We start from the raw sequence: 112,252 nt of genomic DNA, 5'->3' as shown, positions 1-112,252 counted from the left end.
CAGTTCAGCCCCTTGTTTAAAATCAGTGTAGATTTTGAGTAGTATTCAGAGACTAAAGCCTGCATATACTGAAGAAGGAGAAGAAGAAGAAGAAACTTTATTTTATAGAGCACCTTTAAAAGCAGTTTTTTAAAGTGCTGTACACAAAATATACGGTATAGAGAAATGTTTTTTATGATAATAGATAAATAATAATAATAATAATAATAATAATAATAAAAGTAGACATCAGCAAGAAAATGCTGGTTTAATAAAGAATGTCTTGAGTTGAGCTTTAAATATGTCAGAGGTCTGAGCTTCCCTAAGTTCGAGAGGAAGAGCGTTCCAAAGGGTAGGAGCATAGACAAAAAAAGCCCCGTCACCCATAGATCTTAAGCAGGTTTGTGAAACACTTAAGAAATTTGGGGTGTAATGGATTAACAAAGCAGATAAGTACTGAGGAGTCAAGCCATGTAATGCTTTGTATGTCAACATCATAAATTTAACACGGAATCTGACCGGGAGCCAGTGCAAGGACTCCAAAACAGGAGTAATATGATTGCATGTCCCAGTCAGGATCCTGGTGGCAGAGTTTTGTACATATTGGAGCTTATTGAGTGTGGATTTAGAAACTCCGGCTAAAATGGTATTACAGTAATCTATTTGAGTGACAACGAATTTATCAGCTTTTCAGCTACAGAGAAATTTAGCACAGTGTGCAGTCTTGCTATATTTCTGAGGTGAAAAAAAGGATGCTTTAACAGTGCTCTGTACAAAAGAATCAAATGTAAGACTGATATCAAAAATTACTCCAAGGTTCCTCATTTTACTTTGAGTCTCTAGAACAGAGCCATCAACCAACAAAGACAGTGGACCAGCTTTGAGAATTTGATGACGGAAACCTATAAGCATAACTTCAGTTTTACCGTTATTCAGGCACATAAAATTATTATTCATACATGTTTTTATCTCAGAAATACAGTCAGAAAGAAAACAAACATCAAGGTTTTCACCAGATTTTGAGGAATAGATTTGGGTATCGTCAGAATAAAAGCGATAACGAAGGCCGAGCGATCGCAGCAGATCCCAAGTGGAGATAAATAAATATTGAAAAGTAAAGCGCCTAAAACTGAGCCCTGAGGAACACTAGTGAGCACAGAGCTAGTGTCAGATCTGTACCCACCCAAGGAAATAAACTGGGAACAGTCAGAAAATAGGATTTAAATCAGTTTAAAACTGTCCCCGACACAGCAAAAACACTTTCAAGACAGGTAAGTAAAAGACCATGATCAACAGTATCGAAGGCGGCTCTAAGATCAAGAAGGATGAATCAGAAGCCATCAACAAGTCAGTGGTAACTTTGACCAAAGCCGTTTTAGTACTGTGAAATTTACGCAAAACCTCTAACAAAAATTGTTAAAATCATCCAGGGTAGCATTTTCTTTTAAAGGGGAGGGAAATCCCAGAATATTTACTTTCATATGAGTCAATAATCACTACTGTGGAGTGTGACAAATAAATTCAATACTGAACACAGGCACCTCCAAACCAGGCCTCTGGTAAAAAGAGTTAGTCTCGCATCATAAAAGCATAAAAAACATATACACTTAGCCACTCTGTAATTACCAACTTTTGGTCCATAAGTTACAATTTTCCTCTTTTAGTTACATGTGCATAATGCTGAGTCGCTAATGTGGAGGAGCAGTTTTCTTCTCATAATGCCACACTCATATCTCCAAAGTTGCCAAGTGATGACTACTTGCACTATACACGCTGGAGTTGGTACCTCTGTTAACCCAGTAGCTATGCTAAAGGTGTGTCTCAGCAACCCTTTGTACACAATACCAAGTAACAAGTCATTCATGTCTCTTGTAGTTTGTCTATAGTGAGCATGTAGTGAGCACAACTGTTGTTGTTTGGGACATGCACTGTCCTAGGTAGTAACCAACCACAGCACACAATTTAGTGAAGTATACAATTTTCTTTGCCTGGCTTCATGTTAGCTATTAGCAGATTAGCAGTGCAAACTAACTACGATTTTTAATTTGATTTTAATTTTAGTTTGCTACTGCAAACTGCTAAATGGTGCTATAATCATAGAATTTCTATAGGCGTGAGCTGAACACATCTGTAATGGCAGGCTTGCAGCCCACATGCACCAGGACCAACATGCTCCTCACACAACTGCTGCCTGTTTGTTGTGGACAGCATGAGACCACATGGCTGCAGGGCGAGGCGATAGAAGAACACACGGCTGGCAGCCAATGAGTGGAGCTGCTGCTCTTCACCCTCCTGCGGGAGCCAGGAGAGTATAAAAGGGCGCAACCAACCCAGATAGGTGAGCAACTTCTCCTGCCTAGGTCCCGCTTATGCGTATTTCTTTGTTTCCCACAGATGCTGACAGCGAAGATGACAAAGCTCCCTGGCCACACTGCGCCCTCAGCCGGCACCTACGACCAGCTCCATGCTCCCTGGGTCCCACATCGATGCTGCTCCAACCCAACAAAATGGACCTCCACAGGGAGAGGAGACGTCACGACAGCCGGCCCGCCTATGGAAGTCCCCGGGACGAGCCCATGCCTATTGAGCTGGATCTGTCAACCCCACAGTGAGCCGACACCCTGGTTGGAAGGTCGTGCCCTCCATGTCTCGAGTCCTCCCGATGCCCCCACCATCTCCATCAAAGTGAACGGCAAGCCGGTCTCTGCCCTCCTGGACTCCGGGAGCAACGTGACCCTAAAGGTATGCCCTTTATGTCTAAGGTAATGGTTGATCTGTGTCGGCTGTTGCAAGTAAAACATCTGAGCACATCCGTCCACCACCCCTAGACAGACGGCCTCGTGGAGAGCTTCAAACAGACGCTCAAGCAAATGCCGCAAAGGGCAGTTGACGAAGAGGGTAAGAATTGGGACCGTCTCCTTCTCTAAGTGCTCTTCGCTGTCCGAGAGGCACCGCAAGCATCCACAGGATTAACTCCCTTTGAGCTCCTCTTCCGACGGCGACTTCGAGGACTTCTGGACGTGGCCCGGGAAACCTGGGAAGAACAGCCCTCACTGTTCCACTCCCTAGTGGAGTACAGGACATGCAGGAATGGATTGACCATGTAACACCGCTCATCCAGGAGCACATGGAGGCGGCACAATGAGACCAACAAAAGGCCTACAACCGGCCAGCCCAATCCAGGGAAGTCCAGCCAGGCAACCAGGTGCTGCTCTTACTCCCGAACACCTCCTGCAAATTCTTGGCTTGCTGGCAGGGCCCGTACAAAGTCCTTGAGAGGGTGGGCTCAGTAAACTACCACCTGCAACATCCCGGTAAGTGTGCAGACACCCAGCTGTACCACATAAATCTGTTGGTGTCTGCCTGTGCCACTGTCCTCACAGATCTCAAGGAGCATACCTTGGTCCACTGGGGTGAGGAGCTCACCCCCATGCAATGCAAAGAGCTGATGGAGCTGATGGACCAGTTTGTCGACGTCTTTGCATCCACCCCAGGCTTGACTCATCTGGTCCACAATGATATCAAATCCCCGCCAGGAGTAGTGGTAAGACAGCAGCCCTACTGTGTCCCGGAGGCTCAAGTTTAGGCTATTGAGGAGGTCAGCTGGATGCTCCAAGATAGAATTATTGAGGAGTCCACCAGCCCCTGGTCCAGCCCCATCAAATGATACTGTTGTGATGGGAGTCATTTCACAGAATAACGAGTCAGCTTACAGATTAGGAGTGGAACAAATGATGGCCTGGTGCAGGGACAACAATGCATCAATGTGAAAAAAACGAAGGAAGTGATTGTGGACTTCAGAAGGGCCACCAGGAACCAACCCCCTCCCCTTTGCATCGGGGGAGCTGAGGTGGAAGTTGTCTCCAAATACCTGGGGGTACATATCAATGACAACCTCAATTGGAAAACAAACTGCAGCAGCCTGGTAAAAATGGCTCACCAATGGCTGTACTTTCTGAGGAGGCTTAAGAGCGCTGGATTGGGAACTACACCGCTTACATCTTTTTAGAAGGGTGTGGTGGAGAGCATCCTCCCCTCTTTTGTTACAGTATGGTATGGGAACTGCTCTGTTGCAGATAGGAACGCCCTACAGTGTGTGGTTAAGTCAGCAGAGAAGATTATTGGATGCACTCTCCCAGTAATCAGTGACACATACATCAGCAGATGCAGGAGTAGGGCCTCCAGAATTATGAAGGACTCCTCCCACCCTGCCAGCAGACTATTTGTCCTTCTCCCCTCAGGCAGGAGGCTGCGCAGCAGGTTAGACGGCCAGGTTAAAAAGCAGCTTCTTTCCAGAAGCTGTTAGACTATTAAACTTTGCCACATGCCAGCACTGTTAAACTGAAAGTGTTTTTTTCGTGTCTTTTGCTATGCTACTAATTTATCAGGTTTTAGTGCATATATACGTGTGTATAATAGGGTATTTGTGTTTATTTATCTATGAGTGAGTTATTTACTTGTTACTGTTATTTACTTGTGAGTGACATGTGGCCCTGGATCCGGATGCAAACCTCAAGACAGCCTTCAGTACCGCCAAACTGTGCTCCTAACTTTTCGTAATTAATTTTTGTCTTTCTGTGTGCGTGTGTATGTTAAAATTCAATTGTTTTATGGACCATTACCATGACAACACATTTACACGACCCTGTCATGTGAATTTTTTTAGGGAAACCTTAAAGTATAGTTTAAATAAATATTGCCAATTGCCCTTTCACATATTATTTCACACTGCACACTTTTCACACTTTTGACCCCAGTGTGAGATTGGCAGTATTTAAGTTCAGGACCTAAGGCTTTTTGAAAAATAATTTCTTCCGTTTAAGTATGTTTGAAAAGCACTGAAATATAAATTTCTTGTTTTAGGAATTCATTCTTTTTTGCCATAGAAGCAGAGTGTGAAGCAAGCATTTTGCTAATTATTAACAGTTATTGAGCAATATTGTAATAAATTTGCAATCATTTTGCAATGCAGTGAATTTAAATTAATAGATAGAAAATGGGGAAAAATATTTTATATAAAAGTTTTATGTAAGTACAATAATAAATAAAGTGAACCTGTAGCTGGCGCTCAGACTCTGCAGATGGATAAATATAAGCCTTATTCTGTCATGTATTGTGATGGAGAGGATTCTGCCAAAGGAAATGTTCAACCTGTAGAGGGAGCACAAACCATGATTTGACTGTTAAAATATGTTTAATATCATAATCCATTTTTGCTAAAATAATTCATTAGATTAACAGAATATAGCAATAATTAGTATAAATGTGTTTTCAGTTTTTGAGTTGCCATACCCTTTAAATTACAATGACACTTCTATGTAGTGGTCATGATGGCTTTTTTGCCGTGTAATTTTGTTTTACTCCTGCATTCTCTCCATGTAATTTGGCATTTTTGATTCTGGGAGGTCTTGCACTATATTATTTACCCACTGTACATAACCTAGGCAATGAAACACATTTTCAGTGTTTAGATGTTGGTGGATTGATGATGTTAATTATTTCACCCAGTTATCTTCATTGCCTAAACATCTTTCAGCACATTGATTTTTGTTAACACAGAATTTTTTCCAATAATAAAATAATAATACTAAAACTCAGTTTCAATGTCAAGAAAAAATTTGTTCCAAAAGCAGATATCTTTTAATTGTCCAACTTTGATTTCATAGTGGTGGTTATTGTCAGGTGTCCACATACTTTTGGCCATATAGTTTACTTCTGTCTTGTTGGAATTAAGTAGGATGAGGAAGTACAACTTGATGTGACTTAAAAATGCACTTGCATTGCATGTGAAATTGTTATGTATAATTGTGTAAACTAACCAAAAACCATCAAAGCTTGGGACCAAAGAAGAAACAAAGTAACAAAGATAATGAGTTAATTAAAGAGTTATTATGAAATAGAGAACCTCATGTCATAACAAGAGTGAGGCAGGTAGACTGTAGTGCAAAACATCAATGGCAGTAAACATGTACTGTATAGTTAAAGAGACATTGGGCACGGGATTGTATAAATATAGTGCAATTATAGACCTTATGTGCAAAGGTCACAAAAGGCAGTTGCCAAACAGTGACATAAAAGACAAAAACAAAAAAAAGTTCAAATGTGTATCGTGGTTACAAAGTGGTAGCAGCAGTGTGGGTTTGTTTGTGTGTGTGTGTGTGTGTGTGTGTGTGTGTGTGTGTGTGTGTGTGTGTGTGTGTGTGCACACGTGTGCGGGTGTGTTCTCAATGGTACCCCTACAGACATTGCTAAGAATTTTGGCTTTATTCTTTAGTCTTCCTCATTAATGTCTTTTGTTGTGAGACCAGGTGAGATCTTCACTGATGTGAGCACCGAGGAAATTGTAGATGCCACCCAAATCTCTCACTTAGTCCCCTTCAAAATTATTGGAACGGCAAGGCCAATTCTTTTTTTAATTTCTTTTTTTTTTTTGCCTATATCCTGAAGACATTTGGGTTTTAAATTAAAAGATGAATGTAAAACAATATATAAGAATTTAATTTAATTTCCTGTTACATGTACAACCCGTGTTCCGAAAAAGTTGTGATAGTATGGAAAATGCAAAAAAACTAACAAAAAGAGTCATTTGAAAATTTTATTCACCCTGTATTATATTGAAAACACACTATTAACACATTATTTGATGTTGTGTGCTGGGTAACATCACCTTTTCTTTTAATAACACTTATGAAGTGTTTGGGCATTGAAGACACCAGTTGGTTAAGTTTAGTAAGCGGAATTTTCCCCCATTCATCCATTATGCATTTCTTCAGCTGTACAACTGTACAGGGCCTTCGTTGCCTTATTTTGGCTCTAGGACTGCAGGCAGGCCCTGCTAGCACCCACACTCTCTGCTTATGCAACCATGCGCTTGTAATCCGGGCAGAATGTGGTTTGGCATTGTCCTGCTCTGGATGTCAGCATATGTTGTTACAAAATGTGTACATATCTTTCTGCATTAATGGTACCCTCACAGATGTGCAAATTACCCATGCCATGGGCACTGACACACCCCCATACCATGACAGACAGCTTTTGGACCGGACAGTGATAACAGCTTGGATGGTCCTTTTCCTCTCTGGCCCGGAGAACACGATGCCTGTTTTGTACAAAAACAATTTGAAATGTTGACTCGTCGGACCACAAAACATGAATCCACTGTGCTGCTGTCCATCTCAGATGAGACTTAGCCCAAAGAAGTCAGCAGAATAATTATACTGTGCACTGTAGAAGGTGAAATTCTAAATCCTACTGATTTGTCTTTGTGGAATGTTGTTCTCAAAGTGTTGGATTATTCGCCGACGAATCTGTTGGCAGACTGGCGAGCTTCGACCCATCCTTGCTCTTGAAGGACTAGGCCTTTTTTGGAGGCTCCTTATATACATTATGATTAGATGATTGCCTCCCCTGTTTCACATCAACTTCTTATTTCAACTTGTCACATCGCTATTAGTCCTAAACTGACCGTATCCCAACTTTTTTGGAAAATGCATCAATTTCAAAATAAACATTTACCTTCAGAAAACTATGCAGTTGATTAAATAAAACATTGAATACCTTTCTACGTATTTTGTTTAAATACAAGTCAAACTACATTTACAAATCACTCCTCTTTGTTTTTATTAGCATTTTCCATACTTTTTCGGAATTGGGGTTGTAGAACATGGCACTTTGGTGGCAGACCCCAAAATGTTTTGGTGAGCAAATGTATAGGAACAGATAGTCTTAAAGTATGTAACTCTTACATGGTTCTATATGCCTTGCTTGCAAAAACAGCATCAAACTGCTGACCCACTCATATCACCAAACTGTTGCGTTCTTCTTTTGTGTTGCCTTTCCAGGCTTGTACTGCAGCTTGTATTGTTTGTTCTTTGTTTTAAGTGGTTTCTCCCTTCAGTCTCTTCTTCAGGAGGTGAATTGAATGTTCAGTTGGGTTAAGGGCTGGTGATTGACTTGTCCAGTTTAAAACCTTCCACTTTTTCCATGCAGATGAAGTCCTTTGTTGTGTTGGCAGTGCGTTTTGGGTCATTGTCTGGCTGCATGATGAAGTTCCTCCCAATTATATTGGATGAATTTATCTGTAAATTGGCAGACATATTTTTTCTGTCTTCTGAATTCTATTCAGACTTCTGAATTCATTATGCTGCTACCATCATGAGTTACATGATTCATAAAGATTAGTGAGTCCATTTCAGAAGCACCCATGCAAGCCATGACACTACCTCCACTGTTCATGACCAATGAGCTCATATAATTTGGATCATGAGCAGATTCTTTTTCGCCACACTTTGTCCTTTCCATCACTTTGGACAACCTTTTCCATGTCTGGTTATTAGTATGCCTATGGTTTCTTTCTTTTTCAGAACACTTCAAACTGTTGTAATGGCTATGCCCAGTGCTTGTCCAAATGCTCTGACTGATTTCCCTCTTTTCCAAGCTTCAAAATGGTTTGTTTTTCTCCCATAGACAGCTCTCTGGTCTTTATGTTGGTTGATCCTTTTTAACAACAAATGCAATCTTCACAGGTGAAACCCAGAACTTAAAACAAGATATGTATGTTCTCACTGACATCTTCATCTCTTACTGAGCAGCAGCATCATTCCAATGTGCTTCAAGGTCACCACCATTGTCCCCTTGACAAAAAAAAAGCCTTCAGAGTCCTGCCTAAACTTCTACAGTCCTGTCACACTCAAACCCAACATCAAGTGCTTCAAAAGGCTTATCACATCAAGACCCTGCTGCTCCCCCTCACTGGACCCCTGCAATTCGTGTATCGTCCCAACTGCTTAGCCCCATGAAGTTTCAGTAAAATTAGCCTAAAACGCCTATCCAAGCCATACCCAAATTAAAATTATAGCTGTTCTTGAATCATTTGGAGCACATGCATGGTTTTGGTCACTTTTGAAAGGGGATAGAATCACTGTAAGTGCTTTGAACACACTGAAACGGAAGTTTCTTTTCCGCCTTATTATTTTTTTTGCTATACAGAGGCCTGCAGATGCCCACAGCTGCGAGCCATTAGCTGGAAAACACAATTGGACCACAGCATGATGCTGTCCAAGTTCAAATTTGATGACAATACCAAATAAAAATAAATGTAACATGTTTTTATAAGGGTATGTCCATGTGTTTTTCTACCAAAACCTTTTGGAGACTCCAAAGGGCCCTTGATAACCATGTACACATAACTAGGATAAAAAGGCTGTTACTCTTGATTTTTCTTATAATTATCATATCACATATTCAGCAATCTACAAAATGTATATTTATATATAATTTCATATGTATATTCATACTTGAAACCTTTGTGCACATTTACATGCTCCTATGCCTTTGGTTACAGAGCGTTATGCAGGGACTTTTGAGTTGAAGTGTTGAAACACACCCGTGAAGCAAGGTATAATTTTTTTCAGCAGTTCATTGGCTATCTATGATCTGCAAGTCCTCTGCACAGATGCCATTACACAGCTTGCGGTTTTTACATAGGAAAGGGGGAAGGAGCTTGCTGCAGCACAGACTTTCATTGGCTTTTGAAGCCTAGAGACAGGACATGGAAGCTCCTATTGGTTCATATGAGGTGTCATTCGATAGATCTTAGCCCGGGGGCCATTGTGAGCTCTAGCATTTAGGTGTGTTCACTCGTGCACTGCGTAGATAAGGAGAACAATGAAGTCTTCTAAGATGATTTGGAACGACGTGGCTGCAGTTCTTGTGGATTTATTGATGCAAAATGTTTTTTGGACTAAATATTTTTATATAATTGGATTGTTTCGACATTTGGTAGTGTAAAAAGACTGGTTTTGTTGGGATGTTATTCTTCATTGAACTGCTATGAGGCTTTAAAGGAGAGTTGGCTCCATGTGGTGTTCCTTTGTTGTTATGTTGGTAGTCTGACATAGACGCTGATTGTAGCTGCTGTTGTGATTGTATCTTTAAACAGTTTATATCAGTCAAATCACAAGATTCTTAGCTTTCCAACAGCATATTGCATGAGTATATACATACTACGTACAGCTGTGTAAATGGCAAAGTTCTCCTAATTACACTGATAAAAAAAACCCATTAAAGTTCCTATGTTAAAGGGCCACTGGAACGCCAAGAGGCAAACGATGCCATCGCCACCCCCCTATATCTGTCCCCCACCTACCTGGACAAAAAGGACACCTGTGAATGAATGCTGTTCATAGACTTCAGTTCAACATTCAACACAGTCATTCCTCAGCACCTGATTGGAAATCTGAACCTGCTGGGCTTGAACTCTTCCCTCTCCAACTGGATCCTGGACTTCCTGACTGGGAGACCTCAGTCAGTTCAGCATGGGGGCCCCCAGGTCTGTGTGCTCAGTCCACTGCTGTTCACTCTGCTGACTCACGACTCTGTAGCACTGCACAGCTCCAATCACATCATCAAGTTTGCCGATGACACAACTGTGGTGGGTCTCATCAGCAAGAACGAGTCAGCATACAGAGATGGAGGTGCAGCAGCTAGGTGCAGTGGCTAATGGACTGGGGTGGAGCCAACAACCTGTCTCTGAATGTGGACAAAACAAAAGAGATGGTTGTTAACTGAACATTGACAGCTCCTCCATGGAGATCAAATTCCTTGGTGGTCACCTGGCAGAGAACCTCACCTGGTCCCCCAACATCAGCTCCATAACTAAGAAATCCCAGCAGCATCTCCCACCCCTCATCCTCACAACATTCTATAGCGGAACTATTGAGAGCATCCTGACAAGCTGCATCATTGCTTGGTTTGGAAATTGCACCGTATCAGATTGCAATACCCTGCAGAGGGTATTGAGGGCAGCTGAGAATATCATCGGGGTCTCTCCACCATCCATCATAGACATTTACACCACATGTTGCATCCACAAAGCCACCAGCATTGTGGATGACCCCACACACCCCTCACAATAACTCCTCACCCTCCTGCCGTATGGAACAAAGTACTGAAGTTTTTGGGCCTTCACAGCCAGACTGTGTAACAGCTTCTTCCCCCCCGAGTCATAAGACTCCTCAGTACTCAGAGACTCGACTGACACACACACACCAGATTGCCAGATCTGTGTAACAAAAGAATCTCAACATGACATGCAGTATTAAAACGTGCAGTTTCCCCAAATAGACCTTTCACCAAATGGTCTCTAAAATGGTCTAATATATATATATATATATATATATATATATATATATATATATATATATATATATATATATATATATAAAATAATGCTTTTAACAATAGGCATTGTCACAAAGCAGCTTCACAGAAATGCTGGTGTAGATTTATATTCATATATATTCATATTTATCAACTATATTTCCTCCTCCAGAATCTAAACCCAAGCAGTGTTATGTTATTAGACCTCTGTGCTTGCTAAAGGTAGAAGGTACCACCTCATACACCTCCTCAACTTTCTCTAAGAAGGCTGAATACTCTGAAATGCAACAGCTTTTTGTCATGTTGGAAATTAAAGAAATACTTGGAGCATGATTAGGAGGAACAGCCTCCAGGATCTGAACCCAAGCAGTGAAATGTTATTAGACCTTTGCAAAGAAGACTCTGTGAAAAAAATTAATATTTTATGGGAAACAAAATGAAAAATGTACAATAACCTGGTTGCACAAGTGTGTACACCCCTAAACAAATACTTTATGGAAGCAACTTCTGATTTTATTACAGCACTTAGTCTTTTTGAGTAAAAGTCAACTTGGCACATCTTGACTTTGGAATATTTTCCCACTCCTCCTTGTAAAAATGTTCTAGATCTATCATATTGCATATGCATAGGGCATCTTCTGTGCACAGCCCTATTTAGGTCACTCCACAGATTTTTTTTTTTTTTGCACCAAACACTGTATGTTTTGAAATTATGGCCAAAGGTTCAACGGCCAAGTTATGGCCAAAAAGTTCAACCTTGGTCTCATCAGACCATAAAACATTTTGCCACATGGTTTAGTTGATGCAAAATAGAATTCAAAATATGTATGTTTTGGCTTCCATCTAGCCATCCTACTCTTATAGCCCAGATTTGTGAAGAACACAGGAAATTGTTGTCACATGTAGGGAGCACCCAGTACTTCCGAGAAATTTGTACATTTCAAAATTTTTTTACAGTTTGTGATTTCACATGGTAGAAAAAGTTCTGACATTATTAATCTTGGATTCATTTTTTTTAATCACAAAAACCTGCTATTTCTTCTCTTCTTAGGTGTGTGTAGACTTTTTATATCCACCATATGTTTGTGATACTTGGGTAAACAGAGGAGCACCTTGGGTAAAGAGTTGGAGTCACCACACAGGGTGCCTGCCACATTTACCTAATAAACTCAGGAGAGTTGCTTAGGATAAGATAAGCTGTACCTTTATTGATCCCCCATAGGGGACACAGCAGCACAAGCAGGAGGAGTAACATCAAAGCTGTCTCAGCTGGCTGGTTGTGATCGTGATGACAGTGGTGGTTGGGGATATGGTTGGGGTGTGGATATGGGGAGGTGGTGTTGGTGGTGATGCTGTTTTCCTGGGTGTGGGAGGTGTTATGATGTCATTCTCTGTCGTTGTGTTGTCTGCTGGTGAGAAGAGGTGGGCTATGACTGCCATGCCCCAATCTTTTCATGCCACAGGGAGGCCTGTGGAGGAAGGGGCCGTTGAGGTGTGAACGGGGACAGCCATCTTGGAGGTGTGAATGGGGACATTTGAGGAGGTGAACGGTGGTTTGGCCTGCGTTGGTGAGTCAAACATGTTGAAAAACATTTGTTAGGTTACAGGGTGCAAAAAAAAAAATCTTAAATAAAGAATACACTAATCCAATAACAAAAAGAGATTAGATAATACAGTAGCTAAGTGTTACTGAGATTATTTTAGTACGCCCATACATATGGAGGAAATAATCCTAGATATATTTGAGAAGCACACAATTTTTTTTTAAATATCTGAAAATAGCATTCAATGCAGTGTTTTTACCATATGACAGGCTTTTATCTTCTTGACCAGCCTGTGTACTTTCTTTGCCATTGCTGTTGCCTCTTCAGTACATAAATGTGCTATTTCTAATTTATCTCATTTCCTTTGAAAAAGCTATCAATAACATTAAAAAATTGTCCACACCAATAATCATCAGCATAGTTTTTTGCAAAACATAATATGCTCACTGATGTCATACTGTTCTTTGTAAATCACAAACATAATCAGCTGTGTCTCTCCTAATATAAGTTGATTTGTTTAATGAACTGATTGTTTTAATTTATTCACCACCTGGTCAACAATATTAATAGACATATTGATCTGATGGCAGACTGTGTTGTTCAATAATGGAATTATTTTGGATGGTCATAGTCTCTGCTAATAAAGCCTTCAGCAGGAGAATGAGCTTCTTTGTCATAACCACAAGTTAAACAGCTTATAGAGCTTCTAGTGCTTTAGCTCAGTGGTTCTCAACCAGGGGGGCGCTGAGAGATCGGAAGGGGGACGCAAAACACAGACCGGGCATCATTGGGTACTCAGTGTATTTTATTGCTTTTCAAATAGAATGTGCATAAATGAAAACCCCCACGTTCTGTCTATATTATAGATTAGGTTATATATAGATAGATTTTATATAGAATCATTATACCTGGTCTCCTCCGATCCGGGGGGGTTGGGGGGATAGCCACATGATAGCGGAGGCTTGGGGGGCTTTAGTTACATAAGGTTGAGAACCTCTGCTTTAGCTGACATGCTTGTGGAGTTCTGAAGTTCTGACTTGCTCTGAATCCAGATAACTTTCATTGGGAAAATGCATCAGACATGGAATGGTGTTTCAAGCTCAGCCAGCTGTATGTAGCCTGGCATTTTAGATCTATTGGTCATGTTGCATGTTGCCTTACAGGCTTTAAACAACTTTCTCAACATTGAATTTAAATTAACATAAGCATTTTGAGCATGAGCATTTTGGCTGTGACATAACTCTCCTCATACAGTCCAGAATGTCTGTTTCTCATTTGTAAGTCTTCACTGTTTTTTTTTCTCTTTAAGATTGTTTCCTTCTCTTTCGCTCTGAAGAAAGTGGGAGGTACAGAAGAATTCTATGGCGATTTTCCAAGTTTTATGTGAATGTGTCCTGTCCCAGGGTTGGAGTCTGTGCCACTTCTCTTTTGGAGAACAGAACTGGATGTCCTGATGAGTAACTCTGTGTCATGCACTGGTGTCTCTCAGTAACTCCTTAGGACCCATTCATTTATCACTGCCTTGGATTTAATAATCCATCAAGCTCACTGATGGGACATAGCAGGAAGATAATATATTAGAGTGCCTTGCAGATCTTGAAAATCCTCTGCAGAATACACCATTTATCACCCAGGGTAAGTAAAAAATGACTGCATTTGGTGAATAAAGCATGGTTCACTGGAGCAAGTAAATCAAACTGAAGATATATAGGTACTTAAATGAGTGTTTGGTAAATTGTACACATACAGTATGTGTGTAAGTTAATTTTTCCAAACTTTTTTTAACATTGTAAGTTCATTTGTATTCATAAAGACAATACTTGGTCACACTTCGTGTTAGTGTCTATATATGAAACTTTTGTTGTGCTTCGTTGAAATAAATGGACATTGTTCACAGCAAATCTTAACCTTACTGGGGGAAAAAAAAAACAGAGCATGTAAAAGAAAGTCTATTTCTGTGTGCAGCAAGAAGCAGTACAGAGTAGGGTGAGATCAATGCTGAAGAGTAAAAGCACACTATGCACTTATTGTCCAAGGGTGAGGCGATTTTCTTGCAACACTTGCAACATATTTGTACTTGAATTATTATTATTATTATTATTATTATTATTATTACTATTATTATTATTATTACTATTATTATTATTATTATTATTATTTGCAAGACCAAGCTGAGTGTTAAATAAAACATCTACATCTGGTGTGAATTAGATGCTAGAAGGTAGAGATAATCTTTGGCTTTATGATGCCTAGCGCTATGTATGCTGGTTCTCTGGGCAGTAAAGAGAGTGCCATGAGATACTTTTTTCCATATCCTCAGCCAGATGCAAGGAAACCTGGGAAAGTTAAGAGGGAAGCAAAAAGCCAAGGTAAACAGAAACAGATGTTCATGTATCTCTCCTCCACTAGTCTATGCACATTTTTTTTTTGAAGAAGAAGTATTGGATCATAATCACATTTTACTCACACAAGACAACTTCTTTACTAGTTGCTTTCTTTACTACTGCTAATTGTTTACCTGTTTCAGATACATGAATATCATTCATTTTTTGATTATGGATCTGTATGTTCATGCCAGCCTGCCTGCTTTCATTTATTTATTCATCGTGGTGGGAATTTTCTTACCAACAGTTGTTCTATAACCGTGTACAGAAACAGAAGTAACAGAAATTACTACAAAACAGCACGTATAACAATGTGTGACAATGTCAATAGTTAGGTTCCAAGTTGACAATATGGTGACAATGTTAACAATTAATTGCCAGAGTTATGCAGATAGTGCTCTGTGAATAATAACTAAGTTACAGTTTACTGGGTTACAAGTGTACCTGTTATAAGCTACAGTTTTCTATAACTATGGTGATTTGTGCAGGACAATGCAAAAGAGCCTGTAGTGCAGCAGAACCCTTGCCTAACCTCATTACTCCAGCTCACTGTGACAGAAGGGGGAGGTGTTGTTTAGTTTGATAGCAACTGGGAAGCTTGAAGTTTACTGTTGAATATTTTTCCTGCATTAAACAGACTATATTGAAATTAATAGCAAATAATAATTTTAGAACCCAGAAAATTATTAACTTATGAATTAGACTATTATAAATCTTTAAAAAAAAAAGAAAAAAAAGCCTCCTCACTGACAAATAAATAAATAAATAAATAAATAAATCAAATACTTTTATAGTCTTATACTCTTAGTCACCGACCGACTGAGTTATTCCAGAAACAGGTATTTTTATTGGGATCACATGATGCGCGCGCGCACACACACTGTTTCTGGTTGTATTAGTGTCAAATTGAACCCAAATTTGTAAAATTAGAAAATTATGCAAATACTTATACATTAATCATTTATATAGATTTTGTTTCCTACAACTTGGTAACTCCCAAAAGTTCTGGTCTCAAAACAAATTTCCATACCATTTGGGGGTGCTACAAGTTCCATTACTGGTATGCCTAATACATTTTAATTATTGTTGTTTTAAGGCAGTGGTTCTCAAACAGGGGGTCGAGGAGAATTCGGAAGGGGGCGCAAATTGTAAAACAAAAAAACAAACAAAAAAAACACTACAGACAGGGCATCATTTGGGTACTATGTGTATTTTATTGCTCTTCAAATAGAATGTGCATAAATTGAACCATTCCATAACCATTCCCTCTTCCTTTGTACTTTTTGCTGGGGAGAGGCGGAGTTCAGCCTGCCCTTTATCTAGCTGTCAGTGCAGACGTGTTGCCAACTTAGCGACTTTTCAGATTCCTTTAGCAACAACAAAAAAAGCGCCTAGCGACAAATCTTGCGATTTTTTGGACAAACCTTAACAACTTTCCAAATGTCGGCAGTACTGTCCTGCAAGCGCGAGGTCTTTCTTTCCCGCTGCACTCACACCTCTCTCTGCATCTGCTGTGTTCAGTGAGGGGCTGAGAGCCAGAGTTTAACAATGTCCTGGATAACGAGACGCGCCCTTCATCATTAAGTCATAAAAGTTATTTGTAGATCTGTTTATATATATATATATATATATATATATATATATATATATATATATATATATATATATATATATATATATATATATATATATATATATATATATAAAATAGCTAATCATCATACCTGGTCTCCTCCAATAGGGGGGGGGCTTTAGTTACAAAAGGTTGAGAACCTCTGTTTTTAAGGGATTTAAAAAAACTAATATTGACACAATTTTACATCAAAAAAGCTTTAGCCACAATGAAAAACATGATTTATTGATTCAATAAATATGACTAAAATAAATTTATGATTTTTACTAGAGATACACCGATACTAAATTTCTCAGCCGATTCAGAGTGATATCGGCCGATACAGATAGTTCTGCCTTTTAAGCCTTCTTTTAAATTAATAATATTAATTCCGCAATTCTGAAAGAAATGCAATTAAAAACTTTATTCTGTCTATTTCAACAAGTTGTTTCACAGTAACTGGTCTCATAAACAGAAAACACATTACTCTAATTAACATTAACACATTAACTAAATTCTGAAGGTTAAAGTAAGATTTATTAATTTATTGAATGTTATTAATTCATATTAACATTGACTGAATTCTAAAAAACCTCCTGTTAGTCTCACACTCACCACAAACAAAAGCATTTCTACTTTATCAAACTGGTAATATATAATAAGCTTATATATATATATATATATATATATATATATATATATATATATATATATATATATATTTACTGGATATGAAATATACTACTCAACAAATAATTTTTCTGTGCAATATATTCTTTGTCAACTCATCTTCATTTACTGCCATGTTAATTAAATACTTAAAATATACTTAGTTTAAATTTACAAAGATTTTAAGTGTGAAAACTTACCTTTTTTTGAGAAAATTTCATTGCAATATTTTTTCATTATATGTGTATAAATGTGGTTCTGGGAACACTGGATATAACCCCCAGTTGAGATAGATGACCTTAGAAAGCAGTGCTTCACAAACATTTTGCGGAGAGTAATTCCTTTATATTATATATATATATATATATATATATATATATATATATATATATATATATATATATATATATATTCATATATTCCACAAACCACCTCAATACAGTTTTATTGACATATTCTAATTATGATTCAAATATTATTTAAATGTGTAAAATAATTTGTAGCCATAGAACATTTTAGGTTTGAACTTTCCACATATAGAACTGTAACAACACGGGACTGGAGGTAGAAGCAGTCGCAGATCAGCATCTTTATTTGAAACTTAAATCAATAAACAAGGAAACGCGGTCTAGACAGGAACAGATGATCAAGCTTTAAACATGAAAACTGGATACGAGGCATGGAACAGAAACCAGACATGATTACAAGGCCGCTTAGCACACGTAACGCATTCACCAATCAAACACTCAGTTAATGTAAATACTGCGCGAAGTGCACAGCAACATGAGGGGTTTAAATAACTAACAATCAATACTAAATCACAGACACCTGGAGTAAATCAAGACACACCGTCGAACATCAACCAATGCTTAAACAAGGGAAAAACCAAAACAAACAAAGTCGCGTGTCCATATACAAAAGTCTCGTGTACGTGCGCTCTCTAAAGCCACGCGTGCATGTCGACGTCGCAGTGCCATCTGCCGGCCGGAGCGTAACAGAACCCCCCTCCAAAGGTGGTCCGGGGCCCTTGTGTGATCTGTCTCTCGCTGTATCGGAAAACAGGGCGGCCTCCGCCGGGCAGCAGACAGGCGGAGCACCACGCCCAGCGGGACTGAAGCTCGGAGCGCCATCCCCAGCGGGACTGGAACGCTGGACGACGTCTCCAGCGGGGCTGGAATGCTGGACGATGCCCTCAGCGGTTCAGGAATGCTGGACGACGCCCTCAGCAGGGCAGGAATGCTGGACGATGCCCTCAGCGGGGCTGGAAAACAGGACAGTTTCCTCGGCTGGGCTGGACAGTGGGACAGCTTCCTCAGCAGGACAGGGCAGCGGGATAGTTTCCTCAACAGGACAGGGCAGCGGGACAGCTTCCTCAGCAGGACAGGGCAGTGGAACAGCTTCTTCAGCAGCTGAGACCTCCCCGCGGGTCTCGGGTTGGAGCTCTGAGGCCGCCAATCTGACCTCAGGCGGGGGCCCAAAGGTCGCCATGTTAGCCTCGGGCTGGGACTCTGGGGCTGTGACCTCCTGCTGCCTGCATTGTGCAGTGTAGTCCCCCGACAGCGGGAAGCCCCAGTAGTTCGGGTAGCTCTGCTGCCTGTCTAGCGTGGTGTAGTTCCCTGCAGTGGGAAGCCCCAGGAGTTCGGGTAGCTCTGCTGCCTGCGTAGCGCAGCGTTGTTCCCTGGCGGCGGGAAGCCCCAGGAATCCGTGTAGCTTGGCTGTCCGCGTAGCACGGCATAGCTCTCTGGCAGCGGGGGCGGGGGAACTTGGCACGTGGCCCGGCTTGCTACAGCGGCTTCAGAAGGCGGTGGAGCTGAGCAAGTTCTTCGTTTATTTGGCGACTCTGTTCCCAGAACGAGCGACACCACGCCTCAAACTCGGCAGCTTCGGCGGTGCTCATGTTGACCTGCTGCTTCCGCATGGTAGGCGCAGTATTCTGTAACGACACGGGACTGGAGGCAGAAGCAATCGCAGATCAGCGTCTTTATTTGAAACTTAAATCAATAAACAAGGAAACACGGTCTAGACAGGAACAGATGATCAAGCTTTAAACATGAAAACTGGATACGAGGCATGGAACAGAAACCGGACACGAAAACAAGACCGCTTAGCACACGTAACGCATTCACCATTCAAACACTCAGTCAAATACTGCACGAAGTGCACAGCAACCCGAGGGGTTTAAATAACTAACACAATCAATACTAAATCACAGACACCTGGAGTAAATCAAGACACACCCTTGAACATCAACCAATGCTTAAACAAGGGAAAAACCAAAACAAACAAAGTCGCGTGTCCATATACAAAAGTCTCGTGCATGCGCGCTCTTTAAAGCCGCGCGTGCATGTCGACACCTCAGTGCCATCTGCCGGCGGGAGCGTAACAAGAACACATTAGGTCCAAGTGACATTATTTATAGGTCTCTATGCTTTTGAATTATTGAGATTTTTATCAAAGGTGCAATTGTCAATATAGCAAGCCAGTAAATGCCATCAAGAATAAGATAGTAAATGTAAAATAAAGAATACAAATAAAAATGTGTAACAATGCAGGTAAACATAGAAACAACTTGGCTCTTGTTTATCCAAGAGCTAGATTTCTGAAAACACAGTCACCCTGATATAAACCTAGCTATTCACTCTTTTAAAAAGTTGTGAAATTAATATGATATGGGACAGTTATGAGAAAATGGAGGGTAACCCACTCTGGCCTGTAAATGCAAACACTATAAGACCAGAAATTTATGGAACCTGGCCATCATGCTCATATGTACATTTTGAATATCCCATTCCAGTTGTAGTTCCCACTTTTCTGTTATAATAACATCCTGCCATCTGGGAAGGCTTTCTATTAGATTTTGTAACATGGCTGTGCTGATGTGCCTATTTAGCTGGAAGAGCATTAGTTAGGTCAGACAGTGATATTTACTGAGGAGGCTTGGCATGCAGTCAGCATTCCAGTTCATCCCAAAGGTTTACTGGGGTTGAGGCTCTGTGCAGGACACTCGAGTTCTTCCACTCCAACTTTGGCAAACCATGTCTTCAGGGACCTCGCTCTGGTCACAGGCGCATTGTCGTGCTCAGACAGATTTGGGCCCCTTATTCCGGGTGAAGGGAAATTCTACAGCATACAAAGACATTCTATACAACTGTGTACTCCCAACTTTGTGACACCAGTTTGGGGAAGGCCTTCATATAGTAGTGATGGGTATGTGTCCACAAACTTTTGGCCATATAGTGTATTAATACTGACTCCTTTCCTGAAGACACCCACTCTAAATATACTAGACATCAAAACCTACAAACTAACCACCACCTTTACTCTATGTGTTTGTCGCTTATTTTGAATTGTTAATGGCATAAAGGGATAAATGTTCACATCCCCATGAATACACCTTCAACTCCCAGTGTGTATCCAGTGCTGTGCATTGAATCGGGCATTGGTGTCCTATGGTTTGGGAAAACCCGAGTCCACCAATGACTGATGTATACCCCCTTTGATACTAACCAGTACACAGTATTTTGACTCCTTATCAGGGGTAAGTGGGGCAACAGAGATCCTGAGATCCTGGATCAGATCCTGATCCACCTCCATCTGGGGTCACCCCCCCTTCCCGCTAAAAATGCCCTAGCTCTCTGCAACTCCAGGAGACCTGCCTCAGGCCCTACTCCGGTTCTTGGGGGACAAGTGGTGATCCCCTGGGGAACAGAGCGAGAAGAAGAAAATACACACAAGTTAGGGAGAGAAATAACAGGCTTAGGTTAAATGTTTTCAAACACTCGCACTGGACTTGCACTCACTTGATAGCTGACTAGTGGCTGGCAAATTGTGGGCTGCTAGCTGTGCTTTGCCTCTAAGCAGGCTTGGATGCACAGCCCCCACTCGCTCTTGGGCCAGCCGCACATGGACGGCATCTTTTTAAACACTTCCAGAAACTATTCTGTGTCATCAGCTGGGGTTATGTGTGTTAGGGTATGGAATGCTGGCTGGAATGCCCTGGTTCAATCCACAGCCTGGTTGGACACCACCTGAAAATGGAGTGTCTGCTTGTTTTTCTGCAGGTTGAAGCGAGTATGATGTTGCTGCTGCTGCAAGGTAGCAGTGTTTCTTCATTACCCAAGCTTCTGGGTTTTGGCACAAGTTTGGCAGCTCGTGAGGGTGCAAGGAAAACACAGGGGACCGAGGCATGCTTTAAGCCTTTCAGCCTTTTATTTTCATAACAACCAAATTGAAAACAAAAAAATTCTGCAAGGTAAACTTTTCCGTTTCAGCTTTCGTGGATACTCTCAATTCACTTAAATTCAATTTTAGCCCTTTTAACAATGGACATTGTCACAAACCAGCTTTACGGAAATAAACCTGACCATGCACGTACACACATGCAGGGAAGAAAGGGCATGAGCTATATAAAACAGGAATGATTATGCACAGGTGAAACCCCTCACTAATTCCCCTCACCTTTGCACCTCAAATTCCATCCCTCGTTACACCCTCTGCTAAAACCACATCTTGCAACAGTATTTCTCTATGTTAATCACTAATCCTCTCATTGGTTTCAACTCAAAAACTGAGCTGCCCAAGCAGATCATTTGCTACTACTCTGTATGAAACGCCAAGGAATTGTTCAGTAGTAGTGGTCAGAGAAAATATAGCTAAGCAAATGTTTTAGGATTTGCTCCAACAGCTCTTTCTATTGTTGGGACCTTCACCCTTAAAAAAACTCATGAGTATAATGTTGCAAACGTGTTACAAGCACTTCTGTACTCTAAATACAAAAGGGCGGTCATGATGACATGATAATGCCTTATAGAGGCAAACAGCAGGATGAAATACCCCACTGCCCTTTATGATCCATTTTATGAAAGACAAACATGAATTTGTGCTCATTGACATTTTCAAAATGTAAAAGTTGGAGCTGGAGTTTCTCTCTTTATGATAATGCAAACTTTCTAAGGACACTTGGAATACAGCCTAGGTGGTACAATAATAATGTTAATTCTGAAGGTAATGAGATTCTTTTTCTACTAAATGTTTTAATTGTTGAGAGGAACCTACTGCTCACTCATACTGAATGGAAAATCTGCAGCACTGTTCAGTGAAACAATATATGTCAGTGTGCACTGTTATTTTTGTAGTAACTGTTGCTTGTTACATGCATTGTAAAGTTAGTGTTTGAATAATTTACTAAAATTGTTGGTACAAAAATGTATGAGCGTTTCCCAGCAATCCTTGTTAATTAACCCTTTATTTATTTGATAGTAATTTGATTGTAATGTTGACATTAAATCTAAATAACAGTCTTCCCTATTTCAGGTGTGCTTTTGGTGTTTGTGTGGAGAATGGGGACAAATTGGTTGTTGCTGTGCACCCTTATGGGAGTCCTGTTTTTGGGCATCCTCCCAAACCTTAATGCTCAAGATGGTAAGTCTACCCACATATTGCAGATCAGGGTTTTGAGGAAGATTGATTGATGGGCTTGAAATGTGATGGTGCAGTTGTTTGAAACTGAAGGACAGTGGTGATGACTTACTAATAATCAAATAAATATAATAGAGATGCAAATGAAAGAAAAAGGATACGTTTTCTGCTATATTTTAACAGTGTTATGTTCTTTGACAGTGAAGTTATTAATAACTCAGGAAGTTATTAATACTGACTTTTGAAAAAACATGCAAGTAGCCTTTCCCCTGCACTGTTAGCCTCATTTTTTTCACTCAAGATGTAAATCACACATTTTTTGCATGATAATAATAAATTTTTAATAGTTTAGATTTCCTGTTTATTTAAATTTTACATTAATGGTATTTTATCTGTATTTTGATTGCAGTACCGTTTTATGGCCATGCGTTCTTTGGCTTTTTGGTGTTTTGGTCTAATAAAAAAGCTAGGATTAGGGTCTCAACTATCTTCCTATTTTTTATTTGTTAACTGTCTTGTCTCTTTCTTTTCTAATGTTTCTCAGTCCATCTAACTATTCACTTTCTACCACAGGAAAAAAATCCTTATAGGACATATACAAGTCCATATTCAAATCAATACAATAAAACCTTACAAAATCAATATACTGGTAATGGCTACCCACCACAGCTTTTGTCTTCTGAGCTCAATGTCTTATTCTGTATGTGTGTATGGTAAAAGCATATTGTGTTGTAACTGTGGAAATGGTCTTCTACAGCTGAATACAGTGATGAACCTTCTTTCATCTTTCCAAAGGTATCAGTTAAATGATCAAAAATTAAAAATTAAGATTTTATTGAACAGTTTAAAGAAATTACCAGGTTATGTGCTGATCCGTTATGATATAGCCCTTAAACAATGGATATTTAACTTGCAGCTGCAGTTGCAATTAAAGGAATCCTGATAGTCAGGGGTGCTGCGGTGTACCATTGAGAGTGAATGTCAAGATATACAATGCCTTTCTGTCATCAAATTGGCACATAAATTGTGTCTTGCTGGCTAGTGCATTGCTCATGCTGCTGCTTGACATATAGATCAGTTTTTTTCCACCATCTGAATAACAATTTAAAAAAGTTTCTGAGCTTTTTGATTATGGTAGGGTACACTACAATTAATTAGAAGTTTTTAATTTAGAAACCCAAAAACTGGCAGGTGTGAAAAAGTGTGAATCATAATGTTTTATTGCTGACAGGAGAAACTGTAACTGACACAGAAAGCACAAAGATATTATCACTGTGTTAAGGGAATAAAGCCTGATACTATTACACGTGATGTTTGACACAAGTTCAAACAAGATAAACTCAAGTATACAGGCAGGGTTATTAAGAGGATTAAAGTGTGATCGGTGCATCCTTAGAAACTGAATTAATTTGCCTTGGTATCACTGGGTTTGTAAAGATGAAAGAAAGCATCATGACTGGTAATGTTATGACTGAATTCTGTAACATGAGTCTGCATGGTGTGACTGAATACAGAATGAAGATGATCAAATTTAAAAAATGTATTCATTACTCTTACTTAATTGAAGAAATTTTTAACACACAATTTAACTTAGTTCATTCAAAATAAATCAATTTAGTTGGGTCAACACAATTTAGTTGGTTTAGGTCAAATTAATTTACTCTAGTATGTTTAATTAACTTTATTACATTTGTCAACCAAAATTTTCTTATATTGGTCCAACTTAATTTTTTGCATTAATTTACTGAGGTTAAATTAATTTGCTTATGTTTAAACAAGCAGTTTCATTTATCATTATACACAATGTATATAATGAACAAATAAGAAAAGACTGTTGTCAGTACTGACATTAGTGTAGATCACTGAGTACCCACAGCCTAAGCATAAGCACCACTGTTCAGCACAATGGTAACCACAAAATTCAAACACATTACAGAAACTCCTTCATATGTCCAACATAACTGAACATTAAACGGTAACATGTCTTTCCCTTTACTGAAAAAACGCATAAAATAACAGTCAATTCCTAAATTTACTTTCCTAATGCAGTCCCTTGCAAAGCATTCTGGGAACTACAGATCCACTGCCCAGTTAGTTATGTAACAAGAATGATTCATGTAGTTTTAAAACAAATTAATTAATTAAACTTCAGGTTAAAATATATTAGGTGGATTGAACACAATGAAATTAGGTTTTGACAAAATGTTCAAAAATTGTGTTACTTTAGCTCATTCTAATTAATTAAACTGAACAAGAAAAAAAAATCATTTTTGAGTGCAGTTGCATAGACTGTATACAATATTTATAATGGTGTATTAGTCTACATTACTTAGGAAAATGTGAACATGAAAGGCTAATATACAGATCGAGAGATCGAAAAGAAATCTTTTTTAAAAAATGCGAATATGCCAATCAATGAGGTCACCTGCTGCATACACAGACCATGATTGACCCCTTTCAATGTTTTAGATCTTTTCATGATTTTGTGAAACATAAAGGTGAAATAAATATCATGCAACAGAGAAAGTGAAAATGCAAAAATTGACTGAGAATGCTATTAATATCCTGACAGCATTTATTTTATTTTATTTTATTTTTTTTAGATTTGTCCAACCTCATCCATGAGGGATGGAAATTGGTATAAACAAGCCATGTCTAAGCACACCAGATGAATGTTCAATATTATGTTATTATATTATGTTAACATTTCACCAACCTAAAATTTTAAATTCAAAACAATAAAATAGCCTACACGTTACAATTACCTACAATTTTATGCACTTGATTTATCTTATTGCTTCATTAAGTTCTGCTTACAAATAACTATTAGTACACACAGTATTTAAAAAAAAATGCAAAATATGTGCTGAAACAAGTGCTATTTTATAAGCCAAGCTACTGAGAGTGGGAGTCAAACTTGCAAAATTTCCACATATTTCATGCAGCAATTTATTGAAAATATATTAGATGTAATACTTGAGACTCAGGAGAAGTTTGTGACTCCATTCTTACGTTTTTATGCGTGCACAGTATAGGGATGTAAGCGTTTTCAGACATTTCAGCGTGGATGAGCAATTATTGGAAAACGTTTGAAAATGCCAGTGTTGACAGAGAGTGTTTTAAAATTAAAATTTAGTTTTCAGATCTATCCCGGTTAATGAGGACGTAATCTGAATGATACAAATGATAACATGAGTGTGTCCTCTAGGGGGCAGTGGGGACAGCACAGTTTACCGAATTAGACACACGCACTCTCCACAAAACAATCAGCATTCACCTGACACATAGCAATCCGGGTCTGCACAATGTAGTTAGCTCATGGGCAGGCTGAGTGCTAGCACGTCTCTGTGTACCCACAATTTCCCTCTCTGCAGCACAAGAAAGACACTATGTGTTATCACAGCAGTATAAACCAGGCTTATGTTGAGTTGTGACACATGGGAAATTCAATGTTTCCATCATTAGTCAGGATTAGAAATTAGAAATATTAAATGCAAGGAAGTCTCTGTTTCCTACATAATAGTCTCTTTTTGCTGAGCTTAGCTTTCTGGAGTAGAATGTGCATGGATGTAGTTCTGAAGGATTGTCCGTGGCGCTGAGAGTGGCTCACCTTTATGCCATTCTCATATACATCAACTTCTACAATGAAAAAAAATTAAGAGACAGGGTGATGAAGGATGAAATGATTCTTGAGGGCCACTGAAAGGTCTGATGTGCCTTCTATTACCACTGAAGCATCTTGGTTTTGAGTTACCAGCTCAGAGGCCTTAGACTCACTAAACACATCAGCCAAAATACAGGAATGGAGCTAGAATGAATGCTGTCCTCCCTTTCAGAACTATTAGAATAGAATGTAAACCAACATATTGTTGCATGAATAAAACAATTGTAATTATCACTCTAATTACTGAAAATTTGGTTTAATCTGACAAAATGGTTTCCACCCTCTTTATTTGGCTCTTGATCCAGCATATTCTATTATTTTGCATTTGTATATCATACATGACAGTTATTCATATGCACAAGATAATTAAGCCACAAGCTACTAAATGGAGGTCATGAAAATGTAATGTGTGCATGGGTTGTAGACTTTTTTTTTATCATGCTTTTAATCTATTTTGATCGCTTAAATTAATTAAATTAACTTAAAAATGCTGTCTCAGTTGCAAAAAAAATCATTGACTTTAAATAGACAATGCTATTCATTAATTAATAGTGTCATATTTATATGTTCATATTGGACTCAATAGGTTTTTTGGGTATGGTTACAGCCCAGAACCCATATTTCAGTGTAACTTTTTATGGTTACATAAAACTTTCATTCAGTCACAATGGACATGCGCATTACTGCTAAGACCTAACCTCATAGAGGTAAGTACCGTACTACCAGCCTGCTTCAGTAATTACACAAATAACAAGACATGTCAATATCAGTAACCTCATATAATTATTTAACATTCACATTAAAGAAAATGGTTATTGATTTATCTGGTAACTATGCAGCAAACACAAACAAATAAATCAATAAAAGACACAGGTGTATTCTGGTTTGTTGTTCTACATTCAATAAAGTAAGTAGTATTTTCATGGTTTTTGACTGAAAGTGAAGACTGTGAGGGTAACTTCCAGGGAGTATTCGGCAATTACCACTTTTCACTTTACTATTTTGTTATTTTCAGAAGATAGATAATAGAGCAAATTTGGTTGGCAGATTCGCAGCATGAATGTGTAGCTGACAAATCTGCAGCAATCATGTGAGTGTAGAACCCCAGCGTGTGAGGGTGCAAAGGAAAACTGGGGAGGCAGGTAAAATTTTAACAGAGCTCCAGGCTCACATTTATTTAGTCTGTGCTCTTCAGCACACTTTCAAAAACTCAAAACACAAAAAGGACAATTCAACAGAAAAGGATTCCGTCACTAATCTGTGGCTTTTGTTCCACCAAGTTCACAGTTCAAGTTCATATTCTGTGGCGTGTGTGCATATGGTTGTGTGTAGCGGGTGCCACCAGCTATGCCACATTTTCACTCTCATTACGGCTGTCCCTGAAAGCACAAAGAGACACATAATAGTCTGGCGGTAACAAGACACAGGTAAGAATCATCATGCATTACCTGCCTGTTCAACCTGCCTCCGCTCCGTCCACAGTCCGCTGCCACATACACATACACATGTTTGGCTCAGGCCGGGGAGTCAGCCAGGGAGTGGCCTGCAGCTGACACCCAAAGCCCTCTACATCTACACAAAAACGGACCGAGCTACCGGCCTTGGGCACCAAGACCAACAGGCTGCTCCAATCATTGTGGGACTCAAGCTCATCCCAAACCACATTTTCTGTGTTCAATTAACCGGTATGGGTGGCTGCATACAGCCACACCTGAAGGAGTCTCAATGTGGTACTCTGTGAAGTCCATGCATCCAAGTAGAGGCAAAAAAAGGTCACAGAATTCCCCTTGCAACCTGACAACCTGTGCTCTCTGGGATGGTGAGAAGTGGTCTCCACAGGGGACCAGAGTAAATTGGGCTGCATCTTTTAGATTTACCAATGGTCCCAGCTCCTCCCTTTAGTGAACCTCTGTTCACAGTAACCACCTCTCTCCATGGTTTCAGGAGATTGAGGTGGTATCATTGAAGTGCTTTGCCTTTATCTGTTTGAATGACCTCATAGTTGACTTCCCTGACTCACCGCGTGACCTCAAAGGGTCCTTGCAACTTTGTGAGTAATTTAGAGCTCAACGTGGGTTAGTCAAACAAGTACTTTATCTCCCGGTGCAAATCCCCTTTGCCGAGTACCACTGACATACACTTGAGATTGTCATTCTTGGGCTTGACACAAATTCTCCTATGTTAGGTGTGGAGTTTTGCTCTCAGGTCCAGAACGTACAAAATTTCATTTTTGCTGTTAGAAGGTCCCTCTACTCAATTATTGCTAATAACAACTAAGACACCATGAGGCTCAAGCCCATACAATAATTCGAATGGAGAGAACCTGTGGAGGCTTGTTAGACCTCTCGTACTGCAAACAACAGGGGTTCAAGTCACTTATCCCATTTCTGAGCATCATTGTGAACGAACTTACAAATCATATTTTAAAGTAATTGGAATATTTAAAAAAAACACCATTGACCATGCCAGAAGAGTTGAAAAGGAAAGTTTTGAGCGAGAAAAAGAAGGGTTCAATTCTGGCTTTACTAGAGGGATACAGTGAGCATTGGGTTGCTTCCATCCTTTAAATCTCAAAGACAGCGGTTCATAAGAACAAGATCACGCAGCAGACATTGGGGACAACAAAGCTACAGACCTAGAGGCAACAAAGCTAGAGGACTGGAGTAAGGTCATCTTCTCTGATGAGTCCAGTTTTCAGCTTTGCCCAACACCTGATCATCTAATGGTTAGATGGAGACCTGGAGAGGCCTACAAGCCACAGTGTCTCGCACCCACTGTGACATATGGTGGAGGATGGATGATGATCTGCAGGTGCTTCATCATCCATCATGCAGGTGCTGCAATCAGGCAGATTTGTCTTTATGAAGGATGCATGAATCAAGCCACGTACAAGGTTGTCCTGGAAGAAAACCTGCTTCCTTCTGCTCTGATAATGTTCCCCAACTCTGAGGATTGGTTTTTCCAGCAGGACAATGCTCAATGCCACACAGTCAGGTCAATCAAGGTGTGGATGGTGATTTCTGAAGTTAAAACATTAGTATTGTGTTGTTTAAAAATTAATCTGAACGTATTTTCTTTGCATTATTCGACCAGTTGTCATTTTCTGCAAATAAATGCTCTAAATGACAATATTTTTATTTGGACTTTGGGAGAAATGTTGTCAGTAGTTTATAGAATCAAACAAACATGTTAATTTTACCCAAACACATACCTGTAAAATAGTAAATAGTAAAACCAGTGCTGTGTGTGTGTGTGTATATATATATATATATATATATATATATATATATATATATATATATATATATATATATATATATATATACACCCCGATACAAAATTTCAGTGTTACAAATGAGACTCAAGCAGGAAGTAAGCACAGGAGTAAAGTCTTTATTTACACTTAAGGCAGGAAACACTCGTTTAGCCAAGGCACGCACACTCATTAGCCAAGGCACGAACACTCATTTAATTATGGCCTAAACACTCATTAAATTATGGCCTAAACACTCTTCTAACTATGGCATGCACACTCTTCTAACTATGGCCTGAACACTCTTCTAACTATGGCATGAACACTCTTCTAACTATGGCGTGAACACTCTTCTAACTATGGCATGAACACTCTTCTAACTAAGGCATGAACACTCTTCTAACTATGGTATGAACACTCTTCTAACTACGGCATGAACACTCTTCTAACTAGAGCATGAAACTAGAACAGGAAACTAGACAGAGCATGGACATATTACCGCCTGGCACCATTACACATTACCGCCTGGCACCATTACACATTACCGCCTGGCACCATTACACATTACCGCCTGGCACCATTACACATTACCGCCTGGCACCATTACACATTCCGTCTTTCCTTCAATCCGTCATTACTCCACGCTAATACAGCAACGTGAGGGGTTTAAATAACCAGTCACAATTATCTTAATTGCTGACAGCTGGCAACACTTCAAAACACACCCTCGCACCTCTGCCAATAACTGAACCGGGTGGGGACATAACAGGAACCAGAACAAGTGCACATGTCCATTGTAAACACAGTCTTAGTGTCCATGCACACTTCAAGCACGTGTACGCGCTCTCCAGCCACTCGTGCACGTCATCGCCGCAGCACCCTCTGCTGGCGAGATCGTGACACTCAGCCATTACCGATAACAATAGTTCTGGCTTTTATGCCTTCCTATAAATTATTAATAATTAATTCCACAATTCTGATAGAAATACAATTAAAAACTTTATTGTCTCCATTTCAACAAGTTGTTTCACAGTAACTGGTCTCATAAACAGAAAACACATTACTCCAATTAACCATTAACACATTAACTAAATTCTAAAGATTAAAGTAAAATTTCTTAACTTATTGAATGTTATTAATTCATATTAACATTGACTGAATTCTAAAAAACACCTGTTAGGTTCATGTTCACTCACCACAAACAAAAGCATTTCTACTTCATCACTGAACATCAAACTGGTAATATATAATATAAACGTTTTTTGATGATATTAACTCATATTAACATTAACTGGATATGAAATATACTACTCTACAAATATATTTTTCTTTGCAATATATACTACTTTTTTGTCAACCCATCTTCATATTTAAATCTTTCAACGGTGTACTGGCCCTTTAATTCAGCGAGAGCAGCACGGCAAAAATAAATAAATAAATAAATAGACTTGACGCTGAAACTCCTGCTTCACTGCTGCAGCATCTGGTGTAAAAATTTTTAGCAGTGCAGAGCTTACAAACTGCAGTATTGTCATCATTCCACACAAGAGACGTCATCTTTACACAGCAAGAATTCCATGTGTTTTCCCGCCCTCTTTTCATTGACAGGATATAATCGGCCCTGATCGTCGGATTTTTTAAAACTATTATACCGATTATTGGACGATACATCGGTGCATCGGTGCATACACATATACAGATATCCCAAATCACAAACACATACCAAATAGGATACATCTGTGTCTTCTGTATTTTTTGTATTTGCTGCAAATTTACCAGATCTGTACTTTGATGTGACATTATAATAACCATTTACTTTAATGTCAGTGTTAAATAATTCAACGAAGCTACAAACTTGTGTGGTCTGTTTGTACATGCACATTTTAACTGCTATTTGTTTAATTACTGAAGCAAGTTGGTAGTTCTTACCATGGTGGTTGTCCTTATCAACTACTACCATATACTCAGTATTTTTTCACATTAATTACTGTTCCAACTAATATGTACCAGCTATTACTTGTAAGTACTACATTCTTATCTATTAAGTTTTCAGTTGTTTCATGGCACTAAATACTGCTGTAGAGACCCAGTATTTTTCCACATAAGTTAATATGTATTTGAATATCCAACATGCATGGTGTGTAATACAAATTACTTGTAATTAGCACATACTTCCACATACTTACTTTTTAAATACCAAGTATCACATGCATTAAATTTGTTCCAATGATGTCTATATACTACATATATCAAAGTCTACACTGATATGCCTAAAAATAAACCAAATATGTCAAAAACCATCATGTAATTTAGATTCCATTATTTCAAACTCAGTTAAAATAATAAACGGGAAAACAAATTTTGCTATTGTTAACCTGTCTATAGAAGCAGGTAACTGAATGGATATTTGCCTTGGCTTTGCTCTCGTCCACTGCTCTTGTACAATAACCTCAACCTCTACAACCACAAAATTGTCCATAATCTTAGGTTCAGTAATGACAAAAGATTTGTTATGGAATTCCTGCTTGTGATTGTGATAAAAAAAAACAACAACAACAAAAAAACACTATCCAGCTAAACAATATAATTTGTTATAATTGGCCATTGTCAAAAAATAAGTCATGAATTATTGTCTTCATTGATTCAGTCCACATGCAGCATGGTGTGTTTTTGCAATGCTTTGTAATGTAATATCCATGACTAAATCTAGACATTTAGTCATGTGCCTGCACTTTATCTTTTCTTCCTCTCTTCCATTTTAACCCCCACATTTTGCATTGTTCTTTTTTTCTTTGTGTTATTGTCTTCTTTCAAAGCCCAAGAATCAACTGACCTTGTACTCTTAATTGATGGATCAGAGAACATTGGAGCTGCCAACTTCCCTATCATCCGTGATTTGGCTCTCACAGTGATCGAAGGGCTTGATGTGGGCAGGGATATGATCCGAGTAGCCCTGGTGCTGTATGGTGCTGACCCAGTGGTACAATTTGATCTCAGTGACAATTACAACAAAGGGGCCATGCTGAATATTGTGCAAAATCTTAAATTCTCCGGTGGATATGATTCTAATCTTGGGGCAGCCTTGGAGTTGGTGAATGAGAGGCTATTGGGCCCAGAGGCAGGAGGAAGGGCAGAGGAGGGAGTGCCCCAGGCCTTGGTAATTGTCAGTGCTGGGCAGTCCACTGATGATGTCAGTGAGGGTGAGAGGGCACTAAAGCAGGCCAACGTGTTTATCTTTGGTGTTGCAATGGGTGATTCAGCTAGCGCCCAGCTGCAGGCTATCGCAACCGACAGAAGCTTTGTTTTTTCGGCCCCCGATGTCAGAACAGGGGCAACTTTGGGTGTTCAGCTACTTCCATTTATTAATGGGGTGGCCCAACGCAACATTGTGTTAGAGATCACAGGTATGTAATTATTCTAAAGGGATTCCAATTAGAACAAATAATGTCAACAATTAATCTCATATTTTGGGAATTATTTTACAACAACAATGTACAGTCATGTGAAAAAAATAAGTACACCCCATGGAAATTGTTGGCTTATTTGACATTTGGACAAGCAAACATCTTTGAAACAGTGACTATTAATAAAGGTGATGCACTCTATCAAATGACATATAAATGACATATTGTAGTAATTTTCACAATTTAAATGAACAAAAACAGATCAGTCACATGGAAAAAGTAAGTACACCCAGACATTTATTTTCAAATCCATACCTTCAAATCCATAAAATAGAATCAGGTGTTCAAGATTGTGTGCCAGTGATTAGAACCTGCTTAGGGAGTGGAGGTGTTATTTAAACCTCTCACATCCAGTGTCTGGTGTTCCGTTTGCTATTGAGGTGTGTGGTGTCATCATGCCAAGATCTAAAGAGTTCTGTAAGGCCTTCAAAAAAGGTTGTGGATGCCTATGAGTCTTGGAAGGGATTTAAAAAGATCTCCAAATTATTTTTAATACATCATTCCACTGTAAGGAAAATCATCTACAAGTGGCGCAGATTTCAAACGGCTGCCTATTTATCCAGCACTGGCCGCCCGTCCCAGCAATTTCAGCCCAAAAGTGGACTGTCTGATGCAAAAAGAAGTCTTCAAGTACCCCAAAATTTCATCACAGGATCTGCTAGTAAGTCTTGCAACTGTCAGTGTCAAAGTGCATGCTTCTACAATCAGAAAGAGAATTCACAAATTTGACCTGCATGGGAGATGTGGCAGGAAAAAGCCTTTGCTGTCTAAAAACAACATTAAAGAAAGACTATAGTTTGCTAATGAGCATATAGGCAAAGACCAGGCCTTTGGAATAATGTGCTCTGGACAGACGAATCAAATGTTGTTTGACCACAGTAATAGCAGACATGGTTGGCACAGACCATTGATGGCTTTTCAGGAGAAGCACCTCATACCAACTGTGAAGCACAGTGGTGGAAATGTTATGGTTTGGGGTTGCTTCACTGCCTCAAGGACTGGACAGCCTGCATTCATTGTTTCAGCTATTAATTCTGCATAATATCAGAGAGTACTTGAAGATCATGTGAGGCCATCTGTCTGAAAGTTGAAATGAAAGCAGACCTTTCACCGGGATCCTAAGCACACTAGCAAATCCACCAAGGAATGGCTCTAAAAGAAGAAATGGAGGATTACGGAATGGCCTAGTTAAAGCCCAGATTTGAATCCCAATGAAATGTTGTGGGGGTCAGGGTCAGGGGGGATTTGAAAACCCTCAAACATCTTGCAACTGAAAAAATATTGCATGGAAATGTTGTCAAAATTCCAGCAAGCCGATGTCAGAGACGGGACAATTATGTAAAACGCATGCAAGAAGTTAATTCTGCTAAAGGTGGCTTCTCAGGCCAAGGGTGTACTTACTTTTCCATAGAAGAATATCATATCTATTGATATTTCTGTTAAATAAATGATTGAAAAAGCTATTTTTCCTTGTGGTTTTGTGCAAGTATATCAACTTATTTAATAGGCACTGTTTCAAAGATGATCAAATGTTTGCTTGTCCAACTATGTCAGAAAAGTCAACAATTTCCAGGGGGTGTACTTTTTTTCACACATCTGTATAATTAACAATAACAATAATAATCATTATCATCATCATCATCTACAGCCATTCATTTTAAACAGATGTCAAACTTTGTGATAACTAAAAAAAAGTTACATTCATTAATAAAAAGTAAAAACAAAATTCACATGCTATAATTTCACCACCTTCAAAGGCTGCTGGAGCACACTAGCAAAATATGGTCACAATCACTGTGAATGCTATACAAAGATTCCAAATTTATTTTTCAGTTGACTATTTGATGCCACTTTTGACTCCTTTGTGGAATTTCTAAATAAGAGATTGTGATTGCAAGTGAAAGCCTTCAATCATTTTAATTGAAAAACATTATTGTCAATCCTTTAAAATTATTACTAACACAACTAATTAAACAATTTAACATAATTTAAAAAAAAATTATAAGTCCAGTAGTCTGAAAATAAAGTGCTATAACACAATATTATGACAGAATGGATCTCCCTTCCCATGTTGAGTACTATACCCCTCACCCACCCTGAACCTTTCCACATTTTATACTTATGCTCTGAAACCCCTAAATAAGTTGCAATCAGATGTCACATAATTAGTTGCATGTTCAGCATGTCAGCTGTGTGCAATTAAATGGTCATGTGATCCCAATATAAATACACCTGTTGCTGGAAGAACCCACTTCTGTAAGTCATAAATTTATATGTACTAGCTAACTGTGGCTATTTTACAATAACTACTGATTAAGTTCTGATCACATCGGCATTCATTCTAAATAGATAAACCTTGCTTCCTCATGGAGAGTCACTAGCTAATATACCTCAGCCTATTCTAGTACCTCAATGTCCAAAATGTAAATGTCTATATGAGTGATTAGGGGTCTCTCAGATGACCAAAGGTCGTGTGTTGGGTTTTTTTTATGTCAGTCAAAGTCTAAAGTTTGTACAGAAATCTGAATACCGATGAGTGTAATTTTTGTACTGAATCCTCACTATGTAAACTATGTAACTCATAACAATACTTTTCTGGGTTTGGGTAATACTTAGTAATGTAGGAAATATTGTTAATTAATACAAATTTCTGTATTTTAAAGTGTTATCAATGATTTTATGTCTAGTGATTTCTTAAAAAGCATGTATTCCCTCATTGTTATGTAGCCTTAGTACTCTCAGTACAAATGCAGATTACATTTGCAGTGATCAAAAGCTGAAAAAAAAAAATTGTAAAAAAACATCTACATAAATGGTTGTAAGCCAATCAGGTTGGAGAAGTTGTATTAAATATACAGTTGCAGTCAGTTATACCCATGCAAATGTTTTATGCAGATAAGAAAAGTTGACATTTTTGTTATTAACACAACCTTTTAAAAAAGCAATATTCATTTAACTACAATTTCATTTAAAGAAAATCCCAGAGCCAAGGGTTATACTCATAAAGAGACCAAATGCTGTGAAAAAGCTGTGAAGACACACTGGTTTATTCAGTTATAGAGCATTTAAATGGGAACTAAAATTGTATCATTGACAATAATATGAAAAGTGATGATTTCTCTGTATATAATAAACATTACACTTGGGAACAAATGTAACATGTTACTTTGCCTTTTTTCATTTCAGAATTGCCTGTTTCAAAAAGAGACATAATATTTCTCATTGACAGCAGCATGGGCCCCACATTAGTCAATGCAATTCGTGAATTCATCAAAAAATTTATTGACACAATGCCAATTGGACCTGATCAGGTACAAATTGGAGTGACTATGTTTTCCAACACACCAAGACTTGAAATTGACCTGAACTCACACAGCTCAAAGGAATCCCTAATCTCTGCCCTTGCCCGAATTAAACCTAAACAGTCAACTGAGGTCAACATTGGTGCCGCTCTTGACTTTGTAAGAACCAACATGCTTATACCTGAGAAAGGAAGCCGCATTCAAGAAAATGTGCCCCAGCTTGTGTTGCTGATCTCAAGCAAAAAGTCCAAAGACAGTGTCCAGGAACCAGCTGAGGCCCTGCAACAAATGGGTGTCTTGACCATGGCTGCTGGCTCTCGGGCTGCCGAAGAAGCAGAACTCCAGCAGATTGCGTTTGCTAAAAACCTTGTCTTCATGTTTAAGGACTTCCGTCAGTTACAGCGCAACCCCAAAGTGGTTGTATCGGCACTATCAACACTTTCAGGTTTTGTTGGGCCAACTGACACAGGTAATTTGTTTTTTATATAAGAGCATCTAACTTCTAAATTTAAACACTTTATTGCCACTTTGTCATGATGGCATCATAAGAAGTAATCATAAAATGCATGTGTCTCTAACAACAATTAGTTGTTGTTTTTTAATTTTCTTGTTAAAAAAAAGATTTTGAGAATACTGTTGTAATATCCCAAGAATAAAATAATATTTCAAGAAAAAGTCAGAAAAATACATATCAGAGCACTGAAAATAAAGCAATGCATTATTTTACAAATAAAGAAATTCTTATCTTCTGGAGCATCTGCCCCAGACAATTATTAGTATTAGAAATTTTAAATGACTGTGCAAGAAATTACCACACAAACATGGCAGAAATTGTCTGTTTTGTTGAAGGTGAAATGGCAGGCAGTAGTCACCTTCAAGACTATAAATGATTACATTTGTGGCATAACAGTAGAGCAGAGCATTATGGTATATGGACAAGTTTATCATATGAGTCCACATGACATAATACATTGAATGCTGAGTGCACTGTTTTTGTTTTTTTAATCATTTATATACACATCCTCATTGACCAGTGCCTGTGATTTCTCCATCAAGATAAGAAACAATAACTTCAAATCCTCAGCGTCTCTCAATTTAACACACAAATTATTATGTCATATGTATTATGACTTTATTCTCTAAATATTGCAACTTTTTTCTCAAATCATTCTGTCTCAAAATCTTGTATATCGTAATAAACTCATATTCTGTAGAACTCAAATTTACAGCATATGGGTATAGCAATACTAATAAATAAAGTTGAAAAGAATGCTCAAGAATTATTGAAGACCTGGTCTGAATTATTGAAGAATCTTCAACTTCTTATCTTAAAGCATACTTGTGCTACATTAAATAAAAAAATATGTTTCTAACAATAAATAATCTAATTGGAATACAACCTCTGTAATCAGTTTCTTTATAATTCAGCAAATTATGTTGTATATGTTGGCAACTTTAATAAGGCCATAATCTGTGAAATCTACTTTTAGGAATTATATATTTTTAAAAAACCCAACAAAACAGCTGTTATTTACCGAGAGACCACATATATTCTAATTACAATTTATCTTCACACAGTAACAACGACGACCATCACACATGTCCAGCGAGTAATTAGGGATATTGTCTTCTTGGTTGATGGATCCAGCTATGTTGGAAATGCTAATTTGCCTGCTGTACGAGACTTCATCTCCAGTATTGTTAGCCAGCTGGATGTTCGACCTGAAAGAGTGCGCATTGGCCTGATCCAGTTTGCTGAGGGACAAAGGACGGAGTTCTACTTGAATTCTTATACTAACAAACAAGAAGTGCTTGATAACATTGCTCAGTTAAGATTAATTGGAGGAAATGTAGTGAATACTGGGGCAGCCCTTCGTTATGCCTTAGCAAACCATTTCCAGGAATCAGTTGGTTCTCGTAGGAGACAAGGAATCCAGCAGGTCCTGGTACTAATCACTGGCGGTCCATCTCAAGACGAGGTCAGAAGCATTGCAGACCAAGTAGCAATGGCCGGAGTCTTGACTTTTGCCGTTGGAGCTGGTCAGGTGGATGAGAATGAACTGAAGAAAGTTGCTTTTGTTGAACATCTGGCATACTATGAAAACAGCTTTGCTGACTTGTCAAGGGTTGCTAAAACAATTATGACACCACTTGTCTCTGTAGTTGGAGACCCTGGTGAGTTCCAGCTTTTGTTGCTAAATATTGCATAAGGCCTGAAAATAAGTTGCGAATTTTATTTGTGTTTACTTTTGTTCTGTTCAACAGTTACTATTCCTACAGTTACTGATCGTGGTGAGAGGGATGTTGCATTTCTGATAGATGGCTCTGATGCTGTTAGAGGAGATTTCTCACACATTCGTGACTTCATAATCAAAGTAATTGAGCCCCTTGATGTTGCTGATGATAAAGTAAGAATTGCCGTTGTCCAACACAGTGAGAGACCAAGTCCTAATTTCTTCCTAAATACCTTCAAAACAAAAGAAGAAGTCTTGAGGGCTCTAAAGCAGTTGAGTCCAGTTGGTGGCAGCAGTCTGAATACTGGAGCTGCATTAACATACATGAAAAACACAATTTTATCGTCAAATTCTGGGGGCAGAGCAGCCCAAAACATCCCCCAGTTTCTGATTGTTTTGACTGGAGGAAAGTCAAGGGACAGTGTAAGGGAACCTGCCGGTGTGTTAAAGACTGAAGGAGTGGTACCTTTTGGTATTGGGGTGAAAAATGCAGATTCCAAACAGATTGCAGCTATTTCTCACAATCCATCATTTGCCTTCAACGTGAAAGAATTCAGCGATCTTAAAATCGTCCAGCAAAAGCTTAATAGCTATGTTAGTCTGCCACAGACACAACTGGAGGTCATTCTTGAGCAAGGTAAGGAAACTTTATGTCTGATTTGTCACTGGTGATTCAAGTGTGTTTAACAGAACCTGTAGTATTTTTGTTATTTGTTTCACTGTCTTTTAATTTAATCCAATAAAATAGAACATCAGAACGATCCCAGAAGAAAAAAAAGGTGGATGTTTCTAAAAAATTATTTCCACACAGTTTGAAAGTTTGGAGTGGGAAAATGATACAGTTTAATACAGTGGTTTAATACAGTGATGATACTTTTTTTTTTTTTTTTTTTTTTTTAATTTTATCTCAATACATATCCAAGAAAAATTATGGTGTAAATAGTATGAGTTCTTGGGAGCATGGTAGTTTAGTGGTTAGCACATTTGCCTCACACCTCCAGGGTTGGGGGCTCGAATCCCTCCTATGCTGTGCGTCTGCGGAGTTTGCATGTTTTCCCCGTGCTTCAAGGGTTTCCATCGGGTACTCTGCTTTCCTCCCCAGTACAAAGACATGCATTGTAGGTAGATTGGCATCTCTAAATAGAATGTATGTGCAATTGTGCCCTTCGATGAGTTGGCACCCCATTCAGGGTGTCCCTCACCTTGTGCCCAGAATCCCTTGGGATAAGTTCCAGGCTACCCTGTGTAGGATAGGCAGTACAGAAAATGGATGGACTATGAGTTCTTTAACACAAGTTTGGGAGTTGACCAAACATTCCTTTTCAGGGAATATACCTCTTCAATGTATTCTCAGATACTGATTTTATTAATTAGTAGGCTATCTAGTGATGAAGTCACAGGCCCTGCCATCTTTTAGTATGAATGACTATTGGTGTTGGTATAATGTTACTGCTGGTTTTAGCTGCGAACTCCAATTCCCAGAATTCACCACCACAGCATAACATGGCCAAGTCTAACTCCATTTCCCATCAACACCACAGAATACAAACCTGTTTCCATGAATCAAGCTCACCGGACTTCTAATTACACATATTTGGGCACAATCACACACACTACAATTCAGTAGTTTTCAACTTTGTGAAGTCTCACAACATGTCTTATTGCTTTGCCTAGAAATGATGCTAAGCCTTCTAGCTTGTGCTGTGTTTCTGGTTTCCTGACTTTGTTTCATATTTACTATGCTCTTTGTTTTGCCCTTGTAAAGTTTGCTGATTGCCTGACCTGTGCCTGTTTTTTGACTCTTGGATTGCTCTTGGATTGCTTTTTTTATTGTCTTCCTGATCTTGCACTTGTGTCCAATTCTGTGTGACATTTGAGAATGCAGATCCAAATAAGTTAAATGCAGTTTAATTCAAAACTAGCTTACATCAGGTTCATTAGTTTGATGAACTTTCATGAATTCATCCACAACTGGTTTCATTCCTGAAGAGTGTTGTTTTGGGGTTACATGACTCTACCTTATCTACACTGTAATAACTCATTAAAATACTGTGTATAAGTTTTCAGGAATTGCTTATTGGAATAAAATTTTCTAATGTAGAGAAATTATATTATTAAATTTTATATGACTAAGATTGACATTTAAGGTGCTTCTCTTGGAAACTGGTTTCTCATTCTGTCATTTCTTCAGTAGGTCTCTTTTCTTTTGTAAAAGTGTCCAAGGATTCTTATATTGTTCCCTCAGAGGCAAATTTATTTGGTCATTATTTTGGCCCACATACAGTGCCCTCCTCTAATATTGGCAAATTGGTAAATATGAGCAAAGAAGGCTGTGGAAAATTGTCTTTATTGTTTAACTTTTTGATCTTTTGTAAAAAAAAAAAATTAAAAAAAAAAAAACTACTCTGCTCTCATGGATATCAAACAATTGCAAACAGAACTCAGGTTTCTAAAATATATATATATATTTGTTAAATATGTGTGCCACAGTTATTTGCACCCTTTTAGTCAATACTTTGTGCTACTTCCTTTGCCAGTATAACAGCTCTGAGTCTTCTCCTATAATGCCTGATGAGGTTGGAGAATGGCAAGGGATCTTAGACCATTCCTCTATACAGAATCTCTCCAGATCCTTCAAATTTTGAGGTCCACGCTGGTGGATTCTCCTCTTCACTTCACCCCACAGGTTTTCTATGGGTTTCAAGTCAGGGGACTGGGATGGCCATGGCAGGACCTTGATTTTGTGGTCAGTAAACCATTTTTGTGTTGATTTTGACGTATGTTTTGGATCATTGTCCTGCTGGAAGATCCAACCACAGCCCATTTTTTTTGCTTTCTGGCAGAGGCAGTCAGGTTTTTATTTAATATCTGTTGATATTTGATAGAGTCCATGATGCCATGTATCCTAACAAAATGTCCAGGTCCTCTGGCAGATAAATAGCCCCAAAACATTAAAGAGCCTCCACTATATTTAACTGTGGGCATGAGGTACTTTTCCATATGTCTACCTATCTGTGTGTGCCAAAACCACCTCTCGTGTTTATTGCCAAAAAGCTCTATTTTGGTTTTATCTGACCATAGAACCCGATCCCATTTGAAGTTCCAGTAGTGTCTGGCAAACTGAAGACACTTGAGTTTGTTTTTGGATGAGAGTAGAGGCTTTTTTCTTGAAACCCTTCCAAACAATTTGTAGTGATGTAGGTGACTTTGGATTGTAGTTTTGGAGACTTTCTGAACCCAAGATGCAACTAACTTCTGCAATTCTCCAACTGTGATACTTGATGATTTTTTGGCCACTCGAACCATACTCTTCAGTGCAGTGAGACAATATCGACACGTCCAATTCCAGGTTGATTCATACCATTTCCAGTTGACTGGAACTTCTTAATTATTGTCCTGATGATGGAAATGGGCATTTTCATTGCTTGTTCTATATTCTTATAGCCACTTCCCATTTTGTGAAGCTCAACAACCTTTGGCCACATATCACAGTGCCATGTAAATATGGGAAAAGGACTAGAGTCTACGATTCCCATCAGCCACTGCACCTCACCTGATCATGTTATATGACTGTCTGCACCTGATTCACATTTGGGGGAATGAGCATTTGTATATAAGTCACATTTTGCTCTGCACACATTGTCCTTCATCTGTCTTATTTTGTTGTTGTTTCCTGTTGCTGCATTATGGTCATTATTTTATGTTTATTTCCTAGTCTTAGTATTTTTGCTAGTAGTCCCATACTTCCTGTTTTGTGTTTTGTTTTGATTTTTATTAAAATTTTTCTGCACTTGCATCTGTCTTCGCCTCGATAGACTAACACACAGCTATATTCCTTGGGCCTTTGCTCATATTTACCAAGGGTGCCAATTAGGGCTGAGAGGTACAGCTAAAAACTTATCACAATATAATGTTTCATATCATTCAGTATCGATAATTATTGATAAATTTAAATCTTTTTTAAGCTGACATGTCCTTTTTTATTCACAATCTCCTCGGCAGGCACTGAACTCATTTTCATGTGTTTGTGTGTTGTGATGTCACATCAGAACCCCCCCAGATACGCAACTTGTTATTGGCTGTTTGCTTGTCACTCGTAGCACACTCCTTTATCAAAGCATATGATAGGCTGTTTATGATCCAGCGACGGTGCACGCTTGAGGGTTGTTCATGCAACCAAACTTCATGTCTGTTTACATTTTAGCGTGCGTTATACCAAACATTTTTTTCTATTGTTATCGATAAAGGTGTACCGTTGATAAATACCAATACTGTTTTATTGCCCAGCCCTAGAGCCAATATTAGTGGAGGGCACTGTAAGTACCCACATACTTTGCTTTTATATTATCCTCCAAATATTCTTTAATGCATCACAGACTAACATCAAATACAACCCCTTAGAATTAATTGGGGGGAAAATAATCCAACATTATCTGTCCTGAGATCTTGGCCAACCCAGGAAAAAACAAACAAGATGGTTATTCCTTTTTAATTATTTGGACAACTCTAACAAATCACTCCAGGCTATTCATGAGTATATTCGAAGAATGGCTGAAGAAATTGACACCAACAAAGATGTGTTTGAATTGCTGTAGCACAATACAATGAAGGCATTTTAGTGCATTTCATAATACACATGAGACCCAGAATGAGAAGGAGGAAGAGTTATTGGTTCAGCCATGTGGTACATCATGTAGAATGTTTTCACTGCTGCCTCCAGAGAGAAACACAAGAATGGAGTTCCTCAGCTACTGACTGCAATGAGAAGTATAAGGTTTTGTGATGAATTTACCAATTTTGCTGAGGATCTCAAAATTCTTTCTATTCTAATCGGGATTTTAAAAATGCCACTAAGAGGGAGCATGGCCTATTCATCTAGACCTCTAACATTCATCTTTGTGATCTATTTTATTCTGGTGAACTCTACTCTACTTCTAAATCTTGGATGGTTGCCATACAGTCTCTAGACTCCTTGAGTCAATGGTTTCCTAATCATTGTTTATTTTCCATGAGCAGAAACACTTCTTCTGAGTCTAATTTCCTCAGTGGCTTGGAGCTGCACTGCAAATTTTTAAGCTGCAGGGTCTCCTTATTCTGAGTTTGAGTTACTGTCTGTGTGGAGTTTAACATGTAGGTGGATTGATTATGCTAAATTGACTGTAAATCCCATCCGACATTTATTCTTCTGCCTTGCACCTGACAATACTGAAGATCAATAAATGAATGAATTTGCACCCTGGGTGATTTAGGTGCTTCAGAGATATTTGATATCTCTTGGCTGTGTCTAACCACACAAAATGAATTTAATACATTGTGTCAGTTTGTGTTAAGTAGTTAAAAAACCCAGTATAGGACAGAATAGAGGCCTGTGTCTGTGGTGAGGACAGCACACAAACAATTGCCCATTTCCAGGCCCATTTGTTAAATATACACTCCTCAAAGCATAATTATCTAAACTCACTTGCAAATCCTGAAAAACCAAAGCAGCAGTCTTTTTACCATGAGCAGAACATTTTTATTGCATCTTCGATGACCTGTTTCTCAGATTTGTATTCTATTAACTGGTAGGATCATCATCTCCGGATGATGTTCATGGACCAGCAGTGGCACAATGTTTTAGTGCCACTGCTGGTCCATGAACATCATCCGGAGATGATGATCCTACCAGTTAATAGAATACAAAGCATTGGAACTTATTACTTATTTCATTACTTAATTCTGCATTATATTACTTATTACATTGTTCAGCAACAATCCCAGCCACATGTAATTCACACATGCTAACAGCATGACAGCACACTTAATTTTAATCAGGAAAACTAATCTACAAATGGACAATCATGCCAATCAAACAGCCAAAGATGGACCTGCTGTACATTACAACACAGCTCAATAAGAACATGGCTTAAGACAGTTGGGCAATGCATAAACTGTTTACTTGTCTTTTTTTGCCTGATTTTTCCTGAGCATCACTACCAAACACTTTTTTATGAAACTACGGGTTGCACAACCATGACAGTTAACAATGAATAAAAAGCATGATTGTGTGATTTCAGTGGATCGAAATACTGTGGATTAAATTGCTTGAGAAAATGGAAGTGTATTGTAATTGCTACTTCAGAATATAATGCTTATAGAAAATGCTTATAGCTTGTATATAATGCTTCAGAAACATGTGTAGTGTGATAAGACTTTATTGCATTTCTTTTTTTCTTACAGCAGATGGAAAAAAAGATGTAGTTTTTTTGATCGATGGCTCTGACAGAAATAAGGAAAGTTTCTCAAGTATGCAAAATTTTATCCTGCTCTTGGCAGAAAGGTTAAACTTGGAGCAGAACAGAGATCGTATTTCTGTGGTCCAGTACAGTGACAAAGCAACGGTTGATTTCTTTTTGAACACACATTTCTCAGGTCAAGATGAAGTTATTGACACTATAAAACAGCTGCGCCACAAAGGTGGAGAACTACTTTTTACTGGGGCAGCTTTACAATATGTAAAGGATAACGTCTTTTCGGTCCTCTCAGGCAGCAGACGTTTAGAGGGTGTTCCACAGATTTTGGTTCTGCTGACTGCAGGGCGGTCTAGGGATGATGTTAGAGGCCCAGTTAAAGCCCTGAAAGAAATTGGAGTTTTTCCATTAAGTATTGGTACCCCAGATGCAGACACCCTTGAACTACAAACAATATCCTACCAACCAAATTACTTTTTTATTGTTAACTTTGATAACCTTTTCACAATTAAAGAGGATGTTTGGTCTTTAATAAAAGAGGCATCAAACAAACAAGTGGCAATCAGCATTCCTTTGGTTTTCGGTAAGAGATGGTGCCCTTTTTATTTCATTTATATCTTTTTATACTGTACATTATACTGTGATTGCTCATATTGTGAGATCAAGTATTTTGCCACTTCTTATTCTAGACTCTATAAAAAGCGATGTTGTATTTCTTGTGGATGGATCTGATGATGCTAAAAGTGGCTTTGAGGCAATCCGTTCCTTTCTCCAAAAGATTGTTGAAAATCTCAATGTAGAAGAAAGTGGTGACAGGGTTGCCCTGGTCCAGTACAGTCGAGATGCTACTGCCAATTTTTATCTCAACTCATATTCAACCAAGAATGAAGTGCAGAATTCAATACGATCTGTTAAACACAAAGTTGGGAGGCCGCTAAACAGTGGTGCGGCCCTCCAGTTTATTAAAGATTATATATTCACTCCATCATCTGGAGGCAGGCCTTTTGAGGGAACACATCAGATACTGTACATATTTTCTGGTGGACGATCAAATGATGATATCAGAAGTGCTTCTCAGGCATTAAGGGAAAGTAAAGTAATAGTCTTTACCTTTGGAACAAGAAATGCTGATGCTTTGGAGTTACAGACAATGTCCTCTAAACCAACATATGCCTTCTCCATCCCTGACTTTAACTTCCTTGAAAGCATCTATGAATTAGTTGCTTCTATGAATGGTGTTGAAGAAAATTCAGTGAAGTTTACAACAACTGAGGGTAAGAACTCTTATAAATACAGCACACTGATTGTTTTGATTGAGAGTCTATTTCCTCACAGATAAATTACACATACTGTATGCTGTCCCTAATTTATGTAACTTAGAAAATATCCAACAGAATCTATTAACAAAACTGACAGAAGAGAATCAATCAGAAGAAGCCCATATTGATGCTATAGACAGAAAGTACATGGTCCATTTTTAATATTTAGACATTTTAATTATTTATATTATTTATAGGAATTCTGTTTACTGTACGTGCATAGTTCTATGCATGCTCTCTTAATGACCAGTAGGTGCATTGGCTAGGATAAATTGTACCTAGGTGTAAAAGTCTGTGTGAAAGAATGGTTGGTGTCCCATCCAGGGTGTATTAACGCCCAGTGTTCCCGTGTTTGGCTCCAGATCCACCACAACCCTGAGCAAGATAAAGTGTGAGTGAGTGAGTGAGTGAGTGACCAGGATAACGTGATAGGTGAAAGTTAGTGAGTGAGAGTATTTGTAGACTTTCTACATTGTGATGTAGCTGAACAACTTTCTAAATGGAATTATCTTTTGTTTTCTGTTCCTCAGCAAATCAGTTTAAAGATTTGAAAAGAGACATTGCTTTTCTTGTGGACGGCTCAGACAATACTAGAAGAGGATTTCAAGCAATACGTGATTTTTTGTACAATATTATTGCAGATCTCACTATTGGAGTAAATGAGAACAGAATTGCAATAATTCAGTACAGCAACGTAGCAGTTGCCAATTTTCATCTAAATTCATTTCTGAGAAAGGAAGATGTGTTAAATGCTGTTAAAGGTCTTACACACAAAGGGGGAAGACCCCTTAATACAGGCTCTGCTCTTTGGTATGTTAATAATAATATATTTGCTGCAACATCTGGCAGTAGAAAGCATGAAGGAGTTCCTCAAATACTAATACTCCTGTCTGGGGGGAAATCAAAAGACAGTATTGGTGAGCCAGTTACTGCTCTCAAACATGCTGGAGTCTCAATAATTGGAATAGGCACACAAAACTCAGATGCTCAGGAGTTCAAAAGAATTTCATCTGAAATAACATCATTCTTTGTAAATGACTATAATCACCTACCAAATATCAAAGAGGAAGTAGTAGCAGCAGTGAAAAAGGATTTGTCAAAAGGGAAAACGAAAACTGAATCTTTGATTGGTGAGTCATGTCCATGCCACATAAAATGTGAATAAATATTTTACCTGTGTATCACAAAGCAAAACTGTACAAATTATACCATGGTTATATTGTTGTTACATTTTATACATTGTGTAGGCAAAATACATGAAAAGCATGATATAACTTTTCTACTGGATGGTTCAGATGGCACAAGGAATTATTTCCCAGCAATCCGTGATTTCGTTCAAAGCACTGTGGAGAGATTAAACGTGTCAGAGGGTAGAGACCGTGTCTCTGTAGTCCAGTTCAGCAGAGATCCAGAGGTGCATTTCTATCTCAACACATATACAACAAAGGAGAGCATTCTCAACACCGTTAGAGGTCTGAGGCACAAAGGAGGGAGACCTCTCAACACAGGAACGGCTCTCCAGTATGTAAGGGACAATGTGATCACTGCCTCTTCTGGAAGTAGACGTTTACAGGGTGTTCCTCAGATATTGATTTTGTTGAGTGGAGGAAGGTCATTTGATAACGTTGATGTGCCAGCCACTTCCCTGAAAGAGCTTGGGGTCTTGATCTTTTCTGTGGGATCAGTAGGCTCAGATAGCATTGAATTACAGAAGATCTCAAATGATCCTAGTTCCACACTCTCAGTGACAGACTTTACTTACCTACCCAATGTACAAGAGCGGCTTCTCTCCATCATTAATACTGCACTTATAGGAGCCACAAGTATCTCTCCAACAGCTATAGGTAAGATGATCATTTGGTGGCCTTTTTTTCAAAGTTATTCTAAAGTTTTCCTAGACATGTAGAGCAGTCAGTAAAATCTATCCAGTGTGTGTCAGACTGTTGCATAGCACAACAACTCTTTTATGACCTTGGTTACAATGTTCTGTATTGTTCACCCTTATTCATTATCCCTAGTTGAGGCTCGTGTACCAAGGAGAGATGTTGTTTTCCTTCTGGATGGGTCAGATGGCAATAGAAATGGGTTCCCGGCAATGATAGACTTTGTTCAACGAGTGGTGGAGAGGTTGAACGTAGGTGAGAACAAAGACCGCGTTTCTGTAGTCCAGTTCAGCAGAGATGCCGAAATCCATTTCTATCTTGAGACATACACAACAAAGGAGGACATCCTTGGCAAAGTCGGAGTTTTGAGGCACAAAGGAGGAAGGCCCCTAAACACAGGGGCAGCTCTACAGTATGTCAGAGACAACGTATTTACTGCCTCCTCGGGTAGCAGACGACTGGAGGGTGTACCACAGATGCTGATCCTGTTGAGTGCCGGAAGGTCATTTGACAATGTCGATATCCCAGCTTCGGCGCTGAGGGATCTCTCCAATATGTGAGAGAAAATATCTTCACTGCCTCTGCTGGCAGTAGACATCAACAGGGTGTGCCCAATGTTCTCATTCTGCTCAGGGGATCCAGGTCAACAGATAATGTTGATCAACCGGCCTCTGCCCTGAAGGAGAGCGGAGTCTTAATTTTTGCTGTTGGCCCCAGGAATTTGAGCAGTGAAATTCAGAGAATTGCCAATGGTCCTTCCTATGCTCAGACTGTTTCTGAGCTCTCTGACCTAGCCAGTGTCCAGCAGCAATTTTACACCTCTCTCAGCAGTGCACTTCTGGACGTAATTCCATTGATACCTACAGTGATCGGTAAGGTATATTTTAAGAGCAATGTTCAAATTGACTGCACAAACACTTTTGGATTTCCATCATACCATGTTCTTTAAAAAAAAAAAAAAAAAAATTTACAATGCATGAGGTAATTTTGCAGATACGTTTCAGGGTTTTAGGCTATTTCAGGTCTTTTCGAGATTATGGCGGTTATGTTTCACAACGTTTCTAGCACACGTGGCCTAGATCTCGGAGGCCGTTTGTACGATTCTAGCCAAATGCAGTTGTGCAATTCCCCTTGCAGTCAGGGTTCAGCTACCTTGCAAGGTAATCAGTCTACTACTACCCAATTGGGCAAAAAGAAAAAAAGACAGGTCAATTCAATCAACCAATGTACAGTACAGACTGTGAACGAGAGCGGGGTTACTTTTAAAATTGTCCAAGAAAGGTTGTTATGACATTTTTTATATTTCACTCTGTGTAGTTGACCAAAGAACTGACCGGCGAGATGTCGTATTCCTTCTGGATGGTTCAGATGGCACTAGGAATCATTTCACATCAATGCTTGATTTCGTTCAAAGCATGGTGGAGAGATTAAATGTGTCAGAGGGGGGAGACCATGTCTCTGTAGTCCAATTCAGCAGAGATCCAGAGGTGCATTTCTATCTCAACACATACACAACAAAGGAGAGCATTCTCAACACCGTTAGAGGTCTGAGGCACAAAGGAGGGAGACCTCTCAACACAGGAACGGCTCTCCAGTATGTAAGGGACAGCGTTTTCAGCATCTCTTCTGGAAGTAGACGTTTACAGGGTGTTCCTCAGGTATTGATTTTGTTGAGTGGAGGAAGGTCATTTGATAACGTTGACGTGCCAGCCACTTCCCTGAAAGAGCTTGGGGTCTTGATCTTTTCTGTGGGATCAGTAGGCTCAGATAGCATTGAATTGCAGAAGATCTCAAATGACCCTAGTTCCACACTATCAGTGACAGACTTTACTTACCTCCCCAATGTACAAGAGCGGCTTCTCTCCATCATTAACACTGCACTTATAGGAGCCACAAGTATCTCTCCAACAACTATAGGTAAGATGATCATTTGGTGGCCTTTTTTTCAAAGTTATTCTAAAGTTTTCCTAGACATGTAGAGCAGTCAGTAAAATCTATCCAGTGTGTGTCAGACTGTTGCATAGCACAACAACTCTTTTATGACCTTGGTTACAATGTTCTGTATTGTTCACCCTTATTCATTATCCCTAGTTGAGGCTCGTGTACCAAGGAGAGATGTTGTTTTCCTTCTGGATGGGTCAGATGGCAATAGAAATGGGTTCCCGGCAATGATAGACTTTGTTCAACGAGTGGTGGAGAGGTTGAACGTAGGTGAGAACAAAGACCGCGTTTCTGTAGTCCAGTTCAGCAGAGATGCCGAAATCCATTTCTATCTTGAGACATACTCAACAAAGGAGGACATCCTTGGCAAAGTCGGAGTTTTGAGGCACAAAGGAGGAAGGCCCCTAAACACAGGGGCAGCTCTACAGTATGTCAGAGACAACGTATTTACTGCCTCCTCGGGTAGCAGACGACTGGAGGGTGTACCACAGATGCTGATCCTGTTGAGTGCCGGAAGGTCATTTGACAATGTCGATATCCCAGCTTCGGCGCTGAGGGATCTGGGAATCTTGATTTTTGGAATAGGCTCAAGGGACTCTGATAGCAATGAACTGGAGAGAATTTCGTTTGACCCCAGTTTTGCTCTGACTGTGTCAGATTTCACTGAGCTCTCAAATGTCCAAGAGCAACTTCTGACTTCTATAGAGGCTGTGGCAGTTCCCATCACTCCACCCTCCCCACCTTCTCATGGTATGACTGTCTGAAAGCAATAGATTACTTCGATTAACATGACTGTGCTTTTCTTTAAATTGTGTATCATCTTCATAAACAGATCCAACATTAGGGGGGGAAAAAACTGAAATTGCTACATTAACCATTGAAAATGTCTCTATACTACTGCCTCTTCAAACCGATGCATTTTACCAAAATATCTTGGCGTTAATTAATTTGTTTCTTTCTTAGTTGATTATGAGCTTCCCAGAAAGGATGTGGTCTTCCTGCTGGATGGTTCAGATGGGACTAGGAATGGATTCCCTGCCATGCTTGACTTTGTACAAAGAGTAGTGGAAAAATTAAACTTTGAGGACAGCATGGACCATGTTTCAGTGGTGCAATACAGTACAAGTGCTGAGGTGCATTTCTATCTGAATAGCTATTCAACAAAAGATGAAATCCTCAATGCCATCAGCACTGTAAAGCACAAAGGCGGGAGACGTGTCAACACAGGGTCTGCTCTCCAATATGTGAGAGAAAATATCTTCACTGCCTCTGCTGGCAGTAGACATCAACAGGGTGTGCCCAATGTTCTCATTCTGCTCAGGGGATCCAGGTCAACAGATAATGTTGATCAACCGGCCTCTGCCCTGAAGGAGAGCGGAGTCTTAATTTTTGCTGTTGGCCCCAGGAATTTGAGCAGTGAAATTCAGAGAATTGCCAATGGTCCTTCCTATGCTCAGACTGTTTCTGAGCTCTCTGACCTAGCCAGTGTCCAGCAGCAATTTTACACCTCTCTCAGCAGTGCACTTCTGGACGTAATTCCATTGATACCTACAGTGATCGGTAAGGTATATTTTAAGAGCAATGTTCAAATTGACTGCACAAACACTTTTGGAATTCCATCATACCATGTTCTTTAAAAAAAAACCAAAACAACATTTACCATGCATGAGGTAATTTTGCAGATACGTTTCAGGGTTTTAGACTATTTCAGGTCTTTTCGAGATTATGGCGGTTATGTTTCACAACGTTTCTAGCACACGTGGCCTAGATCTCGGAGGCCGTTTGTACGATTCTAGCCAAATGCAGTTGTGCAATTCCCCTTGCAGTCAGGGTTCAGCTACCTTGCAAGGTAATCAGTCTACTACTACCCAATTGGGCAAAAAGAAAAAAAGACAGGTCAATTCAATCAACCAATGTACAGTACAGACTGTGAACGAGAGCGGGGTTACTTTTAAAATTGTCCAAGAAAGGTTGTTATGACATTTTTTATATTTCACTCTGTGTAGTTGACCAAAGAACTGACCGGCGAGATGTCGTATTCCTTCTGGATGGTTCAGATGGCACTAGGAATCATTTCACATCAATGCTTGATTTCGTTCAAAGCATGGTGGAGAGATTAAATGTGTCAGAGGGGGGAGACCATGTCTCTGTAGTCCAATTCAGCAGAGATCCAGAGGTGCATTTCTATCTCAACACATACACAACAAAGGAGAGCATTCTCAACACCGTTAGAGGTCTGAGGCACAAAGGAGGGAGACCTCTCAACACAGGAACGGCTCTCCAGTATGTAAGGGACAGCGTTTTCAGCATCTCTTCTGGAAGTAGACGTTTACAGGGTGTTCCTCAGGTATTGATTTTGTTGAGTGGAGGAAGGTCATTTGATAACGTTGACGTGCCAGCCACTTCCCTGAAAGAGCTTGGGGTCTTGATCTTTTCTGTGGGATCAGTAGGCTCAGATAGCATTGAATTGCAGAAGATCTCAAATGACCCTAGTTCCACACTATCAGTGACAGACTTTACTTACCTCCCCAATGTACAAGAGCGGCTTCTCTCCATCATTAACACTGCACTTATAGGAGCCACAAGTATCTCTCCAACAACTATAGGTAAGATGATCATTTGGTGGCCTTTTTTTCAAAGTTATTCTAAAGTTTTCCTAGACATGTAGAGCAGTCAGTAAAATCTATCCAGTGTGTGTCAGACTGTTGCATAGCACAACAACTCTTTTATGACCTTGGTTACAATGTTCTGTATTGTTCACCCTTATTCATTATCCCTAGTTGAGGCTCGTGTACCAAGGAGAGATGTTGTTTTCCTTCTGGATGGGTCAGATGGCAATAGAAATGGGTTCCCGGCAATGATAGACTTTGTTCAACGAGTGGTGGAGAGGTTGAACGTAGGTGAGAACAAAGACCGCGTTTCTGTAGTCCAGTTCAGCAGAGATGCCGAAATCCATTTCTATCTTGAGACATACACAACAAAGGAGGACATCCTTGGCAAAGTCGGAGTTTTGAGGCACAAAGGAGGAAGGCCCCTAAACACAGGGGCAGCTCTACAGTATGTCAGAGACAACGTATTTACTGCCTCCTCGGGTAGCAGACGACTGGAGGGTGTACCACAGATGCTGATCCTGTTGAGTGCCGGAAGGTCATTTGACAATGTCGATATCCCAGCTTCGGCGCTGAGGGATCTGGGAATCTTGATTTTTGGAATAGGCTCAAGGGACTCTGATAGCAATGAACTGGAGAGAATTTCGTTTGACCCCAGTTTTGCTCTGACTGTGTCAGATTTCACTGAGCTCTCAAATGTCCAAGAGCAACTTCTGACTTCTATAGAGGCTGTGGCAGTTCCCATCACTCCACCCTCCCCACCTTCTCATGGTATGACTGTCTGAAAGCAATAGATTACTTCGATTAACATGACTGTGCTTTTCTTTAAATTGTGTATCATCTTCATAAACAGATCCAACATTAGGGGGGGGAACTGAAATTGGTACATTAACCATTGAAAATGTCTCTATACTACTGCCTCTTCAAACCGATGCATTTTACCAAAATATCTTGGCGTTAATGAATTTGTTTCTTTCTTAGTTGATTATGAGCTTCCCAGAAAGGATGTTGTCTTCCTGCTGGATGGTTCAGATGGGACTAGGAATGGATTCCCTGCCATGCTTGACTTTGTACAAAGAGTAGTGGAAAAATTAAACTTTGAGGACAGCATGGACCATGTTTCAGTGGTGCAATACAGTACAAGTGCTGAGGTGCATTTCTATCTGAATAGCTATTCAACAAAAGATGAAATCCTCAATGCCATCAGCACTGTAAAGCACAAAGGCGGGAGACGTGTCAACACAGGGTCTGCTCTCCAATATGTGAGAGAAAATATCTTCACTGCCTCTGCTGGCAGTAGACATCAACAGGGTGTGCCCAATGTTCTCATTCTGCTCAGGGGATCCAGGTCAACAGATAATGTTGATCAACCGGCCTCTGCCCTGAAGGAGAGCGGAGTCTTAATTTTTGCTGTTGGCCCCAGGAATTTGAGCAGTGAAATTCAGAGAATTGCCAATGGTCCTTCCTATGCTCAGACTGTTTCTGAGCTCTCTGACCTAGCCAGTGTCCAGCAGCAATTTTACACCTCTCTCAGCAGTGCACTTCTGGACGTAATTCCATTGATACCTACAGTGATCGGTAAGGTATATTTTAAGAGCAATGTTCAAATTGACTGCACAAACACTTTTGGAATTCCATCATACCATGTTCTTTAAAAAAAACCAAAACAACATTTACCATGCATGAGGTAATTTTGCAGATACGTTTCAGGGTTTTAGACTATTTCAGGTCTTTTCGAGATTATGGCGGTTATGTTTCACAACGTTTCTAGCACACGTGGCCTAGATCTCGGAGGCCGTTTGTACGATTCTAGCCAAATGCAGTTGTGCAATTCCCCTTGCAGTCAGGGTTCAGCTACCTTGCAAGGTAATCAGTCTACTACTACCCAATTGGGCAAAAAGAAAAAAAGACAGGTCAATTCAATCAACCAATGTACAGTGCAGACTGTGAACGAGAGCGGGGTTACTTTTAAAATTGTCCAAGAAAGGTTGTTATGACATTTTTTATATTTCACTCTGTGTAGTTGACCAAAGAACTGACCGGCGAGATGTCGTATTCCTTCTGGATGGTTCAGATGGCACTAGGAATCATTTCACATCAATGCTTGATTTCGTTCAAAGCATGGTGGAGAGATTAAATGTGTCAGAGGGGGGAGACCATGTCTCTGTAGTCCAATTCAGCAGAGATCCAGAGGTGCATTTCTATCTCAACACATACACAACAAAGGAGAGCATTCTCAACACCGTTAGAGGTCTGAGGCACAAAGGAGGGAGACCTCTCAACACAGGAACGGCTCTCCAGTATGTAAGGGACAGCGTTTTCAGCATCTCTTCTGGAAGTAGACGTTTACAGGGTGTTCCTCAGGTATTGATTTTGTTGAGTGGAGGAAGGTCATTTGATAACGTTGACGTGCCAGCCACTTCCCTGAAAGAGCTTGGGGTCTTGATCTTTTCTGTGGGATCAGTAGGCTCAGATAGCATTGAATTGCAGAAGATCTCAAATGACCCTAGTTCCACACTATCAGTGACAGACTTTACTTACCTCCCCAATGTACAAGAGCGGCTTCTCTCCATCATTAACACTGCACTTATAGGAGCCACAAGTATCTCTCCAACAACTATAGGTAAGATGATCATTTGGTGGCCTTTTTTTCAAAGTTATTCTAAAGTTTTCCTAGACATGTAGAGCAGTCAGTAAAATCTATCCAGTGTGTGTCAGACTGTTGCATAGCACAACAACTCTTTTATGACCTTGGTTACAATGTTCTGTATTGTTCACCCTTATTCATTATCCCTAGTTGAGGCTCGTGTACCAAGGAGAGATGTTGTTTTCCTTCTGGATGGGTCAGATGGCAATAGAAATGGGTTCCCGGCAATGATAGACTTTGTTCAACGAGTGGTGGAGAGGTTGAACGTAGGTGAGAACAAAGACCGCGTTTCTGTAGTCCAGTTCAGCAGAGATGCCGAAATCCATTTCTATCTTGAGACATACACAACAAAGGAGGACATCCTTGGCAAAGTCGGAGTTTTGAGGCACAAAGGAGGAAGGCCCCTAAACACAGGGGCAGCTCTACAGTATGTCAGAGACAACGTATTTACTGCCTCCTCGGGTAGCAGACGACTGGAGGGTGTACCACAGATGCTGATCCTGTTGAGTGCCGGAAGGTCATTTGACAATGTCGATATCCCAGCTTCGGCGCTGAGGGATCTGGGAATCTTGATTTTTGGAATAGGCTCAAGGGACTCTGATAGCAATGAACTGGAGAGAATTTCGTTTGACCCCAGTTTTGCTCTGACTGTGTCAGATTTCACTGAGCTCTCAAATGTCCAAGAGCAACTTCTGACTTCTATAGAGGCTGTGGCAGTTCCCATCACTCCACCCTCCCCACCTTCTCATGGTATGACTGTCTGAAAGCAATAGATTACTTCGATTAACATGACTGTGCTTTTCTTTAAATTGTGTATCATCTTCATAAACAGATCCAACATTAGGGGGGGGGAACTGAAATTGGTACATTAACCATTGAAAATGTCTCTATACTACTGCCTCTTCAAACCGATGCATTTTACCAAAATATCTTGGCGTTAATGAATTTGTTTCTTTCTTAGTTGATTATGAGCTTCCCAGAAAGGATGTTGTCTTCCTGCTGGATGGTTCAGATGGGACTAGGAATGGATTCCCTGCCATGCTTGACTTTGTACAAAGAGTAGTGGAAAAATTAAACTTTGAGGACAGCATGGACCATGTTTCAGTGGTGCAATACAGTACAAGTGCTGAGGTGCATTTCTATCTGAATAGCTATTCAACAAAAGATGAAATCCTCAATGCCATCAGCACTGTAAAGCACAAAGGCGGGAGACGTGTCAACACAGGGTCTGCTCTCCAATATGTGAGAGAAAATATCTTCACTGCCTCTGCTGGCAGTAGACATCAACAGGGTGTGCCCAATGTTCTCATTCTGCTCAGGGGATCCAGGTCAACAGATAATGTTGATCAACCGGCCTCTGCCCTGAAGGAGAGCGGAGTCTTAATTTTTGCTGTTGGCCCCAGGAATTTGAGCAGTGAAATTCAGAGAATTGCCAATGGTCCTTCCTATGCTCAGACTGTTTCTGAGCTCTCTGACCTAGCCAGTGTCCAGCAGCAATTTTACACCTCTCTCAGCAGTGCACTTCTGGACGTAATTCCATTGATACCTACAGTGATCGGTAAGGTATATTTTAAGAGCAATGTTCAAATTGACTGCACAAACACTTTTGGAATTCCATCATACCATGTTCTTTAAAAAAAAACCAAAACAACATTTACCATGCATGAGGTAATTTTGCAGATACGTTTCAGGGTTTTAGACTATTTCAGGTCTTTTCGAGATTATGGCGGTTATGTTTCACAACGTTTCTAGCACACGTGGCCTAGATCTCGGAGGCCGTTTGTACGATTCTAGCCAAATGCAGTTGTGCAATTCCCCTTGCAGTCAGGGTTCAGCTACCTTGCAAGGTAATCAGTCTACTACTACCCAATTGGGCAAAAAGAAAAAAAGACAGGTCAATTCAATCAACCAATGTACAGTGCAGACTGTGAACGAGAGCGGGGTTACTTTTAAAATTGTCCAAGAAAGGTTGTTATGACATTTTTTATATTTCACTCTGTGTAGTTGACCAAAGAACTGACCGGCGAGATGTCGTATTCCTTCTGGATGGTTCAGATGGCACTAGGAATCATTTCACATCAATGCTTGATTTCGTTCAAAGCATGGTGGAGAGATTAAATGTGTCAGAGGGGGGAGACCATGTCTCTGTAGTCCAATTCAGCAGAGATCCAGAGGTGCATTTCTATCTCAACACATACACAACAAAGGAGAGCATTCTCAACACCGTTAGAGGTCTGAGGCACAAAGGAGGGAGACCTCTCAACACAGGAACGGCTCTCCAGTATGTAAGGGACAGCGTTTTCAGCATCTCTTCTGGAAGTAGACGTTTACAGGGTGTTCCTCAGGTATTGATTTTGTTGAGTGGAGGAAGGTCATTTGATAACGTTGACGTGCCAGCCACTTCCCTGAAAGAGCTTGGGGTCTTGATCTTTTCTGTGGGATCAGTAGGCTCAGATAGCATTGAATTGCAGAAGATCTCAAATGACCCTAGTTCCACACTATCAGTGACAGACTTTACTTACCTCCCCAATGTACAAGAGCGGCTTCTCTCCATCATTAACACTGCACTTATAGGAGCCACAAGTATCTCTCCAACAACTATAGGTAAGATGATCATTTGGTGGCCTTTTTTTCAAAGTTATTCTAAAGTTTTCCTAGACATGTAGAGCAGTCAGTAAAATCTATCCAGTGTGTGTCAGACTGTTGCATAGCACAACAACTCTTTTATGACCTTGGTTACAATGTTCTGTATTGTTCACCCTTATTCATTATCCCTAGTTGAGGCTCGTGTACCAAGGAGAGATGTTGTTTTCCTTCTGGATGGGTCAGATGGCAATAGAAATGGGTTCCCGGCAATGATAGACTTTGTTCAACGAGTGGTGGAGAGGTTGAACGTAGGTGAGAACAAAGACCGCGTTTCTGTAGTCCAGTTCAGCAGAGATGCCGAAATCCATTTCTATCTTGAGACATACACAACAAAGGAGGACATCCTTGGCAAAGTCGGAGTTTTGAGGCACAAAGGAGGAAGGCCCCTAAACACAGGGGCAGCTCTACAGTATGTCAGAGACAACGTATTTACTGCCTCCTCGGGTAGCAGACGACTGGAGGGTGTACCACAGATGCTGATCCTGTTGAGTGCCGGAAGGTCATTTGACAATGTCGATATCCCAGCTTCGGCGCTGAGGGATCTGGGAATCTTGATTTTTGGAATAGGCTCAAGGGACTCTGATAGCAATGAACTGGAGAGAATTTCGTTTGACCCCAGTTTTGCTCTGACTGTGTCAGATTTCACTGAGCTCTCAAATGTCCAAGAGCAACTTCTGACTTCTATAGAGGCTGTGGCAGTTCCCATCACTCCACCCTCCCCACCTTCTCATGGTATGACTGTCTGAAAGCAATAGATTACTTCGATTAACATGACTGTGCTTTTCTTTAAATTGTGTATCATCTTCATAAACAGATCCAACATTAGGGGGGAAAAAAAACTGAAATTGCTACATTAACCATTGAAAATGTCTCTATACTACTGCCTCTTCAAACCGATGCATTTTACCAAAATATCTTGGCGTTAATTAATTTGTTTCTTTCTTAGTTGATTATGAGCTTCCCAGAAAGGATGTTGTCTTCCTGCTGGATGGTTCAGATGGGACTAGGAATGGATTCCCTGCCATGCTTGACTTTGTACAAAGAGTAGTGGAAAAATTAAACTTTGAGGACAGCATGGACCATGTTTCAGTGGTGCAATACAGTACAAGTGCTGAGGTGCATTTCTATCTGAATAGCTATTCAACAAAAGATGAAATCCTCAATGCCATCAGCACTGTAAAGCACAAAGGCGGGAGACGTGTCAACACAGGGTCTGCTCTCCAATATGTGAGAGAAAATATCTTCACTGCCTCTGCTGGCAGTAGACATCAACAGGGTGTGCCCAATGTTCTCATTCTGCTCAGGGGATCCAGGTCAACAGATAATGTTGATCAACCGGCCTCTGCCCTGAAAGAGAGCGGAGTCTTAATTTTTGCTGTTGGCACCAGGAATTTGAACAGTGAAATTCAGAGAATTGCAAATGGTCCTTCCTATGCTCAGACTGTTTCTGAGCTCTCTGACCTAGCCAGTGTCCAGCAGCAATTTTACACCTCTCTCAGCAGTGCACTTCTGGACGTAATTCCATTGATACCTACAGTGATCGGTAAGGTATATTTTAAGAACAATGTTCAAATTGACTGCACAAACACTTTTGGAATTCCATCATACCATGTTCTTTAAAAAAAACCAAAACAACATTTACCATGCATGAGGTAATTTTGCAGATAGGTTTCAGGGTTTTAGGCTATTTCAGGTCTTTTCGAGATTATGGCGGTTATGTTTCACAACGTTTCTAGCACACGTGGCCTAGATCTCGGAGGCCGTTTGTACGATTCTAGCCAAATGCAGTTGTGCAATTCCCCTTGCAGTCAGGGTTCAGCTACCTTGCAAGGTAATCAGTCTACTACTACCCAATTGGGCAAAAAGAAAAAAAGACAGGTCAATTCAATCAACCAATGTACAGTACAGACTGTGAACGAGAGCGGGGTTACTTTTAAAATTGTCCAAGAAAGGTTGTTATGACATTTTTTATATTTCACTCTGTGTAGTTGACCAAAGAACTGACCGGCGAGATGTCGTATTCCTTCTGGATGGTTCAGATGGCACTAGGAATCATTTCACATCAATGCTTGATTTCGTTCAAAGCATGGTGGAGAGATTAAATGTGTCAGAGGGGGGAGACCATGTCTCTGTAGTCCAATTCAGCAGAGATCCAGAGGTGCATTTCTATCTCAACACATACACAACAATGGAGCGCATTCTCAACACCGTTAGAGGTCTGAGGCACAAAGGAGGGAGACCTCTCAACACAGGAACGGCTCTCCAGTATGTAAGGGACAGCGTTTTCAGCATCTCTTCTGGAAGTAGACGTTTACAGGGTGTTCCTCAGGTATTGATTTTGTTGAGTGGAGGAAGGTCATTTGATAACGTTGACGTGCCAGCCACTTCCCTGAAAGAGCTTGGGGTCTTGATCTTTTCTGTGGGATCAGTAGGCTCAGATAGCATTGAATTGCAGAAGATCTCAAATGACCCTAGTTCCACACTATCAGTGACAGACTTTACTTACCTCCCCAATGTACAAGAGCGGCTTCTCTCCATCATTAACACTGCACTTATAGGAGCCACAAGTATCTCTCCAACAACTATAGGTAAGATGATCATTTGGTGGCCTTTTTTTCAAAGTTATTCTAAAGTTTTCCTAGACATGTAGAGCAGTCAGTAAAATCTATCCAGTGTGTGTCAGACTGTTGCATAGCACAACAACTCTTTTATGACCTTGGTTACAATGTTCTGTATTGTTCACCCTTATTCATTATCCCTAGTTGAGGCTCGTGTACCAAGGAGAGATGTTGTTTTCCTTCTGGATGGGTCAGATGGCAATAGAAATGGGTTCCTGGCAATGATAGACTTTGTTCAACGAGTGGTGGAGAGGTTGAACGTAGGTGAGAACAAAGACCGCGTTTCTGTAGTCCAGTTCAGCAGAGATGCCGAAATCCATTTCTATCTTGAGACATACACAACAAAGGAGGACATCCTTGGCAAAGTCGGAGTTTTGAGGCACAAAGGAGGAAGGCCCCTAAACACAGGGGCAGCTCTACAGTATGTCAGAGACAACGTATTTACTGCCTCCTCGGGTAGCAGACGACTGGAGGGTGTACCACAGATGCTGATCCTGTTGAGTGCCGGAAGGTCATTTGACAATGTCGATATCCCAGCTTCGGCGCTGAGGGATCTGGGAATCTTGATTTTTGGAATAGGCTCAAGGGACTCTGATAGCAATGAACTGGAGAGAATTTCGTTTGACCCCAGTTTTGCTCTGACTGTGTCAGATTTCACTGAGCTCTCAAATGTCCAAGAGCAACTTCTGACTTCTATAGAGGCTGTGGCAGTTCCCATCACTCCACCCTCCCCACCTTCTCATGGTATGACTGTCTGAAAGCAATAGATTACTTCGATTAACATGACTGTGCTTTTCTTTAAATTGTGTATCATCTTCATAAACAGATCCAACATTAGGGGGGGAAAAAAACTGAAATTGCTACATTAACCATTGAAAATGTCTCTATACTACTGCCTCTTCAAACCGATGCATTTTACCAAAATATCTTGGCGTTAATTAATTTGTTTCTTTCTTAGTTGATTATGAGCTTCCCAGAAAGGATGTGGTCTTCCTGCTGGATGGTTCAGATGGGACTAGGAATGGATTCCCTGCCATGCTTGACTTTGTACAAAGAGTAGTGGAAAAATTAAACTTTGAGGACAGCATGGACCATGTTTCAGTGGTGCAATACAGTACAAGTGCTGAGGTGCATTTCTATCTGAATAGCTATTCAACAAAAGATGAAATCCTCAATGCCATCAGCACTGTAAAGCACAAAGGCGGGAGACGTGTCAACACAGGGTCTGCTCTCCAATATGTGAGAGAAAATATCTTCACTGCCTCTGCTGGCAGTAGACATCAACAGGGTGTGCCCAATGTTCTCATTCTGCTCAGGGGATCCAGGTCAACAGATAATGTTGATCAACCGGCCTCTGCCCTGAAAGAGAGCGGAGTCTTAATTTTTGCTGTTGGCACCAGGAATTTGAACAGTGAAATTCAGAGAATTGCAAATGGTCCCTCCTATGCTCAGACTGTTTCTGAGCTCTCTGACCTAGCCAGTGTCCAGCAGCAATTTTACACCTCTCTCAGCAGTGCACTTCTGGATGTAATTCCATTGATACCTACAGTGATCGGTAAGGTATATTTTAAGAGCAATGTTCAAATTGACTGCACAATCGGTTTTGGAATTAGCTGAATTTTTCCTTTTTTTTTTGTTTCTTTCTCGTTCTTTTTTTTTTTAATTTTTGCCATACCCTTTATATTTAGTGTTGTCAGCAAAATTAATACGCATTCTGTGTCCAAAAAAAGTTTCTTCCCAGAAAGTTTCTTGTATGCTGTACATGTCTTAGCATTGAACTTAACTGTTGGAAACCAGACAAAATTATCCAGTCTTGCTGATTAGCTTATACATAGGACAGATCATAAACAACTCCTGTAGTGATGCACAAACACTAATTAGTAACATAAACTGATCATTTCAGGCTTGTGATTTAACTGGCTTTATTAACAAATTTACATCCACCTTTAATGTTATATAGCAACCAACAGTCAAAAAATTAGATTAAAAAACACATTGAATGTTTTTTTGTTGGGATGATGAATATCCTTATTGCAAGTGTGCACACCCCTTAATTCATACTTTGTTAAAGCACCTTATGCTTTTAATACAGTAATCAGTCTTTTTTGTTAAGAGTCTAAAAACTTAGTACATGTTGATTTGGCAGTTTTATTCCACTGTCACTTGAAAATGCTACTATTTGTCATTCCACAGATTTTCAGTAGGATTTAGATCTGTGATTGGGCCATTCCAATACAATGATCTTCTTTTGAGCCATTCCTTTTTTGGTGTGGATTTGTGCTTTGGGTCGTACTGGATAGTGTAGACATATGTTTCTACCTTGGTCTCACATTTTGTCACATGTTTTTGCCAAAATTTAGGTTGGCTTGCATATATCTGGGAATTTTTGTTATTGTTGTGTTTTGTTTTGGAGAAAAAGGCTTCCATCTATCCACCCTACCTTATAGCCCAGACATGTGAAGAATGCAAAAGATTGTTGTCTCATGTAGGGAATGACCAGTACTTACCAGATATTCCTGCAGCTCCTTTAATGTTGTTGTATGTCTCTTGGCATCCTCCTTGTCCTTTCGTCAATTTTGGAGGAACATCCTGTTCTTCACGGTGTTGGCCTTCATGGTGTTCCATGGTACATCTAATGTTTTTGAAATTCCTTTGTACCCCACACCTGATCAGTATCTTTTGACAATGAGATCCTGAACATTCTTTGTAAGCTCTTTGTGGACCACGCCTTCAGCAGTCGGATGAAACTACAAACATGTCAAGAAAATCCCACAGAAAAAGCTGACCTTTTCTGCATGTGAATCAGAATCACTTAATTGATAACAGACATATAATATACAGTATCTCACAAAAGTGAGTACACCCCTCACATTTTTGTAAATATTTGATTACATAATTTTATGTGACAAAGTAGTGAGTGTACAGCTTGTGTAACAGTGTAAATTGGCTGTCCCCTCAAAATAACTGAACACACAGCCATTAATGTCTAAACCGTTGGCAACAAAAGTGAGTACACCCCTAAGTGAAAATGTCCAAATTGGGCCCAATTAGCCATTTTCCCTACCCGGTGTCATGTGACTTGTTAGTGTTACAAGGTCTCAGGTGTAAATGGGGAGCAGGTGTGTTAAATTTGGTGTCACCGCTCTCACACTCCCTCATACTGGTCACTGGAAGTTCAACATGGCACCTCATGGCAAAGAACTCTCTGAGGATCAGGAAAAAAAATTGTTGCTCTACATAAAGATGGCCTAGGCTATAAGAAGATTGCCAAGACCCTGACACTGAGCTGCAGCACGGTGGCCAAGACCATACAGCGGTTTAACAGGACAGGTTCCATTCAGAACAGGCCTCGCCATGGTCGACCAGCGAAGTTGAGTGCACGTGCTCAGCGTCATATCCAGAGGTTGTCTTTGGGAAATAGACGTATGAGTGCTGCCAGCATTGCTGCAGAGGTTGAAGGGGTGGGGAGTCAACCTGTCAGTGCTCAGACCATACACTGCACACTGCATCAAACTGGTCTGCATGGCTGTCGTCCCAGAAGGAAGCCTCTTCTAAAGATGATGCACAAGAAAGCCCGCAAACAGTTTGCTGAAGACAAGCAGACTAAGGACATGGATTACTGGAACCATGTCCTGTGGTCTGATGAGACCAAGATAAACTTATTTGGTTCAGATGGTGTCAAGCGTGTGTGGCGGCAACCAGGTGAGGAGTACAAAGACAAGTGTGTCTTGCCTACAATCAAGCATGGTGGTTGGAGTGTCATGGTCTGGGGCTGCATGAGTGCTGCCGGCACTGGGGAGCTACAGTTTATTGAGGGAACGATGAACGCCAACATGTACTGTGATATACTGAAGCAGAGCATGATCCCCTCCCTTCGGAGACTGGGCCACAGGGCAGTATTCCAGCATGATAACGACCCCAAACACACCTCCAAGATAACCACTGCCTTGCTAAAGAAGCTGAGGGTGAAGGTCATGGACTGGCCAAGCATGTCTCCAGACCTAAACCCTATTGAGCATCTGTGGGGCATCCTCAAACGGAAGGTGGAGGAGCACAAGGTCTCTAACATACACCAGCTCCGTGATGTCATCATGGAGGAGTGGAAGAGGACTCCAGTGGTAACCTGTGAAGCTCTGGTGAACTCCATGCCCAAGAGGGCTAAGGCAGTTCTGGAAAATAATGGTGGCCACACAAAATATTGACACTTTGGGCCCAGTTTGGACATTTTCACTTAGGGGTGTACTCACTTTTGTTGCCAGCGGTTTAGACATTAATGGCTCTGTGTTGAGTTATTTTGAGGGGACAGCAAATTTACACTGTTATACAAGCTGTACACTCACTACTTTACATTGTAGCAAAGTGTCCTTTCTTCAGTGTTGTCACATGAAAAGATATAATGAAATATTTACAAAAATGTGAGGGGTGTTCTCACTTTTGTGAGATACCATATATATATATATATGTATATATATATATATATATATATATATATATATATACCATGAGGGGAAAAAGTATTTGATCCCCTGCTGATTTTGTACGTTTGCCCACTGACAAAGAAATGATTAGTCTATAATTTTAATGGTAGATTTATTTGAACAGTGAGAGACAGAATAACAACAAGAAAATCTTGAAAAACGCATGTCAAAAATGTTATAAATTGATTTGCATTTTAATGAGGGAAATAAGTATTTTACCCCCTCTCAATCAGAAAGATTTCTGGCTCCCAGGTGTCTTTTATACAGGTAACAAGCTGAGATTAGGAGCACACTCTTAAAGGGAGTGCTCCTAATCTCAGCTTGTTACCTGTATAAAAGACACCTGTCCACAGAAGCAATCAATCAATCAGATTCCAAACTCTCCACCATGGCCAAGACCAAAGAGCTCTCCAAGGATGTCAAGGACAAGACTGTAGACCTACACAAGTCTGGAATGGTCTACAAGACCATTGCCAAGCAGCTTGGTGAGAAGGTGACAACAGTTGGTGCGATTATTCGCAAATGGAAGAAACACAAAAGAACTGTCAATCTCCCTCAGCCTGGGGCTCCATGCAAGATCTCACCTCGTGCAGTTGCAATGATCATGAGAACAGTGAGCATTCAGCCCAGAACTACACGGGAGGATCTTGTCAATGATCTCAAGGCAGCTGGGACCATAGTCACCAAGAAAACAATTGGTAACACACTACGCCATGAAGGACTGAAATCCTGCAGCGCCCGCAAGGTCCCCCTGCTCAAGAAAGCACATATACATGCCCGTCTGAAGTTTGCCAATGAACATCTGAATGATTCAGAGGACAACTGGGTGAAAGTGTTGTGGACAGATGAGACCAAAATGGAGCTCTTTGGCATCAAAGAGCTCCACATCAACTCGCCGTGTTTGGAGGAGGAGGAATTCTGCCTATGACCCCAAGAACACCATCCCCACCGTCAAACATGGAGGTGGAAACATTATGCTTTGGGGGTGTTTTTCTGCTAAGGGGACAGGAGAACTTCACCGCATCAAAGGGACGATGGACGGGGCCATGTACCATCAAATCTTGGGTGAGAACCTCCTTCCCTCAGCCAGGGCATTGAAAATGGGTCGTGGATGGGTATTCCAGCATGACGATGACCCAAAACACACGGCCAAGGCAACAAAGGAGTGGCTCAAGAAGAAGCACATTATGGTCCTGGAGTGGCCTAGCCAGTCTCCAGACCTTAATCCCATAGAAAATCTGTGGAGGGAGCTGAAGGTTCGAGTTGCCAAACGTCAGCCTCGAAACCTTAATGACTTGGAGAAGATCTGCAAAGAGGAGTGGGACAAAATCCCTCCTGAGATGTGTGCAAACCTGGTGGCCAACTACAAGAAACGTCTGACCTCTGTGATTGCCAACAAGGGTTTTGCCACCAAGTACTAAGTCATGTTTTGCAGAGGGGTCAAATACATATTTCCCTCATTAAAACGCAAATCAATTTCTAACATTTTTGACATGCGTTTTTCTGGATTTTTTTTTGTTGTTATTCCGTCTCTCAGTGTTCAAATAAATCTACCATTACAATTATAGAATGATCATTTCTTTGTCAGTGGGCAAACGTACAAAATCAGCAGGGGATCAAATACTTTTTCCCCCTCATGGTATATATATATATATATATATATATATGCATGCAAGTGGTCAGCAACAATACTCAAAATGGCTGTGGCATTCAAGCAATGATTGACAGGCTCAAAGTGTGCCAAGAAAAAGTTCCCCACGGCACGTCCACCAGCCTGGACTATTGACACAAGCAGGTTGGGTCCAAGGAATCATGCTGTTGCAACATATTTCCGTTCTTAAACTATCCAGTTTTGGTGAACCTTTGCCCACTGCAGCCACGGATTTCTGTTCTTGGCTGACAGAAGTGGAACCTGTTGTAGCTCATCCAACTCAAGGTTTTATGTGTTGTGCATTCTGAGGTGCTTTTCTGCTTACCAGAATTGTACAGAGTGGTTATCTGAGGTACTGTAGCCTTTCTGTCAGCTTGAACCAGTACGGCCATTCTCCGTTGACCTCTCTCATCAACAAGGCATTTTTGTCTGTAGAAATGCCACACAAACTCTAGAGACTGTTGTGCATGAAAATCTCAGGAGATCAACAGTTATAGAATTAGTCAAACCAGCCTGTCTGATACCAACAATCATGCCACAGTCAATATCACTGAGATCACATTTTTTCCCCATTGTGATGGTTGATGTGAATGTGCTTCCACATAATTGGCTGATTTTAAAAAATTGCATGAATGAGTAGCTTTAAACGTGTTCCTAATAAATTGTTTGGTGAGTGTATATATAAATACATGGACACTTGACCATAACACCCATGTGAGGTTCTTCCCCAAAGTGTCAAATTCCATTCCATTTTCTATATCATTTATCCTTCATGGTCGCAGGAAACCTGGGGCCTGTCCCAGGGAGCATTGGGCACAGGGCGGGGTACACCCTGGACAGGGTGCCAATCCATCGCAGGGCACAATCACACACACATTCACACACCCATTCATACACTACAGACACTTTGGACATGCCAATCAGCCTTCCATGCATGTCTTTGGACTGGGGGAGGAAACCGGAGTAGCAACAGTGTTACTATGAACGCCGACTTTAATGCACTGAAAAAGACACACTATTAGCATCACATAAATATATATAAATAAAATTGGTTTCACTCTGCCCACATTTAAAAATTTTTTTTACATTGTTTCGACTCAGGACGGCTGTCATTTCCTGCTATTGTCAAGCAACTATTTGACGCCGTACACAACAGCACTTCATGTTTGCAGTTTCGCTAAGAGTAGACTAATGGGTGAGAGGCAGGTATTTGGCAAATAGTTGCTGCAAGTCTTTTATAATTGACCAGTTGGTGTGCGAGAAGGTGGGAATTACAGAGAGGGGTTAAAGCAATGCAAATATGCACACACATGATGCAGTATTAGACCATAAGCACATTATAATGAAACTAAAGCCGAATTGCGGACTTTTTCTTAAATGTAGAAATCCCGGCTGGACGCTTTTTTAAGATCCGAAAAAGAGGACATGTCTGGGAAAAAAAGGATGTATGGTCACGCTAACAAAAGAATTTCAGAGAACAATTTGTGATCATTTCTACCCAATTAACTTTGCAAAAAAGTTATTTGTGCATGCACCAGGAGGTTGCTCATGTGAGCCACGTCTGGCAAGAGAGAACCAGACGTATAATCAAGCAGCTTTTTCAAAATTTCTTTGGTTTTAAATGAAAAAAATTCTAATCTTGTTAGTATTCCCATTTTTTAACAAAATGTACCTGTAATCTGATTGCTTTGTTTTTTTAACTTAACTGTAACGGATTACATTTACCAGTTTTTTGTATTCTGATTACGTAACACCATTACATGTATTCTGTTACTCCCCAAGCCTGGCTTTAGCATGAAAATTTTCCTTCACTGGAACTAAGGGTCTGAGCCCAAATCTGTTCCAGCATGACAGTGCCCCTGTGCACAAATATATATATATATATATATATATATATATATATATATATATATATATATATATATATATATATATATATATATATATACTAGTCAGCTTCTTTTTTTCACTGTTATGTTACAAACTGATGGAACATTGTTTTTGAGTTGGAAAATATAAGAAAAATTCTTCATAATTTTCCTGTATATTTCCTTTTTTTCTGTGTGTGTGTTTTTTCCAACAGAGTCTCAGGGTCCCAAGAAGGATATTATCTTTGTGATTGATGGATCTGAAGGTGTTGGTAGAGATTTTCCCATCATCCAGGAATTTGTTCGTGGAGTTGTAGAAAACCTAAATGTAGGTGAAAACAGAATTCGAGTAAGTGTAGTGCAGTATGGAGACACTCCTCAAGTGGATTTCTATCTCAATTCCCACAAGACCAAAGAGGGTCTCTTAAATGCAATCAGGGAACTCAGACAGCATGGAGGTAGAAAGCGTAACCTTGGTAACGCCATAGATTTTGTCCGTCTTAATGTCCTGGATTCAGTTCGTGGGAGCAGGAAACAGGAGGGTGTCCCACAGTTTCTCATAGTAATCTCAGGAGGAAAATCAACAGATAATGTAGGAACATCAGTAAATACAATGAAAGAGTTAGGAATTGTGCCTTTCAGTATAGGGACAAGAGACATTGGCCTTCAAGAGCTGCAGGTGGTCTCCTATGTGCCCACATTTACTTACTTAGTGGACGATTTGCCTGGCCTTCACACTGTCAAAGATCAATTCATCACTACCCTGACGGAGTTGTCTGATGAACAACTGAAGATAATGAAACCTGTTTATCCCGCAGGTAATTATGTCATTAATATTTTACAAATGATTATGTCATTAAACATTAATAAAAATGTTATCATTTACATTGTATTTATCAGGCCTGTGGATTGCTATGAAGTCTCCTGCTACAATATACAGTATATCTTCACAATACATGGAATTTGTGACACTCTTTGTGTGCATAGTGTAACTATACAAAATTGCAAAGAAATTTTCTAATTATTTTCTAGGTATCTAATTATGTGCCCCAGCTTGGGGTAATAACTGGTGTTTGAACATTGAATAATTTAAATGCTCTTGTAAAGGTACTATTTTGGTAAAATGTAATGTTTTAGCTGTTAATATGTCAAATAACAAGTAACAAGTAACAAATAACTAATAACAATTCCCATAAGTTTTTTTTCCCATGTGTCTCTCAAAAAATAGTACCAGCAATATCAACTGGAGAAAAAAAAGACGTGGTCTTCCTCATTGATGGAACAACTATGATGCAGAGAGATTTCCCTGCTATTCAAGACATGATTCTGAACATTGTGGAGAAGTTAGATGTTGGGTTAAGCAATGTGAGGATTTCAGTAGTACAGTACAGTGAAGACCCTAAACTGGAGTTTCTCCTCAATGAGCACTCAACCAAGGAAGAGGTTCGCCAGTCAGTGAGAAAAATGAGAAGTAAAGGTGGCAGAATACTTAATACTGGCCAAGCACTGAGCTGGGTCTCAAGGAACATCTACCAGAGATCAGCTGGCAGCCGAATTGAAGAGGGCGTGCCCCAGTTTCTCATCTTAGTGACTGGAGGAAAATCTAACGATGATGTATCTGGTCCTGCTAACCAGCTGAAGTTGAGTTATGTGGCTCCCATGGCTGTTGGGTCAGATAATGCTGATTCTGAGGAGCTGAAACAGATTTCTTTAAGACCTGAACAGGCACACATCATTAGAAACTTCCAACAGAAACCAGGAGTGGAACAGCAACTTTTGGCTACAATTAACACCATGACTACTAAAGATATCGAAGAAGCTATACACACTATGGATATAGGTATTTCACTGTGTTTAATGTCACTTGACTGTTTAGTTTAATTATAAGTGTATTCATAATAATAATCAGTATAATTTTTATAGTAAGTATAACAGATAAGCCTCAAAAACAGCTAAATAACTGCATGAGAATTATTTGCCATACTAAATCAAATAAATAGCCCTTTTGCTATTAATTGTTATATAAAATATAGTTTTTATATTTATATAATAAAGGAGTTGTATTCACGTGCTTGTTTTTGTTTAGGACTAAATCTCGGAAGAAAGGACATTGTTTTCCTTATTGATGGTTCTGATAGTGTTGGTCCAAATGGAATTGCTCACATCCGTGACTTTATCTTGAAGATTGTCCAACAACTCAATGTGCACCCTGATCAAGTTCGTGTGTCTGTGGTACAGTATGCAGAGAGACCTAAGACTGAGTTCTCACTTAGAACCCATAGCAACAAGAAGGCAGTAATTTCATCTATTAAGAGACTGCGTCAGATGGGTGGTCGTGGTGGAAACTTAGCTGAGGCTATTCAGTATGTGGTTGATAATGAACTTAAGGAATCTGCAGGAGCTCGGCTGGACGAGGCCTCTCAGCATTTGGTGGTACTCACAGGTGGAAAGTCTACCTCTGATGTCTCTCGTTATGGATCAGTTCTCAAAAAATCTCAGGTGAAGTGTATAGGAATTGGTGCTGGGACAGCAGATTCAAGGCAACTCAGAGAGATTGCAACCACACCAGATGATGTTTTCCAAGTGTCAACTTTCCCAGCACTGCCAAATATAGAGAACCAATTTATTGCGAGACTCAGTGGAACAGTGGTGATTACAACCACTGTGCCCCCCACACGTAAGTACAAACTGTTTCTAATTATGTGTCTACAGATATTTTATATTTATATTTATTTATTATATATTTCTATTTTGTTTGTTCTCTCACATCTTTCCCTAGCTTCTGGTCCAAAGGATAAAGTTGCCGACATTGTTTTTTTGGTTGACGGTTCAATAAACCTTGGGAAGAGTAATTTCCTAGTGACCATGGAGTTTATCAGAGAGCTTATTGACCTCTTTGTCACAGAGAGTGATGACCTTCAGATTGGTCTGGCACACTATGCCACAGATGTGACAGATGTTTTCTACTTTAATACATATAACAACAAGGATGACATTTTGGAGGCTATCAGCAGAACTGAGTACAAGGGTGGCTGGAAAATTAATACAGGCAATGCCATTAGGCATATTCAGCAAACACACTTTGTGAAGGAGAAAGGTAGTCGGAAGGATGAGGGAGTCCCTCAGATCCTGATGTTGGTGACGGGTGGACGTTCACAAGATGATGGTAAATCGGCAGCACTGGCCCTTAAAAATGCAGGTGTACGTATCTATGCCATTGGTGTGGGTGACCTTGAGAATGAGCTCAATGATTTGGGCAGTGAAACCACCACTGTGGCCCGGGCCAGTACCTTCCAAGAGCTTTCTGAGCTGAATGAGCGGATTTTAGACACACTTGTAGATGATGTCATGGGAAAACTCTGTACAGGAGATAAAACTGCAATAAAGGGTGAGACACAAAGAAATTATTTTATTTTACCTATCTCCTACCCTCTATTAATATTTTCTTGAGACTTTTGAAATAACCATTTTATTGAGAAATATGCTAAAAAAATTGTTTCCAACAATGTTAGCGTGCAACTTGGACGTTCTTGTGGGCTTCGATGTGTCTGCTCAGAACATCTTTGCGGCTCAGAGATCATTGGAGTCCAAGATGGCTGCCATTTTGCAGCGAATTACCCAAATGCAGGCCATTAGCTGCTCTTCTGGTCAAGTTCCATCAGTACAGGTGGGAATATCAGCATTGGACTCTGCACTGGAGCCTGTTCATCTGGACTTTACTGATAGCTACACCAAGCTCATTGAGTCCTTCAGGACTCTGCACAGCCGTGGACCCTTCATCTTGAATGGAAAAACTATTGATGCATATAGTGCAAGGTTCAAGGACCGTCCTTCAGACAGAGTTAAGGTACACATGCTCAACATATCTCACATGCTCTGCAATGTAATTGCTGTAAGCTCACCATTTTTAAAGCAAATGTAGTAAAAGTAAATACACTGCAATGCAGGTTTGGGAAATTTCTATATGGTAACTAATATAAATTTGCTTTTCTTACCACACACACAAGGTTGTAATTCACCTCACGGATGGATTGGATGCCCAATATAATGTAATGAAAGAGCGAGTAGAGCAGATGCGGATTATGGGTAAGAATAACTGTTTCTAAAGTAACAATTATTTTATTACAAAAATGTGTTAACTAAGTCTTTGATCATGGTTTGTTATTTGATTCCCATATAGAAGTAACATTTCTGAAACTGCACATTATCAAATAAGAAAAATGGTCAAAATGAGCAATATATTAAACCTACGTGATGCTGAGAAATTAGTGTATGATTTCATTTCATTAAGTTGCTGGATGGCTGCCCTTTGGGATTTTTAATTTTCAATTAGTTCAGAATGCCACAGCCTGCATCCCAACCAGGGAAAGAGGATCATTCATAGCCCTTCAGCCAGGGCATTGGTGTTTTTATTAGATGACCCATAAAATCTGTGAAGATAAAATTTAGTTCAACTATATTTGTAAACAGCTTTTAATAATTTGGTAGACAAACTTCAGATTTAGATTCCTAATGAACAAGCCAGGCAACAATGTCAAGGAAAGACAACATGAAGAAACCTTGAGAGGAACCAGAAAGAAAATCTTTCTTCTGGTGACACCAGATAGTGGGATTATAAATCATTACAGTATACAGCTGTAGAAAGGGGAAATACAAACAGTACTAAATTAGTGTTGAAAGGATGTTCAGTATGAACAATTTGTGAAAAAGTGTCCTGGGATTAGCACAGGGCAGTCTTTATGATTACATCAACAATTCTTAGAATGTACAAATCTATAGTATCCAGGTGAGATTATCCTGTGAAGTGAGGGTGAGTCTTGGGCATAAATTGATTTTCGTACGTGAAAATCTTTATACTGTCCATGCTGGACCATCCACAGCAGCAGACAGTGAGTCACAAATGCAGAAGTTGCGACTCAACTGAAGTAGAGCATCAGGAAGAATCAATCAGGTCTGAAGGTCAAGGGAAGCCACAGTAGGAGAAGTGTGTCAGGATCAGGCAACAGGAGTACATGTACAGCTTGACAGAGAGAGAACAGATGTTTAAATGGGTTTACAATGTGCTCAGGGTGGAACTCCAGCACATCTAGTAATGACAGCATAACTAAAAGGGAGAGCCAGTGAACAGATATTTAACAAAATGCATAACTAAACAAATAGATTTTCATCCTAGATTCAAAGATTGAGAATGTGTCTGATTCCTAAACACTGTTTAAAAGGCTATAGCTGGGAGTATTGTAGTAAAAACTTCTACCCCCAGCTGTAGTTTTTATTATTCTGGCTACTGACAAAGAACCCACATCTATTGATTGATGCAAGAATGGTGCATCATAATAAACCAAAAGTTCATTGAGGTACTAAGGAACAAGTCTCAATACGTAACAGTTCACTAATAGCATTTTATACTCAATACAGAATTTGACTGTGAGCCAACGTATTGCAGATAAACTTACTTTTATAGACACAACCAGCTCTGCCTCAGTACTGTGTAAATCCCAACTGAAAGATTTCATGAATGTGAGTCCTATGCAAGTATGAGCTTAGCTGGTGACCTACAACCATTTCTAGGATCTTTGGAGAGAAAGGGGAGTTTTGATATTGTACAATAATTGGACAGCTGGTTACAGGTTACATTAATTCTAGTAGAACTTGTTTAAGAAAATGCATAGGTAATGGGTATAGTACACAAATGATTTTGAGGAGTGAAATTAATTCATTCTGTCCGATTGGGCTAAAGGATTCTAGCCACTCTACTTATGTAGTCATATCGGTCTCTACATACTGTAGAGTCCCCGCAGAAGGTATTGGAAAAGCAAGCCCAAACGTTGCACAAAGTTTCCATAGAAATAGGGCATTACAGTTTATATTCATATTACAGTGCAGTTTATATATATATATATATATATATATACATATATACATATACATATATACATATGTGTGTGTGTGTGTGTGTGTATATATATATATATATATATATATATATATATATATATATATATGTAATTTTTTTGTTTGTTTGTTTTTTTCTCTAGGAGTCAATGCTTTCATCTTGGTTGCCCTGGAGAGGGTACCACTCTTTGAGAATGCAGTGTTACTGGAATTTGGACGGGGTTTTAGGTCCAAACCTCTGCGTGTGAATGTGATGGACTTGGACTATGAACTGCTGGAGGAATTGGTATGTCTGGATTGCAAAATTTGTCCATATACTATATATACTTATTATACATATAAGAAAATGGCTCTAAATTTCTTAAGGTACTTAATTGCTTAAAATGCTCTATTTTTAGAGTAAAATATTTAAGGAGAATATTCTATAATCTAATTTTTCATGTGTAAAACCTTTTTCTACTCATACTGTATAAAAAGCATATTTAAATTTACATTTACAAATCTAAATTTACATGTGTAGGACAATATTGCCGAAATGGAGTGCTGCTCAGTCCCATGCAAATGCACTGGCCAGAGAGGCTACAGAGGAGCTGTTGGTCTTACAGGAACAAAGGTCCAGCATTTACTTTGTTTGAATTGATATGACTGAGTTGTCTACAGATCTTATTTAAAAATGTTTAAACTGTCTTATTTGTTAGCATATTTATTTATATCAATTGTGTCTGTGGGTTTTTGTCATATAAGGGATTACCCGGAAGCCAGGGCTACAGAGGACATCCTGGTGATGAAGGTGGACCGGTGTGTAGCACTAATATTGATGTTTCAAGTGTAGTACTATTACTGAATCCATGTCTATGCTAGCGCAATTATTCATTAGCATTTTCTTCCAAAACACAATATTCCAGGGAGAAAGAGGTCCTCCAGGTGTGAATGGAACTCAAGGTTTTCAAGGATGCCCAGGCCCAAGAGGCACAAAGGTGTGCTAATTATGCTTTTTTGGTAAACACTTGTCTAGTTGGTATTTCAGAGAAAAAAAAGTGACTAATGTCCATTGTTGGGAAAATATCTTATTGATGTGTTTATGTATGACATCACCCATACATACAAGACCCAGCATAGTTACCATATTTTTTTGTTGTCTTTCAGGGTGCACATGGATACAATGGTGAAAAGGTAAGGAATTTGTTTCAAAAAGAGAAAACGATAATTATGTCTTATTATTGTCATATTTACATGATATGTCTGTGTTTCATTGTTTAATTACCCCAGGGAGAACTTGGAGAGATTGGTTTAGATGGCATCAATGGGGAAGAGGTAAGTTGTAAATGTTTTAAGACACCAGATTAATTGCAATGATTTTAATGTTTGCTTCTAGTGATTAAAATATATATTACTTTTTAGGGCACAGGTGGAGTTGTTGGACCACCAGGTGACAGGGGCAATCCTGGGCAAAGGGTATTTGAATAAAATTTATTTGGTTATATAATATTTTTTGTCATAATGGCTAATTAATCTGTCACTTTAAAAAATAATATTAAAACTGGTCTTTTATTTCACAACCTTTGTGTATCTAGGGTCCTAAAGGTGCCAAAGGTCAGGCAGGAGATATCGGCCAGATTGGCATCCGTGGAGATCCAGTAAGTATTATGTAATTTTTTATTGCCAGTTTATTAGTCTATAGAGGGCCTATCTTATACATCATAAACTGCCAATTTAGAGTACTGAGTGTACAGTATTAATGATACTTAAAAAAAAAAAAAATTCTCAGTCTCCCCAGAAATTTGAAATTTCAATACCTGTATGTTTTTACTTGTACAAACTTGGTTTCAATCTGTTTTTTCCCCATTTTAAACCATAATACACCTTAAAGGTTAAACAAACCATTTAGGAAACTTTATATGAAATTGGTTGCTTTAGCTTTTACTGATAATTCAATTAAATACTGTACAAATTTAGCCTTGTCTAGACTCATCAAAGAATATCAACTTTATTTGAGTTTAAGGTGTTTCTCAGGGCTCATAAGAACACACACACACACACACACACACACACACACACACACACACACACACACACACATACACATAGACACACACACACAGACACAGAGTAATTTAATCAATCAGATAAATGAACAAGAAATTTAAAAAATAAATGTCTCTGTTAAATAGGGCATTACAGGAAAGGACAATAACCAAAGAGGACCAAAAGGAGATCCAGGCGATGCTGGGCCACCGGTAAAATCTGTTATTGCTTACATTCATTTACAAAATAAACTGGTTACTCTATACATATACACATCCCCATACACACAGTTGCAAGAGGCAATTATATGACTATAATGTCATACTTGCAAATACATTACTATCTAGATAAAAACTGTGGAAAAAATTTAGTGCATTTTTTTTTTTTTAACCTGTGATATTATGGGATGCTTTCTTTGCAGTTATGTATAACACTACCAATAAAATGTTTGACTACAACGAGGTAATAGTCCAGGGAATGGACTTTTAGTCTGACAGATGTATGTTAGATGATCCAACACCTTGTTATCCTGTTTATCTGTGTATGTGTATAAGAGAAAGATTAAAGTGCAAAGGATCTTCACAACTTTTAATGCTTACATCTGATAACTATTTTATGTCTTATAGGGTGAGCCTGGAGAAGACGGTAGGAAAGGAGGTGCAGGAGAAACAGGGAGACGGGTATGTTTTCTCTGATTCTTTTATGCTGATTAACTGTCCTGCTGAGATCTAGTAACCAAAATTAATCACAGTGCTTGTAAAAATTGCATTGTGCTGTTATTCCTCATTCTTCTTCTTCTTCTTCTTCTTCTTCTTCTTCTTCTTCTTCTTATTATTATTATTATTATTATTATACTAACACTTTTTGAAACTTTAGCTTAACTTACAGATGGCATACATACTTTGTAATAATCTTTTCAGTAAGAAATAAGAAATATTTTGTTTTGATATCAGTTTAGGTTAAAGTTTGGTAAAAGTAAATTTTTTTCATTTTTTCATATCTTTTTATTTACTGTGTATCCAAAGACAGTGGATACATAGTGAAACGCATGTGATTAAGCTAACAAATTTATATGTCATATAAAACTAAAATATTGTTAAGTTTTTAATTTTTGCTGACATTTTACAATGCGAGTACGTAGTCATGTTGCTGGACATTTGAGTCATCAGCGTCCCAGTGTTTAGTGAGCCAGTGCCCCAACTCGTATACACAATATACTGATTCACTACCTAGGGAGCTGATCAAGACCCAGAGAGAGGGAGAGAGAGAGAGAGAGAGATACAAAAAATAAAAAATATATATTGCTAATTTTTCTTCTGCAATCAAATAGAAATTAAACTCAACATTTTTTTGATTCACACTATATTTAGCCAAAATCATCCATTTTAACTATGAATGACACAACTCGGTTTAATAAAAAATTTAATAAATAAAAATCAAGTTTAAAAAAGAAGAAAAGGAAAAATAAGTAAAAGTCAATAACTTTTTTATTGTAGGGGTTGCACATGTAAAACCACTATGATATATTCTAGTATCACACAGTCATACAGTACAGTCTGGGAGGTCAGGTTTTGACATGCCTTAAGGAAGTGGTCACTAACGCTGTTCCTGGAGATCTACCTTCCTGGAGACTTTAGCTCCAACCATAATCATGCCCACCTGCCTGCCTTGCCTTAAGAAGTTCTTGATCAACTGAAACAGATGTGTTCAATTTTGGTTGGAGATGAAACATGCAGGGCGCATGGTGGCTTAGTGGTTAGCACGTTCGCCTCACACGGGGTTCGATTCCCGCCGGGGCCATGTGTGTGCGGAGTTTGCATGTTCTCCCCGTGCTGCGGGGGTTTCCTCCGGGTACTCTGGTTTCCTCACCCAGTCCAAAGACATGCATGGTAGGCTGATTGGCGTGTCTAAAGTGTCCGTAGTGTATGAATGGGTGTGTGAGTGTGCCCTGCGATGGACTGGCACCCTGTCCAGGGTGTACCCTGCCTTGTGCCTGATGCACCCTGGGATAGACTCCAGGTTCCCCTGCGACCCTGAAGAAGGAGTAAGCAGTACTGTAGAAGTGGAGTAGAAGATGGATGAATGAAACATGCAGGAAGGTAGATCTCAAGTAAGAGGGTTGGTGACCACTGATTTAAGGCTAAGACAATGATATGTCAAGCTTGGGACTGTTCATTCCCTTGAGAAGCATGAGTTCTTTTGATTTAGTGAACACTAGCCATCATATTTTTTATTTAACGTTCAATGTTAACATTATTTCCATTTAGCCTAACGTTAGCTAGCATACTTGTTATTCCAAATTCCACTTGTATAACGTTACAGATACTAGTACTGGTTTACATTACTAATGTTACAATTTTTCCCATGATTACAACACAATTTGAGCTCCTCATGTCAAAGTACCAACTTTAACGTTTGCCCCAATGGTTCCATTTTCTTTATGCTAAGATATTAGCAAGGCTAATACTGTTATAACCAGGACATAATTAAACAATTTGCTTTTGGATTTGTTTTGAAACATGAGATTAATTCAAGACACAACAGTGTAGACCAATTTGTGGATCACATCCTGTGCATTTGTGGATTGCTTCAGTAGACGGTGGGCGGAATCCACCTATTTGTGGAGTAGTGTGCAGTCTTGAGGCTAGAAATGTTTCAAAATCCACAAATGCATGAATCCACAAAGCACAGGACACAATCCACAGATACACAGGACACGATCCACAGATGAATACCAGGCAGAGTTTTTGTGACAAAAAAAATCTATTTGTAAAAAAATGTTTTTTGCAAATCTCATTTTTTATTTATTTGTGAATGTAATTAATTTTTGTGAAACTCCTAACATATACAGTGGTGCTTGAACGCTTGTGATCCTTTTCTATATTTCCACATTAATAAGACTTAAAACAAGAGAACCCAGTTAAACAAATGAGACAAAATATATTGTACTTGGTCATTTATTTATTGAGGAAATTGATCCAATATTACATATCTGTGAGTGGCAAAAGGAACCTTTGCTTTCAGTATCTGGTGTGACCCCCTTGTGCTGCAACTAAACGTTTCTGGTAACTGTTTATCAGTCCTGCACATCTATTTGGATGAATTTTAGCCCATTCCTCAGTACAGAACAGCGTCATCTCTGGGATGTTGGTGGGTTTCCTTACATGAACTGCTTGCTTCAGGTCCTATCACAAAACTTGGCCATTCCAAAACGTTAACTTTATTCTTTTTTAACAATTCTTTAGTAGAATGACTTGTGTGCTTAGGGTCATTGTCTTGCTGCATGACCTACTTTCTCTTCAGATTCAGTTCACAGACAGATGTCCTGAGATTTTCCTTTAGAATTCGCTGGTATAATTCAGAATTCATTGTTCCATCAGTGATGGTAAGTCATCTCGGCCCAGATGCAGCAAAACAGGCCCAACCCGTGATACTACCACCACCACATTTCACAGATGGGATAAGGATCTTATGCTGTAAGACAGTGTTTTCCTTTCTCCAAACATAACCCATCTCATTTAAACCAAAATGTCTATGTTGGTCTCATCCATCCACAAAACATTTTTCCAACAGCCTTCTGGCTTGTCTGTGTGATAGTTTGCAAACTGCAGAAGGGCATCAATGTTCTTTTTGAAAAGCAGTGACTTTCTCCATTGTTGTTCAGTGTTTTCCTGATGGTGGACTCATGAACATTACAGTAGCCAATGTGAGAGAGGCTAAGAAGTTACCCTGGCTCCTTTGTGACCCTGCAGACTATTACTCATCTTGCTCTTGGAGTGATCTTTGTTGGTTGACCACTCCTGGGGAGTGTAACAGTGGTCTTGATTTTCTTTGATCTGACTTGATTTGTACATAATCTGTCTGACTTTGGATTGGTGGAGTCCAAACTCTTTGGAGATGGTTTTGTGATATTTTCCAGCCTGCTGAGCATCGACAACTCTTTTTCTGAGGGTGTGAGAAATCTCATTTCTTCGTGCCATGGTACACTTCTGCAAACATGTGTTATGAAGATCAGACTTTGATAGATCCCTGCTCTTTAAATAAAACAGAGTCCTCACTCACACCTGATTGACATCCCATTGATTTCACCTTCAAATTAACTGCTAATACTAGAGGTTCACATACTTTTGCCCCTCACAGATATGTAATATTTGATCATTTTCCTTAATAAATAAATGACCAAGTATAATATTTTTGTCTCATGTGTTTAATTGGGTTCTCTTTATCTACTTTTAGGACTTGTGTTTTAGGTCATATTTATGCAGATATATAGAAAATTCTGAACAATCTTTCAAGCACCAGTGTATTTGTGGATCTCATTCTATTTATTTGTGAATTTGTTTACGTTTTGTGAATCTCGTTACATTTATTTGATCGTAATCTGTTTATTTGGAACAATGAAACAATTGTAACCCCATAGGCTTTTTCATCGATGATGAGTTTGCATTCCTGGTGCTAAATTCATCAAATGACAATTAATACTCTGTATTGTACACTCTTTTTTCAGGGCACCGATGGTAGAAGAGGTCCACCTGGACAAGCTGTGAGTAACTTTAATCATGTGTTTTGTTGCTTTTGTCAGTAAATATTTCCATGTATATTATGTTGGTGGTGAACAGATTTTACAAGATTTTACAGTTTTACAATGATACTTTTCCTTGTTTTAGGGTCCTGCTGGAAAGCCTGGTGCAGATGGTGTTGCAGGGGAGCTTGGAATTGGAGGGCCAAGAGTGAGTTTTTGTTTGCCACTTCAGCTGGAGCTAAGGTTAGAGTTTTGTAGGTTCTTCCTATGCCCACTTGGATTTCCTTCAGGTCATTCCTCATTAGCTGGGAAGAAGAAATTTTGATGTGCTTGAGATGTGAAAAGTTGTACTGCAAGTAGGAATGAGAGTATGTTGTTTTGTAATGGATGCCCTAACAATGTTCTTTTAATTGTGCTCGTGGCCCATGTTAGCACTATTGAGAGAACAGATGCTGTGACCTCTACACATTCCACTGCTAGGACAGAGAGATTTCCTTTTGTGCTTACTTCTCATCCCACTAATAAAAACAGAGAAACCAAGATTAGACTGGCTCATTCGTACTATCAGAATGAAGGATTTCTCCTTTCCAGTGGCCAGAAACTTCAACTGTGATGTACATAACATTAATGGCATCTCAGTATTTGACTGTAATGACAGGAATAACACCTATGTGTGTATCATTCTTTATGGCAGGGTCCCAGCGGACCAGGCGGAACACCAGGAGCCAGAGGAGAGGATGGTAATCCAGGACCGAGGGTAAGTGCTTAACATTCGTACTGTATATATATACAGCACCTCACAAAAGTGAGTACACCCCTCACATTTTTGTAAATATTTGATTATATCTTTTAATGTGACAACACTGAAGAAATTACACTTTGCTACAATGTAAAGTAGTGACTGTACATCTTGTATAACAGTGTAAATTTGCTGTCCCCTCAAAATAACTCAACACACAGCCATTAATGTCTAAACCACTGGCAACAAAAATGAATACCCCCCTAAGTGAAAATGTCCAAATTGGGCCCAAAGTGTCAATATTTTGTGTGGCCACCATTATTTTCAAGCACTTCCTTAACCCTCTTGGACATGGAGTTCACCAGAGCTTCACAGGTTGCCACTGGAGCCCTCTTCCACTCCTCCATGACGACATCACGGAGCTACTGGATGTTCGAGACCTTGTGCTCCTCCACCTTCCATTTGAGGATGCCCCACAGATGCTCAATAGGGTTTAGGTCTGGAGACATGCTTGGCCAGTCTATCACCTTCATCCTCAACTTCTTTAGCAAGGCAGTGGTGGTCTTGGAGGTGTGTTTGGGGTCGTTATAATGCTGGAATACTGCCCTACGGCCCAGTCTCCGAAGGGAGGGGATCATGCTCTGCTTCAGTATGTCACAGTATATGTTGGCATTCATGGTTCCCTCAATGAACTGTAGCTCCCCAGTGCCGGCAGCACTCATGCAACCCCAGACCATGACACTCCCACCACCATGCTTGACTGTAGGCAAGACACACTTGTCTTTGTACTCCTCACCTGGTTGCCGCCACACACGCTTGACACCATCTGAACCAAATAAGTTTATCTTGGTCTCATCAGAAAACAGGACATGGTTCCAGTAATCCATGTCCTTAGTGTGCTTGTCTTCAGCAAACTGTTTGCGGTCTTTGTTGTGCATCATCTTTAGAAAAGGCTTCCTTCTAGGACGACAGACATGCAGACCAATTTGATGCAGTGTGTGGCATATGGTCTGAGCACTGACAGGCTGACCCCCCACCCCTTCAACCTCTGCAGCAATGCTGGCAGCACTCATACGTCAATTTCCCAAAGACAAGCTCTGGATAAGATGCTGAGCACGTGCACTCAACTTCGTTGGTCGACCATGGCGAGGCCTGTTCTGAGTGGAACCTGTCCTGTTAAACCGCTGTATGGTCTTGGCCACCGTGCTGCAGCTCAGTGTCAGGGTCTTGGCAATCTTCTTATAGCCTAGGCCATCTTTATGTAGAGCAACAATTATTTTTTTCAGATCCTCAGAGAGTTATTTGCCATGAGGTGCCATGTTGAACTTCCAGTGACCAGTATGAGGGAGTGTGTGTGTTGAGTTATTTTGAGGGGACACCAAATTTACACTGTTACACAAGCTGTACACTCACATTGTAGCAAAGTGTCATTTCTTCAGTGTTGTCACATGAAAAGATATAATCAATATTTACAAAAATGTGAGGGGAGTACTCAATTTTGTTAGATACTGTGTGTATATATGTGTGTGTGTGTGTGTGTGTGTGTGTGTGTGTGTGTGTGTGTATAAAGTATTGGACGCGTCAACATTTTTTTCAGGAAATATACCAGACATTAGTATTAACTCAAGAAATCTGGAAATATAAAGAATTTGCAACATTAAAGTCCATAAATAAAGTTATGCATAATAAAGTGGAATGACAGGAAAAAAGTATTGAACATGATAAGAAAAAGCAGTTCTCTAAGGCAAGGTAAAGCAAGGAACCATCTGAAATATGTAGGTAATTATACCTCTTATCTGTGTGAATTAATATCAGCTGGATTAGTAAATTGATGTTCTATAAAAAGGCTTTTCCTTACCAAGCTGTCACACAAGAAACATCTCATTATAGGTAAAAGCAAAGAGCTCTCCCAAGACCTTTGCAACCTTATTGTTGCAAAACATACTGATGGAATCGGATACAGATGTATTTCAAAACTTCTGAATCCTCCAGTAAGCATCAGTGGGGTCATTATCTGCAAATGATACATTTTTCATAAATACTTTTAACTTAAAATATGAAAGCTCATTAGATGAAGATGAAAAGGAAGAAGGGTCGCCAGTTTCACCAGATGCACCTTTAACGGGAATGTACAAATCATTGTGCTAGCTAGCTGATGGGCTATCTGTGTGTGCTGCTTCTTTGGGATCTATTTCCATTCGCGGAACAAAAGTGAACAAATTTTTGCAATGTTGTGTTTGAAATGTCATTTACTCAATATTAATTAATTATTTTAAATACTGGTATATAAAAGCAATATTGCACTTGTAGTTCTGATACTGAAAATCAGCATGGCTGTGATTACCTGAAGCCAATTCATGACTGTACTGATATTCAGTATAACCGTGCTCTTGCTCGTGCAATATTATTTTAAAGAGCACTTTTCACTGCAGTGCTCGGTGTAGTGGGTATAGACTATCCATATTAAATGTCAAAAACTATATGCACTAAATGAAAGAGTGACACTTATCTGCACAAATGTATTAAAAACAAGCATATCATAACCTCATTCAATATCAGGCTAGAAACATTACATGCTTGCTATCCAAACTAACCAAAATTTCTGGGTATTATTTAATTTGTCATAAACTTGAAGTCACTTTGCCAACCTTTATTGTGATGCTGCATTTATTGCACATAGCACTTTGGTTATATCCATTACACTGAAAGTTTTTGTAACCAAACATTATATTATCTTTATAGTTGAAGCAACACGATTTCCAGGTTTTAAAAAAAAAATTCCAACAAATTTTTCTTTGTTTTTCACTTCAGTTTTGTTGGTTACTGTATCACTTTAAAGAATCTAATATGAATTATCTTGTAATTTTTTTACATCATGAAAACCTGCAATTTTAACACTGAGTGTGTAGATTTTTTTTATATCCACTGTATAAACATCTGCTCTTATATCTCTTGAATATTCATTCATTGTCAAATGTCTTTAGGGCCCTGGAGGAGCCCAAGGACCACCTGGGGAAAAGGGCCGACGAGGTGTTGTTGGTCGGAAGGTATGTCACATAGCTGAAAATGTGAAATATAATGAAGGTCATTAGATTTCTGATGCTTCATATATGACTGTATCTGATCTAATAAATTACCCAATGCTCTCATCCTGTGAATGTGTAGTGGGACAGAAAGCTGGCTGAAACTCATCATCCCAAAGCATTTACTGCACACTTGTTCATTTATCTGTTCTCTCTAATTTGTTTGTAGGGTGAACCTGGAGACCCAGGACCTAAAGGTTCTACAGGACCACTTGGACCCCGAGGAGAACCGGTAAGTCTGACATTCTTCAGGTTTCTTTTTACAATGTACCATGTACAGACAATTAAACATTCAAATAAATATAATTGATAGACAACATTATAGCAGTCATGTTTATTTAATTTATTTGAGAATTGCTGTAAACGAATAGGTAACACTCTGTGGAGTGGTACACACTAATTATACTCATATTGTCAAAGATTTGCATGATGTTCCATGATGTTACATCATCTCTTTATTACAGTACATGTCTAACAGCACAGTACCTTAAACAAAATGTCTCTTAACAGGGAGATGATGGGCGAGATGGCTTTGGAATATCTGGTCCTAAGGGAAGAAAGGTCAGTTTTGTTTGTGGAAACTAATAATTGCATCTGATTTTCTATAATACCAAGCTAAAGTCTAGAGTTTATCGTGTGATATTTTATTGAGAAATGCTGATATTAGAGTTAGAGGGTGGGCGGGCAACATAATCATTAAAGCTGTTGCATTTTTGTGTTTGTATATTTATGTATAATTATATCAAATACAGTAAACCATATGCACTGCATGAAACACTATTTATAATTAAAAATTAATGATAAATATGAAATGTAAACAATTGTCTATTGCAGGGTGATGAAGGTTTCCCTGGATATCCGGGTTCAAAGGTAAGATCGGGTCATAACAGTAAAGCTATAAAGGTGTTTTTGCATTGTTGCATACATTGGTAAATTTCTTAAAACTATAAAGCAAAAACTTATAAGCTGGTGTTTTTTTCCCATTTGTTCACAGGGGGCAGCTGGTGAGCCTGGAACCAACGGAGGAGTTGGACCCAAAGGAAACAGTGGCCAGAGAGTGAGCTCTATGCCTACAGCTTATTTTATATATTTTTATATCAATGCTGTATATGTAACTGATTATGATTGTGCTATTTATTTGTTAGGGTGTTGCAGGTGGTGTTGGTGAGATTGGACAGAAGGGAGAGGTTGGCTATCCTGGGCCTTATGTAAGTACTATCCTTTAAATCAGTGGATATTATTATCAGGAAGCAAAGCTATTCATACACTCATTCATACAGAATGTTTTTGAATTCATACTGATACTGTGTGGGTGGGGGAAAAGACAAGAAAAATGTTTTGGCCTTTGACCAGTGCCAGTCCAGTTTAAACAGCCCAAAAACAGATGATGAGTCTTCTTCTCAGCTAAATAAATCCGTAGGAAAGTAATGTTTTTGTTCACACAGGGCCCAAAGGGACCCAGAGGGCCAGGCGAATCAGTAAGGGCATGAACTTATTGCAATTTTTTTTAATGGTGGGGAAATGGAATTCTATGCTAATCTACCACATCCTTTTTTTTACAGTCTTGTGCTTTGGTCAAGAAAATCAGAGATAACTGCCGTATGTATTGGTTTACAATATCTTCTATCTATTTTCATGTTGTAAAAAAATAAATAAATAAACTGACTGTACATTTGATGGTTTTATTGTTATTTTCTCTTGTAGCATGCTGCTATGGTAAGTGAACCATTCTTTTATTTAAATTACATAACAAGAACTGGTTTATTAATTTTATAGCTTGAAAATGCTTAAATGATGGCACTATCTGTTGTTCAGGAGCTCAAGAATGTCCCTTGTATCCCACCGAGCTGGCCTTTGCCTTGGATGTATCGACTGGTGTATCAAAGAATAATTTTGACCGTATGAAGGACATTATACTCCGTCTGTTGAATAACATTACCATCACTGAGAGCAACTGTCCACGAGGAGCTCGAGTGGCCCTGACACTCTACAACAGTGAGATAACCACTGACATACGCTTTTCTGATGCCTTGAAAAAACGTGCATTGTTGGAACGGGTGCAAGGCTTGCAGACTCTGAGGACAAATAAGAAGCGCAACTTGGAAACAGCCATGAACTTTTTGGCCCAAAACACCTTTAAGAGGGTGCGCAGTGGTTTCTTGGTGCGCAAGGTGGCTGTATTCTTTGTGAATGACCCGGTGGACCTCACAACAGAGTTCACAAATGCTGCTTTGCGACTCTACGATGCTGGAATCACCACTGTCGTCCTCATGCCTCGTCCGCCAAAAAAATTCTTGCAGGTGGGGGCAGTAAAACCAAGAACTCAAACAAGAAAATTCAAATAAATTTGTTTAAAACTAATTACAGTGCACAGCTAGAAATGATTTATCATTAAACTTACTTGCAGAATATGTTTGGACTACCCTAGCTTTCTTTTCACTCTCTCATATTTTTCTCTTTCAGGTAAATAACACCATATTAGCCTATTTCACGGACCTACCCTCTCCAGGCAGTGAAAATTACAACACAATAATTAAGGAGATAATTGACTGCCACATCTGCCTAGGTAAAACCATGTCATATGCACTGCAGTTTAACCTACAATCATCCACCTTATATGCATGGTTTACATATGGTAGCTTGAAAACTCGAACATAGAGCAAAGTGTAATGGAAAGGACTGTTTTGTTTTATTTTTTCTGCAGACATCTGCACTCCCAATCAGCTGTGTGATTTTAAGCCTTCCCCAAGCACTAGGGAAAGAAGGGCCTCGCCCACGGACTTAGATGTTGATATGGCTTTCATTATTGATAGCTCTGAAAGCACTTGGCCGACTGTCTTTACAGAAATGAAACGGTATATTGCTCACATGGTGAATCAGCTGGAGATATCAATGGAACCAGCCACAAGTGCCCATCATGCTAGAGTTGCATTGGTTCAGCATTGCCCATATGAATATTTGTACAATGATAGCAGTATTCCTTTTAGCATGGCATTTGGCCTGACAGACCACAAGTCAGTTCATGATATCCAGAGCTTCTTACTGGACAAGGTGCACCAACTTGAAGGAGGCCGTGCTCTGGCAGCGGCTCTGGAGAGTACAGCAGAGCATGTGTTTGAGAAAGCACCACATCCACGCCAGCTGAAGGTGCTCATTCTGCTTGTGACTGGACCAGTGGAAGAGAATGAGGAGAAGTTGCTGAAGGCTGCCATTGATGTCAAATGCAAAGGTTATTTCATTGTGGTGATAGGAGTGGGTAAGCAGTTCAGTGCTGGTGATGCTCGTATCCTGGCCCAGGTGGCTAGTGAACCTTCCGATGTATTCTACAAGAGTGTAGATGGACCACTAAGCTTCTATGATGACCACCTTCAGAGGTTTGCCCAACTACTACCCAAGTACCTTAGTTGTAAGTATAACTCTTTAACAGAATAATATGAGTTAATCAATGGTCAAGTTTACAATTTCTTTGTTTTTGAAACACACTGCAGTGAAGAATGCCTTCTACATGTCTGCTGAAGTCTCAAAGCACTGCCAGTGGTACCAAAGTGACCAACCAGACAGGTCGCAAAACACTTACAAGTAAGCCTTCTGACAGTACTCCTTATACAATTTGTACCTCATGCCCATAATATTTAGAATTATGGATTATTAACATTTTATTTGTACTACTAAATCCTTATTTTCTACTATTATACAACATTTTATTCTAGGAACAACAATAAACATAATGAGCAGGAACAGAAGGAAGATAAGGAACAAAAGCTTAAAGGTTTGGACATTTTTAAATGAATGTATAGTTACTGTTGGTCATGTAATGATGGTTATGTGATATTAAATCTGAGCTATTCCCTGAACTGCCTTGATCAGTAGTTTAATAATAATGCAGTGTATACATCACTACTAACAAGGCCTGGAACTAGAGAAAGATAAACTATTAATAAAAAATAATAAGAACAATTGTCTGTCTTTGCTTGTGTGTTCCCAGAAGTAAATGCTGAGGACCCACATCTAGTCAATGTTACCTCCAATAGTTTCACTTTGTTGTGGGTCAATGATGATCCAAAAGCACACCATGAAGTTACAGTGACCCACCTAAAAGATCATCGTGTAATACTGCAGAGGAACGTGACCGGTTCCCATCTTACACTCCAGGACCTGGAACCCAGTCAAACCTATCATGTTGTAGTCATTGGCCACAGTCTTAAACAAAAGCTTACCAACACCTACAAAGGCATAATTACGACAAGTAAGCTTATGATGTCATATAAAGTCTGCTGCTGCTCCTATTTTCAATACTATTGTGACTATTAAATTTTACATCTGCGTTCCAGGTGGCTTTACATTTGAGTCATGTGAATTACAAGATAAAGTTTGATGAATTTACTATTTTTTGTAGGAAAAAACAGCATATTTTGTAAGATAGAAACAGCATACAGTGCAGCACTGTGAAAAAGCACTGTGAAAAATTGTCTTTATTGTTTAACCTTTTGATCTTTTCTTGCTATCATTGATATCAAACAATTGCAAACACAGCACAGGTTTATCCAAAAAAAAAATCTTTGTTAAATATAGGTGTGCAACAATTATTACCACCCCTATGAATTCATATAAGAAAAATATATTTGAAGTATATTCCTATTGATATTTTACATTTTTTAGTACAAAAAATTTCCTGGGTGACTTGGAACAGGAAATTGTTCAACCATGACTTTCTGTTTCACAGGGGTATAAATATGAGGAAACACATAGGCCAAATTCCCTTAGTCATTCATAACAATGGGTAAGACCAAGGAATATAGCTGTGATGTGCGGCAAAAGGTTGTTGAGCTTCACAAAATGGGAAGTGGCTATAAGAATATAGCAAACGCCAGTCCCCTGACTTGAAACCCATAGAAAACATGTGAGGTGAACTGAAAAGGAGAGTCCACCAGCGTGGACCTCAAAATTTGAAGGATCTGGAGAGATCCTGTGGAGGAATGGACTCAGATCCCTTGCTATGTATTCTCCTCATCAGGCATTATAGGAAAAGACTCAGAGTTGTTATCTTGGCAAAGGGAGGTAGCACAAAGTATTGACTAAAAGGGTGCCAATAATTGTTGCACACCTATATTTAACAAAGATATATTTTTTTATAAACCAGTGTTTTGTTTGCAGTTGTTTTATATCCATGTGAGCAGAGTATTTTTGTGATTTTTTTTAACAAACAATCAAAAGGTTAAACAATAAAGACAATTTTTCACAGCCTTCTTTGGTCATATTTACCAAGGGTGCCAATATTAGTGGAGGGTAGAGATGCACCAATACTAAATTTCTCAGCCGTTACCGATAGCCGATTATTCAGAGTGATATGGGCCAATGCCGATACCGATACCAATAGTTTGGTGGGTCTGCCTTTTATACCTGCTTTTAAATTAATAATAATTAATTCCACAATTCTGAAGGAAATGCAAATAAAAACTTTATTCTCTCCATTTCAAAAAGTTGTTTCATAGTAACTGGTCTCATAACCAGAAAACACATTAACTAAATTCTGAGGATTAAATTAAGATTTCTTAACTTATTAAATGTTATTAATTCATATTAACATTGACTGAATTCTAAAAACCTCCTGTTAGTCCCACATTCACTCACCACAAACAAAAGCATTTCTACTTCATCACTGAACATCAAACTGGTAATATATAATATAAACTTTTTTTTTGATGATATTAACTCATATTAACATTAACTGAATATGAAACATACTATTCTATATATATTCTTTTCTGTGCAATATACACCTTTTTTGTCAACTCATCTTCATTTAAATCTTTCAACAGTGTACTGGCGCTTTAATTCAGCACAAGCAGCTCGAGCAGTGTGGCAAAAAAAAATAAAAAATTACTCAATGCCGAAACTCCCGCTTCACTGCTGCAGCATCTGGTGTAAAAGCACTCATTCATTAACATGCACACCGAAAAAATCCGTAAAATACTGTAAAATTTTTGCAGTGCGGAGCTTACAAATTGCAGTTTTGTTGTCATTGTCATCTAATGCAAATTCCACATAAGAGACATCATCTTTACACACAGCACGAATACGATGTGATTTCCCGCCCTCTTTTGATTGACAGGATATAATCGGCCCTGATCATCGGATGTTTTTAAACTATCGGCCAACGGCCGATAGCATGAAAAATTGCCTTTATCGGCCGATACCGATTATTGGCCGATACATTGGTGCATCTCTAGTGGAGGGCACTGTATTTTGTAAGCTAGTCATACTAAATGCTAACAGAACAGTATGTAGGGTATAAACCATATTCAGAGTCAGAAACTTATGTTCAAAGGGTATGTCAGATTATATGTAGAAGATATTACCATATTACTTTTTGGTATGAGCCGATGACGTACATTAAAGATGTACAAACATTTTTTTTTTTTTAAATGATGTTCAAGTCAGGGGACTGGAGGGCCATTCCAAAAGGTTTAGCTTGAATTTCTTGAAATACTTAATGTTGGATTTTGAGGTATGTTTTGAATGCTTATTTACTGGGATCCATTCTTTTAGCTACCTGTCCAATGTTTCTTGTGCCACTGGCTGCCACACAACCCCAAAGCGCAATAGAATTCTCCTCCATGCTCAGTTGGCAAGGTGTTCATTTTTTTAAAATGCTTTTTCCCCCAAACAGACCTGTGATGATTGAGTTCCATTTAATTTTTTTCAGTCAACAGTACTTGTTTCCAAATTTCTTCTGGCTTATTTAAATATTGTTTTGCATACTTCAATTGTTGAAATATCTTCCTACCTGCAGAGGAAGTGTACTGCTTTTCAAGTTAAAAAATCTACAAAATATCTTATTTGGCCAAGGGTGCCCAAACCTTTGCATACAGCTGTACACCACTGTTAGGCATATACTGTTATAGTGACATTGAGAAAATCTTTTTGTACTTCAACAGAAGCAGAGGAGCCTGCGTTTGTTGCCAAAGGGGAAGTGACAGGGGTAGTGGCAACGGCACCACTGAGTAAGCCAGAAACTGGTGAGTAAATTCAGTTTCATGGTCTTTGTTTGTTGGCCAGTTTATTGGCTCAGCAAGATGTATTAGGTCAGCCTATATTGATATTCAGTCAGAGCAAGCAATCATTTTTATATTGCTATATTTACTATTATTAAATAAGCTCATGGATTAACTAAATTCAACTTTAGACTTTATTTCTCTCACTTAGCTTGTAAAATCAGTGTGTGATTGGTATGTAGTACAAAAAAAAATTCAATAGATATATTGTAAATATATTCTTTGCCCTGGTTTTGTCCACCAAGGCAAAATTTATATAAAATCTTACAGCAATTGAATAGCTATCAGTACAAAAAAAATGTGTGGTGTGTTTCCTAATTTATCTCAATTTTAACGTCCAAATTTGGACATCAGTTGAACTTAAATTACTGTGAACTGCATGTCAGGTTGTTTCCTGAGTTTTCATTTTAAATGTCAAAATCAGATCTTGTGGTGTTCATGGTTACATAACTAATAAACTCAACATTGTCACTCACAAATCTTCCTGGACAATTTTTAAGAATTCATGGTGATAGCATGTGTAGCACGTTTTGTTGAACCTGTTGTAAAGCAGCGGCCATAGAAATAAAATGTAATTAATGTAAAGTGCTTGAAAGTTACAGGCTATAAACAGTGTGTTGTCTGTTAGTAAACATAGAGTTGCAAGAAAATTTGTGAACCCTTTGAAATTACAATGGTTTTTGCATTGATTACTCACAAAATGTAGTCTGATCTTCATCTAAGTCAATTATATACACAATTTGACTAAACTAATAACACACAGACAGTAGTAGTTTTCAGATCTTTATCGAGCATACTGAGTAATAATTCACAGTACAAGCTGGGAAAAAGTAAGTGCTAATAACTTCTCCAATAGCTAACTAGAGTCAGGTGTTTCGGTTAAGGAGAAGATATTGGAAATGTGAGTTGTACAGGTGCTTTGCACTTTTAATAAAGACACACGAAGTCTGGTTACTGACAAATCTGTTCTTCTGAAGAACAGTTGATTAGTGTAAACCATGCCTCAATGGCAAAAAAGTACAATGCTATGTTTGGAGGAAAAAGGCTTAGCACAGCACACCAACACCAAAACCTCATCCCAATTGTGAAGAATGGTGCAGGGGGCATCATGGTTTGGAACTGCTTTGCTGCCTGAAGACCTGAACACCTTACAATCACTGAGAGATCAATGAATTCAAAACTGTATGAAGACATTTTACATGAGAATATGAGAGCAACAGTCCATGACCTCAAGCTTAAGGGAGTTTGGGTGATGCAACAAGACAGTGATCCAAAGCACACAAGTTAATCAACTAAAGAATAGCTGAAAAAGAAGAAAATTCATGTTTTGGTGTGGCCAAGTCTGAGTCCTGACCTTAACCCAACTGAAATGCTGAGGCATGACCTGAAGAGGGCTGTTCAATCAAGACAGCCCTAAAATATTGATGAACTGAAATAGTTTTCTAGGGAGGAATGGTCCAAAATTCCTCATCATCATTATGCCAGACTTGTAAGCAGCTACAGGAAACGTTTGGTGGAGATTGTCAATAAAGACTTGAAAAGTACTGCTGTTTGTGTGTTATTAGTTTAGATAGATTGTGTTTGTCTGTAATTTTGGCAGATAATGATCAGACCACTTTTTATGAGTAACCAATGCAAATACCCTGGTAACTCCGTAGGGTTCACAAACTTTTTCTTGGAACTGTAGATGCATGTAAGATACTGTATTTTATTACATGTTAAATCTTCACTTTAAAATGTATGAGGGAAAAGCTTAGAACCACAATCGCCTGATCAATAGAAGTGAACATTCACTTTAGTTATTTTAGCCAATGTTAACTGTGGCTTGCTTATGAGAAATAGCTTATTATAATAGCATTTGCTTGACTGTTTTTCTGCCCAAAAAGTTCACTCTTTTGGTAGCCTCTTTGGTCTCAAAAAAGTGCTTACCTTCTCTCCCAGAATCTTTTTGTTAAGGTTTTCATTTGTTTAACTGCTAAATCATCGTCATGATCAGTGGAGGGATGACCCAAGGGATGAGCCAAAAGTGGGAGGGCATTATTTTGTTGTGATTTATAGCAATGTCTGTTAAAAAATACTATATAAATAAACTTTAATTTAATTTGTGTGGCATGTGTAGCCAACCTTCAGTTTTTTGGGACTGTCCCATGATATGCAGCACAGTATCACATCCATAACACTGGTTGTGTTACACTGAGCATTAACAGTTTTATAATATTTTCCCAAAAAGTTTATAGGTTCTTGAACCTGTGTGTTTAATCTCAAATGCTGCCTGAAACAGACAAAAAGAATCATGAGTAGCAATTCTTAACAGTAAATCAGTATGGTTACTATATAATTAACATTTGCATTATAAAACCTAATTTCAAAAGGTGAAACTCTGGACTTTTCATGACTTTCCCACCAGCTGTGTTCTGTGGTAGAGGCAACAGGCATACCAGAGCAGAGCTCATTCTCCATGTGGATCAACAACACATTAGCCTATCAGCACTCTGGGGTTTTTTTTGTTTGTTTGTTTGTTTGTTTGTTCGTTCGTTCGTTTTTTAACTTTGGCCAGAAGAAAGGCTAACATTTCTTAATAGCTTTGAAACAACTAACATATTACAGCAATAACCTAGAAAAATCTTTATCTTTTTAGGCTGCATGCTTTATGTCCTCTCAGTACTCACAATAAACAGATGGTTTCAGATGGTGGGTTTGCTGCATGATGTCCATAGCTTGTGCTAGTGGATAGCAGATTTTGTTTAACATGTTTGTAAAATGAAACACAATTATTAATCTCATTTTCACTGTCAAGTGATCGGGTGTATTGAGATGAGCTGAAAGTTAACACTCATTCAACATTCTGATATACCTTATATAGTTTCCTCTGAAAGTAATGGAACAGCAAGGCCAATTCTTTACTTTACGCTGAAGCCATTTAGGTTTGAGATCAAAAGATGAATATGAAATGATAGATCAGAACTTCAGCTTTAATTTCCTGATGTTTACATCTAAATGTTTAAACAACTTACAACACTGCACCTTTGGTGGTAGACCACCCAATTTCTTAGGTGAGCAAAAATATTGGAATAGATAGTCTTAAAGTGAAAAACACTTAATATATGGTTGCATATCCCTTGCTTCCAAAAACTGTATCAAGCTGGTGACCCACTGACATCACCAAAATTTTGTATTCTTCTTTTGTGATGTTTTTCCATGCTTTCACTGCAGCGTCTTTCAGTTGTTGTTTGTTTTAGAGGGTTTCAGTCTCCTCTTAAGGAAGTGAAATGCTACTCAATTGAGATAAGGTCTGGTGATTGACTTGGCCAGTCTAAAGCCTTCCACTTTTTTCCCTTTTGTTGTGTTAGCAGTGTGTTTTGGGTCATTGTCTTGTTGTATGATGAAGTTCTCTGTAGACACAGCATTTCTCTATAGACTTCTGAATTCATTCTTTACACCAGTGATTTCTTTCTTTTTCAGAATATTCCAAATTGTTGTATTGGCTATGCCCAATGCTTGTGCAATGGCTCTGATCAAATTTCTTCAAAATGGCTTGCTTTTCTCCCATAGACAGCTCTCTGGTCATGTTGGTTTATTCTTTTTAACAAGAAATTCAGTTTTCACAGGCAAAGCCCATTGTCTTTAAACAAGAAATCTAACAGGGCACACCTGGGCAGCAAAAAACACCTATCAGTCATATGTTCCATTATTTTTAATCACTTGAAAAATGGTTGGGTTCAAACAAAAAAATGCCATGTTCTAAGTTGTTTAACACATCTAGATGTAAATATCAGGAAATGAAAGCTGAAATGGTAATCTTTTGTGTCATATTCATGTTTTGATTTCAAACCCAAATGTCTCATATATAGCTAAAAAGTAAAAAATGAATTGGCCTTGCTGCTCAAATACTTTTGGAGGGGACTATATGTGTATTCCTTGATTGTACAGGTCCATGGAAACAGCTATATATTTTTTAAAAACTTTTATTTCATCTCAGAATTATATTTTAAAACCCTATCGTTATTGGTTCTATTTCATGTTTTCTGTATCTCTGATCTGTATGTATGAACATTACCATATGGGCCAGGATTTATATGTGTGAGAAATCATGTTTCGTCAAATCAGACATAGAAATCCATTTTGATCATGAAAATCAGATTGGCAAGTTTTCTACAGAAAAGTCACAGTGACTCCTTTACTGAACACTTACAACAAATGCTCAGAGAAAGTAACACCAAGCTAACACATAGCGAGCATTTCAGCTCATCTAAATGCAAATCATTTTACCTATTCTAGGTAAAATGTTCTTGTTACAATTAAATGTTCTTAATATAGAAAACTCAACTGACATCACTAACACACTCCTTTTCATAATCTAACACCTCATTTTTTGCATGTTCTAGTTAATGAGTTTGCAGACCCATGCTCACTTGACTTTGACACTGGACTACCATGCAAAGACTATGAGGCTAAGTGGTACTTTGACAAAAAGAATGGATTCTGTGCCCAGTTCTGGTATGGAGGTTGTGGAGGCAATGAAAATATGTTTGAGACTGAGGCACAATGCCTTAAACACTGCATCAAAACAGGTAGGTGTTTTTTGCCCCACTGAACCAAGCGCTTCAGAGACTACCTAGGAAACTTAGATTTTGGAGAGCCTTACTTGGAGCGTATACAGTTAAAAGTATATGCGGGTGTGCTGAGTTACACCAGAACAGCATAAGATAGCAAATATTTAATCAAATTAAAGATACTGTAGTCTGTAGTGACTTATAGTGAAACATTGCAGTAACACTGCAACAACTCAAATGGGACAGTGCAAATGTAAGAGAAATTAGTTGCCTAAATCATTAAAATTATTTTTTTATAATATTTCCCAAAGTAATTTAATATAGTCAATCTAAAATATTTAAATATGTTTTTTCCTGACTCCCACAGTGGACCATCAGCCACAGCAGAATGTGGACAAGATCAAATCAGAGGACCCTCCAGCTCCAGGTTAGTCTGCCTCTGCCATTTACAATTATCATAAGCATTGAACGTTTTTTTGTTTGTTTGTTTATTTTTTGTTTTGTTTTTTCCTAATGCACTTGAATTCAGTCCTTTGCCTATGATTAGAAGTCTTGCTAGCCTAATATAAAATTTATATGCAGTGTGCATTCACACGGGGGAAGGTTTTACTTTGTTTGCATGAGTGATGTGATGCACACTGCTTATATAATATTGGCTTTGAAATGAAAAGCAAAGGTGTTAGACATTATGATGAGCTTGTCTACACAGAAAAATCATAACTTTTTTCCTCTGAAATGTTTCTAAAACATTAGCTAGCCTGTTTCCTATTGCTTTTTCTGCATGTTTGATTTTATGTCATCTAGCAATCTGAGTTTTCAGTTTTTAAATGCAGTTTAAAGTTGTGCTAAGTCTCATTTCATGAGTCACTTAGTGACTCACTAAGAAAAGGTACAAAAATAATTTTGGAACCTCCATGCATTTCCATACCTAACAATAATCTCTCTATGCTCTCATGCACCACTTAAATCTCGTTATTGCTTCTGGAAAAAATAATGCCTGCTCACTGAAAAGACACTTTTACAGGATGGGACAAGCTATCCTCAAATGATTAAATATTTTTTGTTCAAAGGGTTGTTTTTGTGGAGAATGTTTCAGGAGTGGTATGAATCAGTAAATTTTGTCTGAGGGGGAGTAAGAGGAGCTTGACATTCAGATGTCATCTCCCCACAATAATTTCCAGTCTTCTTTTTCCCTGAAATATTTAGTGGTTTACAATATGTGTCCACAAATTCAACCCTTATTACTAAGCCTTGAAGCTAATACTAAAATCATTTTCAGTATCCCTAGTTATTCACCACAACATTTTTAATGATATTGCAATAAAACTGCATGTAAATGTGTCTGTAGTTTGACGAGGCTAGTAGGTATGCATGTCCTGACCCCGTTCCCCCGTTTTCTTGCCCATTTTTGTCTGAATGTCTTAAAGTTATCGGTATTGGTATTTCACACTAGTCTGCTGCTCTCTTCAAACAGCTGCACAGCTTTCAGTGGTGGACATCTGTAAACTTCCCAAAGAAGAAGGCGCCTGCGCTAAGTTTGTACTTAAATGGCATTATGACCCTGTCAACAATAGCTGTACACGATTCTGGTATGGAGGCTGCGGTGGCAACCTGAATCGTTTTGACACACAAAAGGAGTGTGAAAAAGCATGTGGAAAAGCAGGTGAGACATATAACTCTAAATGACTACCAGAATTGGGTGAAATACTTGAAGGCTAAACTTGATTATAAGCTTTTAAATGTGATATTAAACATGATTTTGCAATATCCAGAAAGTGATACCTCTCAATCACACAGCTGCATTTTCTGAACCCTGTTCTCAAGATTCTAAGCACAGTTCCTAAAACAGGAAAAGCATTTCTCATAACACCACACCATTTGTGCCACACAACCGGGTAGTACAGTATTGGTGCAGATCTCAGGGGAAGTATTTAGATGCCTTGCCTTCCCTATGTTTTGTCCTCTGTTCACTCCTCTCGCAATGCAAAATATGACTTAGCAAATTAAAGTTTCTTAAATATAGTCAAATGTGTCTGTTATTTCCAATTAAAAGATTACAATAAACCAACAATACCTATTTCTAGTCATTTTAACTAATTTCGAGATTTAAACGTTCTTATTCTATTGGCAGATCATTTTGCTATTTTCTGTAAAAATGAGCAAAACTTTCTGAAAGTAGAACAATAGACCAAGCTTAAATTTTTTTTTTTTTTTTTAAACAACAAGAAAGTGAATCTAAGTCTAGAAATATCCAAAACATCCAAGAACGTGTTTTTATCCCAAATTCTTGTCCCTTTCTGGCACCTGTCTCTTTCTCCATTATGACTTTGCTCTTAACACTACACTTATACTTCATGTTCTTATGGTGTTACTATAATGATTTAGTCTATTCCTGTGAAGTGTGGGATTTACATCAGGTGTGCATTTTCATATTTAGGTGTGCACTTTCAAAATTTCAGAAATTTTACTGACATAGGTACTCGTACTGAAATCACACATTGCACTGGCCTCGTCTACAAACATTTAAGTATTTAAGCTAATTAAATTAAGTACACTCTGTTTTGACCAGCATGTCCTCTGCAATGACTGTTGCGATTAGTGCTTTGCAAAATATGCTTTAGCTTTCAGATTGTAAGAAAATAGTAAAAACTGAAAAAGTGCTATGACCAGTGGCATTAACATTGTGTAGTTTTGAGTCACTATTTTAAATATAAACAATTGAGGAAAAAACTGTAAGTATCTATTTAACACACTGCTAATGTGCCTATATAGAAAAGTAAAAGATGTTCAAAGTTATTAAAAGTATGTACAAGCAAATGATGAAAAAAGAAAAAGATGATTGAAAAAGAGAAATTTAGATAAAATATTACCTTTGTCATGGGTCATAACGTGACTTTATGTTGACATTTGTTTCACCTGTTTGGACAGGAATTAAACAAAGAATTTGATTGTTGATTGTCAAATATTTGTTTTACTATTTTTCAAACAACCACCCTTTCAGAGATGTCTTTCCATAAACTGCCACTTACACTGATTAATTTGGCCACCGGTTTAATTTGGTCACTGAACATAAATTTCCACTCTTTTGTAGTAGGGAACAAACATAGAGTCTTGTGTAGTGTAATTAATGCCGCAAGGCAGCACATTTATTTGTTTACCCTGGACGTGATGAAAAAGTGAGTCAGTTATGAAGGCTGTGTGAGTGTTTCCAGGTTGGCAGGACATTTGCACATGCACATATGTTTTCTATCAAAAATACTGTGCAACAATGGAGATGTATCATTTCACAATTTCAGAGACAACAGCAAGTCACATATATTTGGACTGGCAAAAAAAAAACAATGATTTGTTAATTACATCCATTTTAAAGCTGATTATTCTTTTGACTCTGTAGAAGCTAGACACTATGGAATCAGGGTATTGGGTACTGGGAACTGCAAATTCAAAATATGTTCACGCATGCACTTACCATAGTTTCTTTTCAGAGTTAATTAAATGAAAATGGTGCACATCTGTATTCACATACTCTAGTGGAGTTTGTCTCAAGGTTAAGCATGATTCTGACTATCGGCTTGAGGGAGCAGTGGTCCAGCTCCACTGTGACACATTTGATGTAACTACAGTATGTAATTGCTGTAATTTATACTTTGGGTTGCTTTAAAAGAAAAAAAAAGAAATGTATTTGAGGCCAATATTAAATATGGCACGATCAGTTAATTAATAGTATTAATTTTAAAGTCCATTAAAGTTTTTTTGCTTGTTTGTTTGTTTTCAAACAGAATATTGGTGAATTGGCGAAGTTGCAATTGCACGTATTTTTTTGCACGGCCTTTCACAGTGATGTTTGTTGGTAAATGAGACTTTTTAGCTCTATTCATGTTCAATGCATGTAAATCGAAGTGGGCTTTTTTAAAATGCAGTGGTGTAAAATCTATTGAAAAACTCAGTCTGATATGTCTACTCAAGAAAAATCTGGAAACCTCAGAGGTTTGGTAATTTCTAGACCCCAGAAAATCAGTTTATGCATGTGTGTAACTTTCTTGCAAAAATATAAATTAGGACTTAAGATGCCAACACTGAATACAAACCTGTGAGTGTAAATATTGACCAGAGCAATGGCAGATAATGACAATTACAAATCTTGGTATTGGTCAATTACACAGTTAGTGCATAAAGATAGAGATAAAAATATATTTTTTATTATTAGATAAATAAATTCATAAATCTTTCTGTGGAGCATTTTTTTTCTTTGTCATTAAATGAATTGACAGAAGAAAATGATACAATTAAGGCATTACATTGAGTGGATTTTTTTTCCCCCACTCAGACAATTAGACTAACATGAAAAAAGCCCAATAGCTAAGAGTTCAGTAAAGATGACAAATGTTTTTAACATTTCTTTTAATCTCATAAAGAGAGGATTGTGTATAAAATAAGCTTTTTTGTATTTTTAAAGATTGTGCAATTAAATAAAAAACTTTTTTAAATAAATCTAAAAATAATAATAATAAAGTGGCTCTTACATAAGTTGACAATGTCCAATAAGTGTATTTAAGCACACAGTTGGAATGGTTCTATATTATTGCTGTACACATAGAGTCATAATTAAAGAACATCAATGAGAATGATTAGACCAGTTAATTTACACTAGAACAAGAGGGGTTCATTTGAGACGACCACGTCACATTGTATAATTAATGTAATGTATGTAAAACACTCAGGAGGTCGAAGGTGTCTAAAGGTTTAGTTGTCATTATTTGTCATTATTTCCACAGTTTTAAAGCTCTCCATACCAACCAAACGCAGTCATTTATTTTTATGCATTTATATTTATACATGAGATGTTACATGAGCAAACAAATTTAAAGTTTTTTTTTCTTCAACAGCTGCTGTTAAGCAGGCACCTGTCATTGCTGCAGTGAGAACATAAAGGGACACTGATGATTCAAGGTTCACCTCTAAGGAAAAATTATGAAAACCAAGTTGCCTTCACTGGAATCTGCCAGAGGAAACCTTTAACATTGACAGTTTGTCATTTAACAAATGAAAATTTGTCATTTTCTTTTCTTTTTAAAAAAAAAAAAAAAAAAAAAAGCCAAACAGGTTGTTGCATGATATTTTTGTACTGGTGCTAGATGGTTATTTGTTTGTTCATTTGTTGTCCATTTCCCCCAGAAATATCTAAAAACAATGTCTAAATAGCTAAATTCCAGGACAAAAGATGTTTGTTATTGCTGTTTTTTTCCTTCACATGTATGAACTGCTTGATAAAAGCTTATCATTATATCTTTTGTGGGTTATAGGGATCACGTTGTTGTTGTTGTTGTTGTTCTTGTTGTTGTTTGCCTAGTTTTTAGTCATTAATGTATGTTTAACTCACAAAGGCACTCTCAAGTGCCCTCATTATGCTTTCACTGCTTGTTTGCACAAAGCTTCTTTTTCATTCTCTGATCAGATGTTGGAACCACACTCATTCATAAAAGATCAAAATGTTCTCATTAAAAGAATCCAATCCTGAATATTATGATTTATACATTGAACTGAATTTGGCAGTCTCAAAAACTAAATCATCATTAGATCATCATATCTAACTATAAGGTCACCACTGTTAAATACTTTAAATACTTTTAAATACTGGAACAGATGTGCAAAAAAAGAGTAAACTGATTAAGTGTGCTTGTCAATCAAGACTTATTTTTGATGTGTGTGCGTGTGTGTGTGTGCGCGTGCGTGTGTATGTGCGTGTGTGTGCGTGTGCGTGCGTGTGTTGACAAGGTACAGGTTTTTTCACTTTTGTGTTTCATAAAGAAATCAGAAGACATTAATAAATTAGTCCTTATATTATACTTTGGTCTAGCTTACTTTTCTGACTAATTAAGTGCTGATGGAATGTGTGACATAGCGTACCTCAGACAGGATGAGAGTGCTTTTTGCCATTACAGTGTATTTGCTGGTCTGTTTGAGAACTGTGGAAAAAATCTGTTCCACAGCTTGTGTTGAGCTGGACTGTTAAAGTAATGACTCATTTTAAGAGGAATGTCCTTTTATGGTGAACACAAAATGGATGGATGACAGCCAGGTGGAGTTTACAAGGAGAATAAAATGATATGGAAAAACACTTTATTTAACATATATTGTATAGTGTATTTCCCATTGATTATTCTCTCTTCTAGAATGTTTTTTTTTTTTTCATGACTGATGACTTGCATGATATAAATTTTAAAAATCAAAAAAACAAATATGGTGAGGCTGGGGTTTTGGGAGGAGCAAATTGCTGAGCCAAACCAAGCCAACAGCCTAGATTTTCTGTCTTCCTCATATAGCCACATGAGCTGCGTTTACATGGACAACAATAATCCACTCTTAATCCGATTAAGACCATACTCTAATTAAGAAACTACCATGTAAACAGCAATTTTTAATTACCTTAATCTAATTAAGGTCATAATCGAAGTAAGCAATAATCTAATTAAGACAGGTGGAGTACTCCTGTTTTAGTCGCATTATGGATGTGTAGTAGTGACATGTAAACACCTTAATCACATTATGAACGTCGTGTGGGAGTTTTCACTGCATTTTGCGACAGGACACGATCACACACGGCAGTTTTACGTTTTACGGCGAACAAGAGAGTTCGGCTGTGTCCCAAATCGCATACTTTCCTACTATAGGCCTGTAGTTGGAGGAAAATACACGTATCTCGGCTACTATATAGACGGTAACTACGCGATTTGGGACACACCCACCGCTTCAAGCAGTTGTCTATTAGCACGTATAGCATGACAAATAAATAACTGCACTTAAAGCGTTCGTAAAAAAAAATAAATAAAAACACCCAAAACTGTATACTGTACCATAACGAAGACGAACTGTATGTTGATACGTGAAATTCTGGAGGGACGTCGGACGGCGTGGCGCGGTGACGTAATGACGCGGGCTGTTAATCTAATTATGTTCTAAAACATGTAAAACGGGAACATGACAGGAGTATTCTAAAAGCGACTCATGTAAACACCTTAATCACATTATTATCTTAATCAGATTAAGGTCAATAATTAGATTACTGCTGTCCATGTAAACGTAGTCAGTGTCAGATGTCAGCTTCAATCTTACTTTTACGTTTAGTATAGTAAATGGTTATTTTCCTCCTCCCTTACCTACAAAGTCTCATTTGGGGATCTCCAAGAGTGTATTAGCCTGGTTTAGATGATGCCTTTCAATAATTTTGTGTCATTAAGCAAATTTAAATCCCACACCGCCCCTTATCTTTATGGTTTCCCATGGTCCTTTCTGGGACTGCTACTGTTTATTATATATTTATATATCACTATTGGTGCCATTACCTATAGTCATAGCCACCAGTATCATTAAAATGCAGATGAAACACATATCTACTTACCACTAAATCCTTCACTTCTTTTCCACCTGTCTCACTCATAAGCTGTGTGCTAGGTATAAAACACTGGGTGTCTAGGGTTAGTCAAATCTGAAACTAAATTACTCATAAAATTCTTACAACATACTCTTCCTATCTAGCCTACTCTGTTTTCCCACACTCTCATTGCTCCCAAGCCAACTGTGAAACATAATCTATCCAGCAGGTCGTGGGTCTACCCTGGGGTCTCTTTCCAGTGAGACATGCATGATACAGCTCTAGCAGGAACAAACAACAATCTCAGTGATTCCTCTTGATTCAGATAAGCAGCACCATGCACACACACTAATACCTAGGGGCAGTCTAGCATAGCCAATATGCCTCCCGGCAAGTTTTTGCACAATGGGAGCACACCCTACACACACTAACGTGAAGTCAAACCAAGAAAACTGGAACTGGGAGGCTTCAGCACTATCTGCTGCACCACCATGCCACCCCCATGCCAAATAAAAATAGAAGATAAAACAGAAAAACATTCAAAAGTAGAACAGAATATTAAGATGTTTAACTATGAGGAAACGTATATGAAATTAGAGGGAATGTACTTCTTATCTCTTGATAATCAGTGAAAATAATGTTTACTGACATAAATCTCATGTAATCTCATTTGAAATGTTATGAAAGTCAAAAGTCTTATGATTTGAGTTTGAAAAAGGCTTATGGGTATTTATGAAGCTATGCCACTTGCAGTGTTGGGGAGTAACTAAGTAAAAGTAGCGACGCTACTAATTTAACAAATTTTTCAGTAGCGTTTTAGAAATAGTGTAGCTTTTCCAGTAACGAGTTTTTCGAATGAGTAGCAATGTAGCGCGACCAATTGCTACATACTGTATTTTGTCCAATTATAGTGTTCTTTTTCATTGCATATCTACTGTGCCAATTTGCTTCACAAGAATTTAGAGCCACATTGAAGCTCACATGGACAGGAAGAGACCATCTGATGGATACGTAAAGCGACCACCCACAGTTTGTTACGTGATATATGGGGCAGGTAAATGATACTACCATAATAATTAAACACTGGAGTTTATTCTCTGATACTGAGAATATTACTGGCACTTTGTTGTTAATAGCCAACTCAACACAATGTTTACATTTACTTACAAATAAAATAAAATAATTCAATAAGTTTATCAGTGCATGCCGATGAATTTATTTTATGTTCTGAATACAACAATCTGATGGTATTCTTCAACATCTCGTTTAAGGGGAGCAGCAAGAGAAAAAGTACTTAACTTAACTGATTTATTATTATTTCCATGATTCATTAATTACTTAGTGGTATAATAATAATAACAATTTATCATTGCCCTATCGGAAGTATCAACATGAACATGCAAACTCCACACACACATGGCCCCGCTGGGACTCGATCCCCAGACCCTGTTGGTGTGAGGGAAACGTGCTAACCACTAAGCCACTGTGCACCCACCTTAAAAAGCCAAATAATAAATCTTACACCTTTATATGTATTCTTTGCAAACCAAAGATTAAAATACTTCACCCAATATTTCAATTATAATACGACGTCTAAGAGTTCAAGTTCAAATTTAAGGACGCATATAGAAATGAAATGAATGAAGTAGCCTAATGTGCATATTATAAATTCATAATGGTGTACAGTTAAACACAATACAGAATAAATACAGTTATTCATGAGCTGATTCACAATCATGACATACTAAAAATGTTGCCCATTTAATAACTTCAATGTAGTTAGCTACTTTTTGTTAGTTACTTGTAGTGTAGCTAGCCAATTTTTTTTTTTTTTTTTTTTTTTTTAAAAAGGGTTGCTTAACTACTTCAAACTATGAGTAGCTTGTAGCATGAAGAGCTTCAGTTTCGAAGTAGTCTCCCCAGCACTGGCCACTTGATTTATGTACTTTGAGTGTGGTAGTTTATACAAATATTTAGGTATGAGTCCTAACTATTATATAATTTGGCTTTTCAACAAATAAAAGAAATCAAATATTGTTTTTATCTATTTAGTCAGTCAGGGCTAGCAATGATGCAAAAGAGAGGTACAAATGCATTGCTCATGGTAAGAGCTTTTCTGCTGTAATGAAATTGACATCCAAAAAATAAGAAATCATAAGGCAAATGCTGTTACATAAGAACATTTTCCCCTATTTAAACTGTTATAATCAGAAATTAGTCTTCTTTCTGCAGTGCATCTGTTCATCCCTACTTCCTCCAGGCCTCTGAATCATGACTCATTGCACAGGCATTTTGGCTTTTCGCAGATCCCATAAAGCTTTAAGTACTTTATTTATTTACTGTCTCCAGACAGAGAAGAAATCTACTTTTGATCTCTGACATTACACTACTTTAGATTTTAAATCAAATAAGTCTAATGTTACGTTCCCCTTTCCAAGTCTAGGGATCCAAAAGGAGGGTAACAAAAAAAGTAAAGAGAGAAAGAGGCGGGGGGGGGGTTCCAGGGATTTAAATAAAATGTAACAAGTTTCATTTTTACAACTGGTGGGATCGAGACAAACAGGGCTTCAGGAGGGGAAAACGGTCAAAACAACAAACAAAAGGTTATTTCTAAAGTCCTTTGGAAATATTTTACATATAATCAAAAATAAAAGAGAAAATAAAGACACAGAGACTTTCCTCATTCACTCTCTGATCAGAAACAGAAATAAACAAGGGTCTTCAATGGCATCCCTCTCTCTACATATGATCCCACCATAAAAATCTCTAACAATATATTGCACAAAAACAAAGGATGAGAAAAGAAAACTAGGACTCATGGCCTGGCACTATATACAACTATATACACTATTTACAATATAAGCTATTTCCAACAAATAACGAACACATTCAACTGACTTGTGAAATTACTACTCACACACTCAATGTACTAACCTGAGACACACAGAGAGGCCAGCAGAGAAACACACAGAATATTTTTAGTGTTTCACCTTAACACAAGCACACAAATAGCATAACACTGGGACCAACAAATGACAGTCTCTCTATGGAAGTGCTTTTAGTGTCTTTCTGTCTCTCCCTTGTTTGGAGAACTCTGTTTTCTTTTATACTCCTCCAGTCACCCCCTCAACAAGCTGAAACACTGATCAAGTGGCACTCATGATCCTGTAAAGTGTAAATACCTTCTGTAAATACCTTCAACATTTTACAGACATTACACATGGCTATAACCATCTGTACTTCTTATTGGATATTCATGTGCTTGTGCATATATCTGAGAAAGAAAAAAGCTTAGCTTATACAACAGGTTGTTCATTCATTAAAGGCAGTAAAAGAGCATATAAAATATTAAATAAAAAAAAGAAATAGTATATTCTCTGCTTAATAGATTTATACTTAAATCTGTAACATTATAAGGAGATATCTTGTTTTGGTGTAGGCAGTCACAACATGTGTGGACATCATCCTCCATTAAATAGACAAAACTAATTAGCTATAAACACCATGTAAACAGATGTGCAGATTTAGAAGACAACAAATTAAACTAGCCAAAACACACTATACAAGAGAATGCAGAATCCAGCCTTTTGAGTGAATGCACATGATTATTCTTGATTAAAAACACAATATATGTAGAATCTTGGTGTAGTTTTCTGTGGCCAAGATTGCACATAAAACACACATTGAACCGATCTGTGACTTTTTTTTAAGCTGTGTGGTGCTGTTGCTTGGTAACCATTAGGCCTGGGAATTGGTCACATGCTGCATTATGGAAATGTTCTGCTATTTTGGTAGGTTTTGTTCTTTGTTCAAATGCTACAAACACATTCACTCTGAGTGTTCGAGTTTTATTTGGGGTTTAAGAACTTGCCATGCTTAAAAGCTAGTCAAAGGAGTAAGGGATCCATACAGCATATGGATAAAATTACACCTAGTGACACTGTGAACTCATACACACTCCCAAACAGAGTAATGATCCACATATGCTACCTCTGCTTACATTTCCAGACTTCTTTTCTTATCTGGTGTGTGGCCTTCTCTTTGGAGGAATCAAAAAATTTGAAGTCACTTGAAGCCCATTTATAGGACTTGCATACAGGAGCATCTAAAAAAAATAAGAATATTATGGAAAAGTTTGTTTTATTCCATAATTTAATTAAAAAAGTGGAACCTTCATATATTCTAGTTTCATTACATTGAAATATCTCAAGCCTTTTTGTTTGTTTTAATCTTGATGATTACGACTTACAAGCTCATGGAAATAAAAAATCCAGTATCACAGAATATTAGAATAAAGAATTTATAATACAGAAATGTCGACCTTAGAAGAGCTCTAATCGGCTAATTAACTCAAAATACCTGCAAAGTTTTACTGAACCTCTAATCTCTCAGTCTGGTTCAGTACACAACCACAATCATGGGGAAGATGAAAGTAAATTTTGCATTTCATTTGGAAATCAAGGTCCCAGAGTCTGGAGGAAGAGTGGAGAGGCACAGAATCCAAGTTGCTTGAAGCCAGTGTGAAGTTTTCACAGTCAGTGATGATTTGGGGTGCCATGTCATCTGCTGGTGTTGCGCCACTGTGTTTTCTCAAGTCGAGAGTCAATGCAGCATCTACCAGGAGATTTTAGAGCACTTCATGCTTCCATCTGCTGACAAGTTTTATCGAGATGCTGATTTCCTTTTCCAGCAGGACTTGGCCCACAGTGCCAAAACTACTAGTAACTGGTTTGCTGACCATGGTATTACTGTGCCAGGGAACTCGCCTGACTTGAACCCCATAAAGAATCTATGAGAGACAACAGACCCAACAATACAGACGAGCTGAAGGCCGCTATCAAAGTAACCTGGGCTTCCAGAACACCTCAGCAGTGCCACAGGCTGATCGCCTCCATGCCACGCCGCATTGATGCAGTAATTTGTGCAAAAGGAGCCCCAACCAATTATTGACAGCATAAATTACATACTCTACAGAAGGTCAACATTTCTGTATTATAAATTCTTTATTCTAATATTTTGAGATACTGGATTTTTTTATTTCCATGAGCTGTAAGCCATAATCAATATTAAAATATATAAAGGCTTGAAATATTTCACTTTATGTGTAATGAATCTAGAATATATAAAAGTTCCGCTTTTTGAATTCAATTACGGAAAAAAAACCTAACTTTTCCACGATATTCAAATTTTTAGATGCACCTGTATACTGTATAATTAAATATATAGAGCATTTTTTGACATTAATTAAAATACCCATTTTCAGATGAAAACATTATTGAGACTGGCTGGGATTTTACCTATAGAAACAGAAGCGAGATGGGCAAAAGTCTCCAGAACAACTGGGGCATGTTCTCCAAAAATGCTTGAAACAAAAACTAACCAACTGACTTTCTTATAAAATGTATAAAACATGACAGTTTTCCTATGAGAACTGAGGTGGTCAAACCAAATATTGGCTTGGTGTAGTTTTACTTTATATAGATTTTTAAATACATACAGTCCCCACTGAAATTATTGGCAAAGCCAATTCTACTGTTTTGCCATACACTAAATACATTTGGGTTTGACATCAAAAGATGAATTAGATGGTAGATCAGAATTTCAGCTTTCATTTTCTGATATTTACATCTAAGTGTGTTAAACAACTTAGAACAAAAGTAAAGGAACAGATATGCTTAAAGTAAATAACACTTAAAATCTGGTTGCATATCTCTTGTTTTCAATAACTGCATCAACCCTACAATGCACTGATATCACCAAACTGTTGAAATTTTTTTTGTTGCTTTTCCAGGCTTTTGCCACAGCTTCTTTCAGTTGTTTTTTGTTTCAGGGGGTTTCTCCCTTCAGTCTCCTCTTCAGGAGGTGAAATGCTGTTCAACTGGGTTACGGTCTGTTGATTTTTCGACCAGTTTAAAACCTTCCACTTTTCCCCCTGATGAAGTCCTTTGTTCTTTTGGATGCATTTCTCTGTAAATTGGAGTACAGATTGTTTCTGTAGACTTCTGAATTAATTCTGCTGCTACCATCATGAGTTCCATCATCAACAAAGACTAGTGAGCCTGTTCCAGAAGCAGCCATGCAAGCCCAAACCATAACACAACCTCCACCATGCTTGTCTGATGAGCTTCTATGATTTGGATCATGAGCAGATCCTTTCTTTCTCCATACTTTGGTCTTTCCATCACTTTAGCAGAGGTTAATCTTGGTTCCAGAACTTGGTTCATCTTTTGATGTATTTCTTTGTGAATTCTAGTCTGGCTTTCTGATTGTTACTGCTGATGAGCGGTTTACATCTTGTGGTATGGCCTCTATATTTCTGCACTTGAAGTCTTCTTCGAATGGTGGATTGTGATACCTTCACCCCTGCCCTGTGGAGGTTGTTGGTTATGTCACTGACTGTTGTTTTTGTGTTTTTCTTCACAGCTCTCACAATGTTTCTGTCATCAGCTGTTGTTGTTTTCCTTGGCTGACCTGTTCCATGTCTGGTTTCTTTCTTTTTCAGGACATACCAAATTGTTGTATTGGCTATGCCCAATGCTTGTGCAATGGTTCAGGTTGACTTTTGCTCTTTTCTCAGCTTCAAAATGGCTTGCTTATCTCCCATAGATAGTTCTCTGACCTTCTGTTGGTTTATCCTTTTCAACAACAAATGCAGTCTTCATAAGCGAAACCCAGGGCTCAAACCAAGAGTAGACATTCAGTGCTATTAACTCTAAACAATCAGTTTAACAGGGCACACCTGGGCAGCAATAAAAAAAAAAAAATCTATCAGTCACATTTTCCAATATTCACTTGAAAAAATGGGTGGGATCAAACAAAAGGTTCCATGTTCTAAGTTAACCCATATAGATGTAAATATGAGGAAATTAACGCTGAAATTCTGATCTATCTCACATTCATCTTTTGATCTCAAACCCAAATATCTTTAATGTATTGCGAAAACAATAGTATTGGCCTTGCTGTTCCAATACTTTCAGAGGGGACTGTAAATGTGGCAGTGTGGCAGTGTGTATTATCCTGCTGAAAGAGGCCACTGCCTTTAGGGAATACCATTGCCAAGAAGTGGTGTAATTAGTCTGCAACAATGTTTAGGTAGGCGGTACATGTCAAAGTAACATCCACATGAATGCCAGGACCCAAGGTTTCCCAACAGAACATTGCCCAGAGCATCACACTGCTTCTGCCGGCTTGCCTTCTTCCCATAGTGCATCTTGGTGCCATCTCTTCCCTAGGTAAGCGACACACATGCACCTGGCTGTCCACATGATGTAAAAGAAAACATGATTCGTCTGACCAGGCCACCTTCTTCCATTGCTCCATGGTCCAGTTCTGATGCTCACTTACCCATTGAACATGCTTTCAGCAGTGGACAGCATGGGCACTCTGACCAGTCTGCAGCTACACAGCCCCATACGCAACAAGCTGTGATGCACTGTGTGTTCTGACACCTTTTTATCATAGCCAGAATTAACATTTTCAGCAATTTGTGCTAGAGTAGCTCTTCTGCTGGATCAGACCCGACGGGTTAGCTTTTGCTCACCATGTGCATCAGTGAGCATTGAGAGCCCATGACCCATTTGCTGGTTCACTGGTTGTCCTTCCTTGGACAACTTTTAGTAGGTACTAACTACTGAATATTTATAGTAATTTTCAGTTACAATATTTTCTTTTGGATCTGCCAAGGGAACCCATGCAGACACAAGGAGAAACGTGTCAAATCCAGGACTCTGGATTAGTAAATCACCAATACTACCCACTGCACTACTGTAACTACTGCTCTACTGTAACAGTTTGTCAAAGTCACTTATTAATACCTTGCTTTATTAATTGCTTGTTGTTTTTAGTTATAATGTATAAAATAAAACTTTGTGTAAGAAAGTAATAATATACACAAATAACAAACACATGGAAATGAATGGATAATGGTGTAGTCTAAATATGTGCTGATTACGTTCATAATTATATTCATTATGAAGGATGTAAGGTTAGGATAACTCTCCATATAAGGCAAGTGTCTTCACTACTGTTTATCTGACTGCTTCGTTTGTTTACTTTCAGAGAGAGGTGACCCAAAGCATGTAGGGCACCATTTGTTGCTTCCAGTAGGTTCCTGTGGCAAACATTTCCCCGGCATAGATCTAATGCAGAGAGTAGCTTACACACTGAATAAAATTAGTCAACACATCTGGAGTCATCTGGTGGTGATAACGCATATGTAAATTCAAACACCTACAGATTTATATGATTATGCCATATAAAGTATGGGAGTTAAAGAAACTAAACCATGTATTAGGAGAGCATGACAATTAGGATAGAAAAAGAGAAAAGCCTCCAATGATTAACTCATTCAAACTCCATCCAAACTCATTCAAACTCTGTGTATCTTCATTACCCGGTTCCAGCTTCAGCCTGTGACTAATCTTTCCACATGGAAATAT

The 112,252-nt window shown here is 38.7% G+C and overlaps 2 protein-coding genes across 3 annotated transcripts; both read left to right on the top strand.

Annotated features, from left to right (window-relative positions):
- The first annotated feature begins 14,080 nt into the window (after nucleotides 1–14,080).
- LOC128609337 (collagen alpha-3(VI) chain) lies at nucleotides 14,081–48,675 on the top strand. Its single transcript, XM_053627871.1, has 11 exons — nucleotides 14,081–14,318; nucleotides 22,662–22,769; nucleotides 32,500–33,087; nucleotides 36,334–36,918; nucleotides 38,028–38,624; nucleotides 38,715–39,320; nucleotides 44,903–45,496; nucleotides 45,603–46,187; nucleotides 46,763–47,362; nucleotides 47,480–48,076; nucleotides 48,251–48,675. Exons 2-11 carry the CDS (start codon nucleotides 22,688–22,690, stop codon nucleotides 48,673–48,675), a joined length of 5,259 nt encoding a protein of 1,752 aa, XP_053483846.1. The 5' UTR covers nucleotides 14,081–14,318; nucleotides 22,662–22,687.
- On the top strand, nucleotides 48,662–102,288 carry col6a3 (collagen, type VI, alpha 3). 2 transcript variants are annotated; one of them, XM_053626324.1, is made up of 55 exons: nucleotides 48,662–48,987; nucleotides 49,433–50,032; nucleotides 50,207–50,806; nucleotides 51,020–51,616; nucleotides 52,063–52,662; nucleotides 52,837–53,436; nucleotides 53,647–54,243; nucleotides 54,689–55,288; nucleotides 55,463–56,062; nucleotides 56,274–56,870; nucleotides 57,317–57,916; nucleotides 58,091–58,690; nucleotides 58,905–59,501; nucleotides 59,947–60,546; nucleotides 60,721–61,320; nucleotides 61,535–62,131; nucleotides 68,789–69,391; nucleotides 69,802–70,413; nucleotides 70,660–71,250; nucleotides 71,353–71,961; nucleotides 72,086–72,420; nucleotides 72,581–72,659; nucleotides 74,609–74,751; nucleotides 74,986–75,078; nucleotides 75,210–75,263; nucleotides 75,371–75,442; nucleotides 75,612–75,638; nucleotides 75,735–75,779; nucleotides 75,867–75,920; nucleotides 76,040–76,102; nucleotides 76,637–76,702; nucleotides 77,117–77,170; nucleotides 80,998–81,033; nucleotides 81,158–81,220; nucleotides 81,707–81,769; nucleotides 84,736–84,798; nucleotides 85,004–85,066; nucleotides 85,345–85,395; nucleotides 85,669–85,704; nucleotides 85,829–85,891; nucleotides 85,980–86,042; nucleotides 86,280–86,312; nucleotides 86,397–86,433; nucleotides 86,539–86,550; nucleotides 86,650–87,134; nucleotides 87,298–87,400; nucleotides 87,539–88,240; nucleotides 88,323–88,413; nucleotides 88,545–88,603; nucleotides 88,820–89,080; nucleotides 91,773–91,853; nucleotides 96,275–96,460; nucleotides 96,810–96,869; nucleotides 97,917–98,105; nucleotides 101,329–102,288. In XM_053626324.1, the coding sequence occupies exons 2-55, from the start codon at nucleotides 49,510–49,512 to the stop codon at nucleotides 101,370–101,372; spliced, it is 15,252 nt and encodes a 5,083-aa protein (XP_053482299.1). In that variant the 5' UTR covers nucleotides 48,662–48,987; nucleotides 49,433–49,509; the 3' UTR covers nucleotides 101,373–102,288. The 2 variants fall into 2 exon arrangements, with proteins under 2 accessions (XP_053482299.1, XP_053482300.1); XM_053626325.1 differs by lacking the exon at nucleotides 96,275–96,460.
- Nucleotides 102,289–112,252: the final 9,964 nt, after the last annotated feature.

Source organism: Ictalurus furcatus, chromosome 6 (assembly GCF_023375685.1).
Source record: "Ictalurus furcatus strain D&B chromosome 6, Billie_1.0, whole genome shotgun sequence".
NCBI lineage: Eukaryota > Metazoa > Chordata > Actinopteri > Siluriformes > Ictaluridae > Ictalurus > Ictalurus furcatus.
This window is presented reverse-complemented; position numbering and strand designations above follow the sequence as displayed.

What these genes read in the sequence shown, in the direction of transcription:
- col6a3 (XM_053626324.1), top strand. Translation starts at nt 49,510, where the DNA reads ATGCTTGATTTCGTTCAAAGCATGGTGGAGAGATTAAATGTGTCAGAG. An exon ending in AACCACTGTGCCCCCCACAC is followed by an intron (nt 71,251 to 71,352) that starts GTAAGTACAAAC and finishes ATCTTTCCCTAG; the next exon opens with CTTCTGGTCCAAAGGATAAA. An exon ending in CAGGAGAAACAGGGAGACGG is followed by an intron (nt 77,171 to 80,997) that starts GTATGTTTTCTC and finishes CTCTTTTTTCAG; the next exon opens with GGCACCGATGGTAGAAGAGG.
- LOC128609337 (XM_053627871.1), top strand. Translation starts at nt 22,688, where the DNA reads ATGGGGACAAATTGGTTGTTGCTGTGCACCCTTATGGGAGTCCTGTTT. An exon ending in CTCTGTAGTTGGAGACCCTG is followed by an intron (nt 38,625 to 38,714) that starts GTGAGTTCCAGC and finishes TCTGTTCAACAG; the next exon opens with TTACTATTCCTACAGTTACT. An exon ending in GAAAACTGAATCTTTGATTG is followed by an intron (nt 47,363 to 47,479) that starts GTGAGTCATGTC and finishes TACATTGTGTAG; the next exon opens with GCAAAATACATGAAAAGCAT.